Below are 144,179 nucleotides of genomic sequence, written 5' to 3'. Positions count from 1 at the left end.
ACTGTAATGTTCAGTAAAAAACATAGGTGAAAAAACACATGTATCCGTTGTTTTCATGCAGATTGTAAGGACACTGTATAAGCCGGAGCAGAGCGCCCCAGAAAGGATGGCTGGGCAGTTCATTCCAGGGTCAGTCGGAAGCCGGCCATCCGGGGAGGGGGCAGGGCAACAATACCGGAAGTCAGCGTCTGAATCAGGTAGGCGATGTGTCAGCTACGGATTGGCGGAGACGTGGTTGGCCGCGTCACTGAAAGAGGGTGTGACGGAGGGTATTTAGGGGAAGTGGCCCAGTGATCTGTTCCTTGGCTATGGTTATGGAAAGAGCCCATTGAGAGAATAGAAATAATTAATAACGAGAGTGAGTGTCAAGTGTTTTGCTAACTGTCTGTGTTTGTCTTTGTAGATGGCTAAATATCCGTGAGCTGTCTCTATTCAGCCAGCATCAAACCCATCTGCACTGCACTGTTCAAAACAGCACTTGCACCCGGAGCACTTACTGTTGGACTGGTGACCGTGTAGGTGTTTTAAAGTGTGTGTTATTGTATTATTGTTTCAGGACTGAACCCTGTGGGTTTGAATCGCTGTACACATTGTTGTGTATAGTCAGTCATATTATTTAAAAGCAATCATAAAGCTTTGTTTTGACCATTGAACTGTTATTGGGCTGTTGATTATAATCATTGCCTCACCTCTACAACTGTGCACTACCAACCACACGTTCACACATGGTGTCAGAACAGGGAGGTGGATGTCACTGCACTACCCGTGCTTGTGTAAGCACTGGATGACAGACGAGAGACTGCAGAGAGAGAGAGAGATACATGGCTCTGATTGAGAGGGTTGGTATCAGCAGCAGCACTCCAGTGGGACCCGTGATGGTAATACCCGAGGCATGGGTGAAGAAAATGACAGCAGAGGATGACCCGGAGGTGTACATGTTGGCATTCAAGCAATGGGCTACCACCGCGGCATGGCCGCAGGAGTACTGGGCTAGCCAACTGGGCTCCGGGCGAATCGGCGAAGCCCAAGCAGCCTATCAGGCCATGATGATGCCAACGCCCACCAGTATGGGTTGGTGAAGTAAGCAATCCTCCAACGTCTGAACATCACGGGGGAAACTAATCACGTGCGCTTAATGGAGTACAAGAGCCCGCAAGATACCCGCCCCAGGGTGGCAATTGTGCGACCACATGACTCACTGGCTCAACCCCCTCCAGAAAACAGGAATACAGCTGGAGGAAGCCATAGTGATGGTAGCTTGGTCATGTGGTCGGCACAGAGACCAGGCGTGGATACGGCACCACAATCTGGACAACCTGGAAGCCTTCATAAAGCTTGTGGAGGACTAGGAGTACTCCCTGACCTCCTCTGTAGTCGGACTGCTCGCCTCTCCAGCACCACCAAGTGGCTGGGGGCTGGATTCGCACCCCACATCTCCACATCTCCACAAACCACAACTACACCACCCACAACAGGACCGAGACCCGGACCCAGACCTCCCAGATCATCGACCCCAATGGGCAGCCCAATCTCCTTACCATGGGGGTGATGGCTGGCCTCCAGCTATGGTAGATTTAATGCCCCTAACTCGCTGCCTTATCAGCAGTGGGACAAGTATGGAACCACAGTGTCTTCTGCCCCTCCTATCTATTCTAGGTGCCATTTCACAGGACATACCATATGTCTGCGCTCCCCAGCTATAAAGTGCAACGTGGTGGCATGTTATCTGGCATCAGAAGCAGGTAAGAGACAGGGAAATGGTCGGGAGGAGGCTTGTATCATTGATGTGGTTGTCAGTAAAGTGAGTACCATGCATTTGTGGACTCAGGGTGTGGGCAGATCCTAATTCAAACAGCTCACTTGGGCAGTGTGTTGTAGCAGCCACAAGGTCAGGTGGCGATCTCCTGTATCCATGGAGACACGGCAACATACCCCACCCTAAAAGCATATATATTGATAGGACCAATACAGCACCGCCTCATAGTGGGGGTGGTGGAAAGGTTGTTGCACATTGTAATTCTGGGCCGGGACTGACCAGTGTATAGACAATTAATTAAAAAGGCAGTCCCGACCACACACATAAACATGGCAAGCTGACTTGTTTTTTTCCCATTTCAGTCCTACAAAAACAAAGACAGACAAATTGAAAAATGGGAAGGTGCATCATTGAAAAGAGGCTAGGGGCTGGTTGGAGACATTTGGATGGTATCAAACGCCATTCAACGGGAGTTTGTATGCAGTGTGACTGAGAGGGTGACGTTACTGGGCCATCCAGGGCAGATGTTAATCAAGCCCCTCTCAATATACTGGACATGTGGGGCTCAAGCGTGGACCTAGTGTGGGACCAGAAAAATGACCTCACATAAGTGCGCTTGGGGACAGGTCAGGTCTATTGAAGGTAAGGATGTGGAGCACCTCGGAGCTGATAAAAGGAGCGAACGTGTATTAGCTCGATTTTATTGGGTAGGGCTTCATAAGGAAGTGTCGAAATATGTAGCCACATGCCCAGACTGCCATCGTGTAGCACTGGGTTGTGTGCACCCCGCCCCTTTGGTCCCACTGACGATTATTTCCACCCCCTTTGAATACATTACAAAGGACATAGTGGGCCCTTTGCTACCTTCCAATTCTGGGTATATGCACATATTAGTAGTGGTTAGTAGTTATGCAACGCAATACCCAGAAGCAGTTCCAGTGAGGTCCACTAGTGCAGCTGCAATAGCCAAAGAACTAGTAGGGATCCCCAACGAGATACTGACTGATCATGGAACTAACTTTCTGCCTAACACATTACAGCAAGTTTACAAAATATAAAAAATATGTCCCATCAGGTCATCTGATTTTTCATCCACAGACCCTGGTTGGAGGAACATTTTAATCAGACCCTAAAGCAGATGCTGAGACGATTTGTGAACCAAGAGCAGAAACATTGGGCATTGCTTCTCCCCTACCTCCTTTTTGCAGTGAGAGAGGTGTCGCAGAGTTCGATAGGATTCTCCCCCTTCAAGCTCTTGTATGGCATACAGCCTTGCGGCATCCTCGATCTGTTGAGAGAGTGGTGGGAAGAGCACAAAGGCTTGTCCAAAAACGTAGTGCAGCATGTGCTCCTTACTCAGTGATCGTCTGGATTTGGTCGGTTGTTTGGCCCAGGACAACCTCAAATCGGCTCAGCCCCGGCAACACCAGCATTACAATAAAAGACAAATTCTGACATTTTGACCAGGAGACAAAGTAATGCTGCTTCTTCCCACATCGGAATCGTAACTCTGTGTTAAATGGAAAGGGCCATATGAGGTAATTCAGGGTATAGGAAAGGTAAATTATGAAATTAAGCAGCTCGATCGCCATAATAAACGTGAAAGTTATCATGTCAATTAGTTAAAGCCCTGGCAGGCAAAGAAGGCCTTATTTATAGCCCCAGGCGAGGTAGAGGATGATTTAGGCCCCTGTCTAGAGGATTTTAGCACCAAAGACATTCCAATGGGGGAACAGTTACTTCCAGATCAGCAAAGAGAGCTTTGTAAGTTAATTGAGGAGTTCAATGATGGTTTTTTTTTTCTGATTTGCCTGGTAGAATATGCTATTAGTACAAGAGAGACCTTACCGGATCCCAGAAAGTCGACGAGGTGGCGTTAACAAAGAGGTACAGGCTATGTTTGAACTTGGGATGATTGAGCCTTCCAGGAGCGAGTGGTGTAGTCCGATTTTGATAGTCGCCAAAAAGGATGGCACCAATCACTTCTACGTTGGTTTCCGTAAAGGTAAACACTGTTGCCAAGTTTGATGCATATACAGTACCTTGCAGTGTATATTGACAATGTGGTTATTTACAGCTCCACCTGGTGAGAGCATTTGGCTAGGATTAGAGCGGTCCTTCAGTCTCTAAGGGTAGCCCGGCTGACAGCCAACTTGAGGAAATGTTCTGTTTGCCAAAACAGAAACTCAATATTTGGGATTTATGATAGGAAATGGTCAGGTGAAACCCACTGCCACCAAAGTCCAGGCTTTGATGGATGCGGCAATCCCAAAAAACCAAGGCTCAGGTGAGGGCTTTACTGGGGTTGGCCGGTTATTACCGAAGAGTCATCCCAGAGTATGCCACATTGGTTAATCCCTTAGTTGACCTCACCAAAAAGAGTACTCCAAATTTGATTAAGTGGCCAGGAGAATGTCAGGAGGCATTTGATACTATCAAGCAGAGACTTTGTCAGGCTCCCACTCTCATCACACCAGATTTCACCTAGAGATTCATCCTCTACACCAACGCGTCGGATGTTGGTTTGGGTGCGGTTTTGTCCCAAACGGTAGATAGAATAGAACACCTGTGACAGGACTGGAAGGAGTCCCTGTCGTAATTTGCCCTCCCGACCACCGGCAGCGCTGTGTAGGGTTGACCGTGATTGGATCAGGAGGCTGAACTCTGACCATGCAGGAAGTTCCGGGTCAGGCAGCCATCTTGGCCCAAGGTAGAACCATGCGGCCGTCGGGTCCCATCATTGCAATCAGCTGTGCTGTTCTCGTTGATTGGCTGACGTGGGGCAGCGTGCTGATTGCAGGGGTGGGACTTGGCAGTATTTAAGCAGTATGGTTTTGCCATTCGCGCTCTCTGGGCTGAACTGAAAACACATGCTGTGCTTGCTTTGTTGCTTTCATTCACTGCTGTTATTCACAGAAGCTTGAAAATCTTGGACACTGTTGGATTACTGGAGTGAGGAACCGAGGACTGGCCATTAATCTGTGAAAGGGAGCTAAGAAGCGGTGAGAGGAAACCCACCGCAGTACCACAACGAAACCCAGTGCTTCCTTTGTTGTTATTTATTTTGTAACTGTGACATTTGTTTACTCTTTTTATTTCAAACCTGAGTTTACCATTGCTGGTATTCCAGGTGGTTTTCTTGTTTATTTTTTGCAATACTGGACTGTTCTATTTTTATTGTTTTTGTAAAATAAAACCCTGCCCTGATACCATTGATGGTACAGGGCTCTAAGGACTAATCTCCATTTCCGGCTCCTGTGTGCTGTCATTTCTGGTCCTTCCCAAAAGCTCCACCCACTACCCTCCCACACACCCCATCATGTACCTCAATAAAAAGATGCTCTCTCAGGAGTGCAACTACTCCATAGTTGAAAAGGAGTGTTTGGCCATTAAATGGGCTACTCATTCTTTACAATACTACCTGCTGGGACATTCATTCGATCTTGTCACAGACCACGCCCCACTCAAGTGGTTAAGCATGATGAAGGACAGTAATGCCCGGATAACTCTGGTATCTGGCATTGCAGCACTTCAGGTATTATATGATTCACCAAGCAGGGAAAGACCACTAAAATGCAGATTATTTTTCCCGCAAAGGGGGAGTAATGAGAAAAGTAGATTCAGGTGACAGTTCCTTCGGCTCCACTCTGAGCGGTGGGATATGTGACAGAGGCAGAATGATTCTTGGTAATAAAGCTCTATCTCGATCTGTGAGGTCATTGTATGAAGGGAACAGAGTGCCCTGGACTGGATGGTCTGACAATTCATTCCCAGGGTTAGGTGAAAGTTCGACATCTAGAAAGGGGGCACAGCTGTGTTGCATTAAGTCATCGCCCCAAAGGGAAAGCAATGTGGCAACCACAGACTGGAGGAGAAACGACTACACTCGCTAACCAAGGGGGCGTGTCAGAAGGTACAAATAGGGGACATGGCTAGGTGATCTGTTCCTTTGTTTATGGTTAAGGAAGATACTGACAACATGCCCCACATGTCATCTAGTTCCTACCCAGTTTTAAATAACTTTAGCATAACTGAGGCAGAAGTGTTAAAGGGACTAGGGGCTCTTAAAATAAACAAATCCCCTGGGCCGGATGAGATCCTCCCAGTAGTACTCAAAGAAATGAAAGAAGTAATTTACAAACCGCTAACCAAGATCATGCAGCAGTCTCTTGACACAGGGGTGGTACCGACAGACTGGAAAATTGCAAACGTAATAACGATCCACAAAAAGGGAAACAAAACTGAACCAGGTAACTACAGACCAGTAAGCCTGACTTTTATTATATGAAAACTTATGGAAACTAAGATCCAAAATGGAAAATTATCTTTATGGTAACAGGGTCCTGGGAGACAGTCAACATGGTTTTAGGAAAGGGAGATCGTGTCTAACTAACTTGCTTGATTTTTTTGAGGATGCAACATCGATAATGGATAATTGCAAAGCATATGACATGGTTTATTTAGATTTCCAGAAAGCTTTTGACAAAGTCCCGCACAAAAGATTAATTCTCAAACTGAAAGCAGTTGGAATTCAAGAAACACATGTACATGGATTAGGGAGTGGTTAACATGTAGAAAACAGAAAGTACTGATTAGAGGAGAAACCTCAGAATGGAGTGTGGTAACCAGTGGAGTACCACAGGGATCAGGATTAGGTCCTCTGCTATTTCTAATCTACATTAATGATTTAGATTCTGGTATAGTAAGCAAACTTGTTAAATTTGCAGACGACACAAAAGTAGGAGGAGTGGCAAACACTGTTGTAGCAGCAAAGGTCATTCAAAATGATCTTGACAAGATTCAAAACTGGGCAGACACATGGCAAATGACATTTAATAGAGAAAAGTGTAAGGTACAGCACGCAGGAAATAAAAATGTACATTATAAATATCATATGGGAGATACTGAAATTGGAGAAGGAAACTATGAAAAAGACCTAGGAGTTTTTGTTGACTCAGAAATGTCTTCATCTAGACAATGTGGGGAAGCTATAAAAAAGGCTAACAAGATGCTCGGATACATTGTGAAAAGTGTTGAATTTAAATCAAGGGAAGTAATGTTAAAACCGTACAATGCACTAGTAAGACCTCATTTTGAATATTGTGTGCAGTTCTGGTCACCTCGTTATAAAAAAGATATTGCTGCTCTAGAAAGAGTGCAAAGAAGAGCGACCAGAATTATTCTGGGTTTAAAAGGCATGTCATATGCAGACAGGCTAAAAGAATTGAATCTGTTCAGTCTTGAACAAAGAAGACTACGTGGCGACTTAATTCAAGCATTCAAAATTCTAAAAGGTATTGACAGTGTCGACCCAAGGGACTTTTTCAGCCTGAAAAAAGAAACAAGGACCAGGGGTCACAAATGGAGATTAGACAAAGGGGCATTCAGAACAGAAAATAGAAGGCACTTTTTTACACAGAGAATTGTGAGGGGCTGGAATCAACTCCCCAGTAATGTTGTTGAAGCTGACACCCTGGGATCCTTCAAGAAGCTGCTTGATGAGATTCTGGGATCAATAAGCTACTGACAACCAAACGAGCAAGATGGACCGAATGGCCTCCTCTCGTTTGTAAACTTTCTTATGTTCTTATGTTCTCATGTTAAGAGAACCACTGAAGGATGAGTATAAAATAATCATGAGTGTTTTGTTTGTTTATGTCGTTTAATTGTACTTCTTGTTATTTATTAGAAGGCTAACACGATCCAGAGCTGTGTTTAAGGCCAGCACAAACCCAAACAATACTGCAGCACTCACTTTGGACTTGTGACCGTGTCTGTGTTTTTTGTGTGTGTTTACCTGTGTCTATTATTTCGGGACTGCAACCAGTTGTTTATTAAAATGTGCAATACACATTGCCATGTATTGCCAGCCCTCCATCTCTTTACAGTTGTCATCAGACTTTGGATTATAAATAAACCACCATTTCACCAATACTTTTTTGTTTGTCATTGTCTTGAGCACTGCATCACCTCTACACCTGTGCACTGCAAACCACTTTGTCACAGTATTATACCAAACTTAAATAATTTACTACACGCAGTCAGTGCCACTGCTCAGAATACTTTCAGTCCTGTCTATAACATTGTTGTGTTTAAAAATATATATATTGTAATATTTTTATTATTTGGAAGATTGTGGTTGTTTTTATTGTATTGTTTGTATTAATACGTTTGCTTTTGTATGAAAACTTTTTATGAGTCTATTGGAAATCAGATATGTTTTCTGTCTGGGATTTTCTTTGCATTTGCTTTTACTTTAGGGTAGAAAAATGTAATAATAACCTGAAATGCTAAGACGAGTGTTTTAACGAGGGATTTGGTTTTTTTTAAAACCATCTGTCTAGAGTTGATGAAATAGACTGGAAACAAGTCTAAAGTGACAACAGTAATATGCTGTTATGTGAAATAAATTTGTTTTTTAACAATGTGACACTGATGTCATTTCTGGCTCTAAAACATCTTGCGATAGACAGAGTAGGTTCCCTGGCATGGGTAGGCATGGGTGTTCCCTGGCATAATACTCCACTAGCATTGCTTAAAAGTCTACCATGGTATATGTGCAAGGTAATCTTGCTTTTCCCGAACTGACAGTATACATTACTCTGCATTCAAAAATGGATCGGAGATTTCCTTTAACCTGATTGGTCAATATGGAGTCCTTAATCTCTGGCGAAGGTTTTTGAATGTTGTCTTTCAAGCCATGTTTAATCACCGTTCCAAATCAATCCGCTGGTCAGTTGTGGTGTAGGGAGAGATAAGTGTAGGGAGGGTCTGGAGGTAGCTGTGTGCAGTCTGGTCAAGGCATAAGTAGGCGACTACAAGAGTCTTGAACTGGATGCGAGCGGTGGAGCCAGTGGAGTGAGCGGAGCAGTGGAGTAGTGTGGGAGAAGCGAGGCAGAGAGAACACCAGGTGAGCAGCGGAGTTCTGGATGAGCTGGAGCGGACGAGTGGCGGATGCAGGGAGGCTGGCCAGAAGGGAGTTGCAGTAGTCTAAGCCAAGCTAATGTGCCAGACAATATATTGGTATAAGCCATAATTATTTTAAAAGGAAAAAACATGCAGATGCTGTAAAACTAGTATGAAAGAAACAAGCCATAACTGTAACAAGAAAAAAATATATAGCCATCAGTAGGCAAAAAGTAGATTACCATGACAAGGTCTGCATTTTTAATTTCACTGCATATTGCCGTCTAGAAATAAATACTGTATTTCAAGATATTTTACGATTAAACATAATATTTATTAAAGCTAAAAAAAAAATATAGCTTTGTCACAATCAAAATTGATCATGTTCCCTCGAGTTATTAAACAAGTGTTCCTAAATATTTAACTGCTTACCTGAAAAACGGTAAATGCTCAATCACAGAATACTGGTATTTAATTTTTTATGTGCACCTTTTAAAGACACACTGTTTTCACCATCACTGAATTATCAAACAAAATAAAAACATAAATACATGTAAAAAGAACAACAGGCATATTAAATGCCCCCTTCTTGTACTGGACAGAGATCTTTTACAGAAATAGTTCTGATCTTTGATGCAGCTGGTGTCTTTTTTGTTGAAGACATTTTAAAGAAATCGTGCTGCTCTGTGCAGTGTGTTCAATCATTTACCGGAAGCAAACTCAACCTGTTGCCAGGTTCCTAAATGCAGTGTAACAGGTAGTGCATCAATAAGGCAAACTTTTGCTGTATTTATTTTTAAGTGATTATATATATATATATATATATATATATATATATATATATATATATATATATATATATATATATATATACACACTATTCTTTCAGAAAGAGGAATTTTCACAGGGAACTACATATGACATGGCAATGGAAAATTCACAATAACCATGATCATCTGTTGAATGTCCAAACCAAGCCTTTTCAAGAAAAAAAAAACAAGAGCCACGCTGATCTAGTGTTTCTGAGCCCTCGCATATTTATTTACTGAATGAATATACATTCATTTTAAATAACATTTAACACAAAAGGGAAACTAAAGTTATTAATAATGCCCAGTGACTTTTCCAAGCAACATTATTAATATTCCCTTTTGGCACCAAAAGGTTAGCAAGGGTTGCCCTTTTGGGATCTGACTGACAAACAAACTGACTGATTTTTAAAAAGGACTGTAAAAATGATGTATTGTTCATAACCATAGATGGGTACATTAAAAAAAAATGTACATTTATAAAAATCTATGAGAAAATACTTAGTCTTAGTTCTTTAATGGACTAACGTCATAAGATCAATATAGCCCCTCTGCTATAGTCACTGCCTTCTGGCATAACCCTCTGCTCTGTTGCTCTCTGCATCCCCTCAGAACGCTCAGTTATGCATTGCAGTGATTCGAAGACAAGGGAATGCTTTAATTACTGCTGAATTAAAAACACTCACGGCAGCACAGCTAGTGTGCCGATTCTGGCTTTTCTTTCTCTTCTTCCAGCTCTCCTGAAAAACTTGAGAGTACAACAATCAGGTACGGCAAGTATGTCAGCCCATCACAGCTGTAAATTCAGAATTGAGAGAAAAATAATTAACCATGAAATGTTTATTCACAATTTGATTCCAGAATACATGCAAAAAAGTAACTTTGTGATACAGATACTGAGTGAAAGGATAGACGCCTCCATACTCTATATCCCAAGAATCTGATACGCTCAGTAACTTAGGATAAATAATGCTTACTCCATGCTTCATGACAATTGGATGAGCGATTCTCAAGATATTCAGAAACATGAACAGATGGATGGATGTGCGAACAGACAGAAGACAGACAGACAGAAAGAAGGTCGTATCGACTGACATTCCAGTAAAGAATGGCCCAGAAAAACTGCACATCAAGAGGTGTCCCTGCCTGTGTTTAGGCTTTAGCAAGGCAGGTGAGCAAAGGCTATTTTACCTACCCTAAAGATGCACTCATTTTGGCTGGAATGAAACCTTGAGGTGAATTCACCGGTGCAGAGGTGATGCAGTGCTTAATCACAACAGTCCCAACAACAGTTCCAATGGTGAATAGTGGTGTTGTGAATAGACGTTAATAGTGATTACAGTGGTGCAGTGCAGTCCGGGTTTGATGCTAGCTTAACAACGGCAGCTCCCGTATATTTAGTCGCCTACAATGACAAATAACAACAGTTAATGAGACAGACACTCCTCTCGGTCAGTCCGTAACTATAACAGAGGAACGACTTCAGTCACAGCCCTTTAGTAGCGACTGCAACCACGTCTCCTCTAATCTATAACTGACACATCGCCTACCACAGTAGGGCGCTGACTTCTAGTACTGTTGACTCAGATTCATTCACTCTCTGTCACAATGATGCAGCAGAATGTTCCTTTTAACTTAAAGTCCCGTTATGAAATATAAACAGCTGTTCCGAAGTTTTAGCTCATCTTTAAACCTTTTCAACAGTTAACGCAGTGGTAAGGAAAGTTTTCCCAGAGAAACTTTGGTCTTTTCTATTCCTGTGTCAAAGTCTGACGTCTTTGGTAATTGAGGGGTCGTTATAACTTGATGCTTATCCAATGTGATAAACTTTTCCTTTTCAGGTTGTTGCATGCAGATTACCAACCCATTTACTGCCACTGTAATTAACAGGGTACTACGGTTCACAGTGATTTTAAGGGCCATGCCTTAAGTTTCTAAAGCCAGTAAAACCCTCAAGTAGGTTAGGTGTTAAAGATGTGTATGTAGCCTTTGTGAGAACTCTGGAAATGTTTAATATGTTTGTCACTTTTTCCAGACCTTTTACACTGTCCTCTAGCAGAAAAGAAAGTCGAACTTCAAGGAAAGCAGTTTAAACAGGATGGTACCTATGTGTTTATTATTTACAGTGCTTCAAAAAACATTCAAAATAAACAAACAAAAGCCTAACTGCTTAATGGATTACTAACTATATAGGTAAGTATCCCTAACTAACAGTCTGGGCAGCTAAGCTGCTTACCAGCTCCAAAACACCAGGACTTACCTAGTCCTCACAAGTCCTACCTTGCACAAAGACTCAGTTCTTGTTTCCTTCACTGAGCTCATAGTTTACTCTCCAACTCTCCTCAACCAACAGGTTGACCCTGACCTTTTTAAAAGGCTCCCAATTGTTTAATTGAAGGCAGCTGTTGAATCAATTCCACAATCACCTACGTGACAATTATGCCATCTAAAATGGCTGCCTATCGGTCCCGTGGCCGTCTGGGAATTGAACTCTTCCTGCGCCAGACTGGCAGGACTACACTTCCTTAAAATGGGTATAGACTGTGCATAATCCATGGCCCAAAATACCTGCCCTCAACCATAAGGCCCCACACTTCATCAAACCTTGAACTTACATCTTTTCTTACTAACATTTCCAGTCACTCACGTTTGCATTCCTATCTTTACAAACTCCAGGCCGCAGTTTTGTAACTAGTGCTGTTTTCTCTTAAAATGTAGAATCCCATAGGGAGACCCCCATAAATTTCTCGAGATCCTACATTTACCAAGAATTTGAGTCATTTGGATCCAACTACAAAGATTTATATTTAACATATTGCTGTCCCTTCTGACAAGAGGTGAAGTGGGTTAAAGACCAACTTCCTATGGGTGTGACATATTCCAGTTATCTTTCCTAATGTATTCTTCTTGTTGACTAGATACACTTTGTATATCATTTCCTGTTTCAGTCATTGCATTCTGGTTACCTTTTCAAGCTCTGTCTTTTCCATAAGTCCAGTGTAACCATTTATATGTCCCCCTGCAGCGTGTATCTCTTACATACACTGAAGGGAGTGGACATGTGCAGGATGAGTCATACAGTCAGGGGAGTCACCGGTCTTTGCTGGGGGAATGTCGCATTGGCTGTGACACTCCCGTGGGTTAGGGAGGCAAAACCGGTAGGGACTGCTTTTCCTTATCACGTTACAGCAGACCCTACCTGCCAGGTGCCTAGTGAGCTCAAGGGCAGACACCTGCAGGGCAGGCTCTTGTCCACCAGAGTTCGGTAGTTCAGTTCCTGGGTGTAAAAGTGGAAGATAGCTCGGTCGTGGGATGGGAGGACCCCCACTGGACCTTCTGTTCTCCTAAGCTGTGTGGGGAATTGTTGCTTTGGGGGGAAAAAATAATTGGACATTCTAAATTAGAGAGTAAATCGGGGGTAAAATTTAAAAAAATAAAGCCTCCAGGAGGTGATGACTGAAACAGAAACCGGCATTTACAAGGTGATTCAAAACAACAGGAAGAAGAATTTATTATTTAAGATAACTGGTGTATTTCATACCCAAACCAACCTGTTCTTTAAGTATACAGATAAAGAGAATGTGCTGAATTAAGGCCAGTGTTTGGTTTGACAAGGATTACTCTGATGTGGTGGTGAAAAACACAACACTTAACACAACCGGAGGTTTAATGTGAGTTTATTATAACCTTGGAGGTGGGCTCTGCAATCATGCAGATGGCTGGTATTCTGATTCTTGAATTAAAGTGAATTGGAGCGCTCTGCAATAGGCCTCTCAGTGTTTATACAATTTCCCAAAAATGTATACCCTGTCATTTATAAAGCATATATTCAAAAGAAACACATATAAATGTAATTGATTGAACATATTAATGCTTTAAAACGTCTGAGAAAGAGAGTCTCCTAATCTGTGTTCACTGCTGGCTTCACAGTCCTGAACAACAGGTAGAGTGGCTGGTGTTTATTACTGAAAAGCAATTACTCAAACTTCTCAGACATGCTTTTTGTTTCCTCTAATTGAGAAGGTTGCATTTCTATAAATGTTGCATTGAATATTATTGGAGTGAACAAGGAGACAGAAATTGCATTTGGATAATTCAGACTATTTGGATTCTATGCAAACAATTTACACTAGAGCAAAAGTTTTCTAAAGCTGACCCAATGTATTTCACTGACATAGGGGAGCAGAATGTTTTTCTGTGTAGCAGTACTCTCTGAAATAAATTCATTGTAATATTAACATTAGGGCATGACAGAGGTGTGATTAACATACAGTAGCTTTTACAAATCCAACACAGCATTATTCAGTAAATATTGAACAATGAACACTGCTTTGAATAAATTAAAAAAAAGAAAGCTATGATAACACTTCTGTAAATAGTAAGAATTGTACCATAACAAGTGGTATAAAAGTTTGACCTTTTTTGATCCTATTTAATGCAGCATGTAGCAGTCTCTAGAACCTCAAACTAATTACCTAAAATATGATTTTTTTTGTTCCCTATAGGTTTGATGGTGTAATTATTCTATTGAGTGGCACACAGCGGAGACTAGCCCTATAAAAAGAGTTGTGTTTAACATATTGTGTCTAAATACAATGAACAGAGCTAGCGAAGCGCAGAAATGACTATCAGTAATGCTTGTTCTTCTCCCCCCCCCCCCCCCCCCCCCCCCCCCCGTGTGCTCAAAAAGAAAAAGAAAAAAAAACAGTAGACAATTTTAATTGAGAACTCAAAGAGACAGGCCCACTGAAAAGGTGCTGATAATTACATATGTGTCCTTGAGCTCTTCATCTCTGTGCAAGATAATAGAACTGCCTCAACCCATCCCCCTGGGATTAGATCCCAGCTGAGAGGGAGGGGACGTCAGTCAAAGACATGTAATTTGTATTTTGCCAACAAAGACACCTAATCCTCCGGAAAGGCTTCTCTGAGAGAGGTGGCTTTGTCCCCCAGAGTTTTCAGTGGATAGGCAGAGAGAGAGAGAGAGAGAGAGAGAGAGAGAGAAAGGGAATTCCTTGCCTTATACTATTTATGCTTGGAAAGGTTCGTTTATAGCTATCCCACAGCTATATGCTTAGGCCAACACCTCCTCTGGCTTCTTGCACACTCGCTGTGTGCCATTTCTCTGTTGTCCCTTTTGAGGGTAATGGCTCGCAGGGAAGGTTGCCACAGCTGTTGGAGTCCTTTAGCATCTGATTAGTTGATTTTTGACAAGAGGGCTTTTTTTTAACCCCTAAAAATTAAGTTGCCATTGCCTTGACAGTGTAAGTGGATGGTGTGCTACTTCAAAATATCTACAGTCCATTCATGCTCTTTTGGCAAACTAGTGTAGTGTCTCAACTAAAAAAATAAAAATAAATAAACTTTCCCTCAGTGCCTAACAAATAGTAAAACACATCTTTGTTGGCTAAAGGCAGGATATACAATCTGGACCTATGTGCAATTCCCAAGTGACGTACAATTAAAAAATAAATAAATGGAAAAAGAAACCTCCTTGTTGGTTCAAAAGGTAAGACAGCAGTTGGCTCTAGTTCTCTGCTCACTCTGGAAACAGTAGGCTGATTCATTTACTGACTTCTAGTAGGTAAACCTTGTGAACAAGCACTATGCTTCTCACCAAATAGCTTTCAAAATATATCATTTCCAAGCAGAAGCAGGTTCAAAGACACGTATTGCTCAGTAATCATTGTGCATTTTACAGTGTTTTCAACAGAATATCCCAAACCAGGGGAGAACTGATACAATGGTGCAAAAATGACTCACACTATTAGAGAAGTTGGTTAACAAAAATCCTAGCACAAACAAGTCTCTATTTTATTTACCGAAAGGTGGTGCTATTTAGATTTACCACTGCTTAGATTAACTTCCTCAACAGAACCTTGAATCTCTACTGCTGAACAATCTTTCTATTTTTCTTTTTCTATATTTGTACAGTTAAACAAATCAGAAAAAATTATGCACTCAAAATATATTTATTTTTATTTAATTTAAAACAAACATATTAAAAAACATGAACATGTTTCAGTCCTACTGCACGTCCTCAGCCTGTATAGAGTGTTTAAGCCTGCCTACATTACATAGGTGACTTAAATCACTACATAATTACCAATTAAAAACAACAATCAATATAAACCACAGAGTATACCATTCATAATTAGAATAATCACTGACGATATGTATTTAATTAATGCATCGTCAAGGCAAACCATCTCTTTCTCCCTTGATGATACATCGTTATTTAATTATTTAAAAAACACTGACCGATCAATCTCCTCATTGAGACAGAAAGGGGATAAAGTATCCAATTTATCTATCCAAAACGTTTCTCTTTTCAAAAGTTTGTTATCCAAATCACCTCCTCTATGTCCCAGTTTACATGTTGCACAACTTTCCTAAATTAAAAGGTAAGAAAATACATTTTCCATAAAAGCATTGGAAAATCATACTGAACATGGTCAAATTAAGTAAAGTATGAAAATGAATTAATAAAGTGAGCAACATTTCCATATTGTAACCTGCAGTTTCATAACTGCAAAGTTTCCAAAATGGTGAGCCCATTGATTTTCTAAAATAAAATGGATGACATTTGATTTTTAACTTAAAAAACAGCATAAGAAATTAAAATTCAATGGCAAGGACACTCACACGCCTTCAGAATGTTTGTGCCTTATGGAGACTAGCTGCGGTGAGGCGAAAAAAAACAGACATTGTACACTCCAAATTGGGGGAAAAAGAAAAAAAAAAAAATTGGTCACTCTAAATTTAAAAATACAAATTTAAATACCAAAAAATGAAGCACAGGAATAAAACTTAACTTCTGAATTTCTGAAATACAGACATTTAAATACATTTTGTTTTCCACGAAAAGCACTCTAGTTTATAACTAGCAAATAAATATGTGCAGAAATTGCACAGCAGCTGCTAAAAATAGCAGGAACTGACTAATTTAAAACAGAATGCTCTCATTCATCCTTTTGCAGTTCTCTGCATTCAGATCTGGACCAAGACAAAAGGAAAATCCTGATGTGTAAATGAGCATAACAATTAAGCAAAAACACTTTTCCGGGTCACATGTTATAGTAGGCTAACCCCCCCCCACCCCCCACCACCACCTAACGACAAAACTGCAAACAGGTTTTTAAGCTTGTTTGACAGGAACGTGCAATGAAACTGTCCCAACATTGCACAGAACATACAGTACTTGTCATTGTTTAAGCTGAAATGTTTAACTAAGAAAGGGGTTTTTAATCAGACTGTAGCAGTTTAATTGTTTTGAGACCACGGGCAGTTCCATAATCATTGAATTTTGTAACAGAGACGCATACAACATTTGTTATGTATAAAGCAGTTTTAAAAAAAAAAAACAGGTGTGAAGACTATTTATCCAGACAGCACTCTACTTTAGTGTTTTGTGCTCATTAGGCAGCTTACTTGTTTAAACACTTACAGTAAAAAAAAACATCATTTTGTTTTTGACAGCTCAGTGAGCAATAAATGACTCAAGAGATCCATTAGAACACCCGGCTAAAAAAATATTAAACACAATAGGCACAGTCAAGAATTCAAAAGTTTTCATTTTACTGAATGTCCAGTGGTAGATCATTCCAAATCAATGGTAAGTCTCCTTCATTTTTTCAATGAAGGATTTTCTTTTGACAAAGTTCACCTTTAATCTGTGTTAGACTGCAGAATTTGGGAGTTTTTTAAGATATTAACCAATGCCATTGTCTGGTTTCATTTAATGATAGAACCTATAAACGAAAATCAACAAAATTGAGATAAGGATATCTAATTTAAGTAAAAGGCATCAATATTTTATTGCAGACAAGTTCACTCATTAATATGTTATCCTGTACAGGACTTGTAGAAATTACTCTACAATTACGGTGCGGTAATGACATAAAATACGGATTGATCTTTCTTTCTTAGAAGTGTATGTAAACCATTCCAAAACCTTGACAAACAGGAAATAACAAAACATGTAGGCATGCTATCATCAATTAAAATAATAATAATAATAATAATAATAATAATAATAATAATATTAGACTTAACTAGTGATTGCTGGCTGGGGACTGGGTGCTCATCAGGGGCCCTGGGTTTGATCCACAGTTACATTATTTATGTACAAGGGTGTGAAAAAAAAATCTATTTTTTTAATGGCCATCTGCCCCCCCCCCCCCCACACACACACACATCCCCATAACACCAAATCTCATGGGACAGAGGAAGCACACCGATGGTTTTGGACATTAGTAAAAATAAGGACATCACTCCTTCAGCCATCACTGCTTAGTGAAAACGTCCATGCTGGGATATCCTGACCTTGCTGTTCCCAGCCTTAACAGGACACTCACAATGCTGCAGTGCTTCCACATTTCCATGGATCATTTGGTTTAGAGGTTACCAGTGGATGACCAGGTGTTTTTGTACATGCTGTATTTTTAACATTGATTAGTGACTAAGAATAATGAAAGCAGCTGGGAGTTAGGTGCCAGAGACATATGTGTTGTTCCCACTCCAGTAGCAGCTTCTAGTTTTCAATCTACATGGTGGACTATCTGACAAGTATATTAGTCATGTTTACAATCTATCAATATTCCTACAACATGTGTTTTATCATTGTGGTTCAAAAACAAGAAGAAATAATCATATCTGCTGAAAGCAGTAATCTTACAACTGAAAATGATGCACTGTATAACTAATACCCACAGTATCACAACTGGTAATGTTGTTTTTATGGTAGTCACAGAAAAGGCGTGTTGGGTGAAGCTTGATTTTAAAATCTTCTTTTTTTCTATTGTTTACTGTCCTATTACATGTGTTCTATATGATCCTCTATTCTATCTTATTACAAAAAATAATAAATAGACCAGGTTGAAATAGCTCAGCAAGGATATTCAAATCAAAGACAAAACATTTCACTCTTGGGTTGGGCCATATATGGTCTAGCACAGGTGACAGGTGACTCTCAGAATGGGATGGGCACCCCTATAGAGGGCAGGGTGGATGCTCGCACTGACACTGCTGAACCTGCAGTTACTCAATGGGTAAGAAGAGAGGTTCATTCCTCAAAACTCCTCAAATAAAGAAAGAAAGAATGACTAATCATGGTGTCTGTTCTGCTGTGCTGTCAACAGAAACCTGAAGACTGCATTCTTTAAAGTAAACACAACAAATTCTATGAAAAAAATGGAACACAAAAAAAAATGCTGAGAATGAGGAACAGGTTCATCCCTGGCTAGCAACACAAATGCCAAATCTGACTGCTGTTTGCGTTTTAATGGTCCTAGTGCTTTAGATATTGCTAAAAGTGTAACATACTGCATAAAAATAAATGCTTCTACCTTCTGTTCTGAACTTTCCATACCTAAACATCCATTTTTGCCCTCTTATCCTAAATTTGAAGTCCTCATTTTTAATTAGTGACTTGAGTTAACTATCTACACCATTTCTGATTTTACTAACCTGAATACAATTTCTCCTTACCTGTTTTTTTTTAGGCTGACGAGATTTAATTATTTTGACCTGCCCTCGTAGTTCATGTCATTAAGCCTGGGATTAGCCGGGATGTCTTTCTTTAGCTTTTCAAGTGCAATAATTGTATTTTTTTTACCAGAAACTGGACACAATAATCCAAGTAGAGAATGATGCAATTTTAGCAGTATTTTTGACTATGGTTGCCTTTTTTTATTTTATCTTCACATTGACTAGACACTGTTAAAGTGGAGTCAACTTTAAGGTATATTTAAAAGTTTTCATGCATTTAGTACTTGTATCCTAAATTTGTGTGCTAAATATGCTGTATGTTCAAGCACATGCTTTTTTTTTTTTTTTTTTTTTTTTTTTTTTTTAAGTCTGTCCAGTTACAGAGCACGTCTGAGTCCCTTTAATACATTCCATACTCCCTGGTTTACCATCATTGCAGTTTGTATCCAAGTCATTTCTGTAAATGGAACAGTAAAGGTTCAATGAGAAATTGATTTGACTACTGCTGATTTTTTCAGAGGGTTTTTTAAAGACACTGTAACTTATGCTAATAAATAACCTTGTTGGTTTTGTCAAAAAATGTTAGAGCTTTTTTTCATCCGCAGAGTCTTTTACTAGATAATTTTACCATCAATGTTGCCAAACAGGCTTAGCACTTCTGAACGATTTGCGAGTCTACAGTGCCCATATTGACTGTATAAAAAGTAGATTTCTGTGCTGTATAGATTCAATAAAAGGCAGCCAGTCAGCCAGCCACCTCTACAGACACTCATAGCTGACACACAGCCTGATTTGAAACTCTATGGCAAGCATTGATGTATCACTGTTTACCTGATATATTTTTTGACTTTGTGGTCTCTGCGATTAGATTACACTGTTGAATCAGTTGTGTCTGTACAACCAGCGGCTTAACATGTCTACGATGAACTATGAGGTTTAAAAGGTGAATGAAAGACAGCCAAGTTTCATTATTTTTTCCTCACTCTAACTCTATATATCTCCTGTTTCCATGTAGGCTTGACAAGGGGAGCCTGAGAGGGAGAGGGTCTGGTTAATGATCGCTAATCCTGCTGTTATCTGCCATGGAACAAAGTTGTAATATGCATTCTTAAACCAAACAGACCACTTCCTATGCCATCAGTGGGGTTTGGGACTTTTTTTTTTTTTGTTTCAACAAAGATATTCTGATCAGGGGATTATAAACTTTGAAACAGATTTACAATTTTTTTTTTTCTTTTATACTCGGCAAGATTAAGCTTTTTTTTTCCCTAGCTGTTAAGTCTAAATGCAGCTGACCTACTTTAATCAGCTTGCTTTAACTCTCTTACAAATCTTTTCTGAAACGGCAGGAGGCTGATGTAAACAGAGTCGAGTACTTTAGCTTGTACCAAGCATGACTGGATTTACTTTTTTACTTTGTGTTTGGGGTAAACCAACTGATACTTGGAGAAGGGTTGTAGTGATCCCCCTGTCCACAACATATCCATTATTACACACTTTTAAATAAATGAGGATTTTTGTTTAGTTGGGTTGGGGGGGGGGGGGGGGGGGGGGGGGGGGGGGGGGATTTATTGCTTAGTGGTATTGTAGGGTGTCCATCAGATATTAAGAAACATATCAGTGCATATTTTGGTGGATATCAGTACATGACAAGTGAATCCACTTAAGTTGAAAAGGCTGCTAGTATAAACATGTGCTCTTATAGATAACATCAATGTAAACTATTGTACCTAAACTAAAACTTTCAACTTTCTCCACATGCACTGTGTAAAGGCGACTGTAGACTGATTAAAAGACATGACCACCCCAGAGCTATCTCTAAGCTAATTAATTTTTAACAATCAATATATGTCCCGTATTTCTACTGCATGGTGATTGCAACAAGCATTATTATTGTAATACATGAAAATGGTACCTTTGTTAAAGAGTAAGTAGCAGGGTTCTGAAACATATAGCGTTCCCCGTCCCCACGTGTTGCTACAACTGTTTAAATAACAGACCTGTCATTCCTCTTTTTATTGTGAACATCCCGACAACTTTTTAAACTTATAACTTTAAAGTCTGTTTCAATGCTCTTTTCAAAATGGCAGTGCTAGTGCACTGATAGTGTAGATTATTGCCCACCTTGTCAAACAGGCAACACAGCAATAATTATCCATGGTATGGAATAGAAAGGTCAGAGCACTTGTTGTTATGTTTTTTATTCGCTTTTATTCACATTTCCCGCAGTGATTTTGACGACAGATCTCAAACCCCAGTGCCCTAAACAGACTTTAAAGTTATAAGTGTAAAAAGTTGTCAGGATGTTAACAACGAAAAGAACAATTACAGGTATGTTATTTAAACAGTTGTAGCAACACGTGGCGACGTGTAACGAGATATTTTCTGGAATATCAGATTAATGGCAAGGCCCACAAGATTTCTTGGTAATCATTATCCCCTGCTTGATAGTGATGGCTTATCCAGTATAAATGATACATTTCATGGGATGGTCCAGTGGCTTTAATATATGTGTATATATTAAATTCCTCTCTCTGAAACTTTGAAATTCATTCAACCAAAATAATTCAAATAATAATCTGGAAGTTACTACTACCACTATATAATAATAATAAATAATAATAATAATAATAATAATAATAATAATAATAATAATAATAATAATATACAACCTTTTCACTTTATAATGACAGCAGAAAACAAAGTGTGCAGTCCTCACACACTCATCAACAGTCCTACAGTAAATAAAGTATGCCATCACATCAGAAAATATTTAATAGTATCACTGGAATAAAACAAACCCAGTATATAGTAGATGTTACTCACACCCTCCTTCCTTGTGCGAACAACTCTCAATTAAGGACACTATGAATAAACAATCTGAAGATTCTCCTGCCTCTATTGGGACCATTACACAAACATTTTATATTCCTTTTTTGCTGATCACTATCAAGGGACTACACTGTACTTTTATTTACCAACAAATTGATTCAGGTGAGGGTGGCATTAAAAAATAAAACAAAAGTTATTTACAGTTGCTTCACATCACTGACCACCAGAAGTGGGCTTCTTTGCAAACCCAGCACACATCGTAACTGCAGATTGATTTACAGGAGGTTAAAGGTCAGTCATATGGACAGCTGCCCAGGGACATTAAAAGCAGTGGGGGTGTTTTTTTTTTTTTTACTTTTGTCTGTCTGTTCAACATCATAATGCCACGTTCCCCTTATTGGCATATCTGCCACATATGACCTTTTCTGGTTTGCTTCTCTAAAAGTGACTGTGGCGATTACACTAAAACTCAAAGCTGATCACTTGTAATTAGTTATATTTATCATCCATTACATCCACCTAGATTTGAAGTTTTTTAATATAGATATGTATTATAAATTAAGTAGTAAAATTTGAATGTGTCTAGCAATATTCACAGCTCTACTAACTAAACATAATTAACTAAACAAACATGTTGGGTTATTGTTTTATTTTATTTTATTAAATTGTATGTTGGTATACTTTTGTCATTTTTAAATAAAATAAAGCTTTGGTGCATTTTTTATTGATAGGTTGTATTTGTTGCTTATTTATACAGCCAGATTGACAACACAATATTGTATTAAACTGTATGTGTATGTATATCTTAATAAAAATGTAATACTGTTTGATTTGTGAGAAAAAGTTATCTGAAGGACATGCTCTCTATCAACTCTGTTTGAAGAGAAAGGCGCTGGGGGACGGTGAGATAGTGTAGCTCGCATGCGTTCAGATAACAGCCCCTTTGATCTTCGAGTGGAGAAGCAAGACTGGCTCTTTCAACACAAACTTCACAGAGAAAGTAACTGGAACTGAACTCTGCAGTGCGGGGGTGGGGTGACTCCACTAAGATCTTGGAGAGGTAACGGCTTGGTAGACAGCAGATAAAGGCATTAATGTAACAGGTTAACCTGGGTCTGTCAATAATAATAATAATAATAATAATAATAATAATAGCACACACATTAATGTCAGCTTCTGGAAAATTATATTTATTTGGGGTGTATTCAATTGCCAATTTAGTACCTCATTATTATTATTATTATTATTATTATTATTATTATTATTATTATTATTATTATTATTATTATTTGTGGTGTGGATAGTATGGAAGTTCTGTGTCCAAAAGCCTACTTATATCCATACCTACTGTAACTAAAATACGTATTTACATAAACAAACGGTACTTTTTTGACAATGCGCATACTCAACTGGGTAAAGCGTTCCTGGCCTCATCTCAAATGATTACCTAAATTAATTATCCAACGTTTATGGTATCATAAAGCTGCCCTGTCAAAACAGGTAAGAGGAATGACACCCGTTTAGGCTTTTTTACAGCTTATTTTACTAAATTAGTGGCACGATCCTATCACTTTTAAATCACTAATTGACTCGTAAGTTAAATGAGGACATATGTTTACACAAACAATCATTAGGCCATAAAGCCCTCCACGTCGCCCTATTCTGAGTATATTGCAACATTTCTATTGCCTCTCCCTTCGTGTTATTTAAAAGAAACTAACATTCTAAGATTATGTTTATACACTTTGTATCCTGGTTGTAGGTGTCCTCCCTGTCCCATTAATTTTAAAAAGTGTGTCTGTATTTGTTTAATTACTTGTTTTGTTTGTTTTGTTTTTTCGTTTTAAACCCAAGCCTAGAAATTCTAAAAGGAACATTCAGTGACCAGCGTTTCGTCAATAAGTTTCGTTTTCTTTAATGTTTGAGAAAGTGTATTATTTCAATACTGTACTTGGTTAGCCTCGAGACAAACTGCAAATAAACTAAAAGTACTGTGCACAGTGAAAAAGTATGCCTATTTGAACGTGGCCAGCACGATTTACAGTACAAATACAAACAAAACGGTCATTGTGTGGTAATACAGTTAATGTGTTGGCACATCAATAAAGTATAACTCCATCAATGTATACTAATTTATCCACAGCAGCCGTGTACGTGTGCGTTCTCTGCATTACCGAACAGGCAATATATATTTATTTATTTATTTATTTGTCATTTTAAATATTACTTCCAGTTTTCAATAGGAGCGAGGGTTCTTCTGCTCTAACGTGCGAGTCACAATCAGGAACATGTTTTTCTTAAATTACTCGGGTATTTAAAAGGGTCGTGAATCTTGACAGTGATGTCATAATTTTTCAGAATGTTCGTTGGAGCTACAGGGGCGGCAGTAGGATCCCAACTTCCCAAGCACCCTAAATTACACTCATCATCATTGATCAGTACTCGGATTTTGTCTATTGTTTGGCGGGCTGTAAACCTGTCATGGGCAGGGATTTAGGAGTTTGCTTCCCAGTCCTCACTCGAGAGCATTCAATCCCAGTCCCACTGTAGATGCCTTTGTCAGCTGCTGGACCCTGAAAAATGCCGTAGTTGTAAAAGCTGTAATTATTTGTTTAAAAAAAAAATTGTAAGGATTCGCCAGGTTAACCCCAAGTGGTGTTAAATTGTGTTGTGTGTTAAGCTTGTTCATTAAAATGTATAAATAAAAAGTATCTGCATCGATTAAACCAAATTAAAGTGTAATGCATTGATGTTACTCGAAATAATATACAGATAGAGATAACAGTAGTCATTCTGAGCTCCCTGTAGAGCAGTCAATTAAATCAGCTCTCCCCTCGTTTTAGTTAATACAATCAAAATATGTTATTCTTATGCTATTTCACACGTGGTGCATTTGAGCAAATAGCATATATGTCGCAATGTATCCCTGCAATGCTATTTGTATTGTGGTGTGTTCATCTCAGTTAATATTATAAATCTATTTAAGATCATGCAAATAAATGGCTTACCCCACACAAGCAAACACACACGCACAATCACCCACTCAAACCAGACACTTGCGCACCCCCTACAGCCCAGTGAACAATAAAAAAAATAAATAAAAAGTCACAATTATAAATCACACAGCAGCACTTTCCTGAACCTGCATTGACACGTTGTGTTGCGTATTATTACAGGCGCAATCTTTAATGATTATCAAATTAGAGAAACGATCATCAGCGCTCAGAAGGTTACAAATAACTATTTAATATTTATACTAAGCTGTTGTTTTAAGTTGGCTGCTCAACTTGTAGTACCCGTTTTGATTGTGTAGTTACATGAGCTGTGATTTTGTGTGCTACAGACCTATATGCTAATATTTGTCCGTGGGGAGGAAAGCATCCAATTGAGTTATTTCACATGAACCTACACAACTGCATAGGAGCGTATTTAAGGAAAGCTGATTAATGAAGTAATTTCTTCTTAGTTTAAAGGGCTGTGGTGCTCAAAGTCCATTGACGTGGAATCCGTTAATGTTCTGTCGACTGTAATTATTAATAAGAACTGCATTTAAAAAATAAAAGAAAGAAAGAAAAGAGAAAGTCTCAGGGCCTCGAATCCACATCTAACTCACATGTAAGTACAACGGGGGGTCATTCATTAAAAACAGGTGTCTGAGACGTAAGTTCTTCTGCACGTTAAAGATAAGTTTTTGACGTTAACCAAAACTTGTTATTTCGGACATTATATAGCCATAACACTATAATATATATATATATATATATATATATATATATATATATATATATATAGATATATATTATATATATATATATATTATATAAATATATTATACGAGTTTATTTTAATGATAACTGAGTGTCTGGTGTGTTCTATTGCTTGTGTATCACCAGCAGGCGTGCAGTGTTATTTGCTAGGAGCAGAATGGGGGAATGGTTTGTTGAAAGAGACCCTGCTGAATTGATGTGTGTTCCCTTTGGTGCTGCTGGAGTAAATATGATCAGAACAGGGGTGAACGTGTTTGCAGAAAGACGGGGGCCATCTGCCCATGGGCCTGAGAAAAGAAGGGATCTCGCTTACAAAATATGTTAATCAGCAAACTCATTGCTTTGTGTTGACACCCTGCCCCACTGGATTAATTCACATTCCCGATTATACTAAGCAGAGAGAAAACAATGAAAGTGGTTAATAGTTTGTTTTTCTGACAGTGCTAGAATTATTATATTTAATGTTGCCTAGGCTTTATAGCGTTGAGTTAACATTGGTTTATGTATGCTACTTATCCCTTGTCCTTGGTTAGATCCATTTAAAACAATGTAAGATATACAGAGCAAGAAGGCATGTATATAATATAATATGGACTTGTGGGGTTTACAGCAGAGATTAATGAACAGGATGCCAGAATAAATCATCTCGTAATTGTCATATAATCAATTTGGGGTTTAGTTCTAAGCATGCAGAATACATGCAGAATATAACAGTTTGGGATTATATAAATGAGTGGTCGATTTTATGTTGATAAATGTGCAAATCTTTGAAGCGTGGCTGAGAAGAGGAGAATCGGCAATGAGTCGTGTAAATTTTTAACTTTTATTAGCAAATGCCACAATTACGTGCAATAAAAAAAAGGCTAAATAAAGAATATGTACTCTGAGCTGCGAAAATAACTTGGATAAATGTGGATACCGGTATACTAATCTGTAACTATCTGAGTGTTGTGATAATTAGTCAGCCTCTATTGATTAGTTTCTATATGTTTAATTTCTGATAGTAGCCTATATAAAAGACCATTTTAGATACTGAAATGTAAATTCAATTATACACGTATGGGGGGGAAATGTGTACACTTTTTGTGACGCGTATTAATAATATCAAGAAGCTATGCATAATTTAGAAGATTATCAGATATTACAGGAAGGAATGGGTTAAGTTTTTTTTTTTTTTTTTTAAAGTCTAACCATTTATTTAAAGTGTTATTGAATTATTCGAAGTCGTAGCAAGGGAGAGAGGGAGGCGCTAGACTGGTTACCTCCGCGCATGCTTTTCCCAAATAGTCTCTTGCTTGCTCCCTTAAACTCTCAAGGGGGCTGTGACAAGTAGGGTACTCTATACTGAGCGGGTCTGGAGTTTGAAATCTGATCGTTGCTATTTTTTTTTGCTTCTGTTACATGAAGAACATCGTTGCCAGTTCGGGATCTCAAGCCAAGATTCCACACACCAATAACAGAGCACTGACACTTTCCAAGGAGCTATACTACTAGCAAGCAAGGCGGACATTCAGAGAAGCCGCGGCACGGGCAAGCACTGGACGTTATCCTTTATCGCAGTCTATACTTGTTTATACAGCCACATCTCTGAAACAGGGGGTCCACTGTACAGCTCCAGCGGGAACTGTTTTATACAAATAAACGTAAACATCAGTTAATTAAATTGGAGGGTTGTTTGCAGAGCGGCTGAAACGTTGAAAGCTCTGTAAGCAAACCGAAGAAGAAGAAGCGTTTATTGGATATATTTCTTTAATTTTTCGACTTTTTTGTTATTATTCTTCTTATTTTTTTTTTTTAGAAGGAAAGGATTTTACAAAGTTTTCATACACGACACAAGTGAAACGATTTCAACGTCTTTTCATTCAAAGCACCTTGGGAGGAATTTTGTCAGAAACAGCAAACAGTAAAGTGGCTCTAGCCTAGAAGATTCTGGTCAACTCCGGGTCTGTATGATTACTCAACCTTTCTCTTTTTACGTGTAATTTATAAAGCAGTATGTTTTTGCAGCTCTGTAAACCATTGTGTGATAATGCCATGCAAGCATTTACCCCTTTATGATGGTAAATTGTTCAGTGGTCGTTTTATTGATAATATTTATTGATCGCAAATTAGGTGCTGTGAGTAAAATGTTAAATTAACCGCGTTACAATATATTCGGGCCAGTCACGTAGATCAACGTTATCTTAATACTGTAAATCAAAAAGTCATAATGGCCAACTGTCATAAAGATGCCAACCAACCGACCTTACTTCGGGGTTAGTAATAGTTTGTGATTCCTCGTTGGTTTTTACCACAAGTGTGTCATAGAAAACGGGAATCAATTAAAACACAGTCATTTCAGTTTGATTGAATTTTTGTTTCATCATGTGTGGCTGGAGAGTCTTTCATTGGAATTTGAGGTCTCCACTAATTAGTTCAGCGTGTGCCACATATAGGTGTCAGTGTTACTGTAATCGGATTTTGTACGTGTGAAATTCGGTGTACTCCCTGAATAAAGAGCACAAAACTATGGGTGTTCTAATTGAGTGCCTGTGACGATAGGCAACATTTTGGTGTTAGTTTGCGGTGGAATATCAAGCTGTATTTCCAGTTCTGTTCTGAACAGGACGGCACCGGACCGTATAGATCTTCTTTTGATACAGTTCATGTTTTGGATATATTTTTCAAATGTTTTCAAATGTATTAATCATAAATTATTCACGAGTATGATAAATGTATTCACACACATTTTGATTTATGACGCATTTGTAATGACCCAACCCCAATTATATTATATTATATATATATATATATATATATATATATATATATATATATATATATATATAAACATTTTGTGGTGTGTGTGTGTGTGTGTGTGTGTGTGTGTGTGTGTGTGTGTATATATATATATATATATATATATATATATATATATATATATTTTTTTTAAACCTTAAAAAAATTTTTGGCTGCACCGTGCGTACACGTAAGTCACCTTTCTTTAAGAGCAGTTCTGCTGGGATTAGGACGATTCAATACCCCCAGTTTGTCAACTTCGGTTGGCATTACATAGGCTCACAGGCACACTCACCCAAAAGCACGTTTTTGTAAATAAATAAATAAATAAAAAGTTTTAGAACGTGTTGAAACATATGTTTTAAGAATGTTTTATCTATCGCTGCCATTAATAAAAAAAAAAAAAAAAATTAAAAAATCAAACGAAATTTAGAGGTGAGGAATCGGGTGCACGACAGGAAGAATAACAATGTGATGTATTATGGTAATAAAAAGCTTTTAGAAAATTACTAAGCAATGCGCATACATTTTAAGTCTCAGTAAGAAGTTCAGATTTTTTCAGTATATACATCTCAATTTGCCTGAAAAAAAAAAAAAAAAAAAAAAAAAAGATTTACTGTATTGAATAGGATTTAACTATGTACAGCACACAAAAAAATGATATCCACCTGAAACATTAAATCCCCACTGAGTTACTCTCCTTGTGCAGTACATTATCACCTTGTTTTAAGCAGCTGTGATTAGGTGTGGTCTCCTCTGAAACCAGTTACTTTCATCAAAGCTGCTCACCCCACCACAGGAGGGTGTTTAGGGGAAACTAACAAGATAATACTTTGAGCACTAAAGCAATGCAGGCATGAACCCAGGTGAGAGTGTGTCTTTATGAAATTATTTCACAATGTATCATTCAGAACAGGAAATAGGAAGCACTTGTTTACACAGAGAGTTGTGAGTGTCTGGAACCAACTCCCCAGTAATGTTGTTGAAGCTGACAACCTGGGATCCTTCAGGAAACTGCTTGATGAGATTCTGGGATCAATAAGCTACTAACAACCAAACGAGCAAGATGGGCCGAATGGCCTCCGCCCCTTTTGTAAACTTTCTTATGTCTTCCTTATGTTCTTATGAATTCTACAGTCTATATTTAAACTCATTTGGCTTCAGAAACAGCATATATGGGAAATTAGAGTTTGTTTTGCAAGCACAGTGGCATTTGTAAGCAAGAGCACTGCGTAAGGCAAACAGTAAGAAGAGTGAAAGTTTTAATGTAAGCATTCATTTAGTACTCAGTTTGTCATAACATAACCCATTGTATATTGTTCTGTTTAAAAGTTCTCATTTGACATGTTTCTTTTTTTAGACGATTTGCCTGTAGTCATGCAACGCTGATTGCAGTTTTGACTTGTTGAGACATTATTGTGATCCAATGCACTTGTTCCAGCCAGGTTTTTTACAATGGGTTATTTTTTAGCAGTATGGCATTCTTGGCACTAAAAGAAATCTTTGCATTTCGGCAAACTTTGACTAAGCCATGAAGCAGTCTTTGCAAATTGAACGCATTATCCACATAGAGGAAATCCATCACAGGATAAAATGACCAGGACAGACCAAAACTGTGATTTATTCAGCATACACATATCTATAGTCATTAATGTGTGTTTCATGGCTCCATGGTATTTATGATTTAACTAAAGCATAAAATGTAGGTCAATCCAGAAAACAGTAGCCAGTTTGGGTGTCATTAAATTTATTTTTGTAAGACGTTTTTCAACCATTTTCTACTGGAACTTTCCATGAATGACAGCTCTGAGGATGCTGCTTTAATTAAGTTTTCTCACTGCAGCTGCTTCCACGATCAATTCTCACAAGACAACAACACAAGCCAGAAGACCCCAAAAAAGGCTTAAATGGGCAGTTGGCTTTAGTTTCTTTTTTGTTTCTTAATTACTATTGCAACCATAAATACAAAGCTCTTCAGCTGCTATCCATTAAAATAAACAGAGGCACAAACATTTTCTAAATTGGACTAAAATTGAATTGAAAAAAGTGCTGATGTTTAAATTGTAAACATCTTGAACTCACAGACACAGAGTCGTGATTATTTGTATATGTTTTACTGTGTCGTGGTCGCAGATTACCAGAAATGCTTATGAACAATAAAATCATCTTAAAACAGATGCCAGACTGAATTTGGAAGTGAATTACATTTTAGTGTGTGTGTGTGTGATTGTTACTTGGATTGTTCAGATGTGTTCCATTGATCTCTTAAGATTGATTAGAAATATCCAAGGTTTAAGTAGTGAAATCCTCTGCTAATCTCCTCTTGATCTGATCAAGAAGAGTGAGTTCAGCAAAGTACAGGGTTAGATTAGACGCAGACAGTAAAAATCCTCTCCCTACGTCCAGCAAAATGCCTTGTTCTTAACAACACACATTTGTCAGGGCTATTGTTCATTTACTTAGGCTGAAATATTGACCCAAGAATCCATCCTATTATTCCATCCTTTGTGGCATCATAGATTTAAAATACATTTTTCTAACCATATGTGATATAGTATTGAATATATATATAATACATAGATCGCAATATATATATATATAGCTTTTATATATATAGATATATATATATATATATATACTTAAAACAAACTTAAAAAAATGTCCTTTACCAATTTAAAATTGAATTTAGTAAGTTTGTTTTGCATTGCTATATTCCCAGTGAAGTGTAATGTAATGAGTCAGGTAGAAAATATTTTGTCTCATGCATATACTGTAGCTTTGTATACTACAGGATTATCTATTTTCATTTGCTGTGACAACAGTGGAGTGAAAGTAAAATCTATTGAAAAACCAGTTTCTATTGAGCTGTCATTATAATGCAAAGTGATTACATATTGACTAAAGATTACAAGATTTCTAAATCCATTATTTCCCCATGTTGTTTCATAAAATAAATAGTGAAATGTTTGTTTGTGTAGGCATTTCTGTATCCTTCTTATCAATGTACCGCAATTTTCACAGTGCCAAGCATGTTGAAAAACATGTGTTGTATTGTTCTATGGATTTATGGCCTTTTTCTTCTCTTTGTTTGAATTGAGCTGTAAATCAAAAGCCAAAGTTAACAACTAGTGGAGAGAGACATGCTGTGTTAACATCTGTGTTAGAGGTTGTGCATATTTAATTAATATGTCTGTAGTTTGTAAATATATTTATTTTATCAGCTACAGACATTGAGAAGCATTATATTATCAGTACCTGTGTACAGTGATAGTTGGTCTGAGATCACAAAAAACATTTGAAACAGCAAGAACAGTAACAAGGTGGCCGAGCAAGTATTTTCTACAGTTATTTCTTATTTTATGATCAGAGGTTTTTACATTTTATGAGCAATGGAGCGATACAGTATATTTTAGAACTGTGTGGTTATTAAAACAATTTAAGGATGGTTTTAATTAAAAGCCAAAAGGTAGAACAGCACTGGAGAGGGAGGGAGACAGAGATGGAGTTTCAGCTTTGTCAGTACCTGGAACAGTTTGTGCTGTAGATGCAACCTGGTCTCTCCAACGTTCTCATTAATCTGTGGGGATCCTCCTTCCTCTCTGAAGTGAACCTGTCAGAATGAAAGCCCCTGGGGTTCCTGACCTCACTTGGTGGGGGCGCTCCAGGTGGGAGGCTGATTAGAGGACAAAGCCAGCCCCAGTGCATGGATCCTGGAAAGGCAGATGGTCCTTTTCGGCTACAACTAGAAAAGACAAATGGTGTGCCTTGTTGTGTGTGTGTGCCACTGGTAACTTTATTTCATAGAAAGCTGTGGCAGGGTGCCCCGCCCCAAGTGCGAATTTTTGTGTTTTATGTTGTATGGTGTGTGTTATTGTTGGTGTGGATGTATTGGTGCACGGGGTATAAATGAGTGTGTAGCACGAGTGATTTAAAATGTAGAGTTGTATTTAGGCACCGGATTGCACAATGTCTGCAAACATGCAGATAAAATGTGTATTAGTATGTGGGCACAAGGATTGCACAAATGAGTTCATGTGCTGGGATTCAAATCAATGATTAATTAGTAATTGAATCCCAGGACATCTCTCTCTCTCTCTCTCTCTCTCTCTCTCTCTCTCTCTCTCTCTATATATATATATATAATATATATATATTCGATATATATAATATATATATATATTATATATATATATATATAATATGTACAGAGATGCACGAATCACGAGCTTAGAATTAGAATGAGATACAGTGGCTACACTTACTGTTTATACACCAGCACAATGCTTGTTTGTTCTGTTTGTTTTGGCCACTGTGCCATTTTGTATGGTTCAAGTGTTTTTTGTTTTTAAGCCTTTTATTTTGTTGATTTTTTGTTGATTTGTAATAACGGCTCAACGGCGCATTTATTCACTGTACTGTTGTGACTTCCTTCCTGGTCTGACATCACCACAGGAGCCATCGTGTCACACTCACGTAAGCTACTTGCGCTTAGTCTTTTTGGACAGGGCAAATACATACCCTATTACAAAAAAAAAGATGTAAGAACAGCAGCAATATTGATTTTTACAGTGAGCCTTTAAATTACATTTTTTTCTGGCTCCTGCTGTTAGTTTTCAAGAAAATGTAATCAAAAAGCAAACTTGTGACTTGTATTAGTGATTCATTAATCTTTATTGAATATCCAAACTATTGCTGGGTCCTGTTTTGGGGGTAAATGGCCCATTGCTTTGTTCTCAAAAGCACAGCACTTTTCACTGTTATTGTATTTATTTATTTATTTATTTATTTAACCTTTAGCTTATTTGTTAAAACAGACCGTGCCAGTTATGAAAACGTTTAATACAAAATGTCTATAGACTCTGAGACATTATAACCAAGACAGATACAAATAATAATAATAATGATGAAACACTACCTTTAACTGTTGATTTGTTATAAAACTGAAGCAGACCAATCCATCAGCCCAGAGGTTTTGGAAAAGGAGAAATGTATCCTGTTATTCCTGGAAAATGCAGATTGTGTTACACTGTAGCATTAAAATTTGTTGAAGATGAAAGTGTTCTGTGAAGATAAAGACTCCCTCTGGCTGCTGGGAAAAAAAAAAAAAAAAAAACACTGCTTGACTCATGTCACTGAGTGATGAAATTGATAAACAAATGTGTAACATCACAGAGCCTGCTGTGAAAACAACCTGGAGCGATAGAGTTGTTTGTTACACCAAGTGCTCTGCCTAGTCTGGTAAACCTGGTTAGGATCTGGGATTGCTTTAACACAGATGGGTAAGGCTGTTAATAAGAGCTGAAGTTTGGGCAAATTATAGCCAGGAAATGTAATCCTCTGTAGGTCATCCTACAAGTACACTTTACTGAATGCTGTTGTCTTGAATACAATTGTTGGATTATAGTCTGTAGGTTACTCTGAAAAACAAAACTGCTGTAAAACCAGGGTTAAACATCCTGTGAGGTATTAACCACTTTAGACTCTCCAGCCAGCAGAATAGCAGTTATGTGCTTGGGGTTGTTCTCTTGAATTTCAGTGTTTATACCTTCCAAAAGACAGAAACCCTTGGGGAAAGAAATGTTACAGTGCAAATCTTCTTGCATAGCCTTTATAAGTGTGTTTATCCACTGTTTTAAATGCTAAAAAGAATTTGGTGAAAGCTGAAATCGCTGTCTCCATTAAAAAGCTAATTTTAAAACAACCCTGGAAGAACTGGTTATAAACTCTTCAAAATGTGGCATGAGGTCAAGGGCTCTGGAACTAGGGGCGCTGGGGGTGCGGTAGCACCCCCTGACTTTGTATGGCTTCTATCATATACAGGGGTTACAGTTTTGTTCATTGGCTTTCAGCACCATCACTTTAAATATTGTTCCAGTGCCACTGCATGAGGTAGCTGTATTTCTCCAAAGTTCAGTCTTAGTATTAGTTAGTGTTCTTATTCTGCTATAGCGCTGACCCCTATCTCCCTCCCCACCTCATCTTACAGGAAAGCAAGTGTAGAAGAGGGCTGAAAGTGTTCCTCCCACCTGCGAGAAGCATGCGGCCGGAGGATGTCTGAAGCTGGATGGGGCTGTAGCAGTCGACTTCTCTCCAACACCTCTAGAGGAATGATTGCTTTGTGGTTCACACTCTGTTTTTACCTAGCGACTGTCAACAGCATTCCTGCAGCCAGGCTGCCCATCGCCCAGCTGGAGGAGAGGACGACAAACAGACCCTCAGGTAAGACTGGAGAAACCGTTCAAGGGAGGCTGCAATCTCACCAGCCACGTGAAGTCTGCACAGTTGTCTTTTTACTCAGAGAGCATGTGTCCAGGGCTGGATTAATGCAGGGGCTTTAGGGGCTGCGGTCCAGGGTCTAGGATTTTAAGGCGTTCCAAAAATATATAGAATTTGGAATGCAATATACAAATAAGTAGTGTGTGACTACATGGTTTGGAACATCAGGGCTGTTTTATCAGTAGGAGCAGCGACTGCATGATCATATGACTTGACCTTTTGTTCATTTTAAGTTTGATTCATCTTTACAATTGGTATATGACATTTAAAATGGTGGATCTGCAATAACCAAAGGTAAATTTACAATAGAGTGTTTGATATCGGGCATGGGTGGTGGTAAAACAGTAAAGGGAAGGAACTGAATATGCAATGCTAGACCCCAAAACTATAGTACCCCTGGGGCCCCATCAGTCTTAATCAGGAACTGCACGTGTGACATGAAAAGATATAGGGATGGAAATAAGACTTCCATTGCATAGCAGTTTGATCCATTCCTGGTTATACTCTGTTTAATAAGACACACCTTAGCTTGTTCCCGATACACTGTGACTAATCAAGCTTAGCTAGTAAAACTTGGAGTGGTTGAAACTGCTATACAATAGAGGTCTTATTTCCATGCCTGAGGTGATGTGTTGTACCAGGATTCCAACCCAAAGCACAGTGAATTAGCTATACCACTGTAAAAAGTTCTTAACATAACTATTCGAACATAATTCTTTGTGTACAGGGACAGACACTTCCAAACTGGTCTTTGCAGGTGCTGGTTGGTTTAGTTAGCATAGTGTTTACTAGTGCTGTGCGCAAACACCCCTCAACTGGATTGCAAGTTCTCTTCTGGTTTTTGCCCCAGATTCTTAATTGTGTTGCTCCTTTTTTTCAAGTCCTGCCTTTCGCGGCACTATAACTGTGATGTGTAAAAACAACACACTGTGATTTGCTGTAGGAACCTTGGAATAGTGCCCCTTTCTGTTTATGTGAAGCACCGTGAAGAGTTATTTTACTGGTAGCAGAACAAGGTCAAATTTGCTCTTAATCTCTATCTGATGACAATCTCTCTCCATCAACAGGTAAGTGAAGCTTGCCAGTTTGCAGATGCCAAAGTATTGTAATCTCCTATTTGTAATCAGTGGAAGGTAATCTATATCCCACTCAGTATAGAGAAACACAGATGGAGATTTAGCGGGAGCGTGCAGTGGGGGGGAGCAATGCTGAGTTATTTTACAAATAATTGTGGGGTTTACTTTAAATGCATGTACTGTATTTAGACATGGCAGAACATTAAGAAAGCTAGATGGCACACACAACCTCATTTGTAACCCTTTCCCAATCTTACATCATTGCAGTCGTAGAGTAAATCACCTCTCTAATTTTAGCAAGGTTGTGAAACAGTTACTGAAGTAACACTGGCCACCTACTGCTGTCTCCAAACTTCACATTCTTCATCTGTTAATCTGTGATCTGGAGCAGGGAAAAGATAGCTGGTTGACGGGTGATTGATAACTTGCAGAGTTTGGCTTATAATAGAAAAGGTGGCAGTTTCCAAGGTGGAGATAGTATAAACATGGTGACAGCACGCTAGTTTAATGATGGCAGTGCACTAGCTTCATGCGCCATACTGAATCCGCTTCGTTTAATTAGAAAACACAAGGCAGTAAAATGGCCAGTGATTTTAAGAAAGGCAACTGTGTTGCTAAGTGTTAAAAAAAAATAAGGTTACAGAGTGTAATTGAAATATTTCACTCTATACAAGGTGCAGTCAGAGGCCCCTTTTGAAGCTATTAAATTATTTTTAGTTCAGTCGATGGCAATTTTATAGTTAAGAGGTACAAAATAAAACTGAATCGTGTCTGCAGGTTTGTAAAATTTATTATTATTATTATTATTATTATTATTATTATTTATTTATTTATTTATTTATTTATTTATTCATTTATTTTTTTATTTATTTTTTTAAGGACATTGTTTGAAGAATAAGAAAAGGCACAGCCCTGTAAATTTGCTTTACAGAGGCCCTGGGTGACTTTGTGTGTGTGTGTATGTATTTGTTTGTTTGTGCATGTGTGTGTGCACGTGTGGTTTAAGAGGAGAGGACACCCCCCACACACACTTCTTTAACACTATAAATCACACCAGGGGTTGTTGTGTCATTAAAGGAGCTGTAATAAAACACCAGATTCTGAATGTAACTCACTATGGCTCATTTTTCACAGCCCAAATGAGCTGATTTATGGGGAGACTGCTCAGCCCTGGTCATGTGGCCTCTGCTGATGTTTGCTTTTTTAAAAAGTGAAAGCGATGTGCTCTACTTTTTACCTGAAGTGCCATTTGCCATTGTATTGTTTCTGGAATAAGCATAAACAAAACAAGCAAAGTAAGCGTAAACATCAAAATTATGAAATCTCTGTCTGCAATTCTTAATAACAAAAGATTAACCCTTAACGAGATAAAAGCAAAAACTGAACTTATGTATGTCAAGTTAAACAGACATGCCTCTTTATTGAGCGTTTTTTTTTTCAATAATGTGTGCTAACAAAATGTCCGAACCACGTTTCATCACACTTGAATAAACTCCTCTGTAGATGTGTTGTAAGAATATCGGTATCACCCCTGCATACAGTTGCTGTATTTGTGAAGGTATGATTTCTGAACCCAACATCATGTTGTCTTAAACAGGCACTTGTTTGTAAAGTGTGGCTCTTTGAATGTGTATTTGTGGATTAGAGTTATTATCATTACATTTTAATTAGTGTAGAATGTCTCATGCATTGAACAAAGCCTAATTTGAAATGTAATCACAAAGCACGTTTGATGTTTGTATGTAATTTATATTAATTATATTCAACACCCACCACTTATTGTAGACTGTTTTATCAAGCGTTGTCAGCACGTCCTGGGTTTTATAACCCCCTCCACTGAAGTGAAAGTCCAGTATACTGTCAAAGTATAAACTAAGTCATTAATGAGTTTAAATTTCCTCGATGCCTCATACTGAAGCGTTCTTTCATTAGTATGTGGGGTCCTTGTTGGGAGTTCAAAAGGACAGGCAATTGAAATGCCTCTAAGCAGAGACAGAAGTTACGTTAAAACATTAGCTTTACCATAAAAAAAGAAAATACATTACTAGAGCAAAAGGCTGGGGCGATTTCCTCTAACAGCACTTGGTCTGCAGGGAACGCCTTGCCCTTTCAACCAGGAGTGATAGGATTTTTTCGTAGGTGTGTCTCTGCTCTCCGTTCCTTAACAAGCCCACTGTCAGCTATTGCATTTGTTTGCCCAACCTGTAGTGTTCACTCCTTTTAAACAAATCCATCCCATTGGAGCGTGTATATTAGCAGCGAACGATATCTCACAGGAGGTGTCCTCTGTGACCACAACTTTGAGACATCTCCACAGGGAGGTGTTCTGCTCTTGGCAGGAAGAAGGCAGATGGCGGATTGTGGGCTGAATAAAATCCAAATTGAACACAAGGGGCCTCATCTGGACTTCACTTCTCCTCCTCCTCCCCCCGTTCTCTGACTCTTACTCTCATTCTCGTGGCTTGCTGCAGAGTGAACAATATACATTTTCTTTTTTTTTATGAATGAAAGTAGGGAGGCAGGGCAGAGCTGAATGTGAATGTCATTCACATGCAGACCTGTAGTTGATTGGGGGAGCTGAATAAAGCCTGTTTTGTGTTCTTTTTTTATTTCTCACGTGCACGGTCTGAACATTTTAGGCAGCGCAAGAATAGGTAATCTCTATACAAGGAGAACCTTCCATTCCTAATTATTGTTATTGTTCAAATCAGGTGGGCACTATAGATAGCAGAGTTCTCTCTCTCTCTCTCTCTCTCTCTCTCTCTCTGTCTCTCAGTTCCTCTGCAAGACCTTTTGAAGGAGAAACCATCATTGACATTTGTTTGTCTACAGTTGCTTGTTTTATTTCTTGAGTTGTTATTTATTGCCAGGAGAAAAAAAAACTCTTTGAGTTACAGTATCCCATTTCCCATGGTCTTCTTTTCTCAGAGGCAGGACTGGCCAGAAAGGTATGTTCTCATACTTACTACTAACTGCATTTGTTAACAAGATACTGGTTACCTGTAATACCTTGTTTTCACAAATTACTGACAGTCAGATTCTGTCTGATATTATCTCTGACACAACTCCAGACTAGACTTATATCAGAGTAGCCTCTGTTTCATTAAGTGTTCAATATCAGAGATGATTTCCTTAGTTATCAATGGTTCAGGAGAACACCTTGACACAACTATGGTTGAGTGGTGTGTAAGGTGCTTTAGAGACAGGTGTCAATGGACTTTAAGAGTAAGCCTGCATAGGTGGCTTCTGATGTCTTCAAATAGACTGTTTTGAAGGCAAAATGGCATTGGATTATTGTATTTCTTGTTATGAAAATACATTGCTTATATGTTTAACTCCAGTTCGTGCTTAGAAATAATTTGATTTCATGCATACAGCTAGTCTGTCTTTGGTAGGTGTTTTTTAAAAATGAGAGGAAATGAGTCAATAATATGATTTGTTTATCTCTTAGTTGATTTATCATTATCAGGGTGTTGCAGATAATATATGAGCTTTTAACATGATCATTACAGAGAGTAAATAGCCTCAGATTAACCAGGAGTCTCCTGGAGCGTTGAACAGAGTAGCCAGTACATTTGAGCCGGCATTAATTAAATATAGCAGGGGAAATAAACTCCCAAATGCATATCAAAAACTAAAAACAACAACAAAAAATCCATTAATGTTGTGCGAGGGAAGGTCTTGGTTTTTTAATACAAAGGACATCATTTTGCTGTTTGTGCCGAGGGTCTGAACAGACTAACCCTCTGCAGCATTCCTACAAGTCTACAAATGGAAAGAACTATAGTGGAACTGCAGAGCTCAAGCCTGTGGAGGGTCCCATCACTGCGGATCCCTGTAGAGAAGCTTTTGATATGACTTTCTACTGCTGATCTGTTTTCACCGCTAAACTGCTGTCACTCAATGAGCTTTTCATTATTCTATTTTTCCGTGCCATTTTTGTCAAAGAAATGAAAGACTTTGCCTGAAATTGAAATGTGTGTCAGCTGGTGGTGTCAAGATTAGAAGTGTTTACTGAAGTGTAAGCTGGGGAAAGCAATTGCGGGAGAGTTTGCTTATCTGAAGTGTAAGCTGGGGAAAGCAATTAGTTTCCCTATCTTTAAGTTTTCATCTTCTGTACAAATGGAATTGTAAATTAACATTTAAATATTTAGAGGTGGTTATAAATATTTTAACCGTTAGATAATTTTTTATAAATAGGAAATAATAATAAAAAAATAAAACTTTTTCGGGCTCTGGATGAGTTTATTTTAAAATTTGTTTGAATTTAATTGTCAGTTGACCATAAAATATAAGATAATAAAGGAACTAGAAATAAAAAGAAATAAACACTATAAATAAAAATTCAGGACTGTAAAAGGACTGTAATAAAGGTAACAATAGAGGGAGTTAAGACTCGTGTAAATGATGGAAAGTCACGTAGAGTTAAACTTCAGCAATTTTGTGTACTTAAACAAACTTACAGAGACGCAGAATTAACAAACTACTCATAAAACAAAAAATGGTTAGAGACTATCAGAACTTTGCTTTGGGCAGACCCTGCACTGCCATGAGAAGAAGAGAAGGAACCAGGGCTTGATTCATTCCTTAGTCAGAAGGTGAGATAGACTCTTGTATTTGTTGGATATTTTTATTAAATAGCAATGCCTGCACTACATTCAAGTACTTTATTTTTTATTTTTTTTAACTCCCAGGCAATAGTCCTCCCTTTTGATTTAGTTATATTAGCTTAAAGAAAATCAAGAACGTCAATGCTTGCACTCAGAGATAAGCTCACATCTATATACCAGAGGGTGCAGTGTGGTGCCTTTAAAAATATATATTTATTGACAGCAGCTAAAACTACTGCATGACCCAGTAAAATGCTAGATATTTGCATTCCGAACCAGTCTGTTTTTACTCTTTCTGATTGGCTCACCTTTGGTGACAACTTTGGAACGTTAGCATCAGGCAGTGGGTGGGGCATTGTTTGGTTAATGTCTTTCATCATTTCTAACACAGTATATGTTTTTGTTTGTTTTTTTGTTTGTTTATTTGTGGTTGTTACTTCTACTTCCTAACTAGAAATGCCAGTAATTACATTATACAGATACTGTAATAGGAAAACTGAGCAAAATGCAAGAGAAATGGCAAGACCTATATTTTTTTTTTTTTCCAGGAGACTCTTACAATGTGGTGCCTATATGAAACTAGGACACTCGTTGTTGGAATGACAATTAATGCTGACTTAATGTAGACACGATTGCAGACCTTTGTTTGGCTAAAGACAGACACTTTTAGTTTTGGTTATATCTATATTGTTTGTAAATTTGTAACTATCTTTAGTCCTGTGCCCCTAGAGAATGCAGCGTAACACGGACAACACACAAAACCCCTTTTCTTGCTCTTGCTGTGACAATCTTTTTTTTTTTTTTTTTTTTTTTTTTTGCAATCTTTTGATAGTGTGCTCTGTTAGGACGGCTGGGATTATAGACTTTGTTCAGAGGTATTTACATCCGGTTAAGGCGAGTTAAATAGAGATTAGGGCAAACACACTAAATGAGAGCAATCCAAATGGGATAGGATTAAGAATCTGCATAGCTGTGAAACACTGTGGAGCATTCATCTGAATGTCAGGTGGTCCTAGCTCACTGACTGCGCAAGCGTTAGTTTTGTTTATTTTATTCACTTTGTACCCACAGGGCCAGCACAGGTACATCTCAATAGTGTAAGCACTAATACAACAAGAGACCTAAGTAGACTGTACTCACTAAAATAACAACACAACAATTATTAGATATCCAAGTAATATCAGTATACATACAATACACAAATATATTAAAAGATGAAGATATGTATGTTTATGTTTAAATTTCATTACAACTAAAACAAGTTCACCTCAAACGCAAATGACACTGAACAGCAGTTTTAAACCCGGAGATGCTTGACAGTGACACAGTGGAATCCGGAAGGGCATTCCAGAACACCAAGGCTGTGCCAAAGAAAGAATAATGACACATCTGAAGAGATAAGGACTGATTGTCAGAGCAGCTCTGTGGGGACTCTCAACCCAGGCCTTTACGAGCACAGCCTGACATAGAGGTAGAACACAATGAATGTAGAACCTTGTAGAAATGAACAAGGAAATGTCTTAGTTACTGTGGACAACTGGTGTGGGTAACAACTTCTGGAATGGAATATGTGTGTGTGTGTGTAACTTTCCATTCATTGCGAGTTGTGTACATTTACTAAAAGTTCATTTATATGTGTGTCATTGTACAGAAAACCATTAAAGCTGTGCAAAAGTGGTCTGTTACTGCATAATTACAAAAAGCAATGTCATTTAGCGATGCTTTTTTAAAACACATGTTGTTATAAGGAGTAGCAGATTGTGATTAGGATAATGAAAGTGTGCCTGCATGGTAATTTGAATAACCTCACAGACAGAACAGAAGCATAATTGCCGCTGATGTAAATCCTTTTTTAGTGCAGTGATTCGTATCACAGAAGAACTAAACTTTGTTAATAGCCCGTAAGACTAATTTTGTTTCTGCTGCTCACATTGTCTTCTTGGTCTAACTTTCTTTTATTTTTTTATTTGCAGAATCACTGTGGAAAACAAGGCAATTTTGTTTAGTTCCTCTGTAATTCTCAGTTCAAACTTGTCTAGCTCAATATAAAAAATAAAAACACATTTAAAGTAGCTGCCCCTTTCCAAAACACTGAATAAGTAAAATAGTCCTGACACATTAACTGCAGTGGATACCCTATCTGAACTGCTAAACCAGTTTCTTTTAAATAAGGTAACAGCTAATTACTGTAATTTGTGTGTAATTGCATAATTTAAATAACAACAATGGATTTAATATTACACAATAGCCCCTATTTATAAGGGCTTTTTACTACAGAGTGCAATTTGCAGTGTTAGTCTGAAAATAACACTGGTATTTTACAAAGCTAGTACAAAACCACCATTATATATATATATATATATATATATATATATATATATATATATATATATATATATATATATATATATATATATAATTTGTCAATAGTTCTCTACTGGTGCATAGAAAATGTGACAAGGGGCAGATTTTTTTAATACTATTTACCTAGTCCTGGTTGCACCTTAACTTTAGCAAAACACTTTTTTTTTTGTTTTTTTTTGTAAATATTACCAAACTACAAAAGATCCCAGATCTAAAGGGCAGACCTCAAAACCCCATACATGGTCTTTGCATAATAATGGCTAGCTAAGGTCATGCTGTGTTTTTTAAAGGTCAAAATCTTTCACATAAGACTGCTTTAAAGACTGCTTACAACAGGGCATGTGAAACTGATTTCATTAAACAGCTAGGTGACTTTTAGTTAGGTGTCCAAGTTCTGTTTCATGCTTTATTAATGACTTGTTTTTGTCTCACACATGAAGTGCTTTGTAAGTCTTGTTGTTGTTGTTTCTTCCTTTTAAACACAAAAAATTGACATCTCAATTGAAAGCAGCCTCGTGATTTCAGGAGGGGGTGGCAAGTGGGTTCTGCTGCATCCACTGCATTGTCCAGCTGGGGAGAGTAGAGGCACAATCAGTCAAGTGGTTTGCCCAGAGGTCATGTATTGGGTCAGTGGCTGAGCTGGGATTACAGCTGTCATCTTGGATGCATGTTCATTAGTGTGTCAGCTCTCTTTGGCTCTCTCTGAGTCTGAGCTCCTCAGCAATGTTGGTTCACTTTCAGCAGAGATCTGAAGAGAACAGGGGGGGAATACTCTTACTCACTAAGGCAGAATTTGTAGTTTTATATTTGACTCGATGGCATGCTGTTTAGCCTGTACCAATGTAGTGTTAAAACTGAAATCTTGATTCGTACTATGTGAATCAGTAAAACTGAAACCCTGATACGTACTTTGTGAATCAGTAAAATTGAAACCCTGATACATACTGTGTGAATCAGTAGCTGCTCTTCTAGTAGGAAACTATGTGTTAGTACCATAACCTGCTCAAGTAAGCTGGGACCATTACAGTTTTTAAGTCAAGACTGAAAACATACTTTTATAAAATGGCATTTTTGTTGTAGTGGGTTTTAACGTAACCTTCGTATTACATTATTATGTGTGTGTGTGTGTGTGTGTGTGTGTGTGTGTGTGTGTGTGTGTGTGTGTGTGTATATATATATATATATATATACACACACACACGCACATTTTTTATTGTACTGTTTAAATATGTTAGTTAAATGGTATGATTGTAGTAGACGTGTAATATGTTTAAAAAATGTAAGTCAAAACCAATTGTTCCAAACCGAAATCTCCAGGACCTCTTTGATTACAAAAATAGTTGTCTGCATCTCTCTTTCTTCAAATAGGCAGGTGTCGTTGTTCATGTACTGACCTTGGCACCACTGAAGATGAATCGAATGTGCCAGGACTGGCGATAGCCTCGCACACGCAGCCTCTCAGCAGCTTACAATCACAAGCTCCTCGCTTCCAGCCACCTCTGCGTCCTTCGCAGCGCGGCTAAGTGGCTGATAACATTGGTGAACACTGAACAAGATAACTGGCAGCCCGCTCCTTGTGCTGATTTTGGACTGCACTTGGAAGGCCACAGGAAATGGGATGGTAAAGGCAAGATGCCATGTTAGCTCCTTGTTTACGGCAGGATGCTGTTTCAAGAAATCTTTAAGGAGGCATGTGTAGTAATTTGTACAAGTGTGCAGACAGATGACAACATGCAGGATGCCTGCCTCTGGGCTTTAGTGTCTCTTTCAGGGCAACAGATAAGCACCTGCCAGTTCTGCCAGAAGTGAATGAAGATCTTACTTTGAAGGAACATCTCGTGAAAACCAAGCTTGTTTTTATTATTGCTGAATGCTTGTACACAGTTCAGTCTCCAGGTCTGAAGCAATCAAGTCACTTGACTTCTAGTAGTAGTAGCATTGCACTTATAACCCTGAAATGGGAACGCGGAGGTCCTGTTTTTGAAATTCAAGGCTGTATTTCAGCCTTTTTAGGTGTGGTCACCGTTACAGTGAGAGCTAGCACTCAATGGTTTTCTGTCTGTGTATAAATAAAAGAATGGATGGATTGTAATCAGTTTAGTTGCCGTGCTGGCAAATTACTTTAAATGTACCGTAAGTGCCACCATAGACCTTAAAATTAACTTATCTACAGTGAACAAGTAAAATGTGTGTGTAATTGCATAACATTTATAACTAAGATTATATAGCATGGTGTCATGGATGGTCATGTGGGTGGTGACGTCAGACCAGGAAACGAAACAACAACACAGGATGGTACGGCCAAACGGCTCGTATTTAATAATAAACAAAAATAAACATACAGTTGAAACAAAAGACATCAAAAGAAATGGGCTCATTGGCCAAAGCAAAATAACACACACACTTACAATTATTGTCAAAACGAGTACCTTTGTTCTCTGTAATACGATGGCATTCGCGCTCTCTTTCTCTATAGTTTCTCCTCTTAACTCCCTAGCGCTAAGCCCAGAGTGGGTCTTTTATACTGTGGCTGGAGCCTTAATTACCCATTTAAACAACTGCCTTATTAAGGCTCCAGCCACATTCCCACAGGCTTTATTGGGATAGAGATTAAATCCCATCCCCGCCAGCTACACTTTATGAGGCCGGCTTTTTCACCGGTCTCGAACAACAAATAATGTCGGAAGGCATTCGTCCATCCACACAAAAATATAATTTATATCTATTAATAATAATAATAAAAGGGACAGGCCTAGAGCTCTTAGTTTTCATTTTTTGATCACGTGTTGTCCCCTTTTTTTTCTTTTTTTTTTTAGCTGACTTCAGTTAAAGTGTTGATTGTGAAACAAGTTCATTTTAGTTTTTTTCTCCCATAACTTGATTTTGACTGTGATTCTGTTTCATTCATAATGTCCAAAAAAAGACAGCTCTTTATTTTTAATTCATGCAAACGGCAAGTGAAGTTAAATTGATTTAATTAAATTGTAATTAAGAAGAAACTATTATTTGCAAAACAGGTTAGAACATTTTTGCAACGAGTCATTAAAATTTTAAATCCGGGAAAAGCAATTCAACTGAGCTCACTTTTTGTGTTCGGTTTGAATTAAATATAAGGAGCTGCCTTTTCTTTTTTTTTCATTGATAATGTAAAAAAAAAAAAAGTTCTACAATCAAGGCTTTTCCAAGAGTTTAATTAAGAAATGGAGTCGGATCACTATAACTTTAAAGGGACTTCACGTGACCAACAATAAAAACCGAAAATGAACAGCTCTACCCACGCCAAACAAAAACTTGCTCAAGTTGTTACATCAATTCTTTACTGAATGCCATAAGGAGAATCTGCTGACTGCTGAGGCGTGTTTTCAGACAGGCTAGCTTGTATCTCCTCAAGTCTGATCCAGGAGGATATTCAGTTGAAAATATGCGATTCGTTTCATAATGACATTTGTTGCTCACCTTGTAGAGTGCAGTGTGCAAACGATTTGGTCTCCACGAAGCGAACAAGCGCTTAATTCAAAATTATGAAATTAACTTTCAACTGCACTTCCGGCCTTCACTCAGAGGTTTTTCCCTCCATATTTAGAGGTTTTTATTCCTTACTCAGGGATATCTGGAGGTCAGAATTGAACAAAGGTTTTTTTAAAAGGTGAATATGGATTTTTAAGAGGTTTTTTTTTTTAATTTAAATACCTCAAGTTCATAATTAATTCAAGCCCTCCCATTGCAAACATGGCAGTTGTGGCTGGAATGTGAAATATCATGTGCCAATGTAAGAAAACGCCGCAACCCCAGGAGAAAACTTACAACGTTATAAAGCCTAGGAAACTGCACTCGCTAGACATACACTGTTCTAGCTCCGCTTTAGAGCTTGAAAGCTCTTGAGAGAAGGAGGTGTTCGCAATGGCTCCACCGCTAAGCACAAATACTCACCAGCGTGGGATGTTAAGGAGGCTTTCAAAAGTGAATTCAAAGTATTGACAACATCTAGTTTCAGACACCTTAGTCTTTAAAACTACTGTATTTCAAATGAAAATCTTATCAACCTGCTGTATTTGAATTAAACATATGTTTGAATTATGATTATTATGTTCATGATACGGCTGAAATTTTCAGTCTTTCAAAAACTTTTAAGTTCTTCACAATTTTTTTTTTTTTTTTTTTTTTTGATTTTCAACTTTTATAATCCGGTTGTGCAAAACCTTTATTAAATACAGGCCTTATGTTTTATCACATGCTTATCTAAATAATTAATAATTGTTAATATGGGTAGTTTTATTGCAGTACTAATGCATTTATTTATGCTATAACCTCATGTAACTCCAGTCATACTCTTAACAATAAATCAGTTATGATTTTCTTCAGGTTTTATTTTTGATGTTTACTCATTTTTCACAAAATGTGTATATTCTTCTCAGTAATCACCAAAGTAAGAGCATTTTTACAGCCAATCACAGTATTTTGATAATTTCATATTTCAGTTTGTTTATTTAAAAAAAAAAAAAAAACAACCTTGGAATGCTCAATATTAGCCCTTTTCCATTATTTCATATCAGTGTTATAAAAGTAGAAATCTGGAGGGTTTCAGTCCAAATGTAGAAGGTTTTTTTTTTTTTTTTTCAAACTTGTAGAGTTTTTTTTTTTTTTTTTTTTTTTTGTTTTGTTTTGTTTGTTTGTTTTTTTTTTCATGATCTGGCAACACTAGTCAAAGGTCATCAAGTGACGAGATGTCCTTGCAGTGAACATGCAGGCTCAAAGAAACCGGAGAGAGCGAAGGGGAGAAAAAAAAGAATAATAAACATGGATGAATACAGAGAACACAAATAATAAACTTGTGTTTATTTTTAGTTTTTCTCTTGTGTTTTTGTTTATTATTCTTTCTTCACTTGATTCGAGGCACAAAGGGTGCGTCACCCAGCATTTCACTGCCCAGGAGTCACGGTTTGGCCACCTCTGTTATGTGGGATACATTAATATTAGTTTGTCTTCAAGTATTATTTAATGAAAACTAATTTAGAATGATAGGAAGCTTAAAAAACAAGTTTGGCCAGGGTTCAGATCGGTGAGTTTTTAGGGCTGCTGTCATTCACTGGATCGTACGCTCTCTTATCACTGGAGAATCCAGCTGCTTAAAAAGGGGAAGGGGGGAGGGTATATCAGTGTGTCAATAATTTAGCAGCCAAACCGCAGGGACCTCAAACTAGCTGTTTCCTTAATACGGTTCTATAACATTTAATTAAGAAGGTTTGGTGACAGGGGCAGGGGCGGCCCCCTATACCCCCCCGACTGTGAAGGGGGACCACTGAGCTTCTTCCCTGGTGTTGAGTAGCTGCCTGATTATCACTCACATCATTTATCTGCAAGTTTGTAAGGGTGCTTAACGGGCTTCTGTCAGCCTGCGACTCTGCATCTTTGAAAGCGTTTTTGCCTCTGTGTGTGGATTTGGCTCTTAATGTGTGAGTGTTTGTTATGTATACCTTTATGGGCCTCACTGGGAAAAAAAAAAAACAGTATTTCTGGGAACAAGACAATAGTATGTTCCTAATCTTTTCCTCATGGACCACTAAAGGTCCATTTTGGGATGTTGTTGTGGTTATTTTATTTATGTATTTTATAAATTACTTATTGAAATCTGGTGATGCACACAGAACAATTACCACAAACCCTTTCAAATATCAGTAGTGGCCATTTAAAAACAAAAAAAATTGGTCCCAGAATGTGTGCAATAATTAAAGGGCTTTAACTTGGTTGCTTGAGTGAAATCGCTAGACATTATGTATATACATTTCATCAACTCCTTCAGCACAAGACAACCCTACTAATGAAATGGTTTCAGTGTCTTACATGGAAGTACAAAGTCATACAAAATATATAGAGCTGCATGACTGATTTCTGTTAGAGGTCTACACAGTGTTTAAGTGTTGTATTGCTGTTGAAATTCACATGTTTATTTGTTTTAGCCAATCCCAGTGCTCTGGTCCAACAGGGACTGGTGAGTTTTAAGCACAAGATAATGGTTGGGACCGATGTTATGTCACTGGCATGTATCTAACCCCTAGAGCTACTGTACTGCATATTAGTCTGTTTTTCATCAAAGTGAACACAAACTGATTCAACGTCTTGCCTGAAAAAGAATGCATGGACATTTTTGGTGCTTTACTGGGCAAGCTTCATTAGTGACAAACAAATAACAAAATGCTGCACAGTTTTCTTAAAAAAATAGAGTTCCAACATGTGACTGATTTCTATTTCCATAAGTCCATTCTGGTGTTCAGACTGGCAAACCTTGTTTGTAGGAGAAGAGAGTAAGGTTTTTTCTTTCCACCATGGACCAGCTTGAACAAACTGAAGCTGGTCTGTATGAGTAAACGTGTCATTATGTAGGTCTGAAGGTAATATGTAACTCTGAGTGATAGATTGCTAGGGGCTCATTCACTGTTTTTTTATAATGTTGGGTGTAACAGTGACACATTCCAAGAACACTTTACCTTATTTTTCAGAAGGAAAAAAAGAAAGTAGTTTCTTTCCTTCATTTATCCGTGTGTGTGTGCATGCATGTACAGTTTGTATATAGGTTATCCAAAAGTGTTATTTGCAATTTGGTCATGATGATGATGAAGAAAAATTGGCAGCATTCCTAACAGTTGCACAGGGGAAACCAAATATTTTCAAATAGCCTTAGAGCAGTCAACATTGCCTCAACTAAGACTCAGATTAGCGATAGCTTCCATTCTCAGGGGACTGAAATTCCACATTGCCGGCACTGCATAACCAGAAGATTTCATACCAGAGTTTGTTCGTACTCCAGGGACAGAAAATTGGCCCATAACTTGAATTGGTAGAATATAAGCCTTGAAGCAGGATGGAAAAATAGCCAGTATTATTAAAAGTATATTACAAGTATAATCATATACAATTTGTATTAGTTACTTCAAACATTTTATAACTGCTGTTGTCTGTGAATGGGTAACCGATCTGCCCTGTAATGCCACTAGCAGTTAGAAACTCATCTTGCCAAGAATAGTCCTACTAGGATTAATAGTGCGTCAGTTCAACCACTGAGACATAGCAATTTGCTTAGCTTCCTTGTGCTTGCCTGAGTCACACCCTGGCTTTGAAGTACAAGAAGTGCTGTACCCGACTGGGAATCACTGACTCCGTAAATAAATAAATCAATGAATACACAAATAAACACACTGCATTACACACATTTTTTGGTCTCAAAGTCATTTGTTTTTGAGAATATTGGTAGGTACTGTAGAACTATGCACTGTGCTTCCAGTTTTCTACTAGAAGAACACGCTATGGTACTGAAATTGAAGTCGTCCCTTTTGATACATGCAACAAAAGCTTAATTAAATACCATTTCAAGGCTAAACATTTGCAGCCATGGGTAGAATAGACTGTAGAGAGTGTTTGTCTGAGTTTATCGGTAAGTTATAACATATAATTTATATTGTGTCCCACAAGGCTGGATTGTCTCATTTTAGGGTTCATTTAGAAGTGCATGTTTAGTTGAGATTGCGTTTTCAAGGGTGAGCCTTTACATTCATCATTGACCACTGCGAAGCTATCAGAAATGACTAATGAGAAGGTGCCCATGGTTGTAGTCTCCACAATGCCCGCCTGTTTTCAGTCAAACATCAACATTAGATGCTTTCTTTTTCTTTTTTTTTTTTAATTACAGTAAACATAAATATTTGAGAAACATCTGATTTTTTTGTACCGCCTTTCAAGACCATGTTTAACATTGCTGAAGCAAACACGTTTCAGAAGCTGCTTTCTTTCACACGCCAGTAGATGTGTGGACTGGAGCCTTGTTGCTTTTGCCCCGGGTATATTCCTTTTTCTTAGAGGAGTTTTGGTCATTTGAAACTTCATCTATGTTGTCTCGATATTTACTTAAAAACGATACTCGCTAAACCTTCCATGTGGTTTCTTTTTTTCTGATATATGTCGTAAAGCAATCACTTATTTCATTAGGGCAATAAAAGTTCAACTAAAAGTACATCATCACCATACGCACACGCGCTCACAGCCATACAGCCGTTTAATGGTAGAGCCTCTTTGGAAACAAATATGCCATTCTCACAGTGCTACCCTGTTTGCAGGGTAGCTCTGTATAAACTGCTTGCATTTTTCGTTCCATACTGAGAGAATACAGAATACCTTGTTATGAATTTAAATTCAAATCCAGTTCACAGCACCCACTGAAGGAACCTCCCTGAAAGTGGTCTTCATAGACAAGGGGTTCTTCTGTTATACAGGTCTGAGTGTCAATTAAAATAGTAAATGCGGTAATTCCAGTTTCCCTTTCCACAGATTTATAACATCACTTTTTTTTTTCTTTTTTTTTTTTTGTTACTTCTAGATTATTTGTCGAGCAAAACCGTGTTTCTGGAGGAGTTTGTGCTGGGAAGTGGCGACACCCTCGAGCTGTCCTGCAACACGCAAGGCTCCTCCCTGTCTGTCGTCTGGTTCAAGGATGGTGTTGGAGTCATTCCAAGCAACAGGACTCGTGTCGGGGCAAGACAGCTCAAAATCATCAATGTCTCGTATGAAGACTCGGGGGTTTACACCTGCAGGCTGGCGCACAGAAACAATGTTCTGAGCAACTTCACTGTCAAAGTAACAGGTGAACTGATTTGATGCCAGATCTTCTTACATGCCTTTCAGTTCCCCTCAATAACATGTTTTGGTCTGCCACCGTTTGGATCAATTGAATTGGCCCACTGTGTGTTTAAAACGAGAATCTGGATTTAGACTGGTTTTAGACTGGATTTACACTGGTTTATTCTTTAAATTTATATTTATCAAAAAACTCTGAATATGTTGGCACATTCAGCCTTAAATCACGTAAAATATATACAAATACTAAAAATACCACAGATCCTCTTAACATTTTACTAGTAATGATTTGGGCTAAATGATTTTCCCTACTATTATCAATAATAATAATAATAATAATAATAATAATAATAATAATAATAATAATAATCTGCTTTCCCAACCATTGTTTGACATTTTATTAATCAGTTGTGTTTGTTGAAGTTATCAATAAAATTAGCACCACTCCATTTATATAGTGCTACTGCTATAGACCCATGTGAATTGAATTAGAGAGACCACTAATGCAGTGAGAGAGTGCCTTGGGGATGTCTCCCAATGCAGTGTGACAGCAGATACTGCCGTCTCCTGCAACTGCTCTATATCACGCCACAGCTTTCTGTAAACCAGTATCCCAGAAGCCATTTGTCTGTCCAACAGCATTATTGTTTATAGTGAAACATGAACAACTAGGAGAGCATCAGATGTTCGGATGCTGCGAAAAGAAATCGTAGCAATCGAAGCTACACGGCAGTAAAATACAGACATATTTGTCTTGTTTGTTTCTTTTCTGTTTTACATTTATGAATTTATAGGTATTTTCTACACAAAGGCTGAGTTCCTTGTTTGAAACTATCTACACATAGATTTTGGTACATACATATATAGATATATATATTATATATATATATATATATATAATATATATATATATCCTTTATATACCTTTACAGGTTACCATACCACAATCAACAGCATGAAAAATATATATGTTCAGTGTCAATTCTGGTGAAGTTTACTTAAAGAATCTTTAGCTTGACCATTTTTCAGCAAATTTAAAGTACCAGCTGAGACCATTATTGACAACTAATTTCAAAGCAATTAGCTGGAAACGCTTTATTATTGAAAACAGATGTGGTGGCAAGGACTAAGAGACTTCATTCATGATTTGGGAATGCTGCCAAAGTAAGTTAGGCTTTACCAACATTGATCAAAGACACCCCGGACTCTAACTTAGGAACAGTTATATGATTTAAAAAGATAATTACATCAGAAATGTACCCATGATGGAAGTTTTAAAAAACAGACATCTATTTGTTTCCACATTTAATATTTCTGTCCAGTTTGTTTTTTGTTTGTTTGTTTTTCCAAGTCTTTTCATGGTGTTTTAGTTAACTCCTGTTAAAGACTGAAGGAACTTATATTTACTGTAACTGGACATGAAAACGAGTATGTCCAACTTGAAGGTATCCACAAGGAAGAGGATGTTTGTTCAGTGAAAAAGCTTTTTCTCCCCTCAGAACAAGCTTGTTTGTTTGTATATTTATTTATTTATTTATTTATTTATTATAAATTAAGTCATCACCAATTTTTTACCCCGGTTTTTCTCCCCAATTTTGTTTGCCCAATTATTATGTGTATCCTTGGCTCACCGCTTTCAACCCCCCCGCCGACCTCAGGAAACGACGGGAACACGTGTCCTCCAAAACGTGCTCCTGCCAATCTGTCATTTTTCGCACTGCGGATCCACAGCGAAGAGTGCCAGAGGACAACACATCTGGCCGCTGCACTGCAGAACCGCAGGTGCCCTAGCGGCCACAGGGGTCGCTGATGCGTGGTGAACCGTGAAATCCCCTGCGGACTTAAGTCCTCCTTCCCGGACGGCGCCCCCTAGGAACCCCCGGTCACGGTCGGCTGTGTCATAGCTTGGATTCGGACCTGCAATCCCCCGGCTATAGGGTGCATCCTGCACCCATAAAGAAAAAAAATATTAAATAAAATTTGTATCTTGTGATAAACAGAAAGATCGAAAAAAAATTGTTACACAATAAATAAAATCCTAGTGAATTTTACATCAATTTTACCATCATAGAGATCTGGCTTTAATTTACACAGTATGAGTAGGATTTCAAAGGCTTGGTCAATTAAAATGTTAAGGTGTATTTATCTCCTGACAGATATTCCTGTTCGCAACATGTTATTATTATTGATAACAAGTCCCTAGTCTGCATTGGGATTGAAATAACAATTGTGTGTGAGATTAAGTTTAGAGGTTTGAAAAGCCAAAGTGGGAACAAATGCTATTGGAAGTCATGTGAGGGAGTATTGTTGCAAGTATTTGATAAGGCACATTCAAGGTATAGCTCCCAGCTAATGTTCCTAAGATTCTAAATCCTGAAAGGTTAAGCAATTACCATTTAAAATGACATTCATCTGGCATTTTGGTAGATTGTGCACAGTGCCACCAATCTGTTAAGACTTGTTGCTAATGATATGCTGTGTGTAAATCTCTACAATGCTATGATCTCAGAGAGATTTGTTATGAGACACAAGCTCAAGCAGACAAGTGTTTCGGCTAGTGCTTTCATCAGTGATCACAACTTTAGAAGCTTTACTCTGTAAATAATTACCTGTTGTAACCACTTTTTTTTTTTCTTTTTTCATCATAGACTCCTTATCTTCAGGAGATGACGAAGACGACGATGAAGAATCAGAAGACTCAGGTAATGGTGTGTTCATTTAACATGTAGTATTTTTTTTATGTCAAAACAGTTTTCCTTGTATTAAGGTTTGTGTTGTGTGTGTGTGTGTGTGTGTGTGTGTGTGTATATATATATATATATATATATAGAGAGAGAGAGAGAGAGAGAGAGAGAGAGAGAGAGAGAGAGAGAGAGAGAGAGAGAGAGAGAGAGAGAGAGAGAGAGAGGGTGCGTAGCAGCAGGATAGTATTGTTGAGTGCTAAGTGATGGATGTTGAGTAAGCTGAGGCTCCTTTGCCTGGAGGGCTCTGTGAAAGGGTGTGAAAGACATAACACACAGGCAGATACATGACTAGGACAAACTGGGGCATGGATCTTATTTTTTTCAGAATAAAATTTTATTAATGAGTTTAGGAGTATACATAAATATAATATAGGAGTAAAACATGTGCAACACTCATAGCAAGTACAATTTAGATAAGGATCTACAACAACAACAAAAAAAACAAAAAGTATGTATATATATATATATATATATATATATATATATATATATATATATATATATATATAAATGTATAGATATAAAATGTAGTAAATATGGACTGGAGAGGAGGGCTATAGTGAAAAGGGGTTGCCCCAAAGGAAGACTATTGTTACCAAAAGAGGGCTATAAAGCCTAAAGCCGCAGGCTGAGGGAGGTACCCTGGAGGTAACAATAGTCTGCAGTACATATTTAATGTATGAATCAGTGAGGCAAGGTTGGATAGTAAATATGACTTTATATATTTTATTTAAATATAGCTGATACAGCATACGTAACTAAATAAATAGCGTAAATTAAGTTTGTGCCGCATAGTTATCAAAGTTTTTTCCTTTGGCGTATAGCTCTCTGTCTGGCTTGCTGACTGCTGCACAATCCAGTTTATATCCCAGCCGTCATATCTGTTTACATCGTCAAGTTTGTTTGAATTTCATAAATCAGCATTTTTCTTTTGTAGTATGTTAATTAATGTATTATCTGTTAAGTCGCATAATCACTATTCACCAGTCATTTAAAGGTAAAGATGAAAGCTCCCCAAGAATTATTTGTTGAGGATCATTTTTTAGGATCTGTTTTTTTTTCTCTCTCAAGCGCTCTTTCACTAACACAGTGTGCTCCTCTACTGTCATGTTGACCTCTGCCCTTTTCTCTTGTTAGGCAGTCATGCTTGACTGTCCATCTGCTCTTTGTATCAGATTTAATTCTACTTGGTTTCACAATTCATTATCTCTGTTTCCGCCACCTTTAACAGGGCAGCAGCAATAACATTAGTGAGGAGCTGTTGAGCGTTCCAGGAAAGGGACAAGGACAGTGAGACACCCCTTCTTGCTCCATAAAGCCCCTATAAAACAAAGTTAAAATCACTCGGGTCCCATGTAAAAACGCCAAACACGATAACATACAGGATCCAGAAAGGATTTTGCTTCCTCCTGATAAATTCACTCTAATTCATCTTTGGAATTTAGAGACACAATAAGTATCAAATAATGAGTAGAGACTAAAGAATTGATATACTGAGATACATAATGGCCTTAACACCAAGACACAATTTTCTCCATTCTTTATGTACAGTAAAAGGTATACTAATGTTTGCCAAATGCAAAACAAAAAACAAAAAAACCTTTGAGCAGCATAATATTATAAACCTATATAATACTCTCCTCGTGACATTTCACTTCTGTCACAGGGCTTTGGCATTTTAAAGAAGGGATTAGTAAAAACTTAAAGCCTTTTTGTGTTTAATGTGCACTAATCCACCTGTAATTAGTTTTCAGAAGCAGGTCCCTGCTAAGCAGGTTGTGGTACATGTGACACAGAAGCTTTGGTAAATGTGAGTAAAGTGCCTCTTTTGCACAAAACTACAAAGGCAGCAGTTACTGTTGACACAATGTGGCATGTCAGAGAATGGTAGACATCTACCATATTAAGACATCTGCCACAGATGTCTTAATATGTATCTTTTGATTTATTGGAGCATAAGTTTTAGTTTCATGCTAATCATCCTTGCTAATTTCACAACATTTGTTGGAATTTTAATTAAAATTATCACATTTATTTCTATCATTTTCAAATGTTTTTGTTTTTTTTCTTATACTTTCTGTAGGTTAAAGGAATGGAAAAAGGTGATTTTCACAGTGGTGATCCTGCCCAGCAATACAAGTAGTATTGCACATAAATTTTTACTCATTATAGTAGTACTGTATGAAAACAAAAAATACCTTACCTGGCACACTAAGTGTGGCTCTTTCATACACTTCAACTGTTTCTCAAGTTCTCAGCTTCCCTCGAAAAAACAAGTAGCTCTCACTGACTTTTTCAAAGCCCCCTGTATATTTCCATCATTAAAATAGTTGGAACACTAACACGTTTTAATCTGTACTTCACTATGCCTCAGTTATGTACAGCTCTGTTTTTTCTGGCTGAACAGCACAAATAAAATGTTAAATTTTTACTGAATCTGCTATTTACATTGTGTCCCAGCAGACTGCACTGTGCCCCTTCAAAGACCCAATGTAATCTCTAATTAAATTTGGCTGTGTACTCACAGGCGTCAGCTAGGCAAATTACACAATTATTCTTGATTCTGTCTGCTGCAAAACTTCATGGTAAGGCCTATTCGTGAAATGGGTCCCAGTACTGCTAATTAGTACCAGTAAATGGCTATGAACTGCATGTTTTTTCAAACTTGCTGATTAATTGGAGCAAGCCTTCTATCAGATGTAAATTACTAATCTAAGTTTTGCAGTTCACCAGAAGTTTGTATTTATTTTTTGTTTTGTTTCTACACCAGAGACCTGTATGCAGGTCGATGAAAGACACTGAAAACAGCAGACCAGTAAACTAGTCTAATTTACTAATATGTATATCTTTGTCTGATTGTATTTCAGTTGAGTTTCTAGAAGGTTGCTTAGCTGGTGTCACGTGTCATGCATGACTGACAGTGATGCAATATGTTGTGTACAACAAAAGTCAGGCAGAGCCGTGATGAGCATCAGGCTTGTTAAGATGTGTCTACCACTTAACTTGCTTGGTGTGTGTCTTAATGTAAGGCAACATACACAAGTTCTGGAGGATGAGCTCATAGCTACTGTTCATGTGGTGAATAACTATTTGTAAATTACTGCTATAAATTTTCTAATGAAGTTCAGTCCACAGAAAAGCATCATGCAATTTAAATCCAGTGAAAGAACAGCCTAGATGAGTGTTAATGTGGCTGAGGCCAAACTACAATACAGCGGGTTACAGCTGCCACGCACACAGTGTTGGCCATCTACCTTCCCAATCTGTATTGTATTGCACATCTAAATAGAATACCTCAGGTATTGAAGTGCTTCTTTAAATACATGTGTTGTCAGTCACACATACCCAAAGGCTAGCAGAATGGAATATCTATGATATTGTTAGCAATTGTTTTATTTCATTTTTTTCCAAAGCTTTAACAAATCCTTGAACTAATAATACATGTCATTTTAAGGTTCAGCGACCATCTGCAAGTGATTTTTTCACTCCTGAACTGCCATACAAAGCTACAGCTGTTTTTAAGAGATCCAGGACGTTTTAACTCTAATCTGTGGCCTGTAGCAGGCAGGGTGCAGTGGAGTTATAACAGTCTTCAGGCATGTTGCCCACTAAGTGAACTGCCAATCTGAAAGAAACTATGACATGTACAAATAAGGGTACCACTAATTTAATAAATATATATATATATATATATATATATATATATATATATATATATATATATATATATATATATATATATATATATATATATATATATATATATATATATATATATATATATTTAGTGTTAAAAATATATATAAATATATAAAACGGACACCCTTCTGTCATAAAAAATCCATCAATTTAGTGAACTTCCAGTCTTTTTTTTGTTATTGTAATCTTTCTTTCCTTCAGCTTATAACCTTTTATTAAATCTCACCATGTTGGCAGTGAGTTGCTGTTCAGAGGTCTTAGGGGAAGACAGTTTTAGGTAGTTTATCATCCTTGCCTTCACGTCACATGGCATAGAAACAACTGATAGTTGATAAATATTTCCCTTTTAAGGGGATCGACAGTGGAAATACCCGGTTCAGCTGCTTTATATTACCTTGCTGCGGCGTCCCTGACACTTTATAAGCAGATACAGCAGTTCAGCTTCTGGCTTTAATGATTCCCTTATTGCAGCCCAATTAAAAGAGAAATGTTTGAACGACACATAAAAAAAATAAAGAAAGACTTACACCACGCAAAACATTACACCACTGTTTTTTTTTTTTGTTTTTTTTGCAGGGGGTGGGTGAGTTGCAGAATGATGATATAGGCACTGCTGTGTAAAACACTTAATCAGTTTCTCGTATAAGCGGTATAAATCCTAAATGTCTGCAGCATACTGTATCAAAGAACACACATTTGCCATCAAATCTAAAGTATTACACAGACATTAAGGTTCACTGCTGCAGCATGTTGTTTAGCAAACAGTTGCGATAGGTGCTCTACAATTTGGTTGTTGCTACGTCTATTTTATTTATAAAAACTTTTTTTTTTCTAGTGGTATCAAAATAGTACTAAAAAGTATATCAGCAATAAAATTACACAGACACTTCAACTAGAAGCCTTCAAATCTTATGATTAATTTCCAAGAGCGACCATCTTGGCATTACCTAGTTTTGGCAGTGAAACTCCACTATTTTTTCTGCGTTTAGGAGTTAAACCAGTATCTGCATGTAAAAAGGGTATGTTACACTGGCTACAGTGTGTGTGAGTGTGTGCACTGTATCTTATTGTGTAATAAATCACGATTCAAAACTAAAATTAGACTCTTTGCCCAGCATACAGGAATTGAAGGTATTTCTATTTATGCCCCAACAAAATAAGCAATAAACCAGAGAAGAAAAGGTCTTTGAGTTTACATTTACTTTCAAGCTTTGAAAGAGATGGCTCTGGGATTGTTGTAGACATGTCTTCACTAACGCAGGTCTGCCCTCTTCGCTGGCTTTATCAAGGAGGCTTCAGAGCTGTGAAAAATTAATTTGTTTTACACTGCTGCCCCCATGCCGGGTGAGAAAGACATCACATGACAGGACAACAATTTCTCAAGCTATGCGGTAGTGTGTGAGTTCTCCTTTCCAGCCCCTCCCAGTGGGGAAAAATGAGACAACTTAATAAAGGTTACCATTGAAAAGAGCATCAAAGAAACAATTTAAAAAAGGACTTTTCACTGCTGTAACTTCTCACCGAAGTGAAATGGAATCACTTAATAATCACTTAATACAGCCCAAATATTTGTAAGCAACAAATGTGGGATTCATGTTTTATTGTTCATTTTACCCCTTAAAATATTATAGAAAGGAGAATTATTTCTGGCTTGGTATACCAGTATACTGTCTAGCCTGGCTTGTAACCAAGGTAACCTAAGAGAATTTGTAGATGTATACAGTTGAGGGACAAGGTGGGACTGTGTGTTGGCAGCACAGAGTACTAAGTGAACAAGGTTGGTTTTATTTCATTCTGCATATCTGGAAAGGAAAATGCATAAAGTGTTGAGGCCCTTGGTCCAAAGTGTTGTCCTTAGAAAACAAACCTCTCATTCTAGCCAAACGAGTGTATGTTATATGTGGTCGCACCCTTCATGGTTCACTTTCAGACTGAATTGTGAATAAACCTTTCGACTTATGAAGAGCTGCTTTAATAGGGTGCTTGTTTTCTTTGCAGTTACTTGGTTTTATACTTGAGCATGCTACTGACACCCTAGCATATGTAGACTCAGGAATAAATTGACTTTTGTTAGTTTAAAAAATGGCAAAAAAAAACATTTTTCGACCAACGCCAATCATTCTCAATGAATGCTTGCACACAGTGGGAGATCTCTCCCCAGACCCTTTGTACAGGTATGTAATTAAAATACCCTTTTCTCCCTTAACGGTAAGCTGATACTTTCCATGTGTACAATCTACAGTAGCATAGAATAGAAGAGCAGAGGCTGGACCTGCCATATATACTACTGTACATATTTTGACCCACTTGCTGTGAGACGAACCTTTGTGAACTGATCCATATTTCTTGCCCCAGAAGCTCCATATTGGACACGTCCGGAGCGAATGGAGAAGAGGCTCCTAGCAGTTCCTGCTGCCAACACAGTGCGATTCCGCTGCCAGGCAGCCGGGAACCCAATACCCACAATCCACTGGCTAAAGAACGGCAAGGAGTTCAGGGGGGAGCACCGTATTGGAGGCATCAAGGTGAGAGGAGACATTATTACACTGCTAATAAACCAAACTTGTCATGCAGCCTCACGCTAATCCTCACCCTGTGTCAGTGATCAGGAGTCGATAGGTCAAACCCAGTCACATGACGGCTGAGAGTAAAGTTCAAAAACGATTAGCGGCCAGACACTAAAGGGCTTTAAATATCCTTGGAATCAGACAGGTGCTCTAGGGGACCTGACTTGCTGAATGTTTGTTCCAGTTCACCTTTTATCTGAAGGTTGAAGCTTTTAAACTCACTTTCTGAATCATTCAGATGTTCAGCTGACAGGTGGAGATTGTCCTCTGTTCAAGTCCATATTGTTTAGTTACAGTATTTAACTGAACCCAGTAAATTAAATCAGTAAGTACCTGTCACAAGCGAGTAACAGGGTTCTAACCACTGAGCTATTCGCACCCTTCATTCTGCTATTCACACCCAGCATACTGAAGAGGTTGCGGTGCAAGAGGCATTGTTGAAAAGCCACATCATATTTACACACCAACCCATTAGCAAATACGGCGTTGGTCTTAGTTTCACTCATCAGCATTGAGTCAACAGCCAGGATCTTCCAGGTAACACCTCATTAACCCTGAATCAGCAACATGGCAGTCGCACGGTCAATTTTTTTTAGACCTCTCTCCACAAGCATATAAAACACACTCACAACGTCCTTCACAGTAATTTTCTAAAGGTGCACAGTAGTAAAAATTGTATAAAAAAATAAAAAGCAGCTAAGGTAGTATTTTGTCTGGGTGCTTTTTTATAACATCTCAGAAAGAAAGAAAAAAGTTATTTCTGACGCAGTTCACCACATGGTGTTCATAACTGTTAACACCCAGTAATTTACAAACATAAATACCATTTCAAAAATTCTCCAAGGGACCCCCTTGAAGGAGTTTACCCATTACTTACCTCATTGCCATGGAGATCTGCCCAGACCAGATAAAACACGGCCGAAAGAACAGGGAAACACACCTCTGAATACAGATGCAGTCTGGACTTTCTCTGGGTAACAGTTAAAGGAGAGATATCATTATCATCAGCTGTCAACCCTAGGCAAGAGTTTCAGGATGTAAGTGGAATGTCTTCCCTATAGGAACCTATTAGTTATAACACTTATTACTTAAAACTAGTGTGCCGCGTTTTCAGACTTTATCTTTAAAAAAGATTTCCAGGAAATTTTTGAAGTTTATTTTACATATAATAAAATAGGGATACAATCTGTAAAAATCGGGGGGGAAAAAAATCTCAGTGTATGCAGTTCTGGTTTCTGATTAGGTTTTAATGTCCCTTGCATGTATGATGAAGCACAATCTGTGCAAGTCAAAGCCACATTTTCCCAAGTTAGCTGGTACTTTGCAAATGTTTGGGTAATCACTGTGATGATGGAAACAGTATGTACAGAAGGTATGAACATGACACAAAACAAGCCAGGTTTATTCGCCTTGAAATCATAAAAATAAAATAAAATTGACAGAACTGGACCACGCCATCGAGAGACGCGTCACAAATCACACTGGACATTCCCATCAATGCGTTCCATGTAAGTTTACCAACTAAAGCATCACCGTTTTCTCTCAGATATTTACAATTTAAGATTGTCTGTGTTAGGCAGTGTTTTAGCTGATAGACAGACAGTACTGACAGTACTGCATGAAGTCACAGATAGATACTTCTCTGCAATAAACAGTGGCTGTCCAGTAAAGCACAGAGCTCTGACAAACTCATTAACACAGTTAATAACATTCTGCACTCTCTTTATTAAAGCGTGTGTAAAAGCCGCATACATAGATTGCTTGTCTCTCTGTTCATTTTATTGTTTTAGTTTAATGTGTTGCTTATTTTTCAGTGTGTTCTTTTATTGTCAGCTTGAACATATACCTCAATGCATCAGTATTTACAACGCTATGCGTCCTCTGCCTCACCTGACCCACTTCTGCTGTTTTTGCTTTTTGTATACTTCAAAACTTATCTTTTGAAGTATTCTCCCTATTCCTCGTCCACTAAAAATAGTATATGTTTGTGTAAGTATTTCAGTTTAGTTTATAATCAAGGTAGTAGTTATTATGCCCAGCAATTGCTCTAATAATCAGACTTTGATTGGCCAACATAATGACGTGATAGTGTGTTTGTGAAGTGACAGTTATTTGATCCTCTGATGTCTAAACATCAGCTGTATCCCAGGATACAGTGTAGGGCTGCTTATGACAATGTTGGAGTCAAAATAAAACAGCATTTTAATCAAATTATTGTGTATTTCCTAGAAAATAGTACCTGAATAATAGACAAAAATGGGGTATAAATCAGTAAAAACCGACATCCAGTTAAAATAAATCCTGTAATTTTTCTTGATTTAGAGGTAGACACCCAACATTTACTTAAGAACAAATATTATGATTTTAGATAAATTGTTATGTAAAAGAAAAATCAGAAGTTATTTTGCGTAAGGTTTTCTGTGAATGTTAGAAAGTTGCTCATATGTCTGCTGGACCTCCCCCACACACGTGCACTGTTTTGAAACCATTAGCATTCCCCACATACACGATGTTGACCTTGACGGAGTAATGAGTGCCCTTTACCCCCAGTTCTGTCATGGTAACAGAAGAGTTAATGTGACTGATTGACAAGGCTTGTGTCACTCCAAAAGGATTAGGGTACTGCTTGACAGGCTTCACTTTCCCTGGACAAAACCTGTCATCTGAGACAATCGCCGTGGCGGTAGTGAAAGCCTATTGGGTTGATAAGTTTACTTGCGTCTTCCTGTGTATTGATGGGTGGTTTTGACAAATTGGACAATAACTTTGGAGGTCTTACTTGAACAAAATATGTCACTGCCGGAAACGTTTGTCTGTTTCTTATATTTTTAACTTAATTAATAATTTATGACTAAGGGTCATATACTGTTCGAGCTACTAACCTTACCAGAGCTTAGTAAAGCAGCTGGTTAGTAGCTCTGGTAAGGATAATAGCTCAAACAGCAAGTTTTTGAAGGTGTGGTATAAAATATCCCTTTACAGTTTGGATGTGTGTGTATCTAAAATATCACATATTTACCTTAGCCTTGATAATGACTCTCCTCCAACTAGACAATGTTATTGAAGTAGCATGAAGCGCAGGAATATTTCCAGGTAATTAAAATAGTCTGCAAAGGCGCTATACATTACCTGATTGGAATGTATATAGTACATATTGTAGGATATGTATGTGTAAAAAGCATACTCTAGATAAGGGAGCAAAACTGTTGTAGCCTTACAAACAGAGACTTTTTCAGATGTTCCTTTCTTATTACAAACAAATGGTTTTAAATATAGGCATTGGACAAAGCAGGGAACCAGTTATTAGCTGCTTGATATCTAATATGTTGGAGTAAACCAAGCACAAACTGTTTGAAAAATAGGTTTATCCATCTTTTATCTCACTATACTTGTACAATTTGCAAAGTTGTCAACCCACTAACTATTCTAAAAAATATTTTAAAAATGCAACCAAATTGTAAATTTTACTCACTAAAGAGGACCCACGCATACCGTTAATGGTTTAAAAGTCTGTGCAGATCCCCCATGATTTAGATAAATTCCAGTGTATTTTAAACTTTTTTATACTTTAACATGAGTTGATCACCAGGCAGGTAGGTGTAAGAGTGCAGGGTTCTGTCGAGGAGACCAATCTGTGAGTGAGACATAAAGAAGAACGGACATGACAGATCAGGAAGCTTCCCTTTGTCCCTACTTGCACATGGAGATGATGTCTTTGTTAGAGAGCTGCATGGTCAAGGACATGCCCTTTATCAACATGCACAAAGAAATCTACATGCCGTCTGCGCTCCTTGAAGACCTAGACTGCAAGGAAGGATTAGACGATAACGATTAATTTCTCTGTAAATTGCACACAACAACAATCCAGTTTTAAATTTATATTAAACAAAACATTTCCCCGGATTCACTCTTGAATCAAGTTCCTAAAGCGCTTGTGTGTGCGTGCGTGTGTGCTTTCTTTTTTCTCTCTCTCTTTGTAGCCCCAATGATTCTATTTCTATCTGGTTCGCTTTCAAAAAGAATGGGCTGCTTTTAATAAAAGAATATCCTGTTTGGTGAATTCAGTGGCAGACAGACCAGGCTCTGGGAATAACATGAAAATAAACTTTAAACAGAACCCCTTAAACACAGATGTCTAATGACCAGCCTAGCTCACTATCCATGGGTCACTTACCGTTTCCTCTCATACGGTCACGTTAAACCCTATTAAAGTTAGTCATACCTGGATTGATGAAGGGATAAATTCACTTAATGGGCCAAGTGATCTGAGAGCCTAATTATTTTGCTGACATTGGGAGTCTGACATTCTTGAAAGCTCCAATATGCCATATTTCCCATGCTACTTAATCTATAGTCCTTTAGTTTTAAACCTCTATGACTTGTACCACATAAGCTCATTAACATTTTAATCCTTTTTGGAATCTTTAATATCATATAATGCCTGTTTACACATTAAGTAACCCCCAAGGGTAGTGCAGTGGTGTGGGATTATCCCTCTCAAACCATAATGAACACTGGGTTACAGACTTGGCGTTGAACTTCGTGAGTGCAGGAGAAGGTGTACCAATGAGCCAAGAATGTTGGTAATTAAAACAGAAATCCAAGAAGGCTTCCAGAATTAATACACTGAAATAAACACATTCCCACTCAGGTTGAAGTACAGCTTTCAGGAATAAGAGATTTGGTGCAGTCTGTGGTTTGGCCCAATTATTTATACAGATATTGAAATTGTAATTCAAGTCATTGCTGTTTAGCGGTGGCATAGTTTTTTGGTTTATTTTTAATAATATTTTACATTGTGATCAAGACCTATAGGAAGACATCCACAATAGTGTACAATGCATTAGGGTTTCCAAAAGATGTACAAGAGCAAAAAATATTATTTTTAAACAAATATATAGATATATGTTTTTAAATTCAGACCACCTACGCAATTTCTTATTAATTTATGAGAATAAGTGGTCCATAGCTTTGTAACCAGAGAAGGAGGAATTGTTTGTGTTCCTTAGATACAGTGTTCTGGACACCCAGTAACAGTTTAGATATATTTAATCACCTTACTGCTTATGCTGAGAGCTCAGCATTAATCAAACAATGTTAAAAACTAATTGCTTTACCCTTTTAGCAATGCAGGAAATACCTTAACTAGCCAGGCTTCATAAGTAGCACAGTTATTATTCATATTATCTCCAGAGGGTTAATACAAAGCTGTACAAAAATGATTTTATTAATTGCATGAAAAACAAGCATTATAGTAAGGACTTCTAACTACATTTGTATACACAGACTGAAATTTGGGTTGGTGCAGTATATTGCAACAGTATACATTAGCTATAAGTAAAACAGACTTCTCTTCAGACAAACAGTGGTTTAAAATATTGGAAATTTGTTTTTTTTTATTATTTCTTTTTTGGTCTGCATTTGTCAATGTTGACCATTGTATTGATGATGCAAAATTGTTCTACAGCTATCAGTTAGTGCCTCTAAAGAATCTGGAAAATATATATATATTTTTTTATATATTTGTAATTTTATGGTACATTACCTGCGTCTGTGGTTTACTGGCACAATCTTAGCTGGCTACTTGTTTATAGTTTTCCTGATAATGAATTAGAATAATAAATAAATAAAACAAACAAATAACTTATACAGTCATAATAAACCATTCCTTTTTCTTCTAATACTGTATTTGTTTTGGACAGCTAAGGCACCAGCAGTGGAGCCTTGTGATGGAGAGTGTGGTTCCTTCGGACCGGGGAAACTACACCTGCGTAGTGGAAAACAAGCACGGTAGCATCAGCCACACATACCAGCTCGACGTCCTGGGTAAGATCAGTAAATACATTTCTGGATTGCATTTCCACTTGCTGTACTGAAAAGTCCAGTCTCAATATTTACATTCAGAGATGGGAGAGAATACCGCAAGCAGTTCTAAGACGATGAGCTTGTCTGCATTGTCTCACATTGCTCCACAAGTCTACCTTTTTAAAAGCTAATTTATACAAAAAAAAGTTTTAATGACGCTGAGGACTGCTGACTTGACAAAATCAAATCAGTTCCTCAAAACAATGGCACCACTGTTACCCAAATGCGGGGACCAAGACAGAAATGTGTTTCTAACTCTCTCTCTCTCTCTCTCTCTCCTCCCAATAATCAGAGAGGTCACCCCACAGACCTATCCTGCAGGCTGGGTTACCCGCTAACCAGTCGGTAGTGTTGGGCAGCAATGTCGAGTTCCATTGCAAAGTGTACAGCGACGCCCAGCCCCACATCCAGTGGCTCAAGCACATAGAGGTCAATGGCAGCAAATATGGGTCGGATGGCGTGCCCTACGTCACCGTACTGAAAGTAAGTGGTAAATAGCGCTAGTCCTCTCTGCGTAACGTATGTTGTGTTATATGACGATATAAAAAAAAAATTGTTTTTCTCAACCTGGCTATTGCTAAATGATTAAAAACATAAAAGAAAGACTATTTTACATTTAGAAGCCAACGACTTTAACTAACTGTGATTGCTCAATGTATAAAATTACGTTTTTTTAAAAAAAATGCCCAAGGGGGCAAGATAGATTACTTTAGTTTTAAAGAAAAAAATAAGAAAAAAATTAAGAAATTGGATTTATTTTGCCTAGGCTGCCAGGTGAGAGATTGTAAGTTACAGTATATGTTGCTTTATTTGCTTACCATTGGCAATGTTCACTTTTGATACATGTGAAATGGGTAAACCTGTATTCTAACCAACAAAACTATTTAATGTGATGTACTGTGTTTTCTTTAAATTGTAATTGCAAACTGAGTTTGTTTTTGCCCCTGAGGTTGTACAGTTCACATTCAGATAATTTGCGACACAGAAACGTATCCAGTGTTTGTATAAACATCACTTTTGCCCTTTCAGTCAATAGTCGTTATGAGACTGCAGTGTCACTTTAATTGTATTGTTTAAAAACTCGTGTCCCCTGTAGCCTCCTGTTTGAAACTGAAAATAATGAAATCCTTTGTTTGTGGATTTTGTTGGAGTTCACGAGATAAATACCTGTAACCATGGGGTCTGGGAAGTAGGCCTAAGCTTTTCCCTTTGGTAGTACACAACAGGGATTAATCCTTTATCAGAAGGGACCATGCTGAACAATGGGCTAGGGATTTGAGCAGAATATGCAGAGGAATGCAATTTATGTGTCAGATGAGGATTTTTCCAAATCATGGAGCGTTCCAGTACAGTGATGCTACTTGATTTCAACTATAATTTACTATAATGCATACCGCAGTTTCACGCTCAGGAACAAGAACTAGCATTTTTTGTTTTTGCATCCTAATTTAGATAGTAAAGGGTTAAATGCTTTCTTACAAAGTTTACTTAAAGTCAAGTGCTTGTTTCTGTACTCCTGTAACCTTTTACTGCCCTTGTGAAGATGCTGCCCAAAAGAAGCCATGTGTACAGAGACTCACGTGAATACCAGTTTTAGCTTGTTTACTTTTGAAGTCCCAAATTATTTTGGAATGGGTTGTACAACAGAAAATAGTGTGAGGGGGTATTTCTGTGCTTCCATAAGCAGTTAATTAGGGGAAGCAAGCACGGCTTTCCAATCTGAAAGAAAATAAAAACATCTGGTTTGGAAATAGCTGAAACGCCTTGGTGGCGGCTTTGAGCAACCCCATTAGCAGTCTGAAATTCATTTAATTCAGATGCACCACTTAATTTAGTAGAGAAGAGTCTCCCGAAAAGCTATGGAAAAAATTACTACCAATTCACAAAGGGCAGAGTCAGCAGCAGAGACAGACCACTGACTGCTCATATTTTGTCTCAGACTTCTATTTTGGACTCCCAGATAATTGAAACAACATTGGCTTGGAGCTTTTTCCTTTTTAAACAGATCTTGACGACTTACAATGTTACGTGTGCAGTATACAAGGAAGAAAGCTTTTTTTTTTTTTTTATTTAGGATTTTTGGCTGTCGGTTTTGCACTAAAGCGTCTTGGAGTCAGACTTCTGCAAGAAACAGAAAAAACAATTCACGGCTTTCTTATCATCTGATGCAAATGTTTAATAAATGAATGTATAATAATAATGTGGTTAATAAAACCTCTTAAGTGTTACAAGTGTAATCTGTTTTGGGATCAAAAGCAGAATCAAGGGTGTTAGGCCAAAAGGAAAACCTACACATGCGACTGTTTTTGAGACAATTGTATGCAAAAGGGGACCCACACAGCATCTGGCATGAGATGAAATGCAATTTACCCCTGTTTAAAAATCAGCCAGAAAATAAATTAAACGTTTCCCTTATTGCCCACAACAGCTAGGATACTTTGATATCCTATCCCTACAAAACAGCCTGTAGTGCGTGTAGTTCTTCTCTCCTAGGCACAGCACCCTTGAGTTTCCCCCTAACTTGACTGTGATTACAGAGTTAATGGTGAATAGTTTACTGAACAGTATTATTCACTGAAATGTGTATCTGTTTCTGCAGTCCTGGATAAGTAAAAAGGCTGAAGCTGATGCTAAGCTGGCTCTGTACAATGTGACAGAGCAGGACGTGGGAGAGTATCACTGTAGAGCCTCCAATTTCGTAGGCTTCGCCGAAAAGCCTTTCTGGCTTCATATTCTCAAACCGACACCAGGTAAACACAGAACTCTGTCCCAGGCCCCATGCACGCACAGGCTGGAGAGCATGCCACACATTTCTAACAGCATGTACAGGGTATAATTAATATATACATATGTATATAGAATATACTGGATATAATCCAACATTATACTTAAACAATATTCTTTCTCGAACATTGCGATGGAAATAAGTGCCACTGAAAAATATCCCACAGTAACAAAAAATAACAATAATTGCCATATCAAATTTGAGATGTTTCATTGAAATTAGTTGGACCCTTATTATCTGATCCACTGCTTTTCCTTTTCTGAGATATTTCTGCTTCTCTGTTCATAATCCTTATACGTGATTTTCAAATATTTACTCATACTGGGCATTTTACAGCAAAACACTTTTTTGTTTCTTCAAAACAGTGGGTTTTGTTTTTAATATATCTGGTTAGCTGGACACTAAACGCAACTCCGTTCCATGATGTTTTGCTGCAGAAAGCCCATCTCTTAACTAAAACTGTCTGTCTGTTCTCTTTCAAAACTAGCCTTCTGTTCTGTAGTGCTTGCCACCTATTCCAAAGAAATTGGGCATTTTTCATCCAATGCTTTCGGCTTGCATGCCTTGTGATGGGACAGAGTGATAGACAGCCTGGTGAAGGGAACTTTTGCTTAAATGCAGGTGTCCTGGGAGAGGTGCACACACAAGGTTGCCACAACATGGAGAAAGAGGGTCTTTTTTTTTTACAGGAGACGACATGCATTAAAAAAATCTGCTTCATTCTTCCTTTTTTTGATGGAGAGGGGATCTGTGGTGTCAAAGTCATTCGGGATATTCTGGCTTACTTTTCTTTCATATTTTTTGTTTCTTTCCTTCCATTCCTCGTCCTTCTCCTCCCCTTTCCATCTCTCACCTAGACGGCAGGTATTAACACAACGGATAAGGAGCTAGAAATCCTGCTCTTGCCCAATGTTACTTATGAGGATGCGGGGAAGTATACCTGCCTGGCTGGGAATTCTATCGGGTACACGCACCACTCTGCATGGCTGTCCGTGGTACCAGGTATTTCCTCTTGCCTGCCTTGGTCTCTCCTTTCATGGGGTTTTCACTTCTGAGGCTATCTGTGGGTTCTTTTTACATACACCAGGAGGGAGGGGGTTAAAGACTCCCCATTACATAGCAGTTTGGTCCATTTGCAGGTTTTACTGTGAACTTAAATTGTCTTAACAGTAGGCCCCAACCTCAGGAATCTGATTCAGCTCAAATTATAACCCAGGTTTGATTGAAGTGCTACGCAGTGGAAGTCTAAGTTCCTTCTCTTTACATTGATGTAGCATTTTTTTTGGAATATTTGCTTTATAAAGACAGTAAATCATTTGGTAATGCTTTAAAAAAACAAAGTCACATTTTATTTATATGTGATTTCATGTTAAATTTCTAAGCAGCAATTTGTACATTTTAAAAATGGTCAGATAAAATCCATCATTTGTTTGTTTTAATGCTATAATGTTTTTTTTGTTGTTTTGTTTTTTTTACTGTTTAAAAAAAAAGCATAAGTTGAAGCATTATCAATCTTTATTTAATTGGGCCATTGGGTAACTAGGTCATAGATCTGTTTCTTAGATCAAGAAAACAAAAGGATTGTTCAACCACATCTACATCTACTGCTATCAAAACAGTCTGATTTCAAACCATTTCACATTGCAGGTTTGGACATGATGACACTATACAGAAAATGTAGCGTCACCCAAACATGTAGCACAACAGGAAGTAGTCAGCACTGAATCTTATGACAAGTGGACGCTCTTAAAGTCTATCCTGTTTTTTTGATTGTTATGTGATGTCCTTTTTTAAAATGGTTTTTAAAATTGTCCACATGCAGGTCACAGTCACTGTTTCATACTACACAGAACCATCTGCATTGTATAATTGCCTATACTGTATATTCTAATTGTAATCAATGTTGGGTGGAGAAATGAGAGAACTCTGTACTGGGGTTGATTTGAAAGGTGTGCATCTGAAACACTAAACAACACGATTCAAGATAGGCATTAAAAAATGTAAACTATCCATCTGGTGCATCTGAATGTGCACACAATCTGTGAAACCTGTGTTGAGTTATTGAATTTGACTTATATAATAGCTCCGTTCAACTCCCTTTTGAATGCCAAGTGAATCTTTGCCTTAAGAGTTTAGTGGCGCTACAGGGGGTTCATCTAACTCAAGCCCATTTGCCAGACAGATAAATATAATATATACTAGTTGTTCAAATGACAGCACTAATTACTCGTGAAGGACACTTAAACACAAGAGATGCAACCCAACTGCAGCCAAGACTTAGAAAATGAAAGGAATCCATAACCCTCATCCCATTAATTACTGCAGCTATTTTTTATGACAACCCAGCCAGTGCCATTGGAGCTTCAAATTCCACTGTTTCAGACAGTGTTGCAAACGACAGTTTGACATCAATTAGAGCTGAATCATTGAATTGTGCTCTTTCCTACACATGCATGTTTTAATGACTTCCCAGGGGGATATAGCTATAGCCTTGCGTGTACAGTATATCTGCTCTTCCCATACGACACTGACTGTGACCTGCTGTGGTTGTTTTAATGGCTAGGAAAATACTACATAACTGGGGCAGTGATGGGGCTTATTCTACCTTTTGTGCAAAATGTCCTCTTTGGAATGTCCCGTATTTGTCATAAATTGCATTTGTCGTTATTTGCAAGTTTTTGTGCGCATGTATTTTCACATATAATAAACTAGAAAAATACAAAAGTCCAATGCACTGCTATGGGCAGCAGCAATGTGTGGATTGACAACAATAGAGCTGCAGTGTAGTACAGTTAGCCATTTAAGATTAAAGGTACAGTAAGGTTAGGTAGTTCAGCAAGCTTCAGCTGCACTCAGGTAGTTTTATTAGCATCTGCCTAGTGCTCTCCGCTGACCCCTGCCCTTTCTCCACAGTGGAAGACATGGTCAAGGAGGATGACTCAGGCTCTGTTTACGCTGATATCCTGATCTACGTGACAGGCTGCGTCCTCTTCATCCTGACCATCGTCATCGTCATCCTGTGCAGAATGAGGATGTCCACCAAGAAGACCCTCAGCACTCCTACTGTTCAGAAACTCTCCAAGTTCCCCCTCAAGAGACAGGTAACAGAAAGTAGCTACAAGGTTACTGCAGACCTTCACTTCCTGTTTGCTGTGTCACTGTGGTGGTAGTCGTGGCATTGTCTTTGTTTGTCTGCATGTGATTTATTGATTTTTTCCTCGCTCTCATGTCAGCTTTTGCTAATGTGTAAATTACTTATTGATTAAATATTTGAATATTTGTTTTACTTTGAATGCCTGCCTTTCTCCTGTCCTATAATTCTCTAGATGCAGTACCTGGTGTACACATTGTGTTTTCAGACCTCTCTGTAGGGACACTGGGAACCTTTGTACATCAACCAAAAACATTTTTAAATCCCTTTAACTCCCTTCAAAATAAATACAAGATGATTTCAGATGCTGTCCTAAAATTGACTCTGTAAGTGTCACTGGGGATCTGAAATGGCAGCATTGAATAGCTTAGAATTCCTCCATATATTTTATCTATATGCATAAGTTTATTTTTACATTGCTTCATTTAGTTTTTCATTAAAGCATTATTTAACTTGTTTAAATCCTTAACTAAAGCCTAAAACTAAGGCATGCGATTTAAAATTTGATAACAGAAGCTCTTTGTTTTTTTTTTTTTTGGGGGGGGGGGGGGGGGGGGGGGGGGGGGGGGGGGGGGGGGGGGGGTATTATGTCAGTCAAGTTAGTTGAAGTAAATCTGTCAACTTTCAGAGACATAACAGTTTCTGTTCTTTGTATTCAAGCAGGTGTCCTTGGACTCCAACTCGTCCATGAATTCCAACACCCCATTGGTCAGAATCGCCCGCCTGTCATCCAGCGATGGACCAGTGCTGGCGAACGTGTTGGAGCTGGAGCTGCCTGCTGATCCGAAGTGGGAATTTCAGCGCACAAGGTGAGGCCCCATCTCTAAGCATTTCAAATCAGTGTGCCTACCCTCTATTAGCTTGACCTGGGAATTTTGACTTAACTGGCACTTGAACTTAACTTTTGCAATGGATTTTCTTCCTTTGACAAGTCTGTGAAGGTACAGAACTCTGCTGTCCTTCTCCATGTTGGTCCAAACCTTTTCATAGTCCCACTTGCATTCACTGCTGGGAAGATAGCGTCCCTTTCCAGTTAGAATTCTGCTAGCTCTGCCACAGTTTAATATTTATCCTGAGAGAGTCTAGCACAGAGAGTGTTCGGAGACTGTAATAGCTGCGGACCAACATGAACAAAAGGTATCCTCTTTAATGTTTCACCTTCTGGGACGTTTAAAAAAAAAAAAAAATTAATAATAAATATCTTACTAGAAAGGAAAACAAGAGTACTAAATAGTAGGGTCATGGATTTTAAAACATGTTTTCTACACCTTTCAACAATCTGTACGCTGCTTCTTGTCCTCTAAAATGTCCCATTTACCTGTTTTTTTTCCAGGCTGACGTTAGGAAAGCCGCTGGGAGAGGGCTGCTTTGGACAGGTGGTTATGGCAGAGGCTATAGGGATAGACAAAGACAAGCCAAACAAGCCTGCCACTGTTGCAGTGAAGATGCTTAAAGGTATATTTAAAAGAAAAGCATTTGATTGTTTTTTTTTTCTTAAGATATGACGTCTTTGTTACCTACATAATTACACTTAGAGCATATTTAATTTCATTTTGGAAACTTTTTTTTTTTCCTTCCTGTCCTCTCCTCTCTTACTAGACGATGCCACAGATAAGGATCTTTCTGACCTGGTCTCTGAAATGGAAATGATGAAAATGATTGGAAAACACAAGAACATTATTAACCTCTTGGGAGCCTGTACTCAAGATGGTAGGTGCAACTTAAAACTGGCAATACTGACCTGAAGTGACTTCTAATAGACTAGCTGTTTGTACAGTGTTTGCAAGGAACCAACTCTGGTAACAATTGCATGGTGGACACAACTTTAAGACATGTATATTAACAACATGTGGTATTTAAAAGCTGATTCCTTTTTTTTTATTACTAGGTCCGCTGTACGTCTTGGTTGAATACGCATCTAAAGGAAACTTGAGAGAGTATCTTAGAGCACGGCGTCCTCCTGGCATGGATTACTCCTTTGACACCTGCAAAATCCCAGACGAGCAGCTCACCTTCAAAGATTTGGTATCCTGTGCTTACCAGGTGGCCCGAGGCATGGAGTACCTGGCATCCCAAAAGGTAAATGACCATCAAACCTGTTATCCCAGTACAGGCTCCTAGCTTTCAGATCCATTCAATTTAGCATGCAACGGTTAGTAAATGTGTTAGTGTTCACATGAAGGGGCGAAGTGAATCAACTGTACTGTGTACTCCATGCAAGCTCAGCGCTGCTAAACTCTCCCTCTCTCATTTTACTCACAGTGCATTCATCGAGACCTGGCTGCCAGAAACGTGTTAGTAACAGACGACAACGTGATGAAGATTGCAGACTTTGGCCTGGCCAGGGATGTACATAATATTGACTACTACAAAAAGACAACAAATGTAAGAATGGTTATCGGAGTGATAGTTTGCAAGTAAACATTTCAGAGATAAATGATCAGTTAAAAAGAAAGAATATAATTGACCAAGCGACCACTCACTATATCTCCAGTCCTAGCCCTTATGAAAATGTGTATTGTGGTGTACTGTTGTGATAAAATAATAGCAAAGTGTAAGGACATTCGCAGGCAAACTTGGTACATCAACATCACATATAAGTATGCTAAAGGAGTTAAAAACCTTGGTTGACCTTGGTGAAGCATGCTAAATGCCTGCTATAAGCGTGGTAAAAGCAAGGAAAACTGATCAAAAAATCATGAACCTTCATAAAGACCAGAACTTGAACAATGTGCGAGGACATCAGGCTCCAGTTTTCTGTCAATTTCTTTGTACATTGGAGTTTGCTAAAACCACTTAAACAATTGAGTCAGGATTTTGGCATCACTAAACAGTCTGTAAAGTTTATTTCCTATCACACTGGCTGTTTACTTTGCTAGCTGGTGTTATGGATGCCGAGCTGCTGTGAAAATGAACTTAATTCTGGGCTAATGCAGCTGCCCGGTGGACAGATGTGGTCATTAGGAAGAGATATTAAAACCAGATTAGAGAGGGGGATTGAGCTGGAGCCATGAAGGCTGGCTGGGCATGCTGATGGATCACTCCTTTTGTCATCCTGATTACAGGGTCGGCTGCCTGTGAAATGGATGGCCCCAGAAGCATTGTTTGACAGGGTCTACACCCACCAGAGTGATGTGTAAGTTTTGATTAAAATTCTTTAGAAGACCATAAAAAAGAGGAGGGAAGGGGGAGATAGGTCAGTGTCAAACCATCATTTGATTAAAAAATGTTATGCGCTGTTGAATAAAAATGGTAGTGTTCGTGGTAAACTGCATATCTCAGTATCGTCAGTGGGAAGACACGTGTTTAAACAGTGCTTTTTTTGTAACACCCTCATTCATCTTTTGTTTCACCGCGGGAAGGTGTTATTAAATAGGTTCTACCAGTATTTGTAATCCAATTGCTTTCTAATGCAGAGGTGTAGGCTTTTATATGGATCTTTACCCGAGAGAGATTGGGGTCAGCTCGCTGTCCTTTGTCATTTAGGTAAAGCTGATCTACTTTAGCTATACAAAGCTTTATCTTAATAAAAAAAAAAAAATTAAAAACTGTTCCATTATTTTAATAGTCTGGCTTTTATAACCATCCAGTTTGTTTTTCTGTTGAGCCCAGTAGAGAGAGAGGTAACAGTTGGTAATTCATTTTCAATCGGGTGGATTGCACCTAATAAACAGATTGTTGAATCTGGCAATCCAAACTTTTTTTTTTCTGTGTGTATTTAGGAAGCTTTTCAGAGTACGTGTCTCTGAAGCAGTATCTTCTGTACTTTTGAAAGTTAACATTCACACACATGCACACACAATAATATTAGAAATCCTGAAACACAGGGGCTGCTGCCAAGTCAGTAAATCAAAATACAGCACTAATAAATCTTGTGCAGAAACAGCAACAAAAAGTTTGCCAGTGACTTTTAGATCTTCAGGAAATACCTGTAGAGAGAACTGGCACACATTTTGAAATGTCATTATAGAACAGACTGGAACTTAAGGGGCTTAATTAAAAGGAGATCAAAAGTACCCACTGCATTTAGACCATTTAACCCAGTTCACCATCCATTAACTTCCCAGTCCCCCAGAAACAGACACAGGCAGGTGTGGCTGTGTGTACTGGAAGGAGCACACCTGTATTGTGGTGTCAGAAGAACTCTTTGAGTCATAGTAAAATTCCAACTTCGATATTAAATCACATTACGCCAGCATATTAACCCCTGGGAATGTTGGTGAATGTTTTTTTTTTTTTTGTCTGGTTTTTAAAAAAAACATATTTGTTTCTGTTTATGATAAATATTACAGACTGTACTTATAGGTTAAATAAGTATATGTATGCACAAGAGTCAAAGCTTGGATGCTGAGCAATAATTCATGTAAGTCTAGGTGTATATTATTAAGCAATAGTAGGTATCCATTTACAACAATTAGTGGTGCAGCCAGCCTGTGACTCCTGTTTGCTGGTCCACTGAAGCTGTGTGGATAATTCGATTAGCTCTGCTCAGCAGCACTAGTGTGGGGACCTAACAAAGAGCTCACTAGTGATAGATGGGCCTGCTACCTATCTGATTAAACGGTCATTTCAATCATAGAGTTTGTGCCGAGCCTTTTCTCTTTCATTCATGGGAGGGGGGGGGTGGACCTCCCACCCCCCACCCCCACAACATCTCCAAACTAGCTAAAATAGCTTGTGCACTTAGTCACGTCATTGGTAACTACTTTATCCATGCATGGATGCACAGGGAAGAAAAAATAAATAAATAAAGCATTGAATTTAAGGCTTTTGTCTCTGTCTTTCATTCCTAGCTGGTCCTATGGAGTTCTGTTGTGGGAGATCTTTACTCTGGGGGGGTCTCCATACCCCGGAATCCCTGTTGAAGAGTTATTTAAGCTTTTGAAGGAAGGCCATCGGATGGACAAGCCTGCAAACTGCACACACGAACTGTAAGTACTGCAGCTCCAGGTCATTCCAGGACAAAGGGGGGGGGGGGGGGGGGGGGGGGTCTGAGCTCCTTCTTGTAATGCAACAGTTCAGTGGAATGTTTAGGATAAGACACACTTTAATGCAATCTACAATTTGCAAAAGGGTTCAAAGCATCATTGAAATATGAATCTGTATAATTTATGCTTGATGAGGAGTACCCTTTTAGAATTAATATAAGCAAAAAATCACAAGATTCAGTGTTCCCCTTTTTAACACAGTACCCAAGTGTACAAATTAGTTATACGAAAACGTTACCACCTGCAGCTCTGCAAACAATGCCAAAGCAGCCCTGTTGAGTGTGGCAGTGGTGCCAAATGCATTTATTTATATTTATCATCACCGTTTTTGTATGGCCAGTAAGGATTACAAGTTCAGTGATGACATACTGGGATTGCTCTGGAAACAGAGGAGAGTTAAAAAATATATTGTTTGTTTGCCTTTTTTCTTATAACTCAAGGAGCTCTTGTTTTATCTTTTAGATATATGATAATGAGAGAATGTTGGCATGCAGTTCCCTCACAGAGACCAACCTTCAAACAGCTGGTGGAGGACCATGACAGGGTCCTGACAATGATGTCCACCGATGTAAGTACATGCTGTCCAGCACAGAGTGAAGTAGGTCAGCTGATTGACGATATGGATCGCAAACAGTTTTTTTTTTTTTAATTATTATATATTTTTTTTATTATTATTCTAACTGTGTATCTTATGCTATGTTACGCAATTATCATTAATGATAACTAGAATTCTAACACTAAGCCAGATGAAGCCAATGTACACCCATGCATCTGAAGTTACTCGTAGATTGGTCCTAAATGTACTAAATGTAATTAATAAAAGTATGCCCTGTAAAAATGAATGTTCTATTTCTAAGTGAAAAGGTCTGTTTAACTAGTTCTACAACCATCTTTATAAAAGTGCTCTATTGGTTTCCAAGGTCTGTTTTTCTAAACATGCTAGCTCTGAGTAATTCAGTTGTTAGTAGACACTGGTGAGCAGATAACATACTCTCAGCTTATCCCTGTGCAGCCTAAGAACAAGCTAGCACCACACCACTATCAATGGCTGTTAATCTTGAGCACTGTTATACCCTGCATGACGGCCCATTGAAATTTAGTTTGATCACAGGGCTGGGCTGTCAGTTCATTAATGATAGAAATGAATCAATGTTTTCTGCAGGAGTACCTTGACTTGTCGGTAGTGTTTGAGCAGTATTCACCTGCCTGCCAGGACACTCGCAGTACCTGCTCTTCGGGGGACGATTCCGTCTTCACCCACGAGCCCTTCCCTGATGAACCTTGTCTTCCCAAACACCAACAGTGTAACGGTGTCATCCGGGCTTGAACACTTTGACCTTTTTCTAGAAAACAGATATTCCAGATTGTTGGTCTGGTGCCTTTGGACACATTACTATGAAGAAGGAAACAACAACAACAACAACAAACATGGAACAGTAGTTTTAAAGAAACTTTCCTGAGCCTTGCCTTTTTTTTTTCTGAATGCTGTATACAAAGTCGAGAAGCACTGTTTGGCTTGAAGGAACTATTTTGATTCTTTGCAAAGATTTATTTAACAATGTCTTGGTTTTTTCGTTGTTTCCCCCAATATGTATATATATATATATATATATATATATATATATATATATATATATATTATATATATATATATATATATACTTCTAGCTTTTTAATGATAGTGTTAGAGCAAAACCATTCTGTGCCTACAAACTTAAAGAAAGGACAGACGTGAAACTGCAAGAAACGATTCCTGTATGACAAGACACAATGTTTGGGTGCAGATTACCCCATTCAAGGCTTAAGCCTTATGGAACTTAGAGACTTAGAGCCAGTCAATGGAAACAGTCTAAACACAGTATTCGTGTACGTGCACACTGCTGCACTGCTGCAGCGACCCAATCTGCACATACTGATCAGGGTTCAGTAAAAAGCAGCACAGACTTGACTCGCCATCTAATTTTTTTTTTAACTCACTTCCATGAGTGTTGGAGAATAGTGTGTTTAAGTCAGCTGATGAATACTGGTACAGAGGAGGGTTCTTCTCAATACTGGAGTGTGGAAAGGAAGAAATGAATGCTTTTAACACTCGCTGATCAAAAAAAAAAAAAAAAAGAAATTTTCCAGCCGACATTGTTGCTGTAAATTGAAAATCCCATCAGTAATACTTCAAGAGATTTTATATATATATATATATATATATATATATATATATATAGATATATATATATATATCTGACTTGTTCTGATTTACTTCTGATTGAGTGTTTTAAAGATATGGTGGATTTCTTTTTTTTTAATGTTCATTTTAGTTACAAGCATTTGGGAGACTTTGTTGCTATGAAATACAACAGGTTGCCTCCACCAATTGGTAGGACCAACAATGATACACTAAGGCTGCTGCCTTTTAACTTATATCTGAAAGGTTTATATTGTAAATATATAAATAGAAATATGTATCATATTGCTGAGAACAGCAGTGTAATTAAAAAAAAATATACATTCTTTTTTATTATTTTTAAATCACTTAAAGCATAAAACATTGCAATCTAGGATATACTGATGTGGTCGCATAAAAACAAAATGTAATCTTCAAAGTTTTTAGTTTTATTATTTGAATAATTAACATGTATATTTGTAAAGTTATTTATAGTCTTAACATATCTGTTCATAGGTTTAAATAGTAGCATAGAATTTTGGTACTGTAAACAACTTAATTTTTCAATTTTTTTTTTTTTTAACTTATTAACAGCAGAACTGAGACAGGATATTGTTTTTGGCCGTCAGATATTTTTTCTCCCATTTTGTTTACAGGTAAAAAAGAATGTATGAAAAATGTTTTAATTACTTATGATGTTTCTTTACATGGATAAGAAACAAATACATTGAACTTTTGTAGTGTTATCCTGGATTGCAGTGAATGATGAAGTTTTGGATTTCGCAATGAAACAGCCGTGGTTAAAGAAACACGATACAGCCACAGAATAACTAGGTGCCAGGGGAGAGAAAGAAGGTGGCGTTCAGAAGTTGAGAGAACACAAAGATATGCTGTGGTTTGGAACTTCAAGCCACTTGGGGTTCATTACCACAGAGTTGCCTCAAACTAGGTCTCCGTGTCCTGGAACCAGGTTTCAAGCCACTGCTCTTAAAAAAGTGGCTTTGTGTTCCCTCAGTTTAACGAGCTCCGGACATCAATAGAAACCATCCTTGGCTGTTTGCTTCATACTTCCTTTCGATTTAACCACTGTTCAATGGTGTTTCTCTTTGAAATGAAGACAAGCTTTGAGGTTTACTTTAAGCAAGTACTATGCAAAGCAAAAAAAAAAAAAAAAAAGACTAGCGACTCTGAATGATGTGTGTTTATTTATGAGTTGTATTTTTGGCAGTTATCACAGAGTCTGGTTTCCAGTTAACGTAAAATGGGGTGCAATGATTGTTTTTTTTTTTTTTTTTTTTTTTTTTTTTTTCATGGCTCCAATAAGGGTCCTGCAACTACAGGGAAACCAGCGCAATTTCTAGAGAATTTCTTAATCCAACTCCTTGCCAGGAATGTGATAATGTTTCAACTGTGGTCACATCTGTCAAACCAAAACGCATATTTTTAGACATTAAGAAGTACCATAATAATACCGTTCCACCAGAAAATGGCACAAAAATAAATAAATAGTACATGTCGCAGTAAAACTATCCTGGAGACAAGCTGCTTTTAAAAAGTCTCTGACGCATAAAAGTAACCCACAGCGATATGACTACAGTCCGCATCAATTTAACTAGCCTGTTTTCTTGCCTGTAAAGTGACTGGGACTGATTTGATCTGAAGGAGGGAGTAGGGCGGTGATTTAAAACATTTTGAGGTTAAAATTATTTGAATGTAACCCAGCCATAATTGTGTGCCAGACTGGGGGCTTAGTCTCGAAAAGCCTTTTAGTTGAAGTAGGAAATGTTGGGCACTTCTAGGCTTAATTGTGGTTGGGTTTTTTTGTTTGTTTTTTTTTTTAAAGAAAGGTAAAAGCTTTCCCTATGGTGAGATCCCTTTTAATCCTTGTATGTTTTTTTTTTTTTTTACCTTTGCAGTAAGTTCCCAACCCCCCCCCCTTTAAGGCATGTAAGCGGTATATAAGTATATTAGAAAATGGATCTCAGATTTCCTTTAACCTGAAAAATATGTCAACACAGTATTATTTTTAATCAATAAAACAAACGTGCACTCAGCTCCTAATTAGAAAAAAAAAAAAGTGTTACAGGTACTTTTATTCTTTTACATGTTTTACATTTTGTTTAAAGAGGTAGATAAAAAATAAACCATGTTCACTTTTTTATGTAGGAGGTCCCTGAAGTGAAGATCAGTCTTCTATGTAGGAGGTTCCTGAAGTAAATATTTCACAGATTCACTTAAATACCACAATACTGAGTGCGCCTGTCATTAACTGAAATGAACTCCTTAGCAATGTCGATCATGTTTAGTTCATCAAAAAGCATCATGAGAAGCTTCTCTCCACTGCAGCACTGGATATTGGCAAGGGTGAGGAACAATTGTAAAAGTGAATGGATTTTGGAGAACAAAATGTTGGGACAGCCTTAAATACATCTATCAAAGTGGTGACTTTTGTGACTGTATTGTCATGCAATGCTGAAACATTCCTATTAGTTGCATGAATCAAGTCCGGCAGGATTCTCAGCTGATTTTTTTAGATGACTAAAATCCAAGTCTTTTGCATAAGTGTCCTTGATAAGAATAAAATTTTCTTCACTGTTCTGCAGCTGATGTCATCCTCCATTTTCAATTGCCCTTGGAGCAGCCAAAAAAATGCAATTTCAATTCAGCTGTGGTAACAGCCAAAGCTTCAAATAAAGCATGAAAAAAAAACACAGAAATGTAGTTCTAGCGCCTTGTTAATTAAGGTAATGCCACACAAACAGCATTTCATTTTCTTATTTCGTAACAATATCGATCTGAAATGGCAGAAACGTGAAATAAGTAGCATTGTTTTTTAATGGCAATTTTATATACATGTATAAGTAGAAATGCTTTACTGTAAATCACTTACCAAAAAATCAAGTCTAGTAAACTTTGTAGTCTGACAGGTGCATTTACAGTACTGAATATCACAGTAAATGAAGACGGAACACAAAAGCAAGCCCAGACATCAGAAACTGACAAGCATGCTCTATAGCACTTAAAAACATTTAAACTGTTACAGACTTTCTTTTAGAGATTTTTTTCATGATTGAGATGTATTTTTTGAAGATCTCACCACGATTGTTAGGGCCTTAACTATTTCTAATATTAACTTACAATTTGTGTTTAGGTGGGAATACTAACAATATTTTTAATTACACCCCCTCCCCACCGTCCCCAACCGTAAAATTCAGTTTGGTCAACATCCCTTACTTTGAATGCTCCATAGACATTTTGAAATCCCATTATACTCTATATATCTCTTAGCCTTCTTTTTAGTTACCCAAAACGATGCTTGTTAAAACTAGCATTAGCTGTTCATCCTCCATTGAAGCTAAGTGCCATTGGATCACAGTAACAAAGATAATCCTTGCACCCTGGTTTTCCTCTGTCAAGTTTGTATATTAGCAATACTGGGATGACAACCCATCTTCCATTTTTATTTTTTATTTTATTTTATTTTTCTAAAAGTATTTTATAGTTCCATGAAGCTCTTACTACATAGACAGATTTAATTTATAGCTTGAAGTTGTGATTGATTTACATAGTGTAGATTTTATATAGCTGTGTGATTTTTGTTTTGTAAAATTATAGTTAATTTTCTTCACAGTATTTTCTTACAAAATCCAGCAAATTGTGTACATTCCAAGTACCGTCTACATTAAAGTGTTGTTTCCAATTTTGAAATCGCACATTTGTGTTCACTTTTATTTTTAAGAAATTGAAACTAAATATATTTCTAATTTATTGTTTTTGTTTTGTTTGTGAAATACGTGTTGTAGACGAGCAAGCTTAACATTTTGTATTCATTGTTTATTAGTTTTCATAACTGTTATTTTCAGCAACTAAAAATCTGCATAATGTTCTTTCTGAATGCAACGGGAGATTTTTGTGTCACATTCCACATAATTGCATACAGGTAGCTCCATTTTGGCGACAGCTGTTTTTACTTTCAATATCAATCTCTGTGCCTGAAAACCTATGCTGTTGGAAGTTTCAAATAAACACTAAACAAACCAGTCTGTCCATTTTATTTGTTCTTTTTTATTTTAAATACAGCAGTGGTGCTTAGCAGCAGGTAATGAGGGATTCATTGTGTGGGTCTAAGCTTGTCAGCGTGTTAATTACCATGTATACAGTGACATCCACATACAGGACATACACATTAATAAACTGACAATGAACCAGTGATGGTAGCAAACAATTATGCTAGTGAGATTTCAGAGGATTTAGGAGCTGCTTTGATTGCATGTGCCAGTGCCAGCCATTATATGATTAGAAATGTCTATGGGTGAAATTTACTGAAGAAGTAAATGTGGAGTTTTTGGGTTGGTCGATGACCAGCAAAACTTTCATCTGATGGTATTACAGTGGGATAGTAACTGAATTTCACCCATTGTCTGGATTTGCAATTCTAACAGGGTGGAGGCTGGGCATGAACCAGCAACCCCATGCACTGCAAATAAGCGTCTTAACCACAATGCGCAAGAACCGGGCTCGTCTGATTGGACAGAATCCATAACGGCAGTGTATCGCACAATACTGCCAGTTTCACACCCATATCAATCATGAGAATCATTTTAACTTTCTTATCATTTGAACTGGTTCCGCTTTTATTGTGCTCAGTATTCTTAAGTTATTTTTTATGTTATTTTAAATACAGTACAATAGATAAAAGGCTGCAACCTGGCATCTTTGCAGCAGGTCACATGATCTGGTTACATCTTAACAACTGGAGGGAAGAGGCACCAGGAAGCAGCGGCAACTCTTCATCTACAGCATTGATATCCCCAACTGTTGTATAAAATACAAACAAAAACCCAAACAATCTTCAGAAAAGAGTAATATGTATAATGTTAATGAGATAAGAGGTGCAAAGCACTCCTTTGAATGATACAGAAAACTCCAGTGTGCAGTACAGTGGCGAGACTTGAGAAATGGGGCCATTGTGGGCTGTTTCATAGCCATGAAAGATTCCAGAGGTATGTCACTGCCTAATCAATGCACTATTATGGATCACAACATTTAAGTCCGAGACAGGGTAGGGTTAAATCCAGTGGTTCCAGAGCTCAATTTAATCCATCTTGTGAACTTAAGTACACCATTTAGATGATATTACACAGTAGCAGACCGTTTGAAGGAACCTCCAAGTATGTAATTTAAGCTTTCACTGACTTAAATGAGATTAGCCAGAAACAGTGCTGTTCATTTAGGCAGTAAAACTTAATGCTGCATCATTTTTATTAAAGTTATTTTATTGTTTATGTGAGAACTGTGTAGAGACTAATGTCGGACTAATGTAATACATAATGAAGGTAAGTTGAATGTGAAACCAGAACGGTGTGTGTGTGTGTTCATGTGTGTGTGTGTGTGTCTATACATATATACACACACACACACACACACACACACACACACACACACACACACACTTATACTTTCAAAAGCTATTACTTTTTTTTTTTTTTTAAATGTGGTACATACAGCACAGATATAGCAAAGGTGGCTTGGTGGGTCAGGTGGTCAAAGAAAGGCGCTTGTTACCAAGAGGGTCCTGGTTCAATCTCAGCCACTGACTCACTGTGTGTGACCCTGTCCTTGAGCAAGTCACTTAACCTCCTTGTGCTCTGTCCTCCGGATAAGATGTAAAACCAAATCATACTGTAAGCGACTGCAGCAGCAGTTGTGAGTTCACCCCCTAGTCTCTCTGTGTAAGTTGCTTTGGATAAAAGTGTCTGCTAAATGACTAACTCATGATAATAATTATAATTAAAGGTAGAATAATATATTTATTGTAAACACTGCTGGGTGTTCTGTAACTTATTCAAATAGTTGTTTTTTTTTTTCATTTATCTACACATCCTACCCCACAACTTCCAAGTGAAAAAAATATTCAAAAAATTTGTAGGAAATTAATTAAAAATGAAAACTGAAATAGCTTAGTTGGATAAGTGTCCACCCTCCTTGTAATAGCAACCCTAAATTAGCTCAAGTGTAACCAATCGCCTTCAAAATCACACACCAATTAAGTGGCCTCCACCTGTGTTAAATTGTAGTGATTCACATGATTTCAGGATCAATTCAGCAGTTCCTATCGGTTCCCTCTGCTGGGTAGTGCATTTCAAAGCAAAGACTCAACCATGAGCACCAAGGCGCTTTCAAAATAAGTCCAGGACAAAGTTGTTGAAAGGCACAGATAAGGGGATTTGTATAAAAAAAATATCAAAGGCCTTGAATATCCCTAGGAGGTCGGTCAAGACAATTATTAAGAAGTGGAAGGTGTATGGCACCACTAAGACCCTGCCTAGATCAGACCGAGCAAGAAGGAGACTGATCAGAGAGGCTACCAAGAGGCCAATGGCAACTTTGCAAGAGCTACAGGCTTTTATGATCAAGACTGGTCAAAGTGTGCATGTGACAACAATATCCCAAGCACTCCACAAATCTGGCCTGTATGGTAGGGTGGCAAGAAGGAAGCCATTACTCAAGAAAGCCTGCCTTGAAACCCGTTTAAAGTATGAAAAAAAGCACTAAGGAAATTCTGTAGCAATCTGGCAAAAAGTTTTGTGGTCTGACGAAACTAAAATGGAACTTTTTGGTCTGAAGGCAAAGCGTTATGTTTGGCGAAAACCCAACACAGCGAATCACCCAAACAACACCATCCTTACTGTGAAGCATGGTGGTGGCAGCATCAAGTTATGGAGATGTTTCTCATCGGCAGGGACTGGGGCACTTGTCAGGATAGAAGGGAAAATGAATGGATCAAAGTACAGAGAAGTCCTTGAGGAAAACCTGCTGCTCTCTGCAAGAAAGCTGAAACTGGGATGGAAGTTCACCTTTCAGCATGACAACGACCCAAAGCACACAGCCAAAGCTACACTGGAGTGGCTAAGGAACAAAGAGGTAAATGTCTTTGAGTGGCCCAGTCAAAGCCCCAACCTAAATCATTTGAATGTTTATGGCATGACTTGAAGATTGCTGTCCATCAACGCTCCCCAAGGAACTTGATAGAGCTTGAACAGTTTTGTAAAGAAGAATGGTCAAATATTGTCAAATCTAGGTGTGCAAAGTTGCTAGAGACCTATCCCAACAGACTCACAGCTGTAATTGCTGTCAAAGGTGCCTCCACCAAGTATTAACTCAGGAGGGTGGAGACTTATCCAATTATGATCTTTCAGTTTTGTATTTTTAATATATAATTTTTTTCTCATTTCTGAAAAAAGTTCAAGGGGGTGTAGACTTTCTATAGGCACTGTAACATGACACACACGACCACACATCCCACACAAGATATAATATATATATATATATATATATATATATCTATATATATATATATATATATATATATACAACTGGTACAACTTTTGGTAAGCACTACCATCAACTATCAGGTAATGCCCAATAGTAAGTGTTTTATTGTGATTATAAATCAGTAAACAGATACAGTGCCTTTTTTTATTTTATTTTACAAAATTAATTGACAATTTACCTTTTCAATGTTTTACTTTCCTCACCATTGTTCTTTCTGAAAGTGATGTGGTTCTATTTCAGTGTATTCTTCCTATCTGAACAACACTGGCTGGAAAAGAGCATCTAAAAGAGCTGTTTAACATGGAGAGATGGAGAATGTCTACCAAGTGACCTCATTCTGGAGCTAGAAAGTATAGTCATTATAATAACTGTGGCTCAGGCCCATTTCAAGTGGTGCCAAGCTGGGTTTGAATTATTCTTTAATATATTATATCTTTACAAAGTGTCTCCATTTGGAGCATTGAACAGAGTTAAGCGTTTCATTATGACAGAAACCAAAGAGGTCAAGACTAAGCTTTTCTTTTCTTTTTTTTTTTTTTTTATGCACGCCGAGACCAAATGTCACTGCTCCAGAATGGCTAAAACAAATTGCCGTTCAGGGTGGGGGGCACAGTGGAACTGCAATTTGAGCTCCCTGCCCCTGTAATTCCATTGCATTGAATCTCTAGAACTGCATTCCATCAACACATGACACTCTCTGACCTTGTCTGCAGGGGTTTAGCTACTGTAATTCTAAACTGTAAAAAAAAACATGTTGTCGCTACACTTGCTTATTCAATGCTTTTCCATAGAAGACGGCTTTAGACGTGGTTCTTATTGTGCAATAGGTTATCAGTGTACACAAGTCAGCATGACTATATGGATTTATAACTGTGTGATAAAGTGGCTGAGTGGGAGCAGGTGCAGGAGTCATGCACTGCATGAAAGAAGCAGACAGAGATCATTGTAATCCGGTTTGGAAATGTTTTTATTGGAGTTTTTCAGGTATGGTGACCAAACAATAATTCACCGGCAATAGACACCGATGTGTACAGGACGGGGTAAATAACACAAGAAAAGACAGTCCCAAATAATAAACAATATCCGCCACATAATAATACAAAATGGTCACCAGTCCTATGTATGTGCAGTAGTGCTCATGGTGGGTGATACAAGATTATATTTGTGACAATGGTGAAGTGTTGTCCGGTTTAGTGCTGGCCCTTGGTGACAGCTGTGTTAGCTTTCTAGTAACGTACAAGACAAGACGAAACAATTACAAACAAACAAAACACAACACTCATGATACAGTTTCTGGTTACTTTCTTTTAATCCTTCACTGTTCTATCCACAACAAACCAATGCGAAGGAACAGATTACGATTACGACCCCTTGGTAAACAAGTGCAACAGCCTTTCCAATCTACAGCTGCCACGTCGTTTCCCTTCCAGGTCAATGTGTTACTGAAACTGAGTCTCGCCCCCTTCCAGGCTGGCTGACGTCCCTTGAACCTGTGGAAAGAACTGTCACACCAGCCCGTCCACGGAACTCAGTTCTCGCTTCTTAGCACCCTCACAGGTCGGGACAGAGATTTACAATCAAGAATCATTGTATTTCTGTCACAAGCTGTTATGGTCATTTAAACTTCTTTACAACAATTGAAAATACAGTAGAAATGGTATTAACATATTGAGAGTCGCAATAGTTCATATATGACCAAACTTTAGGTGAAGTCCAGGGCCTGCTGGTATAATCAATCAATCTTTCTTATATATAGTGCCTTTCATAGCAGACCACCATCACAAAGCGCTTTACAAGATGCAGTAAATACAAGAAAATCCATACTACTTCAAATACAGAGAAATCCATAATACATGCTATACAGTAAAAAACAATGCATAATACATTAAATACAGTGGAAAGTACATAATACATAATAATAGCATAATACATGAATTAGTGCACTAAATACAGTGGAAGCTGCATAATACATGAAACAGTGCATTAAATACAGTGGAAAGTGCATAATACATGATAGTAACATAATATGTGAAATAGTAGCAGTAGCTAATAGCAGATATTAGGCTTAAAGAGCTTATAAAGTACTACAGTCAAGTCTCCAATGCATATTGATACACAGTGTCCAAAAACATTTCACATATACATAAATAACCAAGTTAGCATAAAGGGTCAAGACAGATAACTATATCTAACAAAGAGGCTAAGTTATTAAACATTTCTTAAGCAGAAATTACCTTCTTGATGAACGGTCCAGCCCAGTAAATCCATAAACCCTCATTGGCGCTCTCTGCTGAATAAGTAAAGTATTGAGTTTACATTTGAAGCTGCACTGCTGGATCCCAACGCTAGACTTGTATTGAGTTATCGCGTGATATGAGGCAGCACTGCGGTCCTTCCCTATGGGACACACTGTATATGTCAGGTTATGGTAGGATATGGAAATATAGTGACAGTCTACCCCAAAACATGCTGTCAACAAAGAGCGTTTACATTCAAATTAAAGCTAATGAATCATAGGGCACTTTAGTAGATGCAGCAGGCACTTTTTTTGTTAACTATTTAAAAAGATCTTACTAACAAATTTTTGTTATTTTTTTTTAAAGATTAGTTCATTAAAAAGTGAATTCTAATAAACAAGGCCTACCCAGTCGTTCATTTTAAAATTTGAAATCTTTACCTCCAAGTTCACTGTACTTAAAAAACAATTATTGTTATTTATACCATTGCTTTCTAGATAAAAATCCATTAAAAAAAATATTTTTCTTCTGTTTCTTTTGCTTTTTATTTTAGAATACATCAACAAAGTTGTTAATATTTTAAATGAAATGTCTCCAGATACCGGGAAAACACAGAGTATTGCATTTTTCCCGTAAGCGGTCACATGGGATGCAGAGATTATGTGACGTGGGTGGGTTGTGGAGAGTGCGAGTGAGACGAGATTGTGAGATGGCGTCGAGTGAGCTAAGACACAGTCCTGGCTATCGGTAGTTATCCACTTACAGTAGGGTGGGCAAACGTAATTTAACTAACAAAAAAACCGAACTGGTTTTTGTAAACAGCTTTCATCTAACTTAAACATATCTGAAATTTAAAAAAAAAAAAAAACACAAAAAATGTTTTAAATGTGTAATAAATACGGACCAAGCCTCCCTTTAACTTTCACCCAGCGGCCATCTTGGATATTTTTTTTTTTTTTAAGTCTCTGCCAACTTTGAGCTTTGGTAATTAAAATTGGAAACATTAATGGATAAATTATTGATGGGACCAAAAGGACCAATGTCTACTCCTGGGATGCCAAAGATCAACACAACTGCCTGGCATTGGGTTATTAAAATAAGTACTAGTTACAGAATATGTTCATTTGAATGACTTTATTAAAATGTGTTATCACCACATGTCTTTGAGTGATAAGCAATAAACAGCATTTACATGGCATGTGTATACATTGGTGTCATCATCAGATGGTGCTTTAATGTAAGATCTGTAGCTATAGTGTGGCACATCAGCATTCTTCTCATATGTAGAACAGCCATATGAATGTTATTGTTCCAGCTGCTGTAGTCTTATTAATAAAATACCCCCTTGTCTTCCAGGAGAATAATGTCGTAATTTTGAGTCGTGACACATCGCCGGAAAAATAGAATTCTTCTAATATGTACAGCAGCCATGTGCATAGCAACTGCCTGTTTTAAAATAAAGTGTTAGGGCTAGTTCATACTTCTGCCGCAGATGAATGTGCATCTTCACTCTGACTATGTAGCAAATGTTGACATTTTTCAACATTATCCAACCCTATGCAATTTTAGGTCGCAGACGCATGAGAAAAGGCTTTACGACTTTCCGAAAAAGATGCACATCGCAAGAGTGTGGATGGCATTATTCTGACCTATCGCACAGGATCGCAGACCCTCGACTCTGACCACAATCTGAAGTCTGAACCAACCTTTTGACTAATGCAAGACATGGAGGCTTAAATTTAAATTGTATACAGATTGCAATCTCTTCCCTTTCCTTTCTATGGAAAAGTAGCTTTTTAATTGTGGGGGAAATAGAATGGATTTCACAGTGGCAGTTGTCGGATTGGAAATTCCCTTTAATCGTTAAGTTTCCCTGGGCTAGAGTTTCCGGGTTAACCTTTTAAGTAAATCAACAAATCTCCCTGTCACAGCATGTAGACAGACTAGGGCCTTTTTGAAAGCAGGAAGTCTTGCATCAATGATCAGCTTGCATCAAAGCATCTGTAAAATAAGAACATCAACTAATATTAGGACTAATAGAGAACCTTGTCCAAATGGCAGCAGCATGGTTTGTTTAACAGTTTAATGAATTGTTTCCTCTCAAGAATAATTGCAGCTTTGTCCATTAGGGTTTCTATAATTACACTAACCACACAGATTCTGTAGCCATTAGGTCAATCGTTTTTCCTCAAGCAATTTTCTGGTTACCTGATTTGGCCTGCAGCCCAATGTTTCCATGCACTGCGAAGGAAATCCTCCATTTCCTAATGACTGGAATTGTATACATTGAGATTTTCAGGTCCCACTCAGCCCTGGACTGTTTAGTTTTTTGCTGTTTGTTGGAAAAGGGACCAAAACTGTACTTTCAGCTTTGCTACACCCACATCTGTTAGTTTAGAAGTGAATCTCTCGCCTCAGTTATGGATTCAACCAGCGATATGTGATTTCACTTTTCTAAACAGCTGTTGAGCCGAGCGAGGCTGGCCTGGTTGTCACCAGATGTGATGATTGTTGGTCTCGTTGCTTCCACACAAGAACCGTTTGACATGATAAGCAAACTGGAAGTGAGGCCTCACTGCGAAAAAATCTGGATAAGCTCTAGTTAGTGAGCTCAACATAGGCTTATTGTTCATCTGTCTGTCCAGCTGCTTGTCTGTCTGTACAGTATGTTTGTTATTAAGAGTGTGTGATGCACAGATTCAGTTCTGATGAAACTTGGTCTGGTTGTGCTATTGAGTGCATTCGAATGTGGGGGTATACAAAGGAATTGTCTTTGTGTCTAACTTAATTTTTCACAGGTGCATACAGTACATATAGTTCATAGTTCATAGCGGTCTTATTTTTGTATGCTACTGATATCTCTAATTTTGAATTTATAGGTGTGGCAGGAGGATGAATGCTACTTTCTGCTTGTTTCTGTTCATTATGTAGCTTTAATCGCTGCCTTAACTTATCAATTATCTATTTTTTAATAAGTGAACAAATCCAGAATAGTCTTCTTCTGTAGTACTGTTGTTCTCAGGATGCATTCACCCCACTGAAAAAAGTATACTTTCAAGCTCCAATTACCTGGAACAAATGTGTCAACAGATTCAAAGTTCAGCAAGTGCTGCTGGAGCTGCTAAAAATACACAGCTATTTGTTTAAAGGGTTTTTTCTTCCTTGGTCGGTTTTCATGCTGAAAGTTGATAAAGTTAACCTTAACCAATACTTTGAGTTACCGAGTCACTCAGCAGACTTGTTGATGCTGAAGCACTGGGGACCTTTAAGACCCAGAATGACAAAGTTTTTAGATCAATCCTATTAGGAACCAGGCGAGCGTAGATGGACAGATTGGTCTCCTCTTGCTCATAAATGTTCTAATGTCCTCATGAAAGCTTGTGACTCTCACCTGAAATGTTGTATTCCTAATGGTGGGTTCATAATATGTATTTATTTTGATTGATTCATAATTCACAATTTTGGTTTTATAATGGTGAGGGAATAACACTGGCACAGTCACAGATTTGCATATCAAAGTTCCTTCAAAACATCCCACAAACACAACCGCAATCAATTCCAAGCAGCAAGCAAACACCCTTTTCATAGTCTTCTCCTTCAGAAACAGCATCCTATAGGTTCTACTAAAAGACTGGCCCTGTGGGCTTAAAAGCATTAACTCCAGTGCAGTGTTTGCACTAGTTTTATGTATATATTTATTTTTACATACTAAGGTGCACCCAGGGACCCTTCAACCCATAAAGTGTTTAAATTATTTATTTAATGTTTTGCAACATCGCCAATTTGAGGAGAGGGAGGTGGGGGTGTCATTGTTCTCCTGAAATGTGGCTGGCAACTGGAATCAGAAGCAATAAATCAAGGTCAGTTGCAATGTCATCTGGCCCACATTGACTTGCAGCCATGCCTTCAGCCTATTATACTTATCCAATTCTTAACATTTTTTAGACTGCATGTCATGGTGCCGCCAGTGTGAAGTTATACTTTCTTCTATTTTTATTTTGTACATTATACTTTGAAGATTACCTTCAGTCCTAAAGACAGTTTGTTCTCTTATTCCAGAGGTACATGCTGTTCTGGCCTTCCAGCACAGGGAAATCTTTGTTTTAATCTTTATAGCTGCAAGGACACCGTTCACTAAATGTCTGACCTTGAAGGAACAGCATGAGTCCTGGGCAGTGAGTGTGTTGCATGTGAAGGCCCCTGCTAGTTCAAGTTGGGAGTACTGTCATTAGTACCAAGTGCCAAGTTTGAGATTATCAAGCACTGCCTTAGGACTGGGTTAGGGATTAAACACATGTTTGGCACAGGGGCTCACCATAGGCAGATCTGAATGACCTCAGGCTGGGATAAAGGAAACTGAGATGAGACGAGACCTGAAAACTGAAAGTCAAAAACAGAACAGAACATGAGAACATTCCTCCCACTTATGCAGCAAAGGTTAAATTAAACCTGTCAGGATGTGAGTGGTGAGTGTAAATAAACAAAGTCCAAACAATATTATAATCTCCCAAAACAGTCCATATTCATTTGTAAATAATGAAATTATAATCATCCACTCTACCATCAATTTCATTGGGGGTATACGGCAGGAATTGCAGTCCTAAAACAACAACAACAACAACAATAATAATAATAATAATAATAATAAGAAGAAGAAGAAGAAGAAGAATAATAAGAATAATAACAACAACAACAACAACAACAACAACAACAAGAGAGAGGATAGCAGTTTGACTACCTTCTGTCTCTGTCACAAAACCCAAGTCTGAAATTCTTAAGATTTAAAAGCATTCTTTTTATTTCTTTTTTTTTTTTTTTTAATTCAAACTAGGTTAAAAATGGATGCAAAAAAATATTATTCTGCTTGAATGAATGCTTGATTAAGTTGCCCATAAAACTATAGGAAGTATCTTTGCTCTTTGAATGAAAACTTATTTGGCTAATGAATGCATTTTACAAAAAATAAAGATAAATTTCACATAACACTGTGCAGAATTTTTCTCTGACATTTTCTGCTCTGCTAAGACTTAAACATTGTGGTCTGTGATAAATAAGTTTTAAAGCATATGATAACCTTTTAGCATAACTAGAAGACATTGCTGCTCAGGTATTGTGAGGAAGAAATATGTTAACACTTACCAGTAAGGGGTAAAGTTCACAAATACAAATGTACATCCTCTTGACAACCAATTGTAGGGGCTGCTGCGGTGTCTTGCAGTCGGGTTACTGAGGTTCCTACCTGAAGACATTGAGCCTACAGTGTTCCTATAGCAACCAGCCCTGGCAGAGCAAGGGGGAGTTTCAAACATACCGCTGAGCCCTATTCCTCAGGTATAGCCAGACTCTGCACACTATCAATCACACAAGCCAAGCAAGTGAAACTTGTTTTTCAGTAACCATTTCGAAAGAAAATCATCTCTTTTGAAAGAATTTGTCTCTGGCAAAGACTCTGGATAATAATGTGCCACAGATTGTATTGCAAATTAATACTTTCCCAGCAATAACTCAAAATAATTGTCATAGGCTGACTGAGGAACCATGAAACACAACCGACACGCAGGGAGAAGTGAATGCTAACTAATTCTTAAAAATAGTAATAATAATGCCTTGTTGTTCTTGCCAGTGTGTTCGTGCAATATCTTCCACTTTGGGTTAGAAAATGTTTACCCAAGATCCCAAGCCCCACACCTGAGATGGCACATCCTGTTTTCCATTCAGTAGTCCTGAGGTGTAAGAAATGGCCAACAATGGCATTGAAACTTGAATGATCAGAATCCTGATGGTCTGCTGCTACGATAAAAATGACTCAACTCTTCTATCACCTTACACTGGCCTACAGAGCAATAGCGAAAACAAACCATGTTGTTTATGTATAGCAATAGCACGACAGTACTGCACGCCCTGGGTGTGTTGTGAGGCATGAGGCATTTATAAAAACATTTTTAAAAAAAGATTTTAAACTTTAAACTATTTTATTATTGAATGTATCTTTCCAGTGCAAAGTAACTCCTAAGCTTTGCTTGTAGTCTACAAATGGGCTTGAATAACTTATTATGGCTGAATTAATTGTTCATTTGTTTTTGTAGATATGCAAATGTATTTACTTATGTGTTTATATTTATACTGCAGTTTGAACGTATCATTTTTCTATTTAAAAAAACAAACAAACAAAAAAAAAATTAGAATAAAACTGCTCGCCTACATGTCCGGTATCTAAATTTGATGTTTGAAATTACTGTTTCCCTACAGTAATGATTATCTGCACCTTTAGATCTGAAATGCCAAACCTTTGTTTATTTTCAGCAGCAGTCCCAGACTCAGGGTGGGAACATCAGCTGAGCTTGCCTGCTGGGTGTCACTCATATACCCTGTTTCAAGCTTTTTTCACTGCTGCAATAGCTGTCGACTTTATATATATATATATATATATATATATATATATATATATATATATATATATATATATATATATATATATAACAAAAACAATAAGAGGTTTTGCAGACCCAAACAATAATAAAAACCACAAATACCACCCCACAATAATACATACACTGTCACCAATAGTGCTCCTTGTGGGTGATACTGTTTAGTTTACAGTGACAATGGTGCAGTGATGTTCCAGCTTTAGTGCTGGCCCTTGGCGACAGCTCCGGAAATGTGTTAGCCGTGTAGTGTACAAACAAGAAGATTTAATACACAGACAAATAAACACACAACACACACGATATGTGTTATTTTTAGTTTTTGCTTTCTTTCACTGGTTTGCTCTCAGTCTTTCTCGGTTCCCATGTAAACCAATGCAAACGAACACATTACGATTCTCTGTTCCCTTTTATGCTGTCACTCATGGCTCCTTGGCAAACGAGTGCAACCGTCTCTCCAACCTGCGGCTGCCACGACGTTTCCCTTCCGGATCAATACGTTCTTGCAACGGAGTCTCGCCTTCTTCCAGACTGGCCGACTTCTCGATCCTGGGAAAGAACTGTCATACCAGCCCGTCCAAAGAGATTTACAACCAATATTCATTGTATTTCTGTCACTATATATATATATATATATATATATATATATATATATATATATATGATATATACAATGATAGAAATATAGAATATTATAGATATTATTCTATCTATATATATATATTTTTAGCAGGGAGGGGGTGAATTTCCTCCCTGCTAAAAAAGAAACATGTGAGAGTGTATATTCGTGTTAAGTGTTAATTGTTTTATTGTTTAATTATGAGTTATCCCCTGCACCTGGTGGTTATTGTAAATTAAAGCCAGGTGCAGGGTAAAGGAGCCCGGTTGATGGTGATTTCAACCGTACGAAAGGTAGTGTGAAAAAGCCTTTATGTGTGTTCTGTTTTTGTTAGTTTGTGTTACAGGTAAACAGCTTAGCTGTCCTGTTTTAGTTAGGTTTCTTTGTTGGTGTGTAGTTAATGCTCAAGTGAGAACTAGGTGTTTATTTTGTTTTGTGTGTTTGGTTTCAATAATTTCTTATCGCGTTGCGACTTTTTGTAGGAAACACAGGACCCAGGACGAACTTTCCCCGTTTGTTGTAGACACAAACATTTAGTATACTGTATATATATATATATATATATATATATATATATATATATTATAATATATATATATAGATATATATATATATCGAATATATTAAGCTTGCAATAATTTTACCCTAATTTAGAATGGGTAGCCTTGTGGTGTAGTTCAACATCATTATTATATTGAAACTGTGTTTTAAACCAAAGAAAGTACAGTTTTTTGTTTTCTCTTTTTTAATTTTATAAAAGTAAACTGCTTGGCCAAGTTGCAGTTCTTTGCTGGGATTTCACAGGGAGTGCTACAATGCCTCTGGTACTCCTGTAGGCAATATCAGCAGAGACTGAATCTCCTCAACAGAAAACAGCGCCTCCTACTGGCCAGCTTCCAGACTTCCGATGCTGTCATCACTTCTGACCTTTAGTTCTCCTGAGGTGTTGCTTCAGTGATTACACTTAGACATTCAAAAGAGAAAAATAAAGTGGAAATAATTGAATAAATACAAACAAAAAACAAAAACTAGTAACCTCTAAAGCTGAGAAAGGGACCATATTGGTTCATTAAACCTCTTTCGCAACAGTTAACTACCTAAAGCAGTAATTAGCGGATGCCAGTGCGTGCTTCATTGGGCCTGATTTTCTGCTCAATATAGAACTAACTGTGCTTAACCAAAACATATTTTGTTGGCTATTTTTAAGTTGTGGAATGATAAAATGTGGATGTGAGCACGAACTTATCCGAGAAATGAGCTGCTAGACTAGCTCTTCAGATTTGTGGGTGTGTGGAAATTCAAATTTCTTGAGTTTGTCCTACTAAAAAAACGCATTAAACGTACCCGATTTAAGAATAACCATAAAAGTCTCTAAAGAAAATCCAGTTGTGGCTTATCCCAGTGGGGTATAGATGAGAAAACCAACCCCTGAGCAAGCTTGATCTGATTCATTAATATCTATTTTGAACAGAGAAACAAAAATTCACTATTAAGAGAAAACCAGTAGATAGTAATTGCTTCCAGAAGCTGGATTGATTTTGGAAAAGTATGAAATAGCTAACCTTTGTTTGAACTTTATCTTACAATTTGACAAATAATTATTTTACGGAATGCAGCAGTTTGAAACCCATCTTAAATGGTGTGTAATTTATAAGCATTATTTACATATTTGCTGTTAAATTACACACCATTAGGAGTAAATGCTTCCATATGCATGGGCCCAGAATTTTCTCCACTGCTTAGATAAATAAACAAAGAGCAGACAGGGCCTGCTTTATCTGTTGTCTTTTGTCAGCTGGTCATTATTTTAATTACAAAGTCATCAAAGTTTAACACTTTTAGTGTGCCAACCCAAGAAGATTGGCAGCATGTTTTGTGCAAGCAGAGACATTACTCTGGCAGCAAATAAAAAATACTAATACAGCAGGGTTCATTTGTGCCAGATCACACCTGTATCAGAGCGATGCAGACAAAATAATGACATGCACACTTGCTTGCTGAACAAAAACTGTCTATTGGTTAATCTGTTACACTTATCTCCCTATATAAAAGTGTCGCTTCCTGCACCTAGGACTAGCCATATTGAACAGCGTTAAACAGCAACTGTGAACTGGAACGCAAGCATGAATAATTAGAGTGAAGACAGTACAGCACTGGATCCCAGATCCGGTACCTTTTTGTCTGACAGGCGAGAATTATACGGTTTGCAAATGATGCATGAAAGTAATTATTTTTTTTTTGTTGCAAAAAATAAATTTATATACATAACATGTACAGTAAAAAAAATGCTTTCCTGTTCCATTAATTGAATGACAAAAGTGTACTGTACTATAATGAAATAGCAGGCATGTGTTTGGCAGGTGCCTTCTCTCGCTCTGTCTGTGGAGCATGCCGATCTGGTGGAGGGAGTCTTGGGGTGGGTGGCGTGACTGAGCGGACCAGAGGAGGAGAGTTATTTTCCATTGTCAGCTCCACTGGAGCAGGAATCGAGACTCGCAGTCGATGGAAAGCAGCAGTGTGCTGATAACATAATCAACTTCTGTTTGCTCCATTTCCGATTGCCTCGTTGCTCCCTCTCTGTCTTCATGCCAGTTTGTTCAAAAGACCTTCAAGTTATTTTCAAAAGCTCACTTCTGTCAACTGGAGACTGGGGTTACGCTGCTCTTGAAAAGATATTGCACATCTCCCCAAAAATGAACGGGTTTATTTTAGAAAACTGCTTACAAACCCCTCGAATTCAAGGTTATAGAATACAGAGTAATATTATTAGAAGAACTATAGATGTAAACAATTAGCCAATGTGAAGCAAAGCAAAATATAAAGGTTAATTAGTCAATTAACACATTTTAGAATTTAGAATTAGGCTAGTTAGAAAAAACATACTATGAACCAACTTCGAGAAAGATATTAGTCCTCTCGGCCTGCAACTCTAAAAACTGCTCCTGATCCATGCAGAAGGCTTTCAGTGAATTTATCATGCTTTCCAAATACTTTGAAAGGCTTTCCCTGGCACATCGCTGTTTGGGGTCTTCTCGATTCTCTCTCCCAGACAACTGTTGCTCAGTTCTAGTGATCCTGCAGGGTCCAGTGAATAGGATCCATTGAGCCATGACTTCCTGAGTGCAGGACCAAGCTAAAGGGGGCGGCACCTCCTTCCTGCCGTCCTTCCTCTGCCAGCTCTCTGGTTCCAGTCCGCACCATGGGTTAGCAAGACAACCTTCCCTTCCCCCTCCCAGCTGTGAACAATTACTGCATCTGGCAATCTGCTACCCCCAGCACAGTCCCCCTTCACAAACATCTGACACCTGCTGCGGGGGATAATCTGGACACTTGACCATCCGACCCCCCGGCCATGAACTCCCCGCTGTCTTCAGGGGACTTTCTCACTTTCATTCAGTTATTGTGAATGGAGCTGAGTGGAGCTTTGAAGACATGAGGCAGATATACAGTGTATGAATATATAGACAGATAGTAAGAGCATGTAGATAGACAGACAGATAGATACCATAGCGCAATAGATAAATATGGCATATTTTAAGAACATGCAAACTTACAAGTTTACAAAACACTTTTTTTTTTTTTTTTTTTTTTTTTTTTTTTTTTTACTTTGAGCCTTGGTGCTTGCAGCAATAAATTAAAAGCCTTTTTACATACGTTATGTCAGCATAATCAATAAGAGGTAATATTAACTGGATAACAGGCATTTTTCATAAAAGTATAAGGGTCATGCATGCTTTACTGTTATATAAAATAGCCATTTTCCAGAGAACTTTGAAAATAACACAACGTAAAATGAAATGCACATTTAAAACAAAATAAAATGAAAAATCATTATAAAACAAACAGAATTACATTTTTAAATTTGGAGATTTATAACAAAAATACTTTAAATAAATATTGCAGTTGTCAAGGTTCAGCCGTTACCATAGACATGGTCTGAAGGGTAACGGAAGGTCTATCATTTGGAGCGAGTTGTTCTTTTGGGAATTAACAAATAAACAATGCTGCAAATAATTTTAGCATGAGAAGATGTATGCAAAATAATGATGTGCAGATTTTGCAACTGTCAGCTGAAATGGGAGTCGAAAGATATCGTTATTAAGCATTTGTTGTTTATTCCTTTTGGGGGAAATATGGCTTGTTTGCTTGTATTTTGTATTAGTATGCTAATTTTTTTTATTTCAAGTGGTGCAAACTTTGCACCGGAGCAAATGCTGCTTTGGTTGTGAATGGATTTGAATGAATTAATCTGCTTTGCTGAGTGTTTAAATACTGAGAAATCCTTGTTGTATGCTGGAGCCCTGCTTCAGTGCAATGGGATTGAAATACAATTCCTATGGGTTTTTTAATGGGTAGATTGTTGTAGGTGCAATTATTATGACGGTCCCACAGTAGTAGAGCAGTATAAATATACTGTATGTTTTTTTTTTATTTTTTTTATCATATTGTATTTTCAATGGGCAGTATTTACTGTAAATAGGCATTTAATTGAAAATAGTGGGGGACTTTCCATATGTTATCGTTGCTAATGAGGAATTATGGTAACTAAATTATTTTTCTGGGCTAGGTCTGTATGTCAATTTTTTTTTTTTTTTTTTAAAAAGCAGAAATGTTTAATACAAAGTATGTATATAGTTAAAACATGATGTGTACTTTGTTTTTATTTATATAATAATAAAATCTTTATTTTTATATAACGCGTTTCATAGTGGACTACCATCACAAAGCTTTACAAGATACAAGACTAGAATGTGTGAATTATGCATCAGCTGCAGAGTCATTTACAACAAAGTCTCACCCGAAAAACGGAGCACAAGGAGGTTAAGTGACTTGCTCAGGTAACACAATGAGTCAGTGGATGAGCCAGGGCCGGATTAACAACTTATGGGGCCCTGGGCACAGAATATCCCGAGGCCCCACCCCTCGCGAAAAAAATGACTCGTATTACCCAATATGAATAAATACATGACATTTACAGAATTAACAATTAACAATCTAAATAATTAACATAATATGGGATCAACAAACGCACCATAGCCAGACATTAAGAATTAAGGTTAGCTACAGAAGCAATGCCTGCTGAATACCACGCTATAGTACAATTAGATATTGTAGTTTTTCGGTGTAAACAAAGTGGAGGCAGACGACTGCAGCAAGATCTCATGCAGATATTTATTAAGGTCAGGACACCACAACACAGCCCCAAGGCACTCGCAGGTAGACCCTAAATGGAGAACCCCCCGAGCCCTATTGGCTCACACACACAAGGGCACATTTACACACACACTGACCAATCGCTCAGGCACTCAGTCCCGTCAAGCAGCTGACTGACGGAACCGAACACAAATCACAGTGCAGCAAACACAGACCCCATCTACATACAGCTGCACTGTGCACGTGATACCATGGGCAGGCTTGAGCACTGCCTAGACACAAAACGCTCTTTACTCACAGATTAATGCAGGGTGATACATAAATGGTGGGAATGACAGGACAAAACACAAACACTCAGCCCAGATCGTTACAATACACTAGTATCAGCAATTCAAGGTAAGCACTGAGAGGGAAAAAAAAGACATGCGTGACTACAGGGGAGCAGAAAGAGAGGGATTGAGCAGGGACTACAGCAGAAGCTAGATGTAGTGGGAAATAGATAGAACAGTATTCACTAAAGCAGAAATCAGCTAAAATCACTGTTTTCTGTACCCTTCTCTGGCTCAGAGTCGCTCGGGACGTTCCAAATCACTAAATCCTTCTGTAAAAGCATGTGATCTACTGGAGAAAAGCTTACACGCAAAGCAGTACACATTGCCAGTAGATGGAGACTAAATAAACCAGTCTCGCGCAACAACTTCACAGTTGTGCAGGCAACATGAAAAAAGATCTTTAGAAAACATTCTTCTGTTCCCTGCTATCACCCGCTCAGAAGTCAGGAAGTTTCCTACATCTGCGTTTTTACACACAACCAAACTTTTAGCAACCCAAAACAGCCTGTCATTTTCATCTGATTTTCCCCACAGTGCAGGATCTGTAGAAACTTGGTCAGTGGTAGATAAATGTACCTTTTGTTGAGCAGCTTTGAATGTAGTAAGAGGCTGGTGTATTTCTACTGCATTTTTTTCTGCTTGCAACTTCTTAACATTACCAGCTGCAGACAGTCCGTCTTGCTCCTCGTGGTTCTTTTCAGCTATTTCACAGCTGTCTTGTAGGGGCTTGTCTGTTTCTTTTAATTTTTTTTTTTTGGTAAACATGCTAAGCGTTGTGATTTTTTGGACTAAAGCTGCTTCGCTTAAACATTTTTCATTTTTTGGTTACTGTTTAGCAGCACCACTTGGTATGGGCAGGCATAAGCTATGGACAACGAACACAATTGCATTATCAATGGCAATTTGAATGCACAGAGATACCGTGATGAGATCTGAGGCCCATTGTCGTGCCATTCATCCGCTGCCATCACCTAATGTTTCAGCATGATTATGCACGGCCCCATGTCGCAAGGATCTGTATACAATTCCTGGAAGCTGAAAATGTCCCATTTCTTCCATGGCCTGCATACTCACCAGAAATGTCATGTTTGGGATGCTCTGGATCGACGTGTACGACAGTGTGTTCCAGTTCCCGCCATTATCCAGCAACTTCGCACAGCCATTGAAGAGGAGTGAGACAACATTGCACAGGCCACAATCAACAGCCTGATCAACTCTATGCGAAGGAAATGTGTCGCGCTGCATGAGACAATAGTGGTCACACTAGATACTGACTGGTTTTCGGTTCCACGCCCCTACCTTTTTAATTTTAAGGTATCTGTGACCAACAGATGCATATCTGGATTCCCAGTCATGTGAAATCCATAGATTAGGACCTAATAAATTTATTTCAATTGACTGATTTCCTTATATGAACTGTAATTCAGTAAAATCTTTGAAATTGTTACGTTTCTATTTTTGTTCAGTGTACATATTTGAGTTATTGTATTAATGTGTTTCTGTAATAAAACGAAATAAAACTAAATAAATCAAAATTTGTGAAAAATAAAATGAAAATTTAGAAAAAAAAACTAAAATAATTTCATGGGGCTCTAAAGATAGATAATTAACCTCCTCTCTTTGTTTAAATGTCATCACTGACTAGTTGGACTGTATTGATACTTAATGTTGTTTTATGTTTACCGCTACAGTGAGTAAGATGCCAGATAAAGCTAGTAAATTACACTTCTATGCAGCACCTGCAGGTGTGCATTTAACTGATGCTCTCTGTTGAACAAGTCACTCTGTAGAAAGCAGGCTGTGTTCTCGCTCACCGCTCACACATCTCTTTAGAGGCTGATGAGTTTTGTAGACTGGCAAAGTGATGCACCTCTGCTTATGGACAGATTTAGTGGCTGCCCAATTAGCAGATGTCTTTAGAACTTTAGACTATAGCAAATAAGGAAAAGAAAATTGCAAAATCCTTTGAATCATTTAACTTGACTTTAATTACATTATTGTCGGCATCTTGTATGTAGAATGCATTCCCAACTAATTAGACAATGCTAACTAACTAATACAATAATGCAATTACAACACAGCACTTACCACCACTAATTAGAACTGCTCATGGAACTAGTGAAACCAAAATTATCTGATTCTTTGTTGCTTGGTTGGATAAGCCTTGCTGTTACTGTACTCTTACATTTTGATGATCATTCTAATAAGTTTAAGTCTATGTTAAGATGCTTCCACTATGAGTGAAGGAGCAGCCAAAGTGCCTTTATGTTAGTAAACGCTGGCGTCAGTGCCATTTTGAGTACTGCTGTGTATTGCCAGCAAAACAAAAGGCACCTTGAGCCAAAGTGGCAGATCATTAGTTGACGCTGGCTGTTACTTCTATGATGACACTGTTGCTGATTTAGCCTTAGTTATATTTTTGAGTCTAAGTTAACTATAAATAAACACAGCTCCTTCCTGAACTCAGGTGAAAAAACATTGACACAAACATTAAAAAGTTATCAGAATAAAAATTACTTTGAATTATTGCAAATAACATAAGAAATTAAGGGGACAGAAAATATAGTAAATTCAGTTTAAAGGTATTTGCTCTTCAACCCAGCCACAGCTACAGTAGTAGCAACTACAGTACTGTTTGGTTGAATGGGTTCCATTAACAAAGGTCTCCAAGCTCTGAGCTTAAGCAAATAGCTTTCTTTGAGATGCACTGGTGCAGTGAAAAACAATTAAGTAAATCAGATGGTGGTGGCTGTGATGTTATGAACCCTTGGTGAGTGAAAAACGAAAGTCTGAAATAGTGTTGTTTACTGAGTTATTTAACGGCATCTGTGCACTGGCAGGCATCCCCTCCTGAAATTAATAAACACCGTAGCATGAGATGTAGCTACTGAGCCAGCAACAAAGTATCGCTGCCATTTTAGTCTAATAACATGGACCTTGTGACGTTACCAAATGAATTTGCTTATTTGTATCATGAAAGGGCTTATAATGTTGTTATGAGTGTTAATATTAAGATCAGAAGCAGGAAACCTAAACGTTAAATACAGTTGAAAGGATGCCCAGATTCCAATAATGTGGTCAATTATTATTGTTTATTTAGCAGGTGTCTTTATCCAAGGCAACTTATAGAGACTAGCTGTAAGTCAATGTTCCATTCTCTAGCAATTACCATCTATCTTCTTCATCTTTTATGCATGTTGCTGCTGTAAATCTTACAGCCGCCTTTATAAAGCCGCAGGGCGTGGTTCACTTAATAAATGGAACAATGAAGTGCTTTTAGTAAGTCTTCACGTTGACAAGTTACTTCTCGTTCAGCCCAGGGGGAATCCAAACACAGAGGTCGAGCTGGAGGATTAGGAGAGATGTGTTGATGCTCTAAGCTACATTAGGACAGTTTATATTAACATCCAGGGCCCAGACAGACTTTGTACTGACTGCCCAATGGATTTATGTTTCCTTCTGAAGTACAGCTTCTGCCTTTAGCGATTGAATGATACGTACCTTGACAGAGAGGCTGTTTACACAGTTCTGACAGAGCTAAGTGAAATATTAATATGACCTGATGTTAGCTGACAATTTCCGTATTTAAGTAGAATCTTTCCAATTAGGAATGGGCTCAAAGAAGAACAGTTTCGCCTTTAGAAGTCTTCAGAGAAGTGCAAACCCTTACAAGAAACTGGTAGTACTGTATGCTTCAATTACTATAATGTATTCTAGTATAGGGTTTGAAGAATCAAACACTTCTAGTCAAAACATTTGTCATTAAACTTATTAAGTTTCTTTTAGTATTTATAACAGTTAATAATAGTTACAGATAGTATATGGTTTTGTAGCAACAATATATAGCATATATATATATATATATATATATATATATATATATATATATATATATATATATATATATATATATATAGTGGCAGAAAGCTGCCTGTAAATAAAGTGTGGGTGTTATGTGTTTTGGTGTTGGTTGGCAGGGATGGGTTCATTTTTATTCCTGCCAAATATATGTGAGAATGTAGCTGTTCCCAAATAAGATCACATTGGTGTTAATTGGGAACAGCCGGGGAGTATAAAAAGGGAGCTTCAAGCTCCATAAGGAAGAGTGTGTTGGAGTGAGAGGATCCCTGTGTGAAGCCTGTGAAGAGATTTGTATGGTCAGAGGGGAAAAAAGAGAAATGCACTGTGTGTACCTTAGTTGTGTACAAGTGATTTTTGTTGAACCAGTAAACGGCTTAGCCTTCCAGTTTACAGTTTAAGGATTGAGTTTAGTTTATCACTCCATGTGTACCCCAAGCTTCTGTAGAGATCACTATGTCATCCAGGTAAGCAGATGTATAGTCTGCATGGGTCCTCATTAACTTCTGGGTGATTGCCAATGCCCCATGTAACCCGAAGGGCATTACAGTATATTGATACAGCCCTTCAGGAGTGACAAACGCTGTTTTCTTTTTGGCAGATTCTGTTAGCAGAATCTGCCCATAAACCTTAGTTAGGTCTAAGGTAAATAAATATTTAGCTTTACCCAGCTTCTTGATAAGCTCATCTAGGCTTCAAACGTGTAGACCTTGTTCAGTTTCCTAATGTCATTGCAAAATCGGAATCATGACAATGGGTCTTGTCTACTCACTGGACATCTCCTCAATGACCCCTAGCTGAAGCATTTTATTTATTTCAGTGCCTACTTTGGCCCTCTTAACCTGAGGAACTCTATAACGTCTTAACTCTATCCTTACCCCAAGTGCTGTCATGATGTCATGTTTGCTGACTTTTGTTTTCCCTGGCCAAGGAGAAAACGCATATCTGTTCTTGAAAATCATTTCTCTAACTTCCTGGCCCTGCACTTCAGTAAAGTTTGGACTGATATTTATCACAGAGATGAGAGTATTAGTCTTCTCAGTCCTTTTTTGCCAGCAGAACTGTTTCCTGATCCTTCCATGGCTTGATATGGTATATTTGCTCCTTTTATTTTTGTTCAAGCTGGCTGAATTTGTCATTAACAGGCCCTATGGCTTCAATCACCTCATAGGGCCCTTGCTACCGTGCAAAAAGCTTACTCTCTGGAGTGGGGACTAATACCAGCACTCTGTCTCCCGGCTTAAATGACCTCACACTAGTCCGCTGATTATACACTGAACAAAAATATAACCGCAACATGCAACAATTTAAAAGATTTTACTGAGTTACAGTTCATATAAGGAAATCAGTCAATTGAAATAAATTCATTAGGCCCTAATCTATGGATTTAACTTGACTGGGAATACAGATATACATCTGTTGGTCACAGATACCTTAAAAAAAAAAAGGTAGGGGCGTGGATCAGAAAACCAGTCAGTATCTGGTGTGACCACCATTTGCCTCATGCAGCACAACACATGTCCTTCGCATAGAGTTGATCGGGCTGTTGATTGTGGCCTGTGGAATGTTGTCCCACTCCTCTTCAATGGCTGTGCAAAGTTGCTGGACATTGGCGGGAACTGGAATACGCTGTCATACACGGCGATCCAGAGCATCCCAAACATGCTCAGTGGGTGACAAATGTCTGGTGAGTATGCAGGCCATGGAAGAACTGGACATTTTCAGCTTCCAGGAATTGTGTACAGATCCTTGCGACATGGGGCCGTGCATTATCATGCTGAAACATGAGGCGATGGCGGCGGATGAATGGCATGACAATGGGCCTCAGGATCTCGTCACGGTATCTCTGTGCATTCAAATTGCCATCGATAAAATGCAATTGTGTTCGTTGTCCGTAGCTTATGCCTGCCCATACCATAACCCCACCGCCACCATGGGGCACTGTGTTCACAGTGTTGACATCAGCAAACCACTCGCTCACACGACACCATACATGCTGTCTGCCATTGCCCAGTACAGTTGAAACCGGGATTCATCCGTGAAGAGCACACTTCTCCAGCATGCCAGTGGCCATCGAAGGTGAGCATTTGCCCACTGAAGTCGGTTACGACGCCGAACTGCAGTCAGGTCAAGACCCTGGTGAGGACGACGAGCACACAGATGAGCTTCCCTGAGAGTTTGTTCTGACAGTTTGTGCAGAAATTCTTCGGTTGTGCAAACCCACAGTTTCATCAGCTGTCTGAGTGGCTGGTCTCAGACGATCACGCAGGTGAAGAAGTCAGATGTTCAGTGTAATTACAGGCCTGGGCAGCCTGTGTTTTCTCGAGGTGTTCTCTCACAATTGGGGTAACCTTTTTTATTCTGTTCCCCATATGCAATACATGGTCAATGATATTTTTACCTGTGCTGGCTTGTCCCTCCCATATCTTCTTGGCGATATCCAGGATTCCCTGGGGCTGACGACCATATAAAAGTTAGAAAGAGGAGAGTCCTATCGAAGATTGGGGCACTTCACATATAGCGAACATCAAATAGGGCAGTAAAATATCCCAATACCTCCCATTTTTGCTAATAACCTTCAACATATTCTTTAAGGTTTTGTTGAAGTGTTCTAGAAGATTATTGGTTTGTGGGTGGTAAACGGAAGTGTAAATGGGTTTAATCTTAAGATCACACAGAGCCTTCATTAATTTGGAGACAAATGGAGTTCACTGATCTGTCAGGATCTCCTTGTGAAAGCCCACTTGCGTAAACAACTACATTAACTCTTCAGCCTTGGTTTTTGAGGCAGTGTTAGTGTGGAATAGCTTTTGGATACCTAGTGGCATAATTCACTATAACCAACATATATTCATGTCCCCTGCTGGCTGGTTTATCGGCCAAACCAGGTCCATGGCAACACAATCAAATGGTACTTCTATTATGTTGTCCCCGATCAACACACTATTCTTGGGGGCCCCTCTATACTTGTTGGCACACCTCTGCTTGTGGGACTTCTTTGCTGTGACATGGTTTACGTACAGATCTGTATGAGTAAACGGGAACAGCTCTCAGGAGGTTCAATTTCCACATTCTCAATTTTTACAGGAGTTGCCAATTCCACTTGTAATTTTACCAGGTCACTAAAACCTGGATAGTATCTCCCCAGGATCACCACATTGGGGCAGTTTAGGAATAACCCCAACTCTTACAGTATTTTCACCTCCTGAAACTAAATTTTAGCCACGGAGGTGGGATAGAAATTAATATCACCATGGATGCAGGTGATACCAGATTAGAAACTATGGTCCAAATCATTGAGTTTCACAAAGTTTGGCAAAACCAGTGTAATCAAGCTTCCTAAATCTGTGAGTGCTTGCACCCGTTTATTTTACTGGCACTACATACTGATGCCCCCCTAGAGCAAAATTTACCACATTAATAAGCCCACAGTAAACATGCTTATCACCAATATTACACTGCATGGACTCACTCTCATTTGGACACTGCACAGCAATGTGCCCATACTCATTGCATTTATAACACTTGTGTTTTGATACCGGTCTTATGGCGATTCACCAGTAGTAACTCTTAGTACCCCTTTTTGACCTAGTCCCGTCACAGTCAAAGACCGCTCTTCAGCGACCCCTCCCCGCAATTTGCCTGGGGTGTTGTTTCAGGGGGAGGGGGTGCCAGCAGCTGCTGGGGGATGATGGTGTTGGTAGTCAGATTAGCTCCTGGGCAGCTATTTGCCTCTCAGCATGGCGACAAACTCATCTAAAGTGGCCAGGTTACCTTGGCCTACCCAGTTCCGCAGTGGGTCGGGCATGGCTCACAAAAAGCGGTCCATGACCAGGATCTCGATGATCCGGCATGGCAGAATTTACATCAGGCTGCAGCCAGCACTTAGCAAGATGTACGAGGTCAAACATTTGTGTGCGTTGCGCCGGGTCCTCCTTGAATCCTCACATGTGGAATCGTTGTGCAAGGACGGCAGCAGTCATCCCTGCCTGAGCCAGGATCTCTGCTTTAAGACTGTCGTAATCCTCTGTGATGCTGAGGTCAAAGCATACCCTTCTGGGCATCACCTATTAGAAAGGGTGTGTCCGGTACCAGCCCAGCGTACTTTGGGCCAGGATTCTCAGTTGGCAATCCTCTCGAAAGCCAGGAATTATGGATCAACTGCATCCTGGAGGGTAAATTTCGATAGTAGATCACTTGGTCTCATTGGGTTGCCCGGGGTCCAGCCAGCCTCAGCTGCGGTGAGTCACTGAGCCAGGTGTTGGCACGCCTGCTGGGCTTGCACCAACAGCAGCTGGGTGATCTCTTGCTGCGCCACTGCCTGCTGTTACTGTGCGAGGATAGCCACTCGCTGTGCAGCTGGCTGCTCCTTCTGCACCCAGATGGTCTCTTGCTGCATGGCGGTAGCCTGCAGCAAGGCTTTCAGTACGTCCTCCATTTTTCACCTGCAATTAACTTCTAAGCCTGTAGGTGCTACCAAATGTAACTGTTCCTCTCTGCTCGGGCTATATTGCACCCTTAAAATAGTAGACCCAGACACAGCTCTTCACTTTTTAGTACTTTGGTGCACTTTTATTATTTACAGAAATAAAACAAACAAAACAAAAAACAAACTCCCTCATGGAATGCTAAACTAAACTCTTTTTCAAATCCTTAAACTATTAACTGGACGGCTATGCCCTTTATCTGTTCAACAAAAAACACTTGTTCACAACTAAGGTTCAAACAGTACCTTTCCCTTTATAGGCTTCACACAGACAGTCTTTCACTCCATTATCTTATTTGGGAACATTCTCACATGTATTTGGCAGTGATATAAATTAATCCCATCCCTGTCAAACACCACCAAAACACAAAACACCCACACTTTATTTACAGGAAGTCTCTCCTCTATATATATATATATATATATATATATATAGAGAGAGAGAGAGAGAGAGAGAGAGAGAGAGAGAGAGAGAGAGAGAGAGAGAGAGAGAGAGAGAGAGAGAGAGAGAGAGAGAGAGAGAGAGAGATTTATTTCAGGTTGTGGAAGGGGTGTGGGTAATTCACTGACTAGGAGACAGACAGGTGCCCAGTTTTATTTGCAAACAGTTCTTGCTTTTTCCGGCAGAGGGCACTGTTGACCGTGGGCTGCCTATCAACGATGATAGACAGCACCACGGAAATACCACAGCTGGTACGTGAACAGCAAGTGCACTCGCAGGTGCTCAAAGAAATAATAATGAAAACAGAAGGTGAAAAGAACAATGGAAAATAAAACAGTAATAAAACTACAAATAAAAGGTGCTGCACTCGGCAGCGTTATCCCGGTCGTCGCTACCCGCACGACCCGGATCACCGTCCTACTCTGTAGGCTAACTAGCCTGTTCTTTCACAATACGCCGGGGTCTGCCCAAGGGTTACCCACTCTCTCTGTCTCGCTATGAAACTCTTTGTTTCGCCTGATTCCCGGTCCTGGATCAGAGCTTCCGCACTCTCGTTGCCTCTAAGTGGGCAGACCTGAGGAAACAACGGAGCGTTAATTTATAGGGCTAACAATCTCCCAAGAAGCTCCTCTCAGCCATTCAGAGAGGGGGAAAGTCCACACACCCACTTTCCCACCTCCCCGTGTCACTGCCATGACTCACAGGCAGTTGTTGGACGACTGCCGCCCTCTTCCTGCAGCCCGTGAACACGCCAGCAGAGTCAGCACAGATCTCTCCCTGTTACACAGGTCATTTCAGGTAAAAACCCTTCTTCAACCTTTGTGCAGAAAGAAAAAAGTAAACAGTGCTAATGAAGTGCTAGAGACTGTTTGTATAAGTCAAATGCAGGCAAATCGGTAACTGGCATTTCTTCGCTAAAATTGTTCTTAAGTAAATCAGAGTTTCAAATGTAAGTGAAAAGTTACTATAGGTACTAAACACTAAGGTGGTCAGTAAAAAAGGGAACTGGAGCTGAATAATGTTTGTATTTTACCGAAACTTTAAATATTATCACCGACATGCATCATAAGTGGGATTCTAGTTATTGTAATATTTTCTTTACTATTATTTTTATCACATGTATATTAGGTATACAGACAGTAAATGTGTACAGGTATATATCACAAACACAGTAAGGCCCCCTACAGTAAGAGCACAGGCAGAAAAATTGTTATGCCTTCTAGGATCAACTAATTATCTTCCAAACTGCTTAAAGGTTGGCTTCATTAGGCAACTGTCATTGATTTTTTCCCCCAGCCGTCTATTGTATGTAGCAGCTTCCAGTCTCTGGAAATGTCAGGACCTCAATTCACTCTGCCACACAGGGGGCCTCAATGGGATGCCCACAAGGGTTTTTGTTTATGGAGGGCAGAAATGGTGGGTGCTGTGGCTGTGCCAAAGATAAACGTCAAGCCTGAATCGTCCAAGCACAGCACTATACTGTAGCAAAGCAGGGGGCACAGGGCAGTGAGCATTCCAGGGTGAACTGAAAGGGTATGTTTTTTGTTAAAGGAAGAGTTGCTAGTAGCACATTTTCTGTTATCAGCATTCAGTCTTCAATAAATCATGACAAAACCCTTCTTTCATGGGTGGCTCTCCAATGAAGAAAATGTGTTTCTATTGCAGCATGGTCACAACTTCCACTTTGGCCCAAAGGGGTCTAATGCTCCAGTCCTGCTAATGAATGAGGCCTACAGCCATTATTATTATGGTTACGGTTGTTTTGGGTTGGAAGCAGCACAATGACTTTCCTATAGCGACCCATTAAAAGGGATTAAAACGTCCATGTAAATACACACATTATTTTCATATTTACATAACACGACTTAATGCCAACTGAACCTTATGCCATGATACTACAGTACAAGATACTACAAACCATTTTTACAACATGGCAACCACGCTGGGGCTAGTAGATTTCTGGAAATCTGTGTATCTGAATTGTATTTGTCCAACCATGATGATGTTTAATATTCAATGTTAACTGTATTATTTGTTCTGCATCTTGAATCAAACCATCTCAGCGTACAATCTGTCATTAACTAAAAAAAAATGTATACAAAGTGTGTGTATTTGTATTAGGTAATCTTTTCTTGTATTCTGCTCACATACCAAAATGCACCATCTTGGACAAATGCAGACTACACTAGTTTTTGTATGTGTTACAGCTGGTTACACAGATCCCATTTAGCACTGGACCTTACGAAAGTTAGCTTAGGGTCTGCCAAACCAGCAGTTTGTGAAATAGTTATTTTTCTTAATTCAAATAGGGTTGTTTGTACACAGCTCCTAAACCCCAGGATTTAAGGTATTCTGGAATTGGCCAGGAATCACAGAATTTGGAATTCTTCCTGGTTTGCAGGAGGGTAGCAGCTCATGACTCAAGCCCAGAAACACAGCAGGGTAATATGTACAGTAATTGACTGCTTGCAGACTAGTTAAGAAAACGTCCCTCAAGTGCTAAACTTGATTTCGGGACCACCCGCCTTTTTAGTACACTGGGCCATCACTCCATCAGCTATAAGCATGTCAAGAATTTTATGAGTCTGGTTAATAAGCATAGCTGATATAGCATCTGATAAAGACAAAGGAGACTGTTGCTCATACTCATTCTCATAAGCACCCTGGATCGCAAACCATTAACCCTGCTTAGACAGTCAGCATTTAGGAATTTCACAAAACAAAAAGAAGCTGTTTCTGTGAGGTACCCTGAGACGATCATAAACAGATTCCTTTCTGTGCTGGACACCAACTGCCCTCATTAATCATGTTGGTGCAATTGTAACAGAGCTTCAGTCGGTTCTGTAGGAGGCAGCTTGGTCTGGTGGGTAAAGCACAAGGCTAACAAAGGGCAAAGAGTACAGACAGGTCTTTAATCCTAGTCCAGATACTCATTAACAGTGTGAGTGAGGTCCCATAGCTTGGTTGAGCTTTATCCGCACCCAATGTGGCTGAATAATATCTAAATACATAAGGAGCACTCGAAAAACAATGTCATAACCCCAACGCCTTCAGCCACCTGAGAAGTGTGTTATCGCGCTTATGAAACTGGTCATTTTGGATATGGAACTGTGATTTTTCCTGATTGGAATAAAATTAAATCAGAACCACTCACTGTACCATTTTAACCATTTGGGTTTGTCAACAACAAATCAGGACGCAGGAAATTTCCAAGCCATTTTGTGAGGCTCAATCATGACTGACCAACCCAATTTGAGGCAGAACATTACTGAGATGAGACACTCCTAGACCCTGTTTGGAAAGCACTGACCTCCATTTCTGTGTGTTTCTCTGTTCCATAGAGGATTAGTAGCATTTACCCAGCTGAGTTCCAGTGATTGTATGATACCAGCAGCACCCATCTGCCCCTCAGCAGGAGAGCTGTATGACCCAAGTATCCAACTATAGTCGCTATGAGGTATTTAACAAAAAAAGTGGGATTCAACAAAGCTTTAGATCTACCACCAGCTTGCCCCCACTGTATTCTTTTCTGCTGACTTCTGATATACATGTCCTGTACTAAATTCCCCTATATTACTGTAAATTCCATCATAGTGTGTTTGTGCCCATTTGTTGTCATTAGGACTGGCAGTCCTAATACCCCTTTATTCATAAAACCTCTATTTATAAGATAAATCAAGCACCGGCTAATTTAATAATGTACTGCAGGCTTTACACATTGGCTAAATTTGGGTTATAGGTGGAATTGGGGGTTTACAGTATCCAATAACCCTTTTTGATTATTCAAATCACCATATAATGTATGAGATGAACCAACAGCTAATTAAACTTGGGGTAGCACTTCATATTAAATGTCACTAACTACTGTGCATTTACATAGTAGTTACTTAAACATAATTATAATGTTATTATGCATAGTTACAATTTGCATAATGTACGCTATATAACCCTACCTCTAACCCAAACCCAAAACCTAACCCCAGCATACTAGCATTGCAATTCTGTGTATGTACACATGTATTTACTAAGTTACAGTAATTAGAGATACTTAATGTAAAGTGTTGCTTAAACTTGGTAGAACCAAAGCAACTATAAAGTTTAAATTATATTAAGTTTTGTCGAAAATAACATTTCAGTTAAATATCCCACAATAAAGGGCATATGCTAATACATTTTATTTAAGAGTTGAAGGAATATGTAAGGTGATGAAACAGGACTAATTACAGAAAGGGAGATCATGGTGTAAGATTTGTTTTCTTCTTAAAAATAATAAGCCAGTCTTCTTCAGGTAGTTTCAATCAAAATAGTTTATTGAGGAACACAGTATAAAACAGGAACAAAGTAAAACAATATGGTACGTAAACCTGCAGGTCTCAGAGCTGCCCTGGTACAGGGATGGTATTTCTGTGCACCGGAGCTACAGGTCAATTCACAGGTCTCGACAGGTGGTTTTCAAGTTCCAGAACAATAGTTTCAACCATTGATATACAAGACCAGTTACATCCCACAGGATGTTGGGTTCCAACCCAAAAGAGGTGTACTAATAAGTCATACCAATAGCAGAGCAAGCAAAGCTGACCACCCCCTCCGATAGGAGGTAGAGTTCTGTGACTATATTGCGTCATTTAAACAGAAGTTTGTGATACAATCACAAATAGCTTTTTGAACAGGATTCTAAGTTGCATGTCTGGGTTTATATGACAGGCTTGTGGCTTTTCAGTAGAAACATTGCAATAGACATGAGAAAACAGCTTTTGAAGTAATAACATTTTGTGACAAACAAAAATGGGACCCAAGGTTACCAGTTCATCTTGGTCTTATTAAAACAGTGTGGGTGTAAAGTGTGTATGTGCAGAGTTGCAGGTTTCACAAATTTGGGCCATGTTATACAGTGGTTCAAAAAGCTTTACATTAAACACAGGAAAATCACACAATGTTTAGAGACAGCCTTTCACTGAATTCTCACTCCTCTACCATTTTAAGGGGCACATAAGCAAAGATTGCATAACTGAAAGTAACAACGGCTGATGAAACAATAAGGGCTTGTGCCATTTAACTGGAACAGAATAATGTGTACACAGCCCCATGCAGGGTGAGTGTGTACCACAAAAAGCCTAAGTGTTCAATGTGTATATCGTGTGATTAGTACTAGCTGCAGTGAAACAGGATCGGAATTCGTGACTGCAGATGACAATTGCAGGGTTGCACGTGTCTCTTATCCTGAAATCTCTTAGTGGTGATGACTTTCTTCTCTGCGTGTTTACGACTGCCAATATAATCTTAATGGTATTGACTCGAACATGATCAAATCGAATGACAGCAATACTTGAAGAATAATATTTCACCATACTCATAGATAATCAGACTTTTTTTTTTTAGATTTTAGGTTTACCTTTGGAATTTGGGATTGTGTTGCTTGACGTTCTGGATGATAATGTACACCCTGTATATAAATAAATAAATAACCTTCTACACATTGCTATCTGGAAAAGGCACACAGGGCTGGATTCCATGCGAGCAATCCCAGAGAAAGGATAACAGGGAAGTACACTGCTTAGTGCTCTCTTTCTGGAGCAGATTGGACACAGCGGGTTCCAGCTGGGGAATCAGGAACTCAGACCCTGTGGTCCACTAAACGTCTCCTCACACAACACCCACTTAAGGAGCATTAGCCCTTGGAGGAGAGAGCCTGTGTGCACAGGGGACACTGTGTTTTCAACCTTTCTGAGAATGCTAGATATTTATGATTCTCAACCAGCCACAGCTGTCGTTGTTAGACTGAGGAAAGACTGTGCATTTCTGTAGCTCATGATGTAACCCGATATAAACACATTGTAATCGTGATAATCCTGAGAGTTTACATTGATTCATTCACACAAAATGATGGCCCTTGTTCCAAACGGGCAGCTGTTAGTTATGATGCTCAGTGACCACCAAGGATTTGCTGACGAGCGCAATCCGGACATTGCTGGGCGCCAAAGTGGGTCAAAAATGTTACCTCTCCCACCTGTAAGTCATTCTAAAGAATGAATAACCTTTCAAAGTCTAAATATTTTCACTTCCTTAGTGTATCAAATGTTTATAGCACATGGATGGCCTCCGAGTAAGTAGATTATTATTTGCTCTTTATTTAGTGATGCATTTTCTGTAGATCCCGACATACGTGTCTAGTGGAAATAGGAACTTCATCTTTACAAGAACTTGAGTACTTTGCCTCCTTCTGTTGTCGAAAATGTGTCTACCCTCCTTTCATAATATACAATATGTGTTCTCAAGTATATATACCAATCTGTTATAAAATGTTAATTGAAATAATGTCTAAAGATAACTGTCCTTCAGTGCCTCATTGAGTCCATGCCTGAGAGGATTAAGGAAGTCTTAAAACACAGTGGAATGCACTGCAAATACTAAGTACTATTATTATGGCTTCCGGTAGACTTGTACAATATCATTTTGTGGTTTCTTTAATTACATGATGTTAAATAAAAGATTTAAACTATGTTAATATAATTATGTTGTTTTTTTTTTAAAAATTATGTCTGAATCCTAAAATTCTAGGGTGATGCAAAACTTTTGTTCATAGCTGTATACTAAGAGTATTTGATATCTGTAAGCTACAGTTAACTACTCTGTGAAATGAGCATGCACAGAGCAAGCCAAGAGTTCAGTTCTAGTTCTAGTAGGACTTGATTACATGTAATTACTGAGTCCAGGTCTGCATGAGCAGGGAGGAGTGTGAGAGAACAGGTCTGCATGAGCAGGGAGGAGTGTGAGAGTCCAGGTCTGCATGAGCAGGGAGGAGTGTGAGAGAGCAGGTCTGCATGAGCAGGGAGGAGTGTGAGAGAACAGGTCTGCATGAGCAGGGAGGAGTGTGAGAGAACAGGTCTGCATGAGCAGGGAGGAGTGTGAGAGTACAGGTCTGCATGAGCAGGGAGGAGTGTGAGAGAACAGGTCTGCATGAGCAGGGAGGAGTGTGAGAGAGCAGGTCTGCATGAGCAGGGAGGAGTGTGAGAGAACAGGTCTGCATGAGCAGGGAGATGAGTGAGAGAACAGGTCTGCATGAGCAGGGAGGAGTGTGAGAGAACAGGTCTGCATGAGCAGGGAGGAGTGTGAGAGAACAGGTCTGCATGAGCAGGGAGGAGTGTGAGAGAGCAGGTCTGCATGAGCAGGGAGGAGTGTGAGAGAGCAGGTCTGCATGAGCAGGGAGGAGTGTGAGAGTCCAGGTCTGCATGAGCAGGGAGGAGTGTGAGAGTCCAGGTCTGCATGAGCAGGGAGGAGTGTGAGAGAACAGGTCTGCATGAGCAGGGAGGAGTGTGAGAGAACAGGTCTGCATGAGCAGGGAGGAGTGTGAGAGAACAGGTCTGCATGAGCAGGGAGGAGTGTGAGAGAACAGGTCTGCATGAGCAGGGAGGAGTGTGAGAGAACAGGTCTGCATGAGCAGGGAGGAGTGTGAGAGAGCAGGTCTGCATGAGCAGGGAGGAGTGTGAGAGAGCAGGTCTGCATGAGCAGGGAGGAGTGTGAGAGAACAGGTCTGCATGAGCAGGGAGGAGTGTGAGAGAGCAGGTCTGCATGAGCAGGGAGGAGTGTGAGAGAACAGGTCTGCATGAGCAGGGAGGAGTGTGAGAGAACAGGTCTGCATGAGCAGGGAGGAGTGTGAGAGAGCAGGTCTGCATGAGCAGGGAGGAGTGTGAGAGAGCAGGTCTGCATGAGCAGGGAGGAGTGTGAGAGAGCAGGTCTGCATGAGCAGGGAGGAGTGTGAGAGAACAGGTCTGCATGAGCAGGGAGGAGTGTGAGAGAACAGGTCTGCATGAGCAGGGAGGAGTGTGAGAGAACAGGTCTGCATGAGCAGGGAGGAGTGTGAGAGAGCAGGTCTGCATGAGCAGGGAGGAGTGTGAGAGAACAGGTCTGCATGAGCAGGGAGGAGTGTGAGAGAGCAGGTCTGCATGAGCAGGGAGGAGTGTGAGAGAACAGGTCTGCATGAGCAGGGAGGAGTGTGAGAGAACAGGTCTGCATGAGCAGGGAGGAGTGTGAGAGAACAGGTCTGCATGAGCAGGGAGGAGTGTGAGAGAACAGGTCTGCATGAGCAGGGAGGAGTGTGAGAGAACAGGTCTGCATGAGAGAGAGAACAGGTCTGCATGAGCAGGGAGGAGTGTGAGAGAACAGGTCTGCATGAGCAGGGAGGAGTGTGAGAGAGCAGGTCTGCATGAGCAGGGAGGAGTGTGAGAGTCCAGGTCTGCATGAGCAGGGAGGAGTGTGAGAGTCCAGGTCTGCATGAGCAGGGAGGAGTGTGAGAGTCCAGGTCTGCATGAGCAGGGAGGAGTGTGAGAGTCCAGGTCTGCATGAGCAGGGAGGAGTGTGAGAGAACAGGTCTGCATGAGCAGGGAGGAGTGTGAGAGAGCAGGTCTGCATGAGCAGGGAGGAGTGTGAGAGAACAGGTCTGCATGAGCAGGGAGGAGTGTGAGAGAACAGGTCTGCATGAGCAGGGAGGAGTGTGAGAGAACAGGTCTGCATGAGCAGGGAGGAGTGTGAGAGAACAGGTCTGCATGAGCAGGGAGGAGTGTGAGAGAACAGGTCTGCATGAGCAGGGAGGAGTGTGAGAGAGCAGGTCTGCATGAGCAGGGAGGAGTGTGAGAGAACAGGTCTGCATGAGCAGGGAGGAGTGTGAGAGAGCAGGTCTGCATGAGCAGGGAGGAGTGTGAGAGAACAGGTCTGCATGAGCAGGGAGGAGTGTGAGAGAACAGGTCTGCATGAGCAGGGAGGAGTGTGAGAGAACAGGTCTGCATGAGCAGGGAGGAGTGTGAGAGAACAGGTCTGCATGAGCAGGGAGGAGTGTGAGAGTCCAGGTCTGCATGAGCAGGGAGGAGTGTGAGAGAACAGGTCTGCATGAGCAGGGAGGAGTGTGAGAGTCCAGGTCTGCATGAGCAGGGAGGAGTGTGAGAGATCAGGTTCCGAGGCCTTAGAGTGTTCAGGGTTCAGTAAATGTATATGGCATCTATGCCTGAAACCTACCTGCCTTTTGTTATGTGTGATTAAGGCTACTAGGCTGCTTCAATAAAGTAAAACACTTGCTGAAAGCTTATGCCTCTGCATTCTTCCATCCACCACTGCAAACCTGGGTCTGTGAAGCAGCTCATTACACCTTTTAATATGAAACAAATAGTTAGAAACTGTTAATATAGGTGTAACAGGGCAGAGATGACCTTGCATACTGCAAGCGAGTGCGTTAACTACTATGCAAAAGATCCAGGTTGGTCTCCATTCAAGCTTTTATTCGAGCTGCATTCAAGCTCTTCTCCATTGTAATTAAGACACTTGCTTGTGATACACAGGGTCAGAGGTTTGCGCCCAGTCTCCACTTTGTCATACATAGCATACTGGACGAATTAACAATTTCTCATTTTATATTGATTTTTCTATTCATTTAACATACTGTATACTATTCCATGTAACTGATAAGGAATGCAATGGTCCAACGTCTCGGAAGGGTTTTATCTGGAATAATATCTCTGCTAGCAAAATAATAATTCCATTGGGACGTAACATCTGGTGTCAATGGAGCAGCCTGATGACTGGAAGATATAATGGCTACGATGAGATAATCACACACCTGACATGTACATGCTGTACATACTGAAATAATCTCATTCTCAGTGAACAGCTGGGGGGGGTTGATTTACAGGCATAGACAATTTTTGTCGAATGTTTAAAAACCCTGTACCTCCTGTATTAGCTGAGTTGTAGTTCTCACCACAACAGGTTTTTTTTTTTTTTTTTTTTTTTTTTTTTACGACTGAATGCATTCAGTGAAAAACTCAGTCCATATTTAAATATGCCACAGCTGCAAAAGTCATGAAATGAGACATCTGATTTATCTTCTGCAGCTCACTTTTCAGTAGTGCAATGGGTTCTGCTGTTGAGTCCTCTGTTGAGTAAGCTGTTGGGGTTTTTCAGTGCTGCTTATTGCATACTGTGTGCTTCTCTGGACAGGCGTCTTTGGTGAATAGCTCTCTGCATTGCATTGGATGATTTCTGCGACTGAGTGTATGGAATGGGTTACCTGACACTGTGGACTGGTTAAATAGCCTTGTCATTGACACTGAATTGTTGGAAATCTATTAAGACTTGACTTGACAAGTTTTCTACCAGCTGCTGGAACCAAAAGAGCACTGATGGGCCAAAGGGCCTCCAATCATTCCAAAATGTTGAGCACTGAAACTTAGCCTTGTTTTTATTTACCTTTTTATGGGCTTTCAATTATAATTGAAAGATCCATACTGGAATGATAACAGAGAAAAGAGGAATGCAGAAATAGTATTAAATACAGTACTAGCATTTTTAATAAACAAAAGTAAAAACCCTCCACTTTACCATCGCTGCTCAGTGGCACAATGTAATGTGAATATTACTCCAGAATATTGCTTAAAACTTAATTCTCCATTATTGCCATCTCCAAAAGGCATTTGGATGCAACATTCTACAGCTGCGAACAAACCCAAGAAAATGATCCTTCCTAATCTTCAGCTGTACACAGCTGCCACTTTTGAAAGATGGCCCCTGTTAGCTTCAGAAGCTTTCGAAGTTCAGGGAAAGGTCTAAATCTGACCCAATGACAGTATGTAGCAATAGTTTCAAATTGTAGGAAGTATTGTCTTACATTTGGACCAGGAGGTAATCTGTTTGTCAGACAATTTTTCCAAGTTCGTTATCGCTACTAATGTCTTAACAACTACAGCGCAAAGTGAAATTAATCTTTTCAAATAAATATGAAAAACAATATATTTAAAACAAACTAAAGCATGGATCCCCACTAAAATCAGAGTTAATACACCAGGTCACAGGTGATATGCTTAGGTACATGCAGCCAATTAAATGAAGTTTATATTCCTTCTTGTGGTCTAGAGGAATTCTTCCACTGTTAACAGAATGGGGAGATAATGGTGCATCCAGTGCTACCAGCCTTTGCTCTTGCTTCTCTGATGAGTGTCACAGCATGGGAAAGAATGGCCCTCACATGTCTTAAGGCTGGCTGGTAGCACTCCAGATTACATGGTGTACATAGCCATGCAATAACCTGGTAATACCTATATAACTAGATAACTAATAGATAACTACTGGTGGAATAAGTGTGTAACTACATGGAAATAGCATGTGCCATGGTATTACTGTGTATGACACAAATCATACAATGAAATGTTAACCAAATGCTGTTCACAAGGCCATTTCTATGTAACTACCCAGTTATTGCAATGTTATTACATGCCATTTGTGTCCTGAAATCCAAAGCGCTACTGGTTGGTTAATACTTAAATCTTGTGACTAACAGGAGATGATCGGAAGTAGAGAGTAGTTACAGTTGAGAGATATTTACCTCTTGCGATCGCATATTCAGGCATTACAAAAGTGTCAATTATGAATCAGTCTTAACACAACTGGATGTTTTCTTTGCTACACTGAGGGAGACACTGAAGGCTACTTAGTATGTAAATATTTCATATATAGAATTGGTTTTATATGACACGTGGATTGTCCTTGAACCATTAACTTCCAGTGACATTCCAGATCCAGTTTCCTGCGATAACGTGATAAAGTTTCAATAGGACAAACATCACAAAGGCTTTCATTTGCAGCACAGCCTGCTGCTGAATGACTGATTCCTTTGAAGTGAGAGCTGAAACTGCACATTCAAAAACCAAAGCACTTGCCACAAAATAGCTATAACCAGAGAGCAGCCACCTCCCTTGCTTGGATAAACTCTGCTTCAGATTTTTTTCAAATAGAAGACTGCTATCTCCTGTACACCCTGTAGCTATCGTTTAAATAAACCCCATTCTAGAACCTATGGAGCTGACTGACCTCATTGTAAATCTAAATCAACCATATGGTAATTCTCTCACAATCTCACTCAACTGACAATAACTATCATTTCCTCCTTTCATTCTAAAGCCAAACAAACAAATTCCTGTCAATGTGTCAATGACCCGTTAGTACAGGGTATATAAATAATACTGATAATGTTACAGGAGCAGTCCTGACAGATGCAGTAATATTATAGAATACCATCTGTTTAGTCCTACTAAGTCCCGCTCCAGCACAGGTGGATTTCCGCTTATCGTTTTTTAAGTACAAACTTAGTATTCCTGGTGGATTTGAATAGCTTCCTTAGCCTGAGCTCCCCAGGCCCTTCATAAACCATGCAGAAGAAAAATGAGCCGGCGCTGACCCGAGTCCCTGTTTCTTCCTGCAGCATTTCCCTTATTAATCCCCCGTGGGCACAAGAAGCTTTCCACACTTCCTCATTTCACATGAAATATATTAGCATAATCCTGATTTCACGATGAACCACACATGCAAACACACACACACAATGAGGCAGTGTGCGACACACACAGTGAGGCAGATTATTATTATTATTATTATCATTATTATTATTATTATTATGTGTCAGTATGGTTTCGCTAGCACATTGATACAGTTGAAATGATGGACTGAGAGATATGTGCCAGATAAATACATTACAGTCCTGTAGGAGCTTGGAGATTACCCTGGTGTCAATAAACTCTCCAGTCTCAATCAGCATGAATTATGAACTTGTGTCATACAAGCATCCTATTATCTAGTGTAGTTCCAGAACTGCAGAACACTTTGATAACGTCAGTTTTCAGTTGCTCACGCTACGTCAAGATATGGCGATGCTCATTGAAGGCTGTGTCACCCAGGACACTAGAGTAATGTGACTAAAAGCAAATGTGACTGTAAATGGGCTGTGGTTTGGGGTTTTCTAAACATTTATTTGCTTCCTGGTATTTTCAATTAAGACATTTAATTGATACCTTACACAAGAACACTGTTCCTTTTAATTTATCTGCTTGCAGTATAAGAAACTGCTTTATTTGGGTTTCACACACAGTCCCTTCAATGCACTGTATATCTTTTGATGTGGATTTTTGAAACATATTTTTGTAGCAAATAAGATTGGAAGAAAAATGCCCCCATAACTCACCTGCAGTTCCGCCTCCTTCACCCAGCATGAACCCTACTTTAAAGAAAGGACATGACACTAACAGAATCCAGTTGCTCTAAACCCACGCTCTTACAGCGTGATATTGTACCACTCATTTTAATTTAGTGTAAAAAAATCTAAATTAACACTATATAAAAAATGATACTATGCTTGGTCACTCATAGTCTATATATGTGGAAAAGTATTGCCTCTGTATGATAGTACACTCTAATAGGAAAAACACAAATAATAAAGTTACCAAACCGGAAATAACCATTCATAATTTACAAGCTTGAAATTAATGTTTCTTAAATGTCTTAGCATTGAAATTGAATAGTTCTAAAAAGCACTGAGAGTAAAAAAAGCCCTACTGTATGTTGTTCTCTCTAAAGAAACAGCATCTATCGGAATGGTCTTTATTTTGTCTTTTAACTTGCTGAGTAACCAGGTCTAAAACTGGACAAAATATTTAGTGCAGTAAGTGAGCAGACTTTCAAATTGATATGTTAAAAAAGAGCCCTCAGATTCTTGCTTTTATTTGTTTGACAGGCTCATACAAGTACCACCGTACCTTATACTGTCTGCCCTGTGTGGTGTGCTTAAAACATAAGACTGCATTTCCCAGGCACTAATTCACTGCACAGACACTGTGTCGGGATTCATCGGATTACTAGAAACAGTACAAAATAAATTCTTGTCATTTCCAAAATGCTGTTCAATGAATCTGGATGTCAAGGCAACCTGTTACCGTAGTGATTTTAATGGTATTGCTGGTGACGTCAGAGGATGGGTGGTGAGAGCTGTCTCGCACAGAGCTAGAACTGCAATGTAAGTAAAGTTAGAATGCAGTTAAACCCACTTTTTAAGACAGTGTTTGCTGGTAAAGACTATAAGGTTTAAAAAAAAAATAAGTCCAGCCTCTCTTCTGTGTTGATTTGCACTTATTATAGTCCCCTATGATTTATTTGACAGCGAGAGCCTAGAAACGTCAATTACAAAGAGTTCCCCATTCAGGAAACAGATACCAATGCACCAGTGTTGTACCTTCAGAGATATTTCAAGTTATGAAGCTGAACCGTAAATGAGATGCTGAAACATACATAATTTCCCTTATTTTATTGGTCTGCCCTACCCCTCACTCCCCGTGAGATATCTTTCATAAAGCTCAGTGTCATTATATACTTGATACATCAGACTCTCAGGATGTCAATGAAAAGGTCTAGTGCTCCCATTTAATAAACCGTTCACTCGGAAAGCCCCAAAGTGACTTTTCTTTAAATGCTCAAGAGATGTCAAGCTGTGGTACTCTGGGCCTGTAAGAAATAAGAACATAAGAACAGAAGAATGTTTACAAAACAAGAGGAGGCCATTCGGCCCATCTTGCTCGTTTGGTTGTTAGTAGCTTATTGATCCCAGAATCTCATCAAGCAGCTTCTTGAAGGATCCCAGGGTGTCAGCTTCAACAACATTACTGGGGAGTTGATTCCAGACCCTCACTATTCTCTGTGTAAAAAAGTGTCTCCTATTTTCTGTTCTGAATGCCCCTTTGTCTAATCTCCATTTGTGACCCCTGGTCCTTGTTTCTTTTTTCAGGTTGAAAAAGTCCCTTGGGTCGACATTGTCAATACCTTTTAGAATTTTGAATGCTTGAATTAGGTCGCCGTGTAGTCTTCTTTGTTCAAGACTGAACAGATTCAATTCTTTTAGCCTGTCTGCATATGACATGCCTTTTTAAATTTTTAAATAAATGAGATACCATGGATGTTAACACCAGACAACAGGAGTTTTTGTGTGATGGCCATAGCTGTGGAGCAATGAATGCATTACTGAGACGGCTTACTCTTCTACCTTCCACAGGGGAGGGCGGTGCTTCATCCAGTGGAACCCCATCCGAATGGCCTTCCTAACCTCAGCTGCAGCCCAGCATGTCACCACATGTCCATCAAATGCGGACATTCTCACAAGCTTTTGATAGATAGTGCTTTGTTTTGTAAATTACTAAAATGTATTGCTATTCAATGACAAACCTTTCAACTAGATGTCTTTATGAATGTTTCCAATATTTCTGCTTGAGATGTTTGTCATTGAATTAAGTCCTTTGTAATCATACGCTATATGTGTAAGACACCTCGTATTGACTAATATACCGGTTAAGCTCTTATTGGTTTTACATGAAGCAAAGATCTATAAATAGACTGTTCACATGTATCTTTTTTCTTTTCTTATCATGAGCATGTACAGTGTGTGGAATTTAGAATGGTTTCAGGCTTTACATGTTAGATTTGTCTGAAATATTTATTTTGATAATGGTAGGACAATCTAATGCTTTATTTCCACTGCCTTTCCCCAGGTATAGCTGAGCTGGCCGGTCTGCGTGAGGTGTAGCTGGAGGGTGTTTCCACTGACACTCGGCTATACCTCAGCTACACCTCAGACAGTACAGTTTTGTATCTCGTACCCAACAGGGCCAAACTGTGCTGTACAGAAGTACATCAACAAAAGGTATGCGCTAAAGAGACAGACTGATTTAAACAATGGCAGCTATAAGCGAAGGCTGAGTTCAAAACAAACCAGCAAAGCTCTCCTCATCTCTCTTCATCATTTGGGCGCAAAAGCTACATTCAAGACCAGCTGTCGGGCACAATTTGAAATTTAAATGTTTGACAAAATCGTGGAAATTTTGCAGCAGCAGGGGATCGATTGCACTGCTAGTCAGTGTAGAGATAAAAAATAAAACACATCTGAAAAATAAATACAAAAAGATTAAAAGATAATAACAACATTGCCTTTTACTGCCACACTTGTTCTTCTACCTGACAAAATGACACTGGAACGCAGACTGCCATCTTTAATTACAACCCTCCAAGACCATCCAGCTCAGCTACACCTGGGGAAAGGCAGTGGAAACGAGGCATAACAGTGATGACTAGTGAAAACGGAGCCAATATATGTGATTTCTGACACTATCTGACACATGTTGGTAATCTGCACATACTGTAGATACCGTACCCTTGTGAAGGTTGGTCTCTCGTGACCCTATTGTCAGACATAATGAATATGAATGGTTCTAAAGTTGGCCCATTGCAGTGAGTAACAAGAGGCCATTCATCCCAATTTGGAGATTATCTGGAGAATGTCAGGTGTAGAGGATATACAGTATATAACTGGATAGGTCACGAGGACAACCCTGTGAATGGCAGGCTATTCAATCCTAACTCAGTCACTGAATCAGTGTATGTGGAAACCCCTGGGGGAGCGGGGGCAGTTATTCTGCTTGTGTCTCACTTACTCCCCCAGTTGTATAACACACTTGGCATTGGGTTGAGGAAAAAAACAACAATGATGGGATTTCCAAGTGGGTCAATTTACAAGTGAAATGGTGATGCGCTTGCAAGTTTGGAAGAATTACTCAGGTAAATCAAGTTTGTGGCTGGAAAAAACAGCCAAAGAGAGGGATAGGATAGGGTGAATCTAATTTACTTGTGTAAATGACGAAACACACAGGAAAATCCACACCCAGTTTCGCATGGAAATCTGCACTTCACGTGTAAATGTTAATGAGCATGTTTATGCTTAACTATAAATATTGCAAGGGAGCAGGTCAGTTGTTATTGTGGATTCCAAGATGTCAGAAAGCGGCTAAAGGGCAATTTTATGGTTAGCAGTGGTGTAGTTTACTTTAATGATAATGTGGGTGGCTTTTTTTTACTATTGTTTTTTGCTGTGTCATATTTCAAATTTTGACTCATCAGTCCAGAGCACCTGCTGCCATTTTTCTGAACCCCAATTCCTGTGTTTTTGTGCATAGTTGAGTTGCTTGGCCTTTTTTCCACATCGGAGGTATGGCTTTTTGGCCACAAGTCTTCCATGAAGGCCACTTCTGACCAGACTTCTCCAGACAGTAGATGGGTGTACCAGGGTCCCACTGTTTTCTGCCAATTCTGAGCTGATGGCATTGCTGGACATCTTCCGATTGCAAAGGGAAGTAAGCATGATGCGTCTTTCATCTGCTGCAGTAAGTTTCCTAGGCCGACCACTGCATCTACGGTCCTCAACGTTGCCCATTTCTTTGTGCTTCTTCAAAAGTGCTTGGACAGCACATCTGGAAAACCCCTGTCTGCCTTGAAATTCCTGCCTGGGAGAGACCTTGCTGATGCAGTATAACTACCTTGTGTCTTGTTGCTGTGCTCAGTCTTGTCATGGTGTATGACTTTTGACAGTAAACTGTCTTCAGCAACCTCACCTTGTTAACTGAGTTTGGCTGTCCCTCACCCAGTTTTATTCCTCCTACACAGCTGTTTCTGTTTCAGTTAATGATGGTGTTTCAACCTACATATTGAAGTGATGATCATTAGCACCTGTTTGGTATAATTGTTTAATCATACACCTGACTATATGCCTACAAAATCCCTGACTTTGTGCAAGTGTACCTAAAAGAATTGATGCTGTTTTGAAGGCAAAGGGTGGTCAAACTTTTGCACACTGTGTGTATATATGTATGTATATATATGTATGTATATATATATATATATAGGTATTTTGCTTTATTACAGCAGCTTAGATTCACCAGTACCAGTTCTCTTCGCATAGATACCACATTTTCACAAAAGTTCACTAGTAATCTTTAAAACAGCATGAGTACTTTACGTATAGCTAATCACATCAACCACCACCTTTCCCATTAATTTACATGATGTGGGGTGAAAAGCCTGGTTTACTCAAGTGAAATAAATTGAACGAATGGAAACCCTTTTACACAAGACATTTTTCTTGTGTAAATGTCTGGAGTTAAAAAATCTCATTGTATATGAGATGTCATCTTGTGCAGTTAAGGTTACATGGCCATGAATCAAAGCTGAAAAAGTAAGGGTATACGCTAATACTCTACCAATGTTTCAAATCATTTCAGCTGCCCTTGTGCTACCATTGCTGTTTAGTACAGAAGCAACGCCATAGTCGAAGGTCATTTTGCATTATCTCTGTGAGAAATAAATTTCAACCATAAATTAATGTTCCACTCCATTAAGTAATCTTCAGAACAGAAATTTCAGGCCCCACATACAGTACATGCATATATAAAAGCTGAAAGTCACCCAATGACACACACACCACCAGCACAGACGGACTTCTGCTTGCTGCCTACAGCGTTCTTGGCTTCAAGCAGAGTCAACAGTGCCTGTCAGTGACTGCTGATGCTGTCCTCACTGAACACTTCCACTAAAATGTAGGGCTAAGTGTAGCTGGGCTATGTTTGGAAAGATGAACCAAAGTAATGACACACTCAGATATTCAAAGGCAGTCAGATGGTACACCAATTAATACAAACCCCCCCCCCCTAAAAAATCTTTAAAATGACAACCTGTAACCATGGCTAAAACAAATCATTAGACTGACAACCTGGAACCACAGCACAAGTACAAGAAAATGACATTACTTGGTTTAAGGCCTGCCAGTGAAAGCAATTGAGAATGTAATCCCTCCCAGTGCAAGTGAAAACATTTCAGGGACTACCATGATGTAATGGAATGCACAACTGAATCACGTGGTGTGGCACATGACCTGTGCATTATAGAAGACCTAGAACAGTTAACGTTTAGTAAGACAGCCATAAAATTGACAACAACAAAAAAACTGAATTTCTATATTGGAAACCTAATTTCTCGTGGGCCAGTCTGCAAATAAAACTAGACCACTGTTACCATAATTCTTGTTTTGTTATCTTTGATGTCTGTTTAATACATATGGTATGTGCTACAAAAACATTTCTGGGTTATGCAGATTTATGAAGGTTTTATGAATACTACATGGCATCCAATAAAAAAAGCATTAGCCCTCTTATTATCCTAGCCCCTTCCTATTGGACAATCACGTTATACGGTGTTATGTAGCCTTTATGAACGTTTTACATGGTGTCCAATTCAAATAAAGCATTAACCTACAAAGGAAATATTGTAACATTACTTGATAATCAAAATATTAATACCAAAGTTTGAGCTTTTTTTTTTTTTAAATAAAGGAAAACAGAGGATTTGGCACATGCACAAACATAGCACAATGTGCCAACTCCCTACGCCTCTCACTGCTATACAATGCAAGCTTTCTGACAGGCTACTTTTGAATGGAACTTGCATGCTTAAATGGATAGATTTCAAAAAAGCTACTAATACAAATGGTGGAGACCATACAGTGCCAGTGAGTGACATGCCAAACGGCACATTTTTCCTGAACGCTATGTGTCTGGATAGACCTTCCTCTGCCCAGCAGAGGACGCAGCTTGGAGTACACACTGGGCACCCCAGGCCTTCATTTAATCAAAGACTGCCAGCTGAGACGATTCCTGAACTGAACTGTGCCAAATATCTTTTATGAAATGAACCACAGTCCACTATTCAGGGAACTTGAACTGTAACAAAATGTGTGTATATAGTATGAAAACTATACACACGTCACCCAGACTCGTTTTATTAGCAGTCTAGCAAATTACTCTGACCGGTTTTCAGGAGACGTGCAGGAGCAAAATTCTTGTAGTTCTCCAAAAAAAAGCGACAATAGCCGTTTAGCTTTCCTATGACCTTGACTGTAAACAGGTTGCTATGGGAACCTCCCCAGACCAAAGAGAGGCGGAAGGAGAGAGAGACGGCATACTGCTCAAAAACTGGAGGGAAGACTTGAAAATTTGTGAGGTTTTTCTATTTATTTATTGTTTAACTTTTTTTTTTTTTTTTTTTTTTTTTTTTTTTTTTACTGTAATCTCACTACTAAAAAGGCTAAACTGTGAACATGTCGTACAAACAAAACAATAAATTAGCAATCTTGCTGCTGAACTTTAAAATCCCCACCAGGTACTGTCCTTGGCATGATTTCTGTACTTTCAATGCTGCACCTCCAGCCATTTCGAGATGCGGCTTAAAATATGTGGGTTGCCTCCGTGAGAAAAGTAATATTCACAGAAACTGTCTGCAGGGCATCAGATGATTTTAAAGGCTTAGGGTTAGGGTTAGGGTCAACGACCTCTGTACGCAGTTCAGAACTCCATGGTCCTCCGACGCCATAAATTCTGAATATAGTTGCACGACAGAGTTCCGGGTTTGCAGCAGTGAGCCAGCTTGAATAATAATTGGACATCCAAAACTGGGATAAAAATTGGAAAATTAATAAAATAATTTATCAAAAAAAAAAACTGTAGTATACTGTAATACAGTTTAACACAATACCACCAGATATCAGTACAAATCAATAATCATGCAGTAGGCTACATACTGTGGCAAAACTCAGTTAACACAGACAGGCGCATCACACAGGGCGAGGCAATCCACACACAGGCGGAGGGTGGGTGCGAACCTGGGATCTCTCACATTAAAGCATAGCACCAATACCGCTGTACAAAAGAGCTGGCTCCTTTGCAAGGAGCGTACATTGGGCTTATGTCTCTGTATGTGATTACATCACCTACCAGCATTGCTGCCTCCTTCCCGTGCACACTACACTCTCCCCTGCCAGCCTCAAGTCCGCCCCGGACTTGCTCACCAGGCTACAGTCCGACGAGTGCGTGCTGGGGTACCAGCGTCCACTTCTGACACCAATGTTGCGAACTTCAGTTAACGCAGGCAGACGCATCACACAAGGTGATGCAATCCACAAACAGACGGAGGGCGGGCGTGAACCCGGGACCTCTTGCACTAAAGCATAGCGCCGATACCGCTGTACAAAAGAGCCAGAACTGGTGGTGCTGTGCTTGGCTGACTAGGGCCATCTAGGCTACACATGACTGTGTGTCCCCTCAGGATATCAGGGCCCTAGCCATTGGGGTGGGTAGTGATTGATGCTTTTTCTTCAATGTAGTAATTTACAAGAGACTGCTACTATGTATTACTGGTGACTGTTTCTACCTATTTTAAATACTATGGGGTGTTAATGATATTGGTATCTATTGAAATGGTATTGATGATTATTGATATCAATTGAAATGCTATCTGTTAATTGTTGATCCCTGCTGAAGTATTATCCAATGCTGCTAATCACGACCTGTTCATATATGTCTTTCTGTGTATAATTGCTAAGAAACATGGGTCATTAGAACTGGCTTACTTTTTTAAATAGGATGGTACTGTGACAACAATAAACTGTTTCATTTTAAACAAACCTTTGGGTGTGGTAAACTCCTTTCTGTGTGTGTGGTGAGTGTCCACCTGCTCCAATACAATAACCTTTGTGCGTGGAACTATTGTATTCTGGTTTGCGTTTATAGTTGGGGTGGAAATTAATTAAAACATTCTAGGGTATCTCTCACCTCTATATAGAAACTAAGAGTGGCGTACTTGGGACTACAATAATTACCTGCCGTTAACTGTAAAAGTAGTGATGAAATAAGTCAATTAATACAATAGGTAATGTGTGTTTTATCTGTTGGTAGCAGGGCAGGCTCCCCTGCGCTTCGCCTCTTGCCACCCCCCTTGTTACCTAATCATTTTGGCACAGCATAGTCCTAACAGAGTCTTAGTTTAACCATAGTTAAAGTTTTTTTTTTTTTTTATCTCTTCTATAACAAATATGTCATATTCATTGTTTTAATTGCACGTCTATTTACCGAAAAATGTTAAACGTTTATATACAAACATAGAAATACTGTTTATAATTCATATTAGTACTATATTCTGAAAAAAACTATTGAAAATGTGTATTTTCTTAATTGGTAACATGTAAGTGTGTTTTCTTAAAAGAAAAATAAATAAATAGACAAATTTATCAGTCTGCAGCAAATAAAATAAAAAATACAGGCAGAAAATAGGCGTAATTTACCCAGGGGGACACAGGGGACATTTATTTTAAGTGCATGGAAGCTGGAAATACTTTTTAAAAACACACTTTTCTTATACCGATACAGTACTAGCATAATTATAATAGCAAACCTGTATTTATCTTTAATATTTCAATTGTGGAAATGTATTTCAAGGGCATGATGCCACACTTGCTCTAGCGCTCAACGCTGCCTCTGGTGCCAGCTGTAATGGGATCTGATCCTCGATCTAGGCTCTGATATAAGCTAATCTTCAATGCGCTTCGAAGACTAAAGCCATGGCTTTGTAATTCCATGACTCAGAAGAGACTGAATAATATAACTATTTGTCACACTCATCACTCATAACTAAGGCCCTGTGCAAATCGTGATTTCACTTGCTGCGCAGGAATCATTAAATTAGCCCAGTACCGCTATTTTCACAAGAAATAAGAAATAAATAAATGGCTTAATAATTATTATTTGTATTTCATACAAAACAAAATCACATTAACGAAACTGTCCAGTTTCTGCTGTGTGTCTGCATAAGCGCTATCCGCCATGCACATAATGCTGTGCAGTGATTATTCACAGGGCCTTACTCATGACAGCATTGTGCCAACAATTTATTGATAGAGACACAGGTTGACACTCCAGAAAAAGCACCAGTAGCTGCAAGTACTAATGGTTCTGTCCATGGTGAAATCAAAATACGTTCATTTAAAAAAATAGTACTGTACATGGAGTTTAATAGTGTGGTTATTTTATGTAATAAATAATATTAACAATATAATTGCATTCTTTTTTCCTCAGTGTTTATAATCATGCAGCCAAGACTGAATTAGAAAAAAAAAAATGTCTAACGTATGAATAGACGACCAGGGTACTAGTGATAAAGGAATAGTAAAAATTTTGATAAACTTTGGCTAATATATTAGACTTTATATGTATGACATGATGTTTGTTTTTTTTCAGTATTTATTTTGCTGAAAATTGTAATTTTTATCTTTGCATCACTGAAAACATTTGAATTTATAAGATTACTTCACCCATACATTTAAACATACCATCATCAACATCAAATATTACCCAGGACAGTACAGTATACACACATTTGGTTATTGCACTCGGAATGTTCCTTTAGTTTCATTACAATTCTAAATTGTGCCTTTAAATCTAAGACATGGAAAATCAGGGTCAGAAACCAGGATCTCCTGGCTCCTTAGTCCTTATCTGTAACTACTGGGATTCTATTCAAAGAAATAGACATCTCATCTTTAAGAGCGAACTTTATTTCATGCAACTGCACTACCTTGCTCTCATCCAACTAATGCAACTATTACTTCAGCTAATAATAAAACCATTTGCAGTGCGCTGGCTTTCATGTTGCAGCCAAGACTACAGCAATCGGAAAACCCAGCCACCTCTCCCCCAGCAGCAGCCCATATGTTGTGAATAATGAATCACCGCTGACATATTGGGGTCGCAGTTCCTGATGTACTCACCATCCCATAAATCCTGCTTGGAGAAAGAGGAGCCACTCTTTGGGACCAAGGGAGCAGATGGATAACATTGTGTGCTTTAAGTGTAACCACCACCACCACCACCACATCACACTTCACATACAGGCATCTCTGCACTCTGACTCTTTCCATTGCATTCCACTATGGTCAGGTTTTGAAGAAGTGATCGGGTCTTATACAGTATTATAAAGCTATCTGTTCTATAATGCGTGCCACTCTTACACCCACTCCCCTGTCCCCTTCGGCTCTTGTCTAGCTCGGGTTCATCACTTGTGTGTTTCTGAGTACATCCCCAGGTTGAATGCACATTTCCATTTGGGTGAAGTGGGCTCCTAAATACCTTTCATATAAACAATATACACAGAAATGGTGGCCTCTGACATAACGTCAGGCCTCTCCGTCCCTTTCTGAACCTTAAAGGGTACATGTAAGGACCTTTTTATTTTATTGTGTTACATGTTCCCATGTGTTGCTATAACTGTTATGAAAGGTGTGTGTATTTAATCACTTTTACAATTTGACCACTTTTTTAAACTTTTAAATTGCATTCCCTGCCTCAAGATGGCTTCACGTGTACCTGCATGAACCTCTCAGAACTACATCGACCACCATCATCCTCCTACTCACTGGTAAATCCATCTCAGTTGCATATGTGAGCAGGAGGATGATGGGAAATGTAGTTCTGGGGGGGGGGGGGGGGGGGCTATTTAACCCATTAAGTGCCATTGTCCAAATTTGAGGACAGGCTACTTTGTAAACTTTGGAGCATTTTTAACTTTATCTACCTCTGATTTCAATTTTCTCTTTAACTATATTGTTATAATAACTAATTCTGTTAACCTCAAAAGTCTAAATGTAATGTATCAAATTACATAAGGGTTATGAAAATAAAATTCAATTGTGTATATTTTGAATGTATAGAACCAGGGGTGAAGTTCTCAACAAACAAGTGCAGGTACTCATATGCACAGCCAGGTGTAAACATAAAAAATGGAGACAATTTGAGTGTCAATGAATAAATACTTTTAAAATGTATACATATTGGTAGTACACAATACATTTATAAATACAAAATAAGCCTTAAAAAATAATTGATCAATTATAACAAATTCACCATAAACAAAGAAGCTGAAAATACTGAAAGCGTTGTACTCTCTGCTTGTATCACTCGTTTATGTTCTGTAATCTAACATTTAAGTTAAACCTTAAATGACAAGCATTAAAAATATTACACTATGCGGTACCTGCTGTAGAGAGGGAGTTTTGTTTCAATATATCCTAAAAATGGGATGATGTTATAAAAAATGGCATAAAAAAACAACTGTGCTATGAAACAATGATAGAAAAAAGGTCTAAGTCAAACAATGCACAATAGGGGCTAAAACACCCCTCCAATTTTTTTATGTAACAGGCACTACTAATAATAATAATGATGTGATTGACTTGGCCATTTTAATCTCCATAATATTCTCAGCAATCATCTCCACACTTTCCAGACCCTGGGTACTCACCATCAACAGGACCTGGCCATGCTACAGTAACAGCCTTGGATTAGAACATGTATCTCTGTTTCTTTTATGTATGTTTTACTTATTACTTACCCTACAATAATATATTCTGCATGTTTCTCTGTTGTGTTTCTGCGTAGATTAATTACCATGATCTATTCCATAAAAACATTTTCCAGGCAGAAACAGTATAAAAGTAGACTTAAAAAAAAATTTAAAAAAATAAAAATACAAATTTTCATAAAGTAATATCATTACTGTGGTTTACTTATGCCTTTTTTTTTTTTTTTTTTTTTTTTTTTTTAGAAGTACACGCATAAATAAACACTCAAAATGTTTTAGAAAAGGGAGCATTGTACAAAGAAAAAACACCTTACCGTTTTGGTTTTCATTTATTACAGTCCTCATAATAGAAAATGCTAGGATCACAATAAAACTTGATCATTATACTTAATATGTACCTTGCAAGTTGGGCCAGTGTTTGAAAAGCATGAAGCACACCTTTCATCTGTATCCCGATTCTGACTCGCTTACCAAAACTTCAAGCAGCATGTTCTTGATCCTGTTTTTTTTAAATGCTAATCCCTACTGTCCCACACATCACTTGTCATTTTAAAAACTTTCATGCAAATTCTAGCAATGTGGTAAATCGGTGAAAGGCAAAACGTGTTATGATAATTATTTGTAATATATATCAACTATGTAATTTATGGAGAACACTGATGTGGCTTTTTGCCTTCAAATTCATGTGCAGCATATAATTCATGTTCATGTTCATTTAGAATATTTAAGATAGTTTCCCCGCCGCACTAAAGAAAATAATTATTAATTCATAATAACCGAAATTACTCCATACCGCTGTTTTCACGTTGCACTGCAAAGGTCTTCTTTCGTTGATCATGAATGAGCACTGACACAAAGTGAAATGGGCCGAGATTTGTGACTCATGCCAAAATTAAATCTGAGCAGAATGAAAGCTCGGCCAATCAACATGCAGTGATTATACTGACGTTAATTGTGGCCAATAGCAGCTAACAGAAACAGAAGCAGTGTGAGGAAACAGAATCCAAGCAGCATGAACTGTGCTGAATGAAAGCATATTTGAGAAACGTTGCGCTAGTGGACCGTGTGAGTGGATGGAATGCATCCGCGTTGGATGAAAAGCAGATTAAATAAGTCTCGGTACACAGTATTGGCATCAAAATAAGTCCCGGTACAGAGTACCGGTGAGTACCGGTATTTCACCTGTGTATGGAACAATACATTTCTGTCAGCACCTTTTTAGGTGGACATTAAACATGTAGGTTTTACAAAAACTGGGATATAATGAAGATGCTGCATGTGTGCCAGTGTGAGTGCACCCAGCACTCCTTAGAGGTAAACGTGCAGGCAGCCATGACGCACCACCAGCCGTGGTTTATGAAACAATTCTGTTTACAGTCTTGAAAAGGAACATTTACAGTTATCATCTGAATTAAAAAAGTGTTTTTGGGACAGACAAGGTCCTAATATATCCATGATATGACGCATCATTGGCAATGTGGTAATTTACCTGAAATTTATATTTTAAAAAGTTAGGTGTGGTGGCAATACAAATTACGATAACTAGAGTTTTACACATTGGATTAACACAAAATTGGTATCCATGCATTGAATACGTCATTTTATGTAATACGTCAGAATGTGGGGTAATATGATCTTGTGACATTATCAGGTAAAAACGCACATTCATATTTTCGGTGGTTTCTTCCCTGCTTAGTTCAAATGGCTGAAGAATGTGTTCCACCTAAACTAGAAGTGTTTAAGAAGGTTCATAATATTCCTCAGATTACGTGTCAGTTTTTTAACAAAAAGATTTGATCTATACCTTACTGTTTTGGCACAATTGTCCCTTTTTGACAATTTTATATTTTCAAACATTCTCTGACAATGTCAACCCACGGTGTAAGTTACTATGGAAAGCTTTTTTGTACTCCTCTCTTAAGCCCCTTTCACACTGGCATGCTCTAACCGAGTCGGAACTTACCAATTTCACACTGCTGTGATAAAGCAGGGTTGACAGATGCAAGTACACAATGCACGTATCAGTGCCCCGGAAGCAGCTTGCTACTGACACTTCCATCAAAGATGACCTGGATTGAACCGTAAGCCCAAATGTTAAATGTTAAGAAAATGTTTCTTTATCCCTGCTGCAATCTGGCTCATTGTGTGTCTCAAGCAACAAAAAGATGGCTACACAGAATAAACAGAAATGTTCCTTGTAGAAGTGAAACCTTGACATAGGCATGGCTGTTTGCTATTTTGTCGGCTTACAAAAAGCAGTCATGCATTTTGTCTCCCTCAACCTGGGTCTAAGTGTGTCAACCCACATCCTGGAGGTGGGTCGATATGACCCGGGTCAACCTGGATACGACCCAGGTACGTGGTTTCACACTACGCAGGATTGTGGCCCGGATAGCCAGAACAGGGTCGGGACCCAGGTAGGAGTGCCAGTATCAAAGGGGCTTTATATTCAACATCATGTTTTTCATAGGTAGAAGATATATTTTAATAAATATTCATATCTGTGCTCTACCAGAAATTCTTGTATCCTTCAAATGTAAATTTGACTTCAACTCAAATTGCAAAATGTTACCACTAAAAACATTGGTTACTGCTATTCAATATTTCACACTAGAAAATACATGTAAACAGAGGAAAAAAATGTCATGCTGTATATGTGAGCAGTGGCATATGTGAAGAGAACTTTGCAAGCACCACTTCAAAATTTACCAAAGTTCTGAAGATAAACTGAAGACACTACTGAATCAGCACACTCAACATCTGTATTATTATTTTTTTTAAAACATTAGTGAAAATATTTCAAATAGAAAATGTTAATGTATTGTGTGTACTATTACTTATACACACACACACATTTACCTTTTAAAATTACAACATTCAGTAATTGAAAAAAGTAAACATCCCACATTGTGTTTTGTTAATTTAACAGATGTGTTTATTCTATCTCAATTACATTTTCAATGGGCTGCATAGTTTACTTAAAATATACGCATTACTAAATGCATAGTCTGTAAATAGGTGTGGCTATATTACATTAATTCTGCAAGAACAGATATTATAACCAAATTATATAATATGCTAGATTAATAGTATGTTAATATTAACCAAATCGAAATTGTTATTTTGAAAGCATTTTCAGGTGTAAGTGAAATTCACATTTGCTTGCACGTGTAGTGCCAAAACCCTCCATCTTGTAAAGTAGATACTATTAGTGCAATGTCTATAAAATAGGCCCATGCAAAACTGAGAAATCATACTTACCGGTTCGGAAGCACGCTATTTATAAAACATGCAAATGACATTCCACTTGAACTTTATACATTAACTTGGATGGATATAGTAATAAACACCAATTATTTACACATATAGGAGAATGGAGTCAGGTAGAGGAGAACCAAGTGCAAAGAACAAGAGGAGCACAACCAACTGGGAAGTGTATCGGGTGCCTGAAACGAGCAAAAGAATCCCTGAGTAAGGCAACTCAGGAGTCCATTGGAAAGTTTTTCATTGCTGCTCAGAGGGGAAATTAACCATTTCTCGGTTACAGCATCAAGATTTGTTGAGCAGGACAGTTTTTTGGCACAAAAGCTGCTACATCCCATATATTACGTATTACAGACCAAGCAAGAGGTACCGCAGAAGCTTCAGCATCCAAGGAGGTGCAAACACCCTCTACCAGATCAAGTGGGGTTAGAACACAAGATTTCAGCAGGTGTATCTTTTGTAACTTTTTAAAAAAGCATGGCGATTTCCAGCTTTTCACATTGCAAACTTTCAAGTTTCAGGATAAATTAGTTAATGCTGCATCTTTACAAGATGACACCATGTTGGCAAAAGTAGCCATTGCAGGGATGACCTGGTTGCTGCTGGCCGCGTCATGCTCATTATATAAGTGACCGTAATATAAGGGCACAGCAGAAGAAGATCGAATCAGTGCGAAGTGCAGCAGAATCCCTTCATAATGTTGTATTCAGTATTACTGTATTGTGACTGAGCCTCAACTTTACAAGGGGAAGTCTTTGACAGGGAAATTGTAGTGCTGGGATGAACATAGGACTTTCATGTTCAGATATTTGTTCAATTTAAATATTCATTCAGTTATTCATTTGTTTTCAAAAAGTAATAAAAGCCATTATGTTGCTTAGAACACAGGCAGAGACAACATAGCAGCAGGGGCAGGGGGCGTGGGCATGGCCCCTGTGTGTGTGCCTTTATTTTACAGCAAGACCTTACAATATGTAAAACATTAAAATAGAATAAAATAAAAAGAATACTTTACTTTATGTAGGACTTAATTTACTCCTGTGAATTAAACACAAAACAAAGGATGCCAGATAGAAGTTCAAGTTAAACGTTGTTTTGTTTATTCCCAAAATAAACAGTACATAACGTTGACACCACATTTTATTTATTTCTTTTTTTTTCATTCCTTGCCATTGCAGTTTCTTCAAAGTAAACAGTGGCCATAGACACATTTTCATAAAGTAATATCATGATGTTTACTTGTGTCTTTTTGTAGCTTAACAAGCAAACGAAAACTGAAATTTAACTTTAAACACTGCAAATAAAACAAACGTGGAAGTGGTGTTGTAAAGTGAAGGGGAAAAAACTCACAATTTTGGTTCTCGTTTATTACATTCCACGTAACAGAAAGTAGCAACAAAAAATATATAAATATATACAATCTATATAAAAATCACTAAACAACATTTCCGGCATCTTGGGCACTGTTTAAGCGAGACATTCCAGAATGATGTGCTTGCCTTTTTTCTGTCCCATTAAATTCTGACTCAAAGAGTTTTCGTTGTTGTTGTGTAAAACTGGATCACCACCGAACGTATCTCTAGGTGATACACTGGTGCGTTTAACCAAACAAATGAAAACAACAGATTTTGAAAATTTAATCTCGGATTTTCATGGGGTTTTGACAACAACTGAGACACCCCAAATATATATATATATATATATATATATATATATATTATATATTATATATATATATATATATATATATATATTAATTTTAATAATAAACAAATAAATAGTCTGTGGAAATAGTCATCATGTCATGTTTTGTATTGACGTCCCTGACGATGTAGTAGTAGTAGTAGTATTATTAATTTTAACATGTTAAAAACAAGTGTTAGAAACAGGAGTCAAAAACAAGTACCTTCGTAAAAATTTAACTGCCCTAATAATAATAATAATAATAATAATAATAATAATAATAATAATAATAATAATAAAAAATATTTTTTTTCACAATCTTTTGTTCTCTGTTTATTCAAATAAAAGTATAAAGTTTCAAAAACGCTTTTTTGTACATTCATTTATAGTTAGATCGTTGTTATGGAGGACTTTTGTCTCGGGCTCCATTACCCACCCTGTAGTATAATGCCCGGTAATGCCCTCTGTGTCGGGTCTTTTTGCTTACATATACACACACACACACACTTTTTATTATATGCAATGAAACAGTGCATGTTTCAAAAGGTACTTAGTAATTTAATAAGAAATGTAATACAGTAATATAGCATACGCAGCAAGCAACTGAATATAGCAAAAACATACTTGATTGATGAAACATGAGTGATGTCATTTGTTTAAAATAAATAAATAATTACAGCCCGTGGAAATTTTTTTAAAACACTGTAGTGCACTGAAATCCAGATAAATAGCTGGATTTAAAAAACCAAACTTCGTTTGTTCGCAATTAAAAGGCAATTTTGTTTTGGTACTCCCTGTTGAAGAAGGTCCAATTTAGGCTTTGGATGACCTTTACTGTTATTTTCTATTCTTATTTTTTTCCTCAGTTGAAAGCAAGGAAAATGGTGCATGAAATAAAAAAAAAAAAAACCTGCTACAACATACTGTATAGGCAAATCAAAACTTTAGGGAGTAGCCACAGACATGTCAAGATTAGGTCTAATTATGAGTGTTAGAAGCTAGCCGCAAGCTTGCATCATGTAGCCAATACAAATACATTAATCCTTGACAGACAGAGGGTGATTACAGATTGAAAACACAGAACCCCACCCATTTTGAGGCTACATTAGCCAATAGCAATGCAGTAGACCTTGGAAAGCATGAAGCAAGGTAACCCTTTGTTTGATTTTTTCAAAATGACATGCATACTTAGCTCTGTAGACTCTTATACTCTTATGACAAGCCGCCACTCTTCCCTACTTTGCTTCTGATTGGCAAAACTATTCCCACGTTAGTGATATGCAACTCCTTGCTGAGACTACAGCTGAAGTATACGTTCAGTTTCAGGAAGGCCATCATGCCATTTCCAGATCAGGAAAGCCTTTCTCTGGTGGATGGACATGGCCCTTGAACAGTCAAGCCACCAGGGAGGACTCATAGGCATCTTCAAGGAATCCAAGGCTCTGAAGAAGTGGCTCCTGACCTCCCACCACAGATCAGCTATTGTCACTGCAATGAAGCAAATGAGTGACATGAAAGGGGATGATGAATCTGCTCACAGACGTCCAGAAACTGTACTTCACAGTCGATGTCCTGACGAGGAACCGCTTTGGTTCTTCCAACGTTCTATAGAACTCTGTGCTACTGCTCACATACACAGCATGGCATTTTTCCTACGTATACATGTAATTTCCAGTGTGAAATATTAAATAGCAATAGCTAATGTTTTTAATTGTCAAATTTACATTTGAGTTACATGTGAAGGGTATAAGCATTTCTGTTAGAGCACAGATATAAATAGTTATTCTAATATATCTTCTACTTATGAAAATATTGAAAAACATGGTGTGTAATATAATAGGGGAGACAAAAAAGCTTTCCATAGATACATAACTTGCACTGGTTTGAGATGACCACAACTCTGCCGGTTGACATTTTCAAAGAATGTTTGAAAAAATAAATAAATAAATTGTCAAAAGGACCTTTGTGACACCTTGCCAAGGTATAGACCAAGCACAAGGTAAGGTATAGATCAAATTTTTTTGGTAAAAAAACGACACAATTTGAGAAATATTATGAATTTTCTTAAACACTTCTAGTTTAGGTGGAATACATTTTTCAGCCATTTGAACTAAAAAGGCAGAAAACCGCTCAAAATATGACTGTACCCTTTGACCTCTAATAATGTCACATGATCATATTACCCCACACTGTGCGGTATTACATAAAATCACAGGTCTTGTTCAATGCACAGATACCACTTTTGTGTTAATCAAATGTGGTAAACTCCAGTCATTTGTCTTACCACCACAACTAACTTTTTAAAATATGAATTTCTGGTAAATTACCTGAAAAACTGACTTTTTTTTTTTTTTTTTACATATGGCCAATGACGTACCCACGCTAGAAGGATGTATTAGGACCTTGTCTGTCCCAAAAACAAAATTATGGGTTGAGGTTCATCACCAAATTTGGTACTCAGATGATAGTCTATTACAGATCTAAACATCATAAAACTGTTAAACTTGTGCTGTATGGTTAAGCACACATGTATTCGTTTCTATTTAGAAACACTATTGGATCTTAATGGTACACAAACTTCCCAAGCTCAATAATAAAAAGCTGGCCAATAAAGTTTTTTTTTTTTTTTTTTAAGCTGGCCCTTTGTTTTCAAATTCTTGCAGTTTGTGGGTTTTCATAAGCAGGCTGTATCAAAAAAAAAAAAAAAAAATCCAGCTGCAACTTAAAGGTTAAAGTGGTTGCTGAAACGTGACTTTTACCATCTGCATGACCACTGTGTTTCAGCTCTTGCGTCTCCACGGAGTCTGTCTTACACATTGAGTTCTTCTTATCTGGGACTCACTCTGAACCACAAGGTGGCAATGTTTTACTAGGTCGGTGGTTCTCAAACTTTTTTGTGGAAAACCCTGATTTATTTTTTTTAAAAAAATTGGCAAACAATGCAGTAAACAACATTGAAAAATAAGCACATTAAAAAATCACTATAATATTAAGAATAACCGTAGACTTACCTTTGTTTTAATGCAATGGGCAGGCCTGTTTCTGTCAGCAAAGTTATTTTAAAATTGGAGTTTTAAATAACTAGTTTACTTTTCATTAACACGAATTTACCGAGTGGGGGTAAAAAAAACGCGGCTTGTTTTATTTTTAAATTGATAACTGCAGCAGAAATTGATTTATGTGAATTAATAATCTGTGATGTTACATTCATGAGATACTAGCACAGTCGGAGCCACTAATCTCAAACTACAATCTTCATTTACAAAACGGAATGTTTGGATGCTGCACGCTGATTGGCTGTTGAGAGTACTCATTTTTTTACGTTAGCCTCCATGCTGGTCTCAATCGCTCTGTAAACAGTGCTGGCATAAACCGCAATGATAGCATTCGGGGCGAAACGTTTAAAAATACCAATGATGTATTTTTGTATTAGCTTCTTCAGGTCAGTAATAGGATTGTGTGGATAGTGAACTTTGTCTTTGCCTCCTTTTCTTTATCATCGCATTATCAACAGAATGCGACTGAAACCAGCACAGAGGTTTGTTTTTATTAAGTACAATAAATGGAAACGTCGAAAACCTTCAGTTTAATGTTTACAACAAATTTTGTTAATTTAAAAAAAAAAAAAAAAAAACTTTCAGTTTTTATTGTACCAGTTTTATAAGCGGGACAACACCGCGCTTGTGCGTTGTGTTGCATTACATACGGCTTTGTTGGTTGAACCCAACTAGAGCTACGTTAATCCACAATGCACAAATCCAGTGTTATCCCTTACTTTACAAACTGCTTGTTGGGTGCACGTGAGCGCAATACACGAAAACGCTAAAGAATAAATTTTTAGACACTCCAAAACGATAGATGACGGAGAGTAGATCTTTTTCAACTAGATATTTTTCATGTATGCATTTCTTTCCTGCTTCTGTAGCTGTTTTTAAGGTTTCGCATGTTGGGTTTGCAAAGGAATCTATATAAAAACTATGCTGCTCCTTCCTTTCTGTAATTATGCAACCTTTCCAAGACCACCTGACTGTAGCCGGAAGCTCACAGATTGAGAATCACTATACTAGGCGATACACTAGGGGCTTCTAAGAGAGTCAATTTAATGTTTGCATGGATAATGCCAACACAGCACAATGACTGTCATTAGCAGCACCCCAGCCTCACTACCCCTGAAATCAGTCTCCAAATATCTTTTCAGAAGCAGTTTCTGCTGAAATAGTTTTTACACT

At 38.4% G+C, this 144,179-nt stretch overlaps 1 protein-coding gene and 1 long non-coding RNA gene across 8 annotated transcripts; one reads left to right on the top strand and one right to left on the bottom strand.

Moving 5' to 3' along the window:
- The first annotated feature begins 26,643 nt into the window (after nucleotides 1-26,643).
- On the top strand, nucleotides 26,644-79,208 carry LOC121330903 (fibroblast growth factor receptor 3-like). Of its 7 annotated transcripts, none has more exons than XM_041277864.1 (18): nucleotides 26,644-27,502; nucleotides 34,324-34,556; nucleotides 51,032-51,295; nucleotides 53,937-53,996; nucleotides 60,087-60,256; nucleotides 66,001-66,124; nucleotides 66,456-66,646; nucleotides 68,763-68,913; nucleotides 71,862-72,049; nucleotides 72,763-72,908; nucleotides 73,433-73,554; nucleotides 73,699-73,809; nucleotides 73,988-74,178; nucleotides 74,362-74,484; nucleotides 75,165-75,235; nucleotides 76,893-77,030; nucleotides 77,550-77,655; nucleotides 78,250-79,208. In XM_041277864.1, exons 2-18 carry the CDS (start codon nucleotides 34,388-34,390, stop codon nucleotides 78,412-78,414), a joined length of 2,490 nt encoding a protein of 829 aa, XP_041133798.1. In that variant the 5' UTR covers nucleotides 26,644-27,502; nucleotides 34,324-34,387; the 3' UTR covers nucleotides 78,415-79,208. The 7 variants fall into 7 exon arrangements, with proteins under 7 accessions (XP_041133798.1, XP_041133790.1, XP_041133833.1 ...); XM_041277856.1 differs by having other exon boundaries at nucleotides 72,760-72,908; XM_041277899.1 differs by having other exon boundaries at nucleotides 26,645-27,502; nucleotides 53,937-53,990; nucleotides 60,090-60,256; nucleotides 72,760-72,908.
- A 10,175-nt stretch (nucleotides 79,209-89,383) lies between these two features.
- On the bottom strand, nucleotides 89,384-94,040 carry LOC121327686. Its single transcript, XR_005951598.1, has 3 exons — nucleotides 93,957-94,040; nucleotides 93,133-93,197; nucleotides 89,384-90,818 (listed from the first exon to the last, which is right to left on the bottom strand). It is a non-coding gene; the product is annotated as an uncharacterized LOC121327686 (long non-coding RNA).
- Nucleotides 94,041-144,179: the final 50,139 nt, after the last annotated feature.

The sequence above is a fragment of the Polyodon spathula genome, chromosome 2, assembly GCF_017654505.1.
Source record: "Polyodon spathula isolate WHYD16114869_AA chromosome 2, ASM1765450v1, whole genome shotgun sequence".
Taxonomy (NCBI): Eukaryota; Metazoa; Chordata; class Actinopteri; order Acipenseriformes; family Polyodontidae; genus Polyodon; species Polyodon spathula.
The sequence above is the reverse complement of the archived record's forward strand: the minus strand, read 5'-3'. Positions and strand labels throughout refer to the sequence as shown.

Excerpts from the sequence above, each read along its gene's own strand:
- LOC121330903 (XM_041277856.1), top strand. The coding sequence starts at position 34,388 with ATGTCTGAAGCTGGATGGGGCTGTAGCAGTCGACTTCTCTCCAACACC. Across the intron at positions 74,179-74,361 it reads AGTACCTGGCATCCCAAAAG|TGCATTCATCGAGACCTGGC; the intron begins GTAAATGACCAT and ends TTTTACTCACAG. Across the intron at positions 77,656-78,249 it reads TGACAATGATGTCCACCGAT|GAGTACCTTGACTTGTCGGT; the intron begins GTAAGTACATGC and ends TGTTTTCTGCAG.